The 143250-nt window shown below is 45.9% G+C and overlaps 3 protein-coding genes across 5 annotated transcripts; all 3 read left to right on the forward strand.

The window, feature by feature from the left end:
- The first annotated feature begins 4786 nt into the window (after window positions 1-4786).
- Window positions 4787-25748, forward strand: RAPGEF3 (Rap guanine nucleotide exchange factor 3). 2 transcript variants are annotated; one of them, XM_080658546.1, is made up of 29 exons: window positions 4882-5092; window positions 5547-5759; window positions 11344-11397; window positions 11481-11587; window positions 11800-11921; window positions 12072-12240; window positions 12853-12937; window positions 13280-13340; window positions 13448-13524; window positions 13717-13863; window positions 14392-14504; window positions 14762-14850; window positions 15159-15237; window positions 15430-15580; window positions 15663-15748; window positions 16515-16554; window positions 17099-17263; window positions 18192-18273; window positions 18573-18719; window positions 20631-20728; window positions 21180-21305; window positions 21392-21573; window positions 21742-21832; window positions 21973-22023; window positions 22958-23045; window positions 23472-23536; window positions 24017-24071; window positions 24165-24236; window positions 25310-25748. In XM_080658546.1, exons 1-29 carry the CDS (start codon window positions 5087-5089, stop codon window positions 25426-25428), a joined length of 2940 nt encoding a protein of 979 aa, XP_080514672.1. In that variant the 5' UTR covers window positions 4882-5086; the 3' UTR covers window positions 25429-25748. The 2 variants fall into 2 exon arrangements, with proteins under 2 accessions (XP_080514673.1, XP_080514672.1); XM_080658547.1 differs by lacking the exon at window positions 17099-17263 and having other exon boundaries at window positions 4787-5092.
- Window positions 25749-38804: 13056 nt separating this feature from the next.
- On the forward strand, window positions 38805-54621 carry ENDOU (endonuclease, poly(U) specific; the record flags this gene model as incomplete). Its single annotated transcript, XM_080661859.1, has 10 exons — window positions 38805-38859; window positions 43602-43724; window positions 45953-46036; window positions 46538-46672; window positions 47136-47307; window positions 47688-47887; window positions 51173-51286; window positions 51888-51994; window positions 52725-52867; window positions 53519-54621. 10 exons carry the CDS (start codon window positions 38805-38807, stop codon window positions 53637-53639), a joined length of 1254 nt encoding a protein of 417 aa, XP_080517985.1. The 3' UTR covers window positions 53640-54621.
- A 3607-nt stretch (window positions 54622-58228) lies between these two features.
- RPAP3 (RNA polymerase II associated protein 3) lies at window positions 58229-98150 on the forward strand. 2 transcript variants are annotated; one of them, XM_080662972.1, is made up of 17 exons: window positions 58229-58331; window positions 63264-63422; window positions 64336-64476; window positions 69390-69512; window positions 70986-71113; window positions 75170-75291; window positions 75966-76036; window positions 77075-77200; window positions 78180-78307; window positions 83141-83262; window positions 84596-84666; window positions 84784-84885; window positions 89394-89632; window positions 91334-91520; window positions 92908-93005; window positions 93486-93586; window positions 95949-98150. In XM_080662972.1, exons 2-17 carry the CDS (start codon window positions 63270-63272, stop codon window positions 96032-96034), a joined length of 1998 nt encoding a protein of 665 aa, XP_080519098.1. In that variant the 5' UTR covers window positions 58229-58331; window positions 63264-63269; the 3' UTR covers window positions 96035-98150. The 2 variants fall into 2 exon arrangements, with proteins under 2 accessions (XP_080519098.1, XP_080519099.1); XM_080662973.1 differs by lacking the exons at window positions 63264-63422; window positions 64336-64476 and having other exon boundaries at window positions 58259-58331.
- The last annotated feature ends 45100 nt before the right edge of the window (window positions 98151-143250 follow it).

The raw sequence follows: 143250 nt of genomic DNA on the forward strand, positions 1-143250 counted from the left end.
AAAGGACACTCTGAGCCTGAGGAAAAGTGGCCAAAACCAGACTGGAGCCACCATTTTAGAACATTGATTCCTCAAGGTCAGATGCAGTGTCTCCTGGGTATTTGGAACACATACCTTGAAAAGTAGCAGCTGGAGGGAGGTTTCAGCTACGGATTTGTGCACATTCATATAACACCCAATTTCCCTGGTAGGCAGGCCTGTTCCCCTCCTTTTAGCACAGCTCCAGACCTGCCCCTGCAATCTCTGCTGCTCTCCCCGCCTCTGCTTCCCCTACGGCCCAGTCACCACCACTGGCCAGCTCACCGATTGCTTCCTCGCCCCTCTCATGCATGGATAGTGTGAGCACCAGTCAGAAGAATGTGCCTCCATGAAAGTGGGGGGGTCCCTGCTCTTGCCTTGGTCATCTCCCCACTGGTCCCAGCCCTGTCTAGCCCTCATGAACTTCCTTCTAACTTGCTTACCTCTCCCTCCTGGAGAAGACAAGAGCCCATCTCTCCTCTGCCTCCCTGCCCCACCTCTGTCATAAGTGACTGGCTGCAACCTGCTAGTCCTAAGGAGGTTTGGCTCAGTGCCCACCAGGGTTCCGGCTCCCTGCCTCTGCCCCCACCCCAGGAATGGGCAGGGGGGGGTGGGGGAATTGAAGTGGAATCACCCCTGGGGGAAGGAGCCTGGGCAAGCATCACTGGACCTTGAACCTTCCAGAGCCCAAAGGTAGAGCCCACATGATGGTACCTATCTTCTCAGTCCCTCTCCATGTCGATCAACGATGGCCAAGGTGGAGTCCCAGGGAAGCCAAGGGAAGCTGCAGTGGCCAAGGTACCAGGCGGAGCCCTTACATCCTCTGGTCTCCAAACTGGCCCTTTCTGCAGGAGGCCTGGCTCACTGGAGCCCTGTTAGTTATAACTTCCTCCAACCTCCCACTCTCCTTTCCACCAATCAACCTCAAATGACATAGCTGAGTCTGTGAGCAAAGGCTGCAGCCCAGGAGAAAAGAGTAGGAGACAAAGAAGCAGCAAGGAGGGAGAGAGATGGCAAAAAATGCCCTGAAAAGGAACTGAAAAACCACCTCCCATCCCTTTCATCCTGCCCTGGGTTTAGGCCCTAGGCCGGCACCAGATGACTTCCCACAGTTCCCATTCATTTCATTTCCACCCATAATCAGTAAGCACCTACTTTATGCCAGACACTGTGCTGGGTAGAGAGGCCCAACCAGATTAGTGTGTTAGGGCGATAAAAGAAAATTCCATTAGACTCCGTGGTCCTGAAGCCCAGTATCTGCTCAGTTTTAGATCGTTAGTGTACAGCAGAGTTCCTGGCACTTGCAGTGAATGTTGTGGAATGAATTACACATTCTTGTGGCATTACATAGGGAGGATGTTGAGCATAGTAGTCAGGGAGGCAGTACAAAACAGTGGGGAAGAGTATGGGCCCAATTCAATGTGTGAGCTTGGGCAAGCTACTCTACCTCTCTGACCTCAGTATCCTCATTTGCAAATAGGGATTGTTCTGAGGATTAAAAGGTGATGTCTATAAAATGGCAAACAGTGCCCTGCACATAGGACTGCTGGAAGAGACCATCACAGGGCTAGAGCAGGTGTGTGTTGGGGGGGAGAGTAGAAGGGGTATAATGGATGGATGCAACAGATTATTCATTAGTTGAATCCACCAGACTTGGTGGCTGATTGGATGTGGGAGAAGGAGGGAACAAGGTTCCTCGCTTAGGCAGTGGTGAGCCTCCTGGAGTAGAAAGCTGAGATGGGCAAGGCAGGAGGAGGGGCAGGTGGGTGGAAAGGGAGTTTTAGACCTGCCTAGGGAGAAGGACCTGTGAAGATTCAGGAGCTTTAGGCTCTACAAGCAAACAGGCCTGTGTGGGAGGAATCTGGCCCAGAATCGAAGCCAGGGGCTGAGAAGCCCTCCTTACCCATTCACCCTCCTCAACTATTACTTGGGAGCCTCTGCGGTCCTCTGCCACCTGCCTGCAGAGAATGGGGCAAGAGGGTAGACTGACTCAAGGGGCCCTGCTCTTCAGCCTCCACCATCTGCCTGTTCCTCCGCCACCTCTGCAGCCTGTGAGCACCCAGGCCTGGGGACAGTGACTCTGGATGTGGGCTTTCCCCCTTGGTGGGAACAGTCAGGCTGAGGCAGGATGGCGCATGGTAATGCACACGGGCTCTATCTAACTGCTTGGGAGAATCCCTCACGGCTCCACATCTTCCTAGTCATGGCACCTTAGGCATGGCATTTGACCTGTTGGTGTCTCAGCTTCCTCATCTGTAAAGTGAGGTAATAATAATACCTATCTCAGGATTGTTGTGATGATTAAATCAGTGAATGTACATAAAGTATCAAGTACAGGGCCTGTGCATGTTAATTATTATTATTGTGTATCTGTCCAGTCTGGGCAGGGCCTGGCATGTGTCCCCAAGATGACTCACCATCTGGCTTGGGATGTCTTCCTCAGACACACTACCCTAGTTCCCTGCCCCTCCAGGCCTCAGCCTCAGTCAGATCTCTTCTGAGCAGTCATTCCACTGGCCAGCCCCCACCAGGAATCCTGAGCCAAAGAAACCTGCCCATCATCGGCTAGGTGGGAGCCAGGGGCTTTGCCTGCCAGTTACAACAATGAAATAAGTGGAAGGTCCAACCTTGATGGTCTCCCTTGGCTACCAGTGAACAGGTAATCACCAGGCCATCTTCTCAGGTTGGGGGAATGAGAAAGAGACATGAAAACAGAAAGGCAAGGAAAGGATATGTTGAGGGAGAATACAGATGGGGGAAAGTGGGTTTGGAACACTTTCACCTTCACCGATTTGAATGACTTTCTTTAAATCCTTGCACCCCACTCCTCAATTTGTACCATTTAGCTTCCTCCCTTAGACATGTAGTCCAGATGAGAAGAATGAATATAACATACACACAACACAGCATGGCATGGGGGTTCAGTGAAGCCCAGCAGCCTGAGTTGAAGCCCCGGCTCCATTATTTACTAGCTGTGTGGCCTCGAAAAGTTACTTAATACCTTTGAGCTCAGTTCCCCATCTGCAAAGTGGTAATTCACAGGGTAATGGCAGAGGTTATATGCACGTGAAGCACTTGGACCCGTGCCAGGCACTTACAGGCTATTGTGGCCAGCAGAGAGATCTATAGAAGCAGATGTCCTGCCTCATTCTCCAGCTCCTTTTCCACCAGCCCAAGAAGGGGCAGTAGGAATAGTATTCTGACCCCACTGACAGTCTCTGGAAACTCCCCTGCAGGTGCTTCTAGACCAGGTCACTGGCCACAGCAACCTGAAGCTTCAACACTCCCCCACACCTAACTCCCCCTGAACACTCTTCCCCAAGCACACCCGTGACCCCAGCCTGTTATCCCTTCCTGCCAATATCCAAGCTGTTCTTCCTTTTGCCAGATTCCCAGGGCTTGGGTGGGTGGATTGGGGCTTGGGTCCAGATCATCTTCAGGTCCCCCTCCTTCCCTGGAGGGGCATTTAAAACGCCACCATGGTTTCTCAAAGTGTGGGCAAAGCAGAGAACCCGAGGGTGTTAATTCAAAATTCAAATTTCCCTTTTCATACCAGTAGGACTGAATCTGAATTGGGGCGGGGGGGGGGGGGGGCGTGTGTGGAACTTGCATTTTGATGAGCTCCTGGGAAGATTTTCTAATACACAATCATCACAATGAAAACTGGCAGCCCCACCCCAGCTCCAAGAGCACAATCATCGGTGGAAGATGGGGACTCAGTGTCCCAGCGCAAGGGTTTGGATTGTTAGAGAAGTGGTTCCCGCAGTCCAGCAGGCTCCGCAGCAGAGGGAAAGGGACAGAGATGGGGCCAAAAGGGAGCGAGTCCTAGAAAGTCGGGGGCGGGGCGCGCGCCTCTTTCTAAAACCCTCATTAACTTGCTGGGCAATTACCGGGCGCCGCAGGAGTCGCTGTCTCTGCCGCGTCAGAAGCGGGAGTGGGGCGGAGAGGGAGGCGCTGGGCCACCTGCGCGGTGGTGGAAACTGAGGCCCGAGGAGGGGACGAGCCTGCACGGGACTCTGCAGTCCCGGGGCTGGGCTGCCACCGCCCGCCAACTGGGAGCGCGAGGTGGAGGACATGTTCCTCCGAAACCCCCTCTTTTTTTGAAGCTCAGCCACAGCTTCATCCATCTCGAAGCACAGTCCTTTCTCTCCAGTCTCAGCTTCCCCAACCGCGCCCGCGTGTGCACGGAGGGCGGAGAGGGGGGCATGGGGTGTGCATCTGGGAGCGCAGCGGTGGGAGGCCAGGCAGTGGGATTCCCCACCGGAAAGCAGCCCAATCCCTCCCCGGGGCTGTCTGAGACCCTGAACCGAAACAGGAGGCAGAACGCCCCAGCCGGGAAGCGGCCTCAGCCCGGATTTCCCTCCCGGGTGGGGCCACAATGACTCACCTCCCGCTCCCTCCCCCTGCTCATTCCCCCGGTTTCCTTGTTTGCATTTGTCCTCCGGGCCACGTGGCGACCGGTGCAGCCACTCAACGCCCCTACCCGATCACCTGGGCCTAGTGGCCCCGGCACACCCCCCACACACCCCGGGGCGCTCCTGCCCCATGGGGTTTCTCAGAGCTCGGGCTCTGGCCCGCTCTGCTTACCCCAGAGTCGGGTCTCCACCCCTGCCCGTGTCCGCCCCCTGTCCTACGCCCTCCCTCCCGACCGCGAGGCTGGAGCCTCCTCCCTGCCCCCTCAGCTTGTCCGGGAGGGGAAGGGGGCGGGCAGCACAGGGGGTGTGACAGCTCCCGCCCGGACCAGTGCCAGCTGCAGCCTCGCTTCGGTGCCCCGTGCCAGCTGGCTCTTTCGTCTGGGACGGAGGTGGAGGCTCGGGCTCCTTGTCGCTCAGGGGGGAGGCCCCCCGCAGGCCCCAGCCCTCTACCCACCCAAAAGGAGCCTCTCCTCCCAGCCGGCCTCTGGCTGCTCTGGCGGTGGGTCCAGCTAGGAACTGGCCCTGGTCACTGCGCCCAGGACTCAGAGCCCGCAGCCCTCCAGGATCCCCCTATCGGAGCTGACCCGGGCTCGCTGGGGAGCCCCCCAGCCTTTTGCTAGAGCCTGCAGGGCTGGACGAGCTTGAGAAGGATCATGAAGGTGGGTAAGGTGGGGCCAGGGGCGAAGAGCAGCAGAAGAGGAAGCCGACACGATGGGGGGTTTGGGTGGGAGAGAAAGGGTTGGTCACTGGGGGAGGGAGGAGGGGAGAAGAAGGGTTTGAGCTGAAGCTACATTTCTGGGGGATCCAGTGAGTCCATAGCTTCACTGGGAGGTGGTGGAGGTCCCTGCAGGGACTTGGGTAGCGGGGTGGGGCAGAGGTCCAAAGAAGGCTGGGAAGGAAGGCTCTACCTCCCGCCAGCGGAGACCCCTAAGTGCGCCAGACCGACAAGACCCAGCGAAGGTCTTCCTGTCCCTCCCCCAGCTCCTGGCAGGGCTGCAGCACCTCCGCCTGCCCAGTCCAGAGGCTTCTAAGGAAGCGGTGCTGCCGGGGGAGTTGTGTCCTGGTCCAGCTGCCCCAGCCCCATGGCTGTCCGCCTTCCTCCCTTCCTCACAGGTGGGCTGGCCAGGTGAGAGCCGCTGGCAGGTGGGCCTGATTGTGGAGGACAGCCCAGCTCTGGGAGCACCACAGGTGGGAAGCCTACCAGACGTGGTGCCCGAGGGGACACTGCTCAACATGGTGCTGAGGAGGATGCACCTGCCCCGAAGCTGCTCCTACCAGCTGCTTCTGGAGCACCAGCGCCCCAGCCGAATCCAGGGGCTTCGCTGGGTGAGTGCTCATCGCCTGCCCAGGCCAGGAACCGGGGCTGGAGCGTCTGGATAGGGAGCACAGGCATGCTGGTGGTGGCCCAGCTTGCTCTGGGAGTGTGGGGGTACTGCCGGATGGACAGCTGGTCAGGCAGCTTAGCTTTGGTATGGGTATGTGTGGGTGGCTCACACAGCTGCATTGTTTGTGTGTGTGTGTGTGTGTGTGTGTGTGTGTGTGTGTGGTGCCCAAGTGCCCCCATTTAGGCATGGGGAAGAGGCAAGGGATTTGTCAGTTATTCATAACCTCTGCATGCCTTGGATTAGGTGCTTGTGTGTTCTCCCTGTGGGGGTGAAGGCCAGGTCAAGTCAGGGCTGAGGTAAACTTGGTTACTATTCTCCACGTATCACCGTGGCAACATTCCTGGTTAGTGAGCAACTGAACTGCACCAATTCTGTTTTTTTATTTTGGGGTGAGGTGGTCATGCGAACATTGCTAGGTATCTGGCATTGGGGAGCTCAGGGGAGGATTCTGAAAAGTTTAGAGAACCTGAGGCGACTGGAGTTCCCCTTGTCATTGGATAACAGCTTTGGAGCTGCAAAAGTGGAGAGAGCAGGAGGGGGTAATGGTGAGGTGGGGTGCAGGATAATGGTTGCAGGATCCAAATTGTCAGAGAAGCTCTCCTCAATCTCCTGGACTTAATAGAGTGACTTCACCTGAGATTCAGTGTGTGTCTTGTGTGCCCTGTATAGGGGGCGGCGGGGGCGGGGAGTGCCGGGAGGGCACTTGGGTAAAGGCATGGAGGGAAATAGGAGCAGGTGACAGAATTGGGAGAGCTCATCGCTTATGGGCAAGTCCCATTGAACAGAATGACCACCACCTTCTGCCTGCTCCCTCCTACCTCTCTCAACTGCCATTTATATTTACCAAAACATGAGGCTGAGTTGAGAAAACTGAGGGGGGTCATCCAACATGAGGGGGTCATCCTGGCAATCAGAATTGAGAGGAGAATCTAGGTGGCAGTCCCCCAAACCCTGCCTCCCAGGGTTTTCCTGATAAGGGACCCCCTGGCCTTGGTCCTGCTCAAGATGGGGCTCTGGAGGAGGCAAGGGAGCCAGTCACTTCTGGGCTTAGCTGCCCCCCGCCCTTCCGGGTCCCTGGCAGTAGCTACTGCTCGGAGCCAGTGGGCTGGAACACTCCCTCCCTCTTTCCCTCTTAGGCTATAATTACTTGTGCATTTCCTGTCCTTTTCCCAGCTTGTAGAGGCAAGGTGGAGAGTGGGGGGAAGGTCAGGTGCTAGGACAATGAGGTCACTGGAGGATCCCCTGGGACCCAAAGTCTGGGAGTGAGTAGATGAGGTCGCCAGGCTGTCTCCTGACCCCTCCAACCCCTGGTGTGCTTGGGGAGGCCAGAAGGGTGGGAGTGAGGGCTGTTGGAGTGTAAATGGGGTCAAAGGCACAGAAGCAAGGCCCCTCCCCTGCCAGGTGGGGGGGCAAGTGGGGATTGTTGATTAGAGGGAACTTAGATTTTTAGGGCTGCCACACCCTCTCTTGATGACCTTCTCTGGGGAATGGAGTGGGGTGGTTTCAGCTCATTGTGTCTGTGACTCTGGGTACCTACAAAGCTGCACCTTGAATCTCTGGATGATTGGCCCATGAAGAGCTCACGTGAGAGGGACAAGCTCCAGGCAGGGAATATGCACACACAGGGTGAAGGGTGGATGTTGTGAGGGAGCAGAGCCCAGAGTCCCAGGAGGACAGTGCTGGCAGTTATGCAGCCCCTGCCTACTTCTTAGAAAAGCAAGGGGAAACCCATCAACTTCCTGCAGGCTAAAGAGAGCACTTTCTGTTCCTACTGGACCAGGACAAGAGAAAAATAAAAGCAGGTTACATCAGGAGGGCCGGAGGTTAGATATAGGAAGGACTTACCAACCCTGACAGAGGTGACACTGGAATGGAATGGAAGAGCACCTCCTTTGGAAAACATGAAGGGGAGAGATTGTTTGGTGTCTGGGAACCAGCAGAGGGGTCAATCTGTCTAGAGGCAGTGACAAGATCTGGATGACCTCTGGTGGGTCCCATGAGCTCACAAAAGCCTGGGATGCTTCTCTTTGGGTGATTGTTTTGGGGATGGTGTGTCTATGTGCTAACTCAGAAAACATGCTTTCATCCAACCTGTCCAAATAATGGTAGTAGCTGGTAGTTATCTAGGACTTATGTCCCAGACAGTTTTGTAAGGCCTTCGTCATATCAAATACTCGCACAACAGCCTGTGAGATAGGTGCTAATGTCATCATTTCATTTTAGAGATGAGAAAACAGAGGCACAGAGAGGCTAAGTGACAGGTCCAGAGTTACACAGCTGCTAAGGGACAAAGCTGGCCTTTGGTCCTGGGTAACGTGGCTTCAGAGTCCAGGTTCATGGTATATTTTCTCTTGCTGTGAATGGTAACACTGACACTCCAAAATATTGCCCCACCCCATACATCCTCTCCCTGTCCCACCATGAATAACCCTGGCCTGAGACCCTAGCCATGGGCTTATGGAACTTGTCTGACAGGTCCCCATGCATCTGTCTGCACTGCCAGTGGGGTTCTGACACTCAGCGACAGGGAGGGAGGGTGGGGCAGGTCAGGTGCTGATGCCATGGGAGCTAGCTGGCAACGTCTCTTCCGCCCTGAGTAGTTCCTGTGAAGGCATGAGAGGAGGCGGGCGAGGACCTTCACCTCCACCCACGTCAGCTACTTCTTTCCCACTGAGAACCCATAAGCTGACATTCAGGGTCATCGGGTCAGGGATAGGGTCAACGAGGTACATTTCTTACAGTGTCCAGTGCCCAACATGAAATAACGATTAATCAAGTTACTTAGCACTTACTAAGCCGTTACTACAAGCCAGGCCCTGCTCCAAGTGCTTTCTACTATTCTCATTTGATCCTTATAATAATTATGGGATAGGTATTTTTTTTTTTTGGGGGGGGGGGCGGTATATTTATCACCCACCCCAGGTGCAGGTGAGGAAACTGAAGCACAGAGAGGTTAATAAGCAGCCCTGGGTCACACAACCAGCTGGTAATGGGAGAACCAAGGTTTGAACCCAGGCATCCAGCTCTAGAACCCACCCACACCCCAACATCTTGGGCCCAGAGGGACTATGATAACAAACCTATTGAATTTGTTTTACCCAGTGTTCTCCAGGCTTACTTGCCCATGGAACGAACATTCCTGAGGGTAGAATACCTCTGCTATTTCAACTTCTATGGCACAGTGGGGGAAACATGGGGTAGTTGCCATGGAGATGGCAGGGCATAGTGGCTAAGAGCATGGGCTTTGGAATCAGACGGGCACAGTGTGAATCCTGATGCTTATTTTACCTACTCTCAGGGTATGTTATGCAACCTCCGAGCCTCCTTCTCTAGCGTGAAATAGGAAACAAACACCTACGTTCAGGGTCAGCGCTGGTAGCAGTTATTCAGTAGGATCTTCCATTTCTAAGCAGCATGTGAGCTACTTCGTCTCTGGGCACCTGCTTTCCTTGGCAAAGTGAGAGGGCTGCCTTTAGGTCCCTTCTCAGCTCTGATGGGCCAGAGCCTCTGACCCTCGTGCTCATCCCCTGGGGCAGGACAGGAAATGGCTGAGGCAAGGCCTGTGGATCTGGGATCTGGATGGTGACCAGCCTGGCCACATGACCTGGCACCTCCCCTCCTGAAGTGCCCTCTGGGGTCAGAATAATACCAGGAAGGGAGCCTGTGCTGGGGCCTGGGTTGTGGGCACCAAAGGGAGTTGGGGCAGGGACTGGGGCCACCTGGGCATTTTGACATGAACAACAACAAGTTATTAGCACTCAGCACTGTTTGTTCCAACACTGGGGGCTGGCTGGGTAGCATTCCTGCCCTTCCTCTTTCCCTGCCTCCTCCTCCTCCTCCTCCTCCTCCTCCTCCTCCTCATTTCCTGTTGCTAAGTCTCTAGGCTCTGTGTCTGGCACCAGGCTGGGCCCCATGACCCGGGCAGGGATACCCTTGGGACACCTAGTGACTTCCGCTCAGTGCTGGGCCAAGCATCTACACATGCCAGACCTCAGGCCTCTGCCCGGCATACAGTGGAAGATGCCAGGACCAGGGGAGGGGGTTCTGGCCCCAGGCCTGGTTGTACCCCAGCTCCCAGCCAGGTCGTTTTCAGGGACCTGAGGATAGATGGGAAAGCAGGAGAGAGAGAGAGTGCACTGGTGAGAAGGGGGAAGGGAGAGGAAGGGGAAGGTGTGGTGGGTGGAGCAAGACCAAGAATGTGAGCACTTCTGGTCGGAACTTGAGTTTATCCGTGGCTGTCTGGCTGTCTCAAGTATGTATGACTGAGTTACCTGAGCACTTCACCTCAAGAGTTTTGTTTCCTTGTAAATCAAAGAAGACAGATTAGTATACCTGCCCCGCCTCGCTCACGTCTGATCCTATTTAATACAGGATCAGAGGGAGTCACAGAGGTGATCATGCTTTGTAAAGTGCTCTGCCTCAGGGAGGGCTTGTACAGGGAGGGCATCCTGTCCAGGGATGGCCACAAATTCCAGTTCTCAGGTGGCAAAGAAAAGGGTCGGGAGAGGTTTTCATGGCCAACATCCGGGGCACATGGGCAGGGTGTCTTGATTGATACAAAAGTCAGGAAACCTGTTAACCGATGTTTCTACATAAATCCTGTCTTACGGAGCCAGCCCTGTGTGCTTCCCAGCCCTCCTCACTCGACAGGGTTATGGACTAGCAGCAGCATCTCAGAGAGGTCAGGAGCTTCGTGCAAGCAGCCGCCCTTTGCTTCACAGATGAGTAATAACAGCTGACATGTACATACAACTCTATACCAGGCAGTGCTGTATTCAGAGTCACACTGCTGATAAATGGAGGAGCAGGGATTTGGAGCCAGGAGTCTGGCTCCAAGGTTTGTGTTAACTACCAGGGTGCACGGAAACCCACACAGGGCAGGTTTTCCCACGGTCCTGTGGTTGGGGACAGACCTTGGCTCTGGGATCAGGCCTTGTGACACCAGCCGAGGAACAAGTGTTCCAGGCCTCCCGAGACACGCACCCCCTGGCCTCTGGGGGCCTTTGTATCTTACCTCCTCATGCGCTTCCAGGGGCAGGTACCTGGGAGCCTGGGCACACCTGGGCCCTGAGTAAGCAGAACTGGGATCTCCGGGTGCTCGTCTGTGGGGATGAAGTGCTTGGGTGTCAGGGGACAGGTTAGCAGGGCGGGGAAGAGGCGATGCCACGCACACCGTGTGATCAGTGAGTATTTGTTTATTGTTGTCGCCTCTCATCCAGCAGCTATGTGTGACCAACACAAGATTTGGTCACACTGCTTAGAATGGCACACAATTTAACATTATGAATTGTTTATTTCTGGAATTTTCCATTCAGACCACAGCTGAGTGTGAGTGATTGAAATCTTGGAAAGCAAAACCACAGATAGGAGGGAGACTACTGTATTTGTTGAATGAGTAGCTGAATGGATGCGTTTGGAGTTGGGGGTTGGGCAAGGGGTGCAGGGATGGGGGAAGGGTGGGGTCCAGGAGCTAGATTTGAAGGAAGACCTGGCACTAACGTGCGGACTCTTCCCATTGCCCTCAGACACCTCTCACCAACAGCGAGGAATCCTTGGACTTCAGTGTGAGCCTGGAGCAGGTACAAGCCTGAGGATGGAGCTGGGAGGGGGCAGCATGGCCAGCGGGTCAGGGCCTGAGCCAGCTGTGCTGCCCACCCCCCAGGCTTCCACAGAGCGGGTGCTCAGGGCGGGGAAGCAGCTGCATCGACATCTCCTGGCCACCTGCCAGAACCTCATCCGAGACAGAAAGCACCACCTTAGGCTCTATCGGTGAGTGGAGGCCTTGCCTGCCTCCTGGCCTAACCCCTCTGTTTTTCTCTTCCTTTTCATTCTATTCCAGGCACCTGGGCCTGGCCCTGCTTCCAGCAGAACTGGGGCTGGGCCTAGGAAGGTGCCTTTTGGGTGGAGAATTGCTCCCTCTCTCCTCTCCCCTCCTGCCATTTGACTCTCCGTCCTTTTCCCTGTCCCCTTAACTCTTGTAGGCAATGCTGCTCAGGCCGGGAGCTAGTGGATGGGATCTTGGCCCTGGGGCTTGGGGTACATTCACGGAGCCAAGCCGTGGGAATCTGTCAAGTCCTGCTGGATGAAGGTGCCCTCTGCCATGGTGAGCCTGAGCCCAGGGCAGGGCACCCGGGGCTGGGCAGTCCTGGGGAGCAGGCATCTGGGGTAAGGAGGGATGAGCATTGTAATAGGGCCTCAGACCCACTCAGCCTCAATTTCCTCTTTTCCCCCATGTCTGGGCCTCTTCCCGCAGTGAAACACGACTGGACCTTCCAGGACCGAGACACCCAATTCTACCGTTTCCCGGGTCCAGAGCCGGAGCCCTCGGGAGTCCATGAGCTGGAGGAGGAGTTGGTTGAGGCCATGGCCCTGCTTTCCCAGCGGGGGCCGGATGCCCTGCTCACTGTGGCACTTCGAAAGCCGTGAGTTGGCACTCTGCACCCTGCACCCTGAGACCCCAGGCCCCACACAACTCCCAGACCTCATAACGTCTCAGTTTCATCTCCGAGGGGCTCCCTTGCTTCTCGCTGAGGGAAAGGACCCCAGTTGGATCAGAGGCCTGAGCTCATTCTGCCAGACTTGCTGGGTGATCTGAGCCCTCCTTCCCCGCTGAGCCCGTTCTTCCTCTGTAACTGAAGGTGTGGGGCACAAGGCCTCTGAAGACCGTGCCCACTCTGAGTGGCAGCAATGGCCGAGAGAGGGTGGGCTCACGAGTCCTCAGGCAGATCTGGGTTCAAATTCCGGTTCTACTGGCTGCGAACTGGGTGGCCTTGGGCCTTTCTGTGCCAGCTTCCTCTTCTGTCAAAGGAGAATAGGAATGCCCACGTCACGGGTTGTCGTGAGGGCAATTGAAATGATGCGTGTGAAGCACTTAGTCCCCTGTCTGGCACACAGTGGGAATGGCTGGCCATTAGTGATAACAATCCTTGCTGAGGCACCAGCTGGCTTCAGGCCTGTGCTTTGTGGGTGAGTGGTCCCAGCCCTGGCCCTGGCAGGAGTTCATCCTTTGCTTTCTGGTCCTCTCTGGCCTGCAGCCCAGGGCAGCGCACGGACGAGGAGCTGGAACTCATCTTTGAGGAGCTGCTGCACATCAAGGCTGTGGCCCACCTCTCCAACTCAGTTAGTCCGCAGGCCCCGCCCCGCCCTGCCCTGCCCTGCCCTTTCCCCAGGAGCCTCCTCTTCTGTGACCACCCCAGGAGGCGCCAGCTGCTGGCCCAGAAAACACATCCCTCCCCTTCTGCCTATGGCTTGGAAATTTCCATCTAATTTCCTGTTCCCAGCACCCTTGTCTGAAAATCCTTCTGCCTCTCTTAGCCCTCCCCCGCCCCCCAAATCCCAGGCCACCTGGCCTAGCCACATCTCTGCCCCCAGGCACTCATGTCTTTGGGCCTTCCCTCCTCACCCCTAACCTGGCCCTCTGCCCTGGACTTGCCCACTGACCACCCTTTCCCTGCCCCACAGGTGAAGCGGGAATTAGCAGCAGTTCTGCTCTTTGAACCCCACAGCAAGGCGGGGACTGTGTGTAAGTCAGACAGCTGGCAGGAAGCTGGGCACTGGGGACCTGAACATGGTTGGGGGCCCCAGAGAGGTGGTGGGTGCTGGGGCGTGTCTGACCTGTGCTCCTCTCAGTGTTCAGCCAGGGGGACAAAGGCACCTCGTGGTACATTATCTGGAAGGGATCCGTCAATGTAGTGACCCATGGCAAGGTGAGTGTGCCCTCCTCCCCAGCCCCCTGGGTGGTAACTGCTCCCTGGTTGTGCCCCCACAGGCAGTGCCTCTGGTGGACCCAAGGCGCCGACACCCAGGTCTTCTCCTGCCTCGGTGCTTCTTCCCGCCATGGGTCTGTTTCACGAGGGCTGGGGCTGGGCGGGCGGGCTGTGACTGAGGCCTGGCTCCAGGGGCTGGTGACCACACTGCATGAGGGAGATGACTTTGGACAGCTGGCTCTGGTGAACGACGCACCCCGGGCAGCCACCATCATCCTGAGAGAAGACAACTGTCATTTTCTCCGAGTGGACAAGCAGGACTTCAACCGTATCATCAAGGTGCTGTTGCTGGGGGTGGGGAGGGCAGGTGGCAAGGACGGTTCCCTGGAGAAGTGTGGGGCAGAGGAGGGACCAGAGAGAGCCTGTGAGGGGCAGGGAGCGAGGAGATGGAGAAGCTCGGAGATGATGGCTGGAGTGGGGAGCCCAGCCTGGGGAGTGTGAGGAAGTCCACAGCATGCTGATGAGGTTCTGTGAGCCCGTGAACTCCACTCTGTCTGTGCAGGAGACCATGGGGGCAGTGGGGCTACCGAGGGGTGAGGGACTCGGGTGCGAGGGGGCAGTGTGATGGAGGGTGGGATCCATGGAGGGAGGGCGGGGAGGGATGGAGCAGAGGAGGGGCTCAGGCTGTGGGATAAGCAGGGGTGGGATGAGGGGCAGATCCACGTGTTGGGTGTTGAATAGAGTGGGAGAAGGGCTGAGGGTTTTTGTGGGGCTCAGGGTTGGGAAGGAGGGAGGTGTGGGGAGAGGTGCCTGAGATGGGGGAAGGGGATGGTGTGTGCTGAGCACTGGGTGTGGCTTGTTCTGCAGGACGTGGAAGCCAAGACCATGAGGCTGGAAGAGCACGGCAAAGTGGTGTTGGTGCTGGAGAGAACCTCTCAGGGCGCTGCCTCTTCTTGCCCCCCAACCCCAGGCAGGAACCGGTAACACACCCACCAAGCTCCCTCTCCTTCCTTTCCCCAGGCTTTACTCCTTCCTCCGTGTCATACCCCTGCCTGCTGGCCTCCTGGGTGGAGAGACATCCTGGGACTCGGCTGTACCCCTGAATAGCCACCCCTCCACCCCAAGGTGGGGCAGGGCAGACAAATAGGGAAGAGTGATATGACTGATTACTGCCATCTGTCCTGGTTGTGGGAGGGGGAGTGGTGGCACAAGGGCATGGATTGGCCATTTCTGCCAGGTATACGGTGATGTCTGGCACCCCGGAGAAGATCCTAGAACTGCTCTTGGAGGCCATGAGGCCTGATTCCAGTGCTCATGATCCAACAGGTAGGGACAGGAGACACCTGCCTGTCTCTGACTCATCAGGTGGTCAGCGCAGCCGGGGAGAGGGCTAGGCACCTGCCTCTGACCTGATTGGGTGCTGGATTGGTCCGTGGGGCCAGTTGGCAGTAAATCCTCATTCCTGTGCTCTTGGCTTGGGTAGGGAGTGCAGTCACAGGGGCTGGGCATCAGTGGTACTTTGACTATGGTAGCACTGGGGGATGGCACTCCAGTTGTGCGTGTACCTGTGTTCAATGGGCTTGACCTCTGAAGCCCCACCTCCCACCTGTCTCTCATCCCTGCCTGTCCTACAGAGACATTCCTCAGTGACTTCCTCCTGACCCACAGAGTCTTCATGCCCAGCACCCAGCTCTGCGCTGCCCTCCTGCACCAATATCCTTCCAGGCCCAGGGATGGTGTGTGGAGTGGGGAGAAGGGATCGCTCATAGCATGGCTGTGCCGAACCCTCCAAAGTACCAGCCTCAAGCCAGGTCTGTCAGCAGGCCCTACGAATCCTGCCCTTCCTCTGCCTGAGGTGTGGGGGTGGCTCAGTTGGATGCTGTGGTTTCCTTGACTGGCGCCCACCTTCCACGCGGAGCCCGCGGGAGGCAGTGAGCAGGAGCGCAACATCTACATCTGCAACAAGAGACAGCAGATCCTGCGGCTGGTCAGCCAGTGGATGGCCCTGTATGGCCCCATGCTCCACACTGACCCCGTGGCCAGCAGCTTTCTCCAGGTACCTGGCAGTGAGGCAGGCTGGACAGGGCTGCCCGGGTGGACAGGGCTACAGCGTCTCAGTGAATCTTGGCTCTTCCCAGAAACTCTCAGACCTGGTGAGCAGGGACGCCCGGCTTAGCAACCTGCTGCGGGAGCACTGGCCGGAGAGGCGGCGGCACCACCACCGGTAACTTTGGCTCTCAGTTAACTTGTCGCATGCATGACAGGCAGCACCTCGGGGACTGAGCGCACCAACTCTGGACTCAAACCCAGGCTGTACCACTCACAGCTGTGCTGTCCTGAGCACATGACCGCACCCCCCTGAGGACTTTGGGCTCTTGTCTGTAATGTGGGGGAGCACCTACCTCATTGCACGGGAAAGGGTTACTGCTCCTTCAGAGGGCAGAGCAGTGCCTTGCGCAGGTGCCGTGTGAATGTTGCCTATCCTTGCTCATTTGTCCAGTCCTGCTTGTTTCAATGAGTCCTTCCCACCAGTCTCTTGCTGTTCACCCTGACATCACATGCTCAGCCATTCTCACACATCACACAGCCATTTGTGTGTCACTCCTATCCCAAGTGCACCTGCTGGTCTCACTTCCTCCATCCGGCACATATTTATTACCCGGCACCATCGGTGCCAGTTCCTGCCAGCCCCACCCAGTGAATTTCCTAGAGTCTAGCTTCCCCTTCCCTGACATTTCCATGGGGACAGCTCACCTGAACCTCTGGCACCTGGGCCCATTTCCCCCCGTGAACTCCTTTTCCCTCCCCTCTTGACCTGGGGGAATCAGGATCCGGGGCCCCAGTTTCAGCCCCTTTGCCCCTTTTCAGGGGACATTCACCAAGTCTGTGAAACTCTGCGCCTGGGGTGAGGGCGGATGGGATCCAGAGCCCCGGGCACCTCCCTGCTCCGGCCTGGCTCCAGTCTCACCCCCTTCTCCCTTGCTCCACAGGTTGGAAAATGGCGGTGGGAGCGCATCTCCTCAGATAAAGGTGTCTGCTCAGAATCGGCTCCTCTCACCTCTGTCAGCCTCAGCTTCTTCCCTCTGCTCCCCCAGGACTGTAGGGTCCTCCTTCATCCCCTATCTGAGGGGTCCTGCATGGAAGGTTCCCATGCACAGACACCCCTCATATCCCAGGTCCTATGCGGACACTGAGGTCTAAGGTCACCCCTTCACCCCACCACCACCTTTAGACCCAGCTAGCAGTTCCCACCAGGTGAACCTTTGAGGCCCAGTGGCTCCTGGTGGCCAGTGTGGGAGCCCAGAGGAAGGCAGACCCCTCCTTGGAGTCAGAGGTGGCCAGTGCTGCTCCGGGTCGGGGCCCAGGGGGGCAAAGAGGGACTGGAGCTGAGATTTGGTTGAGGAATGGTGGGAAAGGGACTGGAAAGGTAGGTTGGGGCTGACTGTGGGGGGTGCTGCATTGGGAATAAATTTAAAAGCCTCCCCTGGGCTTCCGGGTCTCCCCGTGCCTCTCCCACCTCACCTGCTCCCCTCCTCGCTGCTGAAGACACTCATGGGCCCCTTCTCTTCTATAGGTGAAGCTTGTTCCTACCTCAGGGCCTGGAACTTTCTTTCTCTGGCTCTTTGACTGCCTGGATCCTTCCTATCGTTCTGATCTCAGCCAGAGTGTTGGGTTTCCAGAGAGGCCCCTTTCCATCTCTCTGTCCAGAGCAGCCCTCCACTGGCCACTGGCCTGCAAGGTGTCTACTGTGATTTTCTTCAAAGCAGGATCACCATGTGGAGTTGTTTTATTTGTCTAGTTGCTCGTTGGCTGTTAGTATCACATCCCACTAGACTGCTGGGCTCATGGTGCTGCCTGTGGCTGGCACTCAGGAACCGCGTAGAATGGTCCTCATGTGCCAGACACTGTGTAGGAGCCTACGATGCAGTCCTGGGCTGGGAGAGCCAGCCTTGGTCTTAAGGGTCAAGTGAGGCACCATCTCATGCTAAGGGCTAAGACAGGGGTCTCTGAAAGCAGGGAAGGGAATGGTTGGCTCAGGGTCAGGGTCATGGTCATGGAGTGTCCTTGAGAAGTAACTGTTGGAGCTGAGAGCTGCACGGTGTGAGGGGGAGGGGCCCACGGAGGAAGGCTTGTGGGTTTGACAGGACAGTTGACATAGTTGGTAGATAAGAGCACAGAGAGAGGGAGGAGCAGGTGAGGACTTCAGCTGGGCCACTTAACAGCTGTGCTGCCTTGGGCATGTTCCTTAACCTCTCTGAGCTTAATTTATCTATAAAATGGGAATAATAATATTATTTTTGTCAAAAGATGATTCTGAATATTTAGATACTTAGAATAAGCGTGTCCATAGCCTGGCATGTAGGAAATAGTAAACTAGCAAATGGTAGCCAAAGGAGGAAAGGGAGGAGAAAGACAGCTGAGGTGTGTTCACACTAGAACAGCTCTGGGCCTATTTGGCAGAGGGGGTGACACACGTAGAGGGGCACACCCTCATTCTTAGCATCATCTGTCTCTTTCCCTGGAGCCTTGGTCCCAGGGTCTCACCGGGCTCAGGTTCACTCAACAAGCATGCTGTGCAGGTCCCATGCTCCCAGTGACAAAGGCCCCTCCCTGGCCCTGCATGCTCTCCTCTGTGTCCTCCCGGCCTTACTTTCTCTCCCTCTCAGGCCCGGAACATGTCTGTTTGGCTCCCCAGCCTGGACGAGCCCCTCCCCAGCAGCAACTGTGCCATCCGAGTTGGAGACAAAGGTGGGTGGCCTGCACCAGCCAGGATATAGCTCACACTCTGCTGTGGTCACCCTTGACAACGGTGTGGCAGGCCAAGGATGGCACCCTGTGCTCCTCGGGGCCTGAGGTCCAGCTTCCCCCTCTCCTGGGCTCAGGGCCTCTCGCTGTTCTGCACATTGTGCCCACCCAGGCTTCCTCCTTGGGGTCCCTGCCCTGGCCTGCCTCCTTAGGGCCCCTCCCACTGTTTGCTGCCCTTTCTCTCCTGAGGTGGGAAGACCAAGCAGCCCCCTCCCACAGCTCAGCCTGATCTTCCTCTCCAGTCCCCTATGACATCTGCCGGCCAGACCACTCGGTGCTGACCCTGCAGCTGCCTGTGACGGCTTCAGTGAGAGAGGTGATGGCAGCGTTGGCCCAGGAGGACGGCTGGACCAAGGGGCAGGTGCTGGTGAAGGTCAACTCTGCAGGCGGTGAGTGGTGTGTCTGAATAGGGTGGCCCCAAGGGAGGAGGGGCCCTCAGAGCCATGCCCAGATCCCCCAATTAAAATCATCATCTTTATTGTCTTCATCAATGTTAATGATGCCTGGCATTTGTGGGAGGTTGGTGATGTCTCTTTAAAGTGCTTTAAATGTGGTGCTTAACAGCATGAGCTCTGGAGCCTGCTGCCCGCATCTGAACCCGGCTCTTTAGCTCTCTGTCTGCATGGCCTTGGGCATACAGGGTGCTTCATCTCCCCATGCTCTGTTTCATCATCTGTAAAATGGGGGTGAGAAGAGGACATGCTTCATAGAGGAACTGTGAGGACCACATGGCTCATCTATGGAAGTGTTTAAAACAGTGTCTGGCACATAGCACTCCTTAAATATTAGCTGCTACTGGTATTATTATCATGCTTATATATTCATTTAATCCAATGACAGTGTTATGAGATAGGTACTTTTATCCTATCTCAGACAAGGAAACTGAAGCTCAAAGGGATTAAGTGATTTTCCCAAGCTCACATAGTGAGTGTAGCTAGCCTTTGAATTTAGCTGGCCTTCATTCATTTAGTCAGTCAGCAACCATATTGGAGGATCAGCTGTGGCCCAGCAATGTGTTCGGAGCTAGAGGTGCCATGGTCGGTAAGATAGAGTAGCTTGATGGTTAAGAGCAAAGACTGTGACCCCCAGACCTGTGGAATCTGAGAGCCACGGCTAGTAAGCTGTGTAATCCTGGGCAAGCGGTGTAACCACTCTGAGCCTGTTTCCTGTCTGTCAAAGGTGTAACTGGACTTTCACATAGGTCTGCTGTGACTATGAAGTGAGATGCTGTGTGTAAAGCATTTCGCCTGGTGCCTGGCGCACAGTCAGTGCTCAGAACATGGCAGCATGGATTTTTAAGACCTGCCTTCAGAGAACTTAAGGACATTAAAAGCCACTGTTGTCTGTGAAGGATGCTGCCCAGGTCTGACCACGGGAGCCCAGGGTAGGCTGGAATTAGGGGCATCCAGAGAAGAATGGCAAGGAGTGGAGGCAGAAAAGCAAAACCTTCTCCCTTCAGGACCTGGGGAGACAGGATGAAGTCACCTGTGCCTACGTGCTCTGGAAGCATTGCCCTCTGGTGGCCACCTGGAGAGTTGCGGTTGCCCAAAGCCAACATCTATTGATACCCACTCTGAGCCAGGTGCTGTGTAGAGAACATATTTCTAGAGTGTTTTGAACAACATCCTTGTCAGTAACCGGTATTTTATTACAAACCCCCTGCTATGTGTATATTTTCTTATAAGTCATATACATGAATTCCTACACTAATGTTATATAATTAAACTGTACACAAAATAGAGGTACAAAACAGATGAGAAAACTAAATTTAAGTAGAAGAGCTAATATTTTTCCTGGATGCGTGGATGGCCTTGTGTTCCTTACTTTGAGGCTACGATCTAGGAACTGAGGACTCAAATATGACTGAAAACACAGTCTCAGTCCACAAGAGCTGATGAACATCAACACCAAGACTTCTGTAAAGACACTTCCCAATTTTCATAGAGCTTTTACATGTATCATATATGTATAGCCACTATTTACATAAACTCTTTCATTTGACTGCATAGTGAGGGTAAATCTTATTGTCTCCATTTGACAAAGGAGGAAACTGAGGCTCAGGGGGGTTCCCACCTTGCCCAACGTCTTCCTGTCTCACTGAGCATCCCCTTTCATTCCCCTCCAGGAGTGTGGATGCGTGGGCACGTGCACTTGTGCATTTAGAGCACCTGTCCAGGACTCTAACCCTGATACTGAGAGAAGGACCTCCCAACCTCCCAACAGGGCGTCCACCCTGCCTCCAGCTGCTCCCCGGCCTCACTCCCTGTCCCCACCTGGTGCATCCTCTGCTCTCTTTGCAGATGCTATCGGCCTGCAGCCAGATGCCCGTGGTGTGGCCACATCCCTGGGGCTCAACGAGCGGCTCTTTGTTGTCAACCCACAGGAAGTGCATGAGCTGGTAGGGTCAGGCAGGGCGCCAGGACCCAGGGCAGATCTGCGTTTTGGGGGTGGTAGGGATGGGCACTGAGGAGAAGGGGGCCTGGTCTGGCTGCTGCTGGGCCTTAAGTGGAGAGAGGAAGGAGTGGGCCTCAGTTGATGGGGTATGCCAAAGGATGGGGAGGGGAACGCTGATTGGGAGCTCTCAAGGGGAAAGAGGAAGATCTGCCCCCATAGGGGCTCCCCAGGGGATAGGAGCCCTACAGGGCGGGGTCTCGGTACCAGGGAGCTGTCAGGAAGATGCCTCCTTGGGGAGCCCTATCATTTAGAGGCCCCTTCACTGCCTGCAGCACCCCTGCCCTCCCCAACACTCTTCTGCTCATGGGCACAGAGTCTACCCCAAACTCTTCTCCCACCTGATACCTTTCCTCTGGACTCCTCGGGCACCCCCCTGAATACCCTCCCCCCTGCAGACCCCACACCCTGAGCAGCTGGGGCCCACGGTGGGTTCTGCTGAGGGGCTGGACCTGGTGAGCGCCAAGGACCTGGCCGTCCAGCTGACGGACCATGACTGGAACCTCTTCAACAGTATCCACCAGGTGCGGGGAGCAGAGCTGAGGGGAGGACAGCAGGTGGCAGGCACCCTGAGTGGCATGTGCTGATCTTTTGTGCTGCCCCCTCCCAGGTAGAACTGATCCACTACGTGCTGGGCCCCCAGCACCTGCGGGATGTCACCACCGCCAACCTGGAGCGCTTCATGCGCCGCTTCAATGAGCTGCAGTACTGGGTGGCCACGGAGCTGTGTCTCTGCCCCGTGCCCGGCCCGAGGGCCCAGCTGCTCAGGAAGTTCATTAAGTTGGCAGCCCAGTGAGTGCCTGTGGGGATCCATGGGATGTGTGGCAGAGTCCTTAGGCCACTTTTTCTTAAACCTCCCCGTCCCTGGTCAGTATGTTGCCAAATATGGATGTTGTCTTGAAGTGGGGTTCTGTGGGTATGGCTGCTTCCCCTGAGGGTCTCTGGTTCTTCTGCTAACAGCCTCAAGGAACAAAAGAACCTCAACTCCTTCTTTGCCGTCATGTTTGGCCTCAGCAACTCGGCCATCAGCCGCCTGGCCCACACCTGGGAGGTAGGTGTTTCCTGGAGGGGGTGGCCAGCCCCTCCCCCCACCCCAGTCCTGAGGTTGGACCCCACGCACATCCTGGGAACAAGACCCCTCTGGAGACAGGACCCAGAGCAGCCTCATCTCCATCTACCTCTCCTTCACAGCGGCTGCCCCACAAAGTCCGGAAGCTGTACTCGGCCCTTGAGAGGCTGCTGGTGAGTGCTGGGCCTTGGCCTGTCCCTCCAGAAACCCCGCTCCTTGGCTTCCCAGCAGCTCTTCTACTTGTCCTTGGTCACTGCCAAGGTTACTAGCCCTGAGCCAGGACCTGGTTCTCTCTGGTCTGTGAGTTTGGGGAGCTGGCTGAAGAATGGGTGTTTAGCATTATGGAGGGAGTGCATAGGGTATTCTGTCCCCCAGGATGTGGGTATTAGGGAGGTACATTTGTTGTGGCTCTGAGGTCCTGTGTGAAGACTAGGACAGGCACATGCGGTATCTGGTCCTGGGTCTGAGGTGCCAGGGGAGCACTGGGGGATGCTGGTCTCCAGCTAACCTGCCCCAGGACTCAGGAAGCAGGTCCCAGCACCAGCACCCACAGTGTGCCAGGGCCTGACTCCAGGAGCCTGTGGTCAGACTAGGCCAAAAGGCGAGAAAAGAGTTGAGGAGCAGAACTCCAACTCCCAAGAATTGTTGTGGGGGTGGGTGCGGGGGTTTGAAAGGTTTTGACAATGTTCAGGAGAAAACTGGCTCAGAGGTGTTCTTATCAGTATGGTTCTGGGAGCTCTTGAGCGAAAAATTCACCTGGTGGAGCTCAAGAGGGTCAAAGAAATTTACCTGCCAGAGAGGGGTAGGGGTGGGGGTGGGAGAGAGAGAGAGAGAGAGATCCATGAAAGCTCAGGCCCTGTGACTAATGGCTATGAAGTTTCCTTGGCGGCTAATTGGAAGCCAGGAAGCCACATGCGCACATGGCCTTCCCGCCTGCCATAGAGCCTGCCTTGGTGAGACCTGGGGCTGAGCAGAGGCTGAGCTCCAAGGGGTGGGCATATGGCCCTTCTTCGGGTGGGGGAAGGAGGCATTTGGTTGTGTTATGATATGTGGTGAGCTATGGTGTGGGGGACCTTCCCTTTCTCCCTGTGACTTCTTTCCTCCCAGGACCCCTCATGGAACCACCGAGTGTATCGACTGGCCCTCACCAAGCTCTCCCCTCCTGTCATCCCCTTCATGCCCCTCCTTCTCAAAGGTAATGGGACCAGAGCTTACCTTCCAGCCTCCATCCTATTATACATTCCTGCGCCTGTATGTCTGTATGTCCACCCAACCCTCTCTGAGCGATTCCAATGTGCTGACGCCTTGAGAGGCACAGAGATGAATTATGAGTTCACAGGCTAGAAGTTCACAGGCTAGAAGCAGAGTCAGCACATGCAGACAGATATTGGTGACATCAGATGGCCTCTGCTATGAAGCCTAAGAGATACAAGGAAATTACTCCAGGAGTTGGAGGGGAGCCAGAGGAAGAGGGCAGTGTGTGTGGGGGTGGGGGTGAGGGTGGGGGGGGGGTTGCGTGGAGGGAGTAGGCCCGAGGCTCATTATCGGCCCTTCACCTTTCTTGGACTGCTAAAGGGGAAAGGCATTTGGGGATCTTTGAGCACAACCAGTTTCTTTGCAGACATGACCTTTATCCATGAGGGAAACCACACCCTGGTGGAGAATCTCATCAACTTTGAGAAGATGGTGAGTTCCAGGAGAGTAGTCGCCTCCTACTGGAGTAGGTTGGGGGATATGACTATGACCTTGGAAGAAAGTGGGGGCGGGGGGAGGGCAGGTAGGAGATGGTCTAAAGTTATTAATAATATGAATGTGAAGACTTATTTTAAATTAGCCCTTTCGTAACTCCGTTGTATACTGGAGAGCCTGCTCTATTGGGGCTGCTGGGGTGGCAGCCTCAACTCTCTCACCCTTCAGCGAGAGCCCCTCCCAGTCCCCTTCCTCTCTGAGCTCTTCCTGACCTCTGTTCTTCTCCCACTTCCTGGTTCCTGCTGGGCCTCTGCCTGTACTGCGGCAAAGGGGACACCCCCCACCACACACCTACCCCATAGCCTCTTAGCCTCTAGGTGCACCCTGCTCTCAGGGAGCTCGGGTTCCCAGCTGCCCCACGGGCCAGGCCGGGGTTCTTCCCTCAGGCCCAGTCTCATGTCCTTGCTTTGTCTGCAGAGAATGATGGCCAGAGCCGTGCGGATGCTGCACCACTGCCGAAGCCATAGCAACGGTGAGAGGGCCGGCCCCCCTGGGTAGGAGCCCCCCCAGTGTCCCCTTCCAGGCTTGGCTCTGTCTTTCTGACTCCCACCTCTCCCCTACCCAGTGCCGCTCTCACCACTCAGAAGCCGTGTCTCCCACCTCCATGAGGACAGCCAGGCAGCGAGGGTTTCCACGTGTAAGTGGGGCAGGGTGGGTGCTGATGAGTTAGCGTGTTTAAGCACTTGCATACGTGATACATCTATGATACATGCTGATAGCTTCACAGCACCTCTATGAAGTAGGTGGAATGTTATCCCAACTTAAAGATGCACAAACGGGCTTGATGTTAAAATAACTTGCAGAGGCCACACTAGTTAGCGAGAGAGTTGCGACCCAGGCAGGCTTACTCAAGACCTGCATTTTAAACATTGACTCTCAGTTGCATGAAATGGGATTAACCATAATTCACTCTTCATACCACACTGTCATCATTGGCCTTTTATTATATTTTATGTATGTGTTTATTCTGACAATGTAATGAACATTTCTGGACCCAGGCCAAGCATGAGCACACTGACAGTAAAACCTCTCTGTGGTATTCCCCTCTCCTGTCTCCTTACCTCCCCACCCACAGTAACTGCTATCCTGAATTTTGAGTCGCTCATTGTTTTGTTTTTTTAATTAAACTTTTAAAAATATATATTTATTGACTTGAGAGAGAGAGAGAGAGAAACATTGATTTGTCATTCCACTTATTTAAGCATTCATTGGTTGATTCCTATATGTGCCCTGACCGGGATCAAACTCACAACCTTGGTGTATCAGGACTGTGCTCTAACCAACTGAGCTACCTGGCCAGGTCATTTTCTTGTTCTTTAAAATAGCTTTATCATTCACACACAGATACATACATACACATACATACATATATATGCCTCATATCATATAAATACATATATAACGACAACAGAGTAATCTTTAGTTTTAGTTGTTTTTGAACTTAGTAAAAGAGATTCTATGCTATATGTAATCTTGGGAACCTGTTCTTCCTGTCTTAACCGACTGCTGTTCTGCCCCCAGATCAGTGGGAGGTGGGAGAGCAGTCTTCAGGGCTGGGGGTGGGAAGTGGCCGGGTGGATGGTGGAGAGTGGGAAGTGGCCAGGTGGGTGGTGGCGGGCAATAAGGCTGATTTGCTCCTTGGAGGGGGAAGAGATGGGCTCTACAAAGCAGTGTCCAGGCCCTCCCTGACCGCCTCCCCCATCCCGCCAGGCTCGGAGCAGTCCCTGAGCACCCGGAGTCCAGCCAGCACCTGGGCTTATGTCCAGCAGCTGAAGGTCATCGACAACCAGCGGGAACTGTCCCGCCTCTCCCGGGAGCTAGAGCCTTGAAGAGGGGGCTGGGACTGGAGCAGCAGGCACTTCCCGCCTGGAAAGCCAGGGCACGCCTGGGCCCAGGGGCCCACAGGCCGGCCGCAGCTGGGCAGGGCTCTCCGAGGAATGGACTGAGGAATGGACGTGAGGCCCTGGATCGGGCAGCGTGGAGGCATCTGTCCCCTGTGATGATTGTCGGCCAAGGAGGACCTCAGAGTGGAATGAGCGGAGGCCCAAGCCAAGGAACGGGGGACAGAGAGGCCAGAGTGGGTGGGAGAGCAGAGCAGGCGCTGGGACTCTGCGTTCAATAGAGAGCTCTCCACACCAGGTTTTTTCCAGACTGTGTGCCTCGTGGCTTTGTTGTCCAGCCATCTCCTGGCCCCTGTGGTGTGTTTGCACAGTGGACTGAGAGTGTCTGCATTTGTGTGGCATGTGTGTGGCAGGGGCAGGGCCGGTGGTGGGGAGGGAGGAGAGGGACGGGGAGCCCTGCTTTCCTTTCCATAGCACAGGAGATAAACACTTGGGTGTGGTCAGGGCTGATTATGCGCGAGTGGTGGTCCCTGAGGAACCTCATTGTTACTGAACACTAACAGAGATGCCTGTGTGGGGTGTGCCCAGCCCTGTGGGGTGGGGCAGGGAAGGCCAGGAGCTGAGGAGGCGGTGCTGTGCCCTGGAGTGGACCCAGAGAGGCTGACGGAGCAGTTCCATGGCTGTGTGTGGTCTCTGGGACCCAGGCAGGGCTCCCAGATGGCTCACTGCTGTCCATATTACATCCCTACCCCTGCCACCACCCCAGGCACAGCACCTGCTGGAGCCTGGAGCCCATCCCTGGCTGGCCCGGTAACCCTCTGCTCTTCACAGTGGTCTGAGGGGACAGTGACAGCCCAGCTACAACTATCTCCTTCCACTGCCTCCTTCGCTCCACGTCTTGTCCCTCGGCCTGGTGCACAGCTTGGCAGAGGCTTCCGAGGGGAGTCCATCCCTTGCTGAGGCCAAACAGGCTTCCAGAAATCAGGCTTTCTCATCAGTGGCAAGAATGGTCCCAGCCGGCTCTGTCAGCATTAAGTCCTCTCTTCAGCCCGGGAACCAGTTTCTGTGAGGACCCCTTCCACTGCTCTCTGCTCCCCATGGCCCTGGGCCTGGCAGGGGAGGTGCACTGTGTGGCCCCACAAGGGGCCTCTTGGCCTTGGAGATGACCCTGGGATAGGTATTGAGCTGCAGGGTCCAGGGCATGTGGAGGAGGTGGGCTCTGCGTTTGCTCAGCAGGTACATCTGCCAGGGCTCAGGCTGGACACCCCTACACACACCTCCCCTCACCCCTACACACACACCTCCCCTCACCCCTACACATATACCTCCCCTCACCCCTACACACACCTCCCCTTACCCCTACACACACCTCCCCTCACCCCTACACACACACCTCCCCTCACCCCTACACACACACCTCCCCTCACCCCTACACACACACCTCCCCTCACCCCTACACACACACCTCCCCTCACCCCCCCACACACACCTCCCTCACCCCTACACACATACCTCCCCTCACCCCCCCACACACACCTCCCCTCAACCCTACACACACACTTCCCCTCACCCCTACACACATACCTCCCCTCACCCCCACACACACACCTCCCCTCACCCCTACACACACACCTCCCCTCACCCCTACACACATACCTCCCCTCACCCCCACACACACACCTCCCCTCAACCCTACACACACACTTCCCCTCACCCCTACACACATACCTCCCCTCACCCCCACACACACACCTCCCCTCAACCCTACACACACACCTCCCCTCACCCCTACACACATACCTACCCTCACCCCTACACACACACCTCCCCCCACTCCTACACACACACACCTCCCCTTAACCCCACATACACACCTCCCCTCACCCCTACACACACACCTCCCCTCACCCCTACACACACACCTCCCCTTAACCCCCCACACACACCTCCCCCCACTCCTACACATACACCTCCCCTCACCCCTACACACACCTCCCCTCACCCCTACACACACACCTCCCCTCACCCCTACAGCGCCAGACCTCATCCCCATGCTCAGGGTCTCATGCAAGCTGCTTCCCCGAAGCACCAGACGCTTAGCGACAGGCAGCACAACTGGGATGAAACCTCAGGTTTCTAAGTGAACCTGAGCACGTCAATGAACAGTTCTCTGCCTCCATTTCTCCGTTTGTGAGATGGGTGTGATGATCTTAGTCCAGTTCTTGGTGAAAAAGCAATCAAACTGCAGCTCTGCCTCCAGAGTGAGCGGTGGGCTATCCACAGTGAGCGGTGGGCTATCCCGTATCCTCAGCCTGATGGGGTGCCTCCTCGTGGCCAAGTCAGGCAGAGCCCGCTCCCCAGGGAGAACCTGGCGTGGAGCAGGTGGCAGCGGTAACCAGGCCAGTTCCCTTGCCCGGAGAGGAGGTGGAGGACCACTGGGCACAGAAGCTTCCAGAGCTGAGCAATCGCACGGCTGAGCCTCAGCCTGAGTGAGGACTCCCAGTGGCTTCCTTCTCTTCCAGACCCATGTCTGTCAGGGCTCCGGCAAGACCGGCCTGCCCTTCACCGTCCTCTAAGACCCAAGGGCAAGACCAGCCTTGCAGCGATGTAAGCCAAGTGAGGTGGGGGCTGTGTCCCCATCAGTGTTTCTCCTCTGTGGTCACACCTACGTCTCTGTGGTCACACCTACGTCCCTATAGGACTTTGGCAACTTTTGAATCTCCCTCAGCCTTGGACTGCCTGTCACGTCCCAGCTGCTCAGTCTCTTGGGCAGGACACCTTGAAGCCTATGGGAGAGGCCTTGCCAGGAGACAGGTGCCCAAGGTGGCAGGAGGTCACTGACTTGGTGCTGGAGGCCCCAGTGACCAGGCTTCGTCACCGCAGAGGAGGGAAAGGCTCCAGGTCACAGTGACTCAAGCTCTGAGGGGTGTTGCCTGTCTCCCTCACTGCCCAGGGGTGGGGTGGGTGTGGTGGGTGGGATGTCCTGGCAGCCAGGCTGTGTGTAGGGCTCTCAGTTTGTGTCCCAGCTTCAGGGGAACCCTGAAGGGAGGAGGAACTCATGGGATGGCTGAGAGAAGGAAGTGCAAGGTCAAGCCTTTAAAAAACCTTTTACCTAAAAGGAGGTAAAGCAGAGGGGACGTGTGTCCTATGGGAGAGAACAGAAAGGAGGGGTAATCCCTTCTCTCAAATATACACACACCTCCCCCTCCCTTACCTCTTATCCTTAGCTTCCCTGTGCAGGCCTGAGACAGGCTGGGGACCAGGCCAGGACTCTAATTGTGGGGTGCACAACAGGGAGGGGCACATCTCCAGCAGGCTGAGCAGGATCTGGTGAAGGGGTAGGGCAGGATGGGGAGTCTAACCCTCCAGCTGCTGCAGCTCCTCTCCCTGGGAGGGAGTCCTCCCCTCTCTCCTAGTCCTGCCTTGGGTCTCTGGCTGCTCTGTGTTTTGTATTTTATTTTGTTTCTTTTAGGGAGAGAGAGAGAGAGAGACATGGATGTGAGAGATAGAAACATTGATCAGTTGCCTTCTGCACACACCCCGACTGGAGATCAAACCCACAACCTGGGTATAATGACTCAGAATTGAACCCTTGAACCTTCAGTGCACAAGACGATGCTCCAATCAACTGAGCCACACTGGCCAGGGCAAAATTAAGTTTCTTAATATAGCTGTCGTTCCCAGTACTTAGCATGCTAATTAATTTGAATTGTTTTCATCCTTTCTAGCACACTTTCACTTCTATTATCTTTTTACCCTGATGATAGGGAGGTTTTTTTTTTTTGTTTTTTTTTTTTTACCCCTGATAACAGTCAAAGAAATTGAGGCCCAGGAAGATTTGCCTGAGGTCACCTTACTGGTTAATAACGGGTGGGTTGGTGAAAGGGCTGGATGTGTTTCCGCCATGCCTATGCCATGAACCTTGCTCATCCGTGACCTTTCCTTGTGCCCCCGGAACTCCAGCATTTCATAGACCCTGGCATATAAATTCCCCTTTCCAAATTCCCCTTTCCCGTCCCCCCTCCTTCCCTTCATTGTGGAACCCTTACTAAGCGCCTGGTAGAGGCTCTGTGAATGACACAGACAGTCCTGGCTCCTCAGGGAGTAGACCAGCCAGCCGGCAGATGGGTGCAGAATAAGGCCAGCAGAGGGGACAGGATGCCTCAGAGGGCAAGTCCAGAGAGTGGGGGGATGCCTCATTTGCAGGGCTCACTGCTCACCCGCAAGCATTCAGGCCCACGGCTGCTCCACGTTGGAATGGAGGTGCACAGCCCCAGTCACTCCCCTCCCCCGCTCCCAGAGCCCTGCACACCAGTCTGCAATCCTCTGCCGCCCAGAGTTGGGGACGCTCTCAGCTCCCCACTGGTACAAGCCACCAGAGTGGCCCGAGTGTCAGATACAGGGCTGGTGGCTCAGGCAAAAGCTCTCACCTGGCTGTTGTTCTGGATCCCTCCCTCCCTTCCATGGACGGATAGGCCAGAAAGTAAATGCATTTCCAAATGTGTCCTTATACCCTGCCCCGTACAGAGTTCTGGGCTTCTCACATCTGCCAGGGCCACGGGCTTGAACTACATGGTGTCTACTCAGTCCTGTCCAGTTGCCCCAGGCACCCCTCTCCAAGGTTCTGGACTCTTCAAGACCTGAGCCTCGCCCTCCTGCTGCCCAGCCTGACGGGGCACCTGAGGGCGAAGGGGCTTTCTTCCCGGGGGACCGGTGGCTGCTGTCCCTCACAGTGATGATGCTGACAGCAGCTCACTCTGGGAGCTGTGGTTGGAGAGCTAGGAGTCTGACTCAGCTGTGCTTAGAGAGCGTCTTCTCTCCCATGCCCGGGGCCTTCCGGGGCAGGCGGCCCCATCTCCCATTGATGGAGGCGGAGGAGGCTGCTCTGCTGGTGGCGGCGGGTGGAACACGGAGGCAGGAGCATGGGCCCAGGGCCCGCCCCCGGGAGGAGGAAGAAGGCCAGACTCAGAGCCCAGGCCCACTGAGTTTTACAAGCAAGTGAGGTTCTGGTGCCTCGTATGTTTAGACTGACCAGCATGGACCCCGGGCCATGCTCTTGGCTCTGGGGCAGCGCTCAGGGCCTCGGTGCTCTGGCTGGGGTGTGAGCTGTGGGCAGCCCGATGTTTCCAGGCTGCTGAGTGGTGGAGAGGGCAGGCTTTCCTGGCACTCAGAGGACTCTGGGTAGCAGAGGGGTTGACAGAGGGTGACATTTTGCTAGGGCCATGGCAGCAGGACATGTTAGGCTCCTTCTGCCTTCCAGAAAAGTGCCCTGTGAAGCAGAGCGTGAGGCAGCACAGCGAGGCGTCAGGTGGTCCTCCCACAGTGAGCAGTGTGGGGGTGAGGAGCCTTGGACACAGTGGCCACGTGGCTTTGGGCAAGTCCCTTTCTCTCCCTGGGCCTTCGTTTCCTTGCTTACAAACAGAGATTTGGACTAGGTGGGTTAGGGCCGTGGTCGGCAAACTGCGGCTCGCGAGCCACATGCGGCTCTTTGGCCCCTTGAGTGTGGCTCTTCCACAAAATACCACGGCCTGGGCGAGTCTATTTTGAGGAAGTGGCGTTAGAAGAAGTTTAAGTTTAAAAAATTTGGCTCTCAAAAGAAATTTCAATGTTGTACTGTTGATATTTGGCTCTGTTGACTAATGAGTTTGCCGACCACTGGGTTAGGGGATGTGTTCCTGCATTTAGTGTCTATGACTTAGGCAGCCCAAGGCATCAAACGGGGTGAGGGGACACAGACCTCTCTTGGTCATGATGCTGGCGACTCCTCCGAGCATCTTCCCAGCAGTGGCCTCCGGGCAGACTGCCCTGGAGAGGGAGAGCCCGCTGCAAGCACAGTTTTATTAGAAGGCTTCTCAGAGAGTTCCCTGTCCCTAAATAAAACTTCCTGCAGCTTGCCCGAGTCTTTCTTGTCTGCAGAAGGCCTCTGTTGTGTAGATATATAACTTGAAAGACTTCTAATGGTCACTTTCAGGGGGAGGAAAGGGAAGACAGAGCCTTGAGGCAATGGCACTGAGGGAGTTGTTATAATATGGGGCAACGGGCAAGGTCTGGAGTATTCCTTAGGGCATATTGCAGTGGCTCTGGGGAGCACAGGGCCCCCAGGGGAGAGAGTTGGCGGAAGAGATAGGTGGTCAGCCTTCTTCGTTTCTCCTCTCTCTTGGTTCTTGGATCCTGCACCCTGTAGCTGCTGGTGATCTCATCAAAAAAGCCCAAGGTGCAGGAGGCTGGAGCTGTGGACATGCTCCCCATTGGTGGCAGAGCAAGGCTCAGCTCCCCAGGCTGCGGCCACATTCCCAGAAAATGGGTGCTTACCTTTGCCAACCAAACCTGGTGAGCTAGGCAGTGTACATCATTAAAGACTTATCCACAGGACTCAAAAAAAATTTAAAATGTACATTTATTTTTTGAATTAAAAAAAAAAAATCATAGTATGGAGAAGTTCCAGAAGTTCCACTTTCTGTGTCTGTTTTAAATGCCTTTTTTTCCCCCAGGGAGTGCTTCCCTAATTATTCTAGCTAAATTAGGCTTTCTGTGGCCCTATTTTTTGTTGTTGTTGTTGAATACACACTTATCTGGTCTTGTTATGTGCTAAGCACTGTTTTAAGAGCTTTGCAAGAGCCGAAACCAGTTTGGCTCAGTGGATAGAGCGTCGGCCTGTGGACTGAAGGGTCCCAGGTTCGATTCCGGTCAAGGGCATGTACCTTGGTTGTGAGCACATCCCCAGTGGGAGGTGTGCAGGAGGCAGCTGATCGATGTTTCTCTCTCATCGATGTTTCTAACTCTCTATCCCTCTCCCTTCCTCTCTGTAAAATATCAATAAAATATATTTTTTTTTAAAAAAAGAGCTTTGCAAGTATTAACTCATTCGGTCCTCACACGAGCCTGTAAAGTACTCTTACTTGCTCTATTTTAAGTGACAGGGGAAACTGAGGCATGGAGGTCAGGAAGATTGCCTGGGGTTGAGATAAACAGCTGATGAGTGGTGGAGCTAGGATTCGAACCCAGGCAGTCTGTCTTTAGAACCAGTGGTCTCAGCATTATGTATTGCTGCCCCAACCATAGATTTTTAAAATATATATTTTTATTTATTTCAGAGAGGAAGGGAAAGGGAGAGAGAGATAGAAACATCAATGATGAGAGAGAATCATTGATTGGCTGCCTCCTGCATGGCCCCCACTGGGGATCGAGCCAGCAACGGGCACTGCCCTTGACTGGAATCGAACTAGGGACCCTTCAGTCCACAAGCCGACACTCTATCCACTGATCCAAACTGGCCAGGGACCAATCATAGATTTGAATGTACTTTGTCCATCGTCTCCCTCCTCCTTCAGACGCTGAGCTCCTTGCCCTAGTATCCACTTGGCTTCGCACAGCCCGCAAATGAACGAGTGAATGAGAAAGGGGGAAATGCCCACAATCCCACTACCTTAGCACACTGAGTATGATAATTTTATTGCAGATCTACAGACCCTGGATCAGGAAGGGCTCCTGCCAGTCCTGTCATCACCTTTGTGAGGACAGAGCAGCTGGCTGTGCCAACACACCTGGGCGAGCAGCCAGGGAGGTGGCCCATGGCAGCACCCAGCTTTGGTTGGCCTCTGCCAGGCTCGCTGTCTTGATCTGCCCTTGCTCACACCCTTCTGGTCTCTCTGAGCCTCCTTGTTGCTGCCTGCCTGTCTCATCCTCTTCTCTTTGTTCCCGACTGTGCCTCTACCCTCTCCAAAGCCACTGGGGTTTGAGGACATGAGATAGAAATTTTATTTTTAATCACTGTTAGAAATGTGAAACAAACATTAGCATAGCTAGCAAAACATGGAGGCAGGTGGTTACGCTGGGATCCTAGAAAGATAGATCAAGTTGAGTTATATGTTACACTGTGGATTCGGAACCTCCTGGAATCCCGGGTTCACTCTGATTCCTGTGATGGCTGCCCTTTGCAGTGTTGGTGCCAAGAGGTGGTATGGGGGCTTAGGTCCCCCAAATTAGTCCCAAATAAACATATAACATAGCTTAAAATGATGTATTTGATATGGAAACACAACTACACATGAATCCCTAGACCCCATTACACCCACTACCCTTGAAGCTCCCCTCCCTTCCAACAAATTCTGGAACCTCCAAATCTCATAGAGGGATCCACCTGCTCTCTCTCTCTGTTTTGCTCATCATCTTTTCTTTATAACAAATAGGGGCTGGAAGGCTCATTCATTCATTCATTCTTGGTCCTAGGCACATGTTGCTGGTATCTAACACATATTGGATGACAATACAAAGCAGTAGAAGGGTCTGGCCAACATGGCTCAGTGTTTGAGCATTGACCTATGAACCAGGAGGTCATGGTTCAATTCCCAGTCAGGGCATATGCCTGAGTTGCAGGCTTAATCCCCAGTGGGGGGCATGCAGGAGGCAGCCAATCAATGATTTTCTCTCATTGATGTTTCTGTCTCTCCCTCCGTCTCCTTTTCTCTCTGAAATCAATAATATATATAATCAATGAAAATATATATACATATATATTTTTTTTATTGGCTGGGAATCAAACCTGGGCCTTCCGTGTGGAAGTGCCCTTGGCCGGAATCGAACCTGGGACCCAGCAGTCCACAGGCCGACGCTCTATCCACTGAGCCAAACCAGCTAGGGCAATAAAAAATATTTTTAAAAAAAGATTCAAAGCAGTAGAAGGGACCTGTGAGGCAGGGTATCAGTTTCAAGGAATTTCAGAGGTGAGCTGAACAAACATCTATATGGATGAAAAGTTAGATGGCAGTGCATGGGTTAACTGCCAGCACATTGGCAGTATCTATCAGAGACAGCTGTGATGTGTCAAAGGCAAACACAGGACAAATAAATATCAAGAACTGAGTCCATAGGCAGAAGGGATCCTGGTGGGAGGAAGTCCGGCTTCCTGGAAGGTGAATTTGCCCTGGGGCTGAGGGATGAGCAGCAGACAGACAGCTGGCTAGTGGGGGAGGGCATTCCAGGCAGATGATTGGCATGGGGCTTGGCCAGCAGAACCAGAATCACAGCCTGGCACTCTGTGATGAATGGCTCGGCAGCCTGTCTGACTAATGTGCCCAGGGCTGGCCATGAGTGTGATGCTGAATGTCAGGGCTGCCCACAAACTTAAAAATAAATGCCTGGAAACCCACATGTGGTGCACAGTATACAAGCTAGTGTGGGAGAAAATCACACATGGGACCTGTCTAACACTCACTGAGTAAGAGGACACGACAGACTGATGTGGTTCACAAGTGATCAGATGCAGGTGACTGTCCTGGGCCTCTATCCAGGGCACTCATATGCCACAGTGGGATGGAGGCTGGAGACACAGGATCTTCAGGGGAGGGGTCCCCGTGGGAGTGAGTCCAGGCCTCACCTGAGCTGCGCCGGCTGCAGGGTCCCTCCAGTCTCTGGTCCTGTGCTGGAGTGACTCGGTCCTGGTTTTACAGAGGGCAAGGGTGGTGAAATAGGCTGGCCTGGGCATGTGTCCCCTGTGCCAGTCTCTCTCACAGCCCGTTGGTCCTGACAGACCCCTGACCACTTTGGTAGCCCAGAGATGAGTGGGGTCTACTTCAAACAGCGACCAAGTGCCTCGGCTTCCCTGTCCTCCGTCCCACCAGAAACCAACCAGTTCCAAGAATAGTGTTCCAGCCCAGCCTGAACCCTGCCAGTCCAGTAACAGCATGGACCAGGCACATAGTGAGCATTCAGGAAACATTTACTGCTGGCACCCCCACTCTCCACAGCGCTCACCGCTGACTGACTCCTAGAGCCTGGCGTAGGCAGCTTCACCCTCTTCCCCACCCTCCAACCCTCCACAGAGGCAACACCCCACCCCAGGGGTCCGGGACCCCGCCTCCTGGGACTCTCACCTTGCTGGCTGCCTCCCATGGTGGCTCCTGGGGAAGAGCTTACAATGAAGGTGGAAAGTGGATGTGAGGACTAACTAACTGGGGGAGAACTTAGAAGGACGAGCCACAGAGTTTTCTGTACAGACCAAGCTGGCCGAGAAGGGAAACTGTTCGCAATACAATTTAATGTGTCTGCCTCTCTGTCAAAAGTGGGTTTACAGTTGTTCGTATGGAAAAAGACATGCAGGTTAATAAATAATAACACAAGAATAAAATCTGTGTTTTGTGTGCTCACAACTGTAAACCTACTTATTTGGTCCACTCCAGTATATACATATATAGGGTACCCCCAAAAAAGGTATATACACTTTAACATCTGATGAGTCATTTAATTTTCACTCCTTTTCAGGTTTAACTGGTTTGAAATCATGGGTGAAGCCTGACTAAGCTTTAAACAAAGAACATTTATCCTAAAGTGCCACTAAACTTTTTTTTTGGGGGGGGGGATATATAAAAGATAAAGTTTATGGTACAAAACCGCAACAGTCGATGAATTGAGGGCGCACAAATACTGAACAAAATGATTCTTGATGTTCGCAATTCCATTGCTTCATGTTATCAGCAGTGCCTGGACCAGAATGATTATCATTTTGAAAACAGGCTTGACAAAAAAAGAAATTATTCATTTCTGAGGATTCTTTTAAATTTTGAAAATGAACTGTATGTTAATAAACATTGACTTTATAATCATTCAAAGTGTGTATCCACTTTTGGGGGACACCCTATATATGTGCATCTAAGTTATTGTGAGGCATCTTTGCACGAATGTATGGATGTATGCTCATATATCGGCTGAGTGGATTTTTTCCCTGTTATTCTATCTATTTTCATCCAGGTCAGCATGTCTTGGGTTGCAAAGTCCTGGGGTTTTCAAATAAGATCTGGGAACGTGGTATGAGCAGCCCTGAAGGGTGGGATCCTTAGCACCACAAGTATTCAAGTGGAGGCAGAACAAGCATGTAGGATTGTTTAGGGCATTGCACCATCACATAAGAAGTGAAACTAGGTGACCTCTGAGGTCCCCAATTCCAGTGAATCTGATTTCAGGGCACTTTGCATAGTAATGCAGGCATAATGGAATGGCTGCTGCTGTACTTGAAGGTGTGATGTTTGGGGCTATGTGGCCTCGGTGTTTGCTAGGGTGGACTCTGGTCAGAAACTTGACTGCATAACTTAAAAATTGTGTGCTTCTGGGCACATCTCCCTACCTTTCTGTGCCTCAGTTTCCCCATCTGTAAAATGAGATGACAAGAGTCCCTGGTACGGGCTGTAGTGAGAATGAAGGCGAGAGCACACTGGATGGTCTTTGTGTGTGACACATGGAAAGGGCCCCATCAGTGCTGGTGATGGTTGTTAAGTTGACATTGTGGTTCTTGTTGGAGGGCCCAGTCTGAAACACACAGGTCCTCAGGGGATCATCTGGCTCTATGGGGTCAGTCTGTCTGCCCATCTTTCAGCCTTGCTCTTGACCTAACATTCACCTAATGGAGGTCAACGCACCCACCACAAAGCTCCATCCCACAGTCAGTTCAGTTGCAAAGCAGGGCAATGCTGGCCAGAACCCACACCCCCTCTGATAGCTTTGGCCTCAGCCAGGGTCCATCTAGCCAGCTGGGCCCTTGAGAGGGACAGACCATCCAATCCCAGATCCCGAGGTGTCATTGCTTCCTGACCCAGCAGTGACACTCTCCTTTATTCCCTAAACTAACTGGCATCTGAGAATGAGAAGTCGGGCTGGCAGCCGCTCAGCAGTCGGCTTTCAGGTTGTGTAAATGAAACTTACAAACAAGCAGCCATTTCTGCTCCTACTCTCTGTAACTGGCTTCCTTCCTAACAGGGCCAGGGTTTCTCTTCAAGGTGGCTTGCCCAGGCTGGCCTCTCACTCCTGACCATGACATATTCGATCTCATCTCCACACAGCAAGGGGGTGAGAGGCTCTCCTTAACCTACCGACAACTGCTTGGCCTGGGATGTGGGCAGGAAGCTTCAAAATAAAGTCTGAGAACTTGGAAGGGAATTGTCCAATGCAACCCTATTCTTTCAAAGAGGAGAAAACAGGACAAGAGGGAAAAAGTTTCACTGTTAAACTACTCTGGCTGAGAAGGACATGCTACCACCCCCCCCCCCAAAAAAAAAAGAAAAACACACCCCAAAACAGAAAACTGTGGAGTAATCTCAATTGTTCATAAGCTTTGCCTTTTTAAATATATATATATATATATGTTTTTATTGATTTCAGAGAGGAAGGGAGAGGGAGAGAGAGATAGAAACACGAATGATGAGAGAAAATCATTGATCGGCTGCCTCCTGCACGCCCCACAATGGGATCAAGCCTGCAACCCGGGCATGTGCCCTTGACTGGAATCGAACCTGGGGCCCTTCAGTCTGCAGGCTGACACTCTATCCACTGAGCCAAACCGGCTAGGGCAGCTTTGCCTTTTTATATGAGAGTTTTCTTTTTTGAGGGAGCCGAGAACTCCCATGCAGTGCTCTTTCTGGAAAGGGCATTTTACTTAGCAGATTTAACCTTCAGTAGGAGGAGAAAGCTTGGCAGCCCGAGTGGCTACTCCTGTTCTCAGACTTGGGAGGAAAGGAGCCCTGAGAGGCCTCATCTTTCTGGGGATGGTCTTTGGGAGCCAGGAGACTGAGTAGGGGATAAAGGGAGTGAAGCCCTGGGCTCCCAGAAGAGGAAGGGTGTGTCCTTTAAGAGGCCTCTCAACCTTCCCTGACCTCATAAACCTGAAATCCATGAGGACCTGAAACGTGTAAGAGCTGAGATGCTGACTCAGTAAGAGTTAGAGGCCAATTTGCATGATATTTATAAGGTGATTTAGCTACATGTGGCTTGGTAGTAGTAAGAACAGCCTTTGTTTCCAACCCATGCCTCTTTTATCTCTCCTTCCACTAACCCCAACGCTTGCCTGAGCACTTGTTAGTCAAACTTGTAATGATCATCTTACTATGTTCCTTATGCTGTGTACCAGTAACTCAAAGATGAAGCCAGCCTGTAGCCCCTTCCCCATAGTAAAGTCAGGCTTGTGGCTTGCAGGTAGGTGGGTGTTTGGAAGATATCACCCAAAGATGAGCCATAGCTGCCCCCAATTTGGACAAAACATCCTCAACATAGGCCCATCTGCCTTGCCTGCTTGTATGACCTATTTCTTAGCTACAAATGGCTAGCATTACCTGTTCTAAACATCTGGCATTACCTGACTGCTTAGTCACCTTCCCTCTGGCTTCAAACAGCTGGAGAACTCCACCCCCATCCACCTCCGATCCATTTGGGATCCCTCCCCCTTTTTTGGGAAGGATCTGGAGGTACCAGATCTACAAGTTCTGATGTCTTTAAAAGGATGAGCCTGGGAAATAAGGCGCACTTGAGAGCTGTGACATTCATCTTGACTCTAGTCGAAGTCCGACAGACAATCCCATTTTGGCCTCCAACTGGGTACCATGAAGGCCGGTGTCCCCCTGATACTGGCCATGCTCTGCGGCCTGGCCTGGGCAGGTAAGTCATTATCTGGTGGAGGTAGAAGAGGTCCTGCATAAAGAAGCAGAGGTTTGGGGAACTTGGTAGAGGGTGAGAGTAGTGGGACAAGGGAAGGTCAGCTCCGTCCTAAATCCACAAAGCACCTTATACTGGTCCTGGTCTGAGGTGCAGGAGTTGCCTCTGGAGTGGAGTGGACTGTGTGAAGGGAGTTTCAGGGCTGATGGACTAATGTCCTGGGAGACACTTCTTGACAGCTTGGAAGACCAGCTCCAAACATTCCTTAGTCCAACCTGACTTTTGATCTCACCCAAGTTTTGTTTTTTGTGGCCATTGTATGGTATAAAGCTGGGGCTGGAGTCTGCTGGGTTTGAGTAGCCTGCTGCCCTTGGTTACCCCCTCTGCTGCCTGGGAATAAATGAGGTTGTCTGGGGTGGGACCTTTCTCTGAGATGGGCAGGCTCAGAGGGAAACTGGAAGGAAGAGCCCCTGACCAGGAAGTGGGCCATGTGCTACCTGGGGCCATGCAAGTGGTCAGGGGAATCGGTCTTGCCCCAGTGTTAGAGGGATTAACACATAGAGAAGGGTCCTGGTCCACAGCTACTAGCGGTGCAGGGGATGGGATGGGACCAGCAGAGGAACAGGAGCCCTTTCCTGTTTAGTAGCTATGCAAAACGCTGGGGCCCTGTGTTAATTGTGGCTAATGAGTGAGTGAAACCAAGTGCCAAGGGAGAGGGCTGAGCTGAGGTGTGTGGCCTAGAAGAGAAAGAATCAGAGCTTGATACCCATTCCACCCAACCCAGGTGGTTCCTGTATAGGACTGTTGTAAGGACTAAATAAGATAATGTATTAAAAGCATTCTATATGGGGTGAGATCTGAATGAATTGGGGCTTTGATTATGACTATAAATATTCCTGTGAGAAGCTTACTCTTGGAGTCATTTCTAAGTAGGTTGTGGATAAGGGGACCCCTGGCAGGATTTCTAAGTGGAGAGCCTTTGGAGGGAAAACTGTTCCCAGGCGTCCAACCCTGGATGGGATCATGTACCTGCATTGCGGCGCTCATTGCAGAGCAGCCGGAAATCAGCTCTGACTGGGCCCTGCCTGGCAGAGAGCCAGTGGTAGAGAGTGAGGTAGGACAGGAAAACTTCTAGCTTAGTGTGAAGGAGTGGCCGCAGGGTTGATACATCCCAGTCTCAGTAGATGACAGCAACTCAAGACTTTTGGTCTCTGCCCTAGCTGGCTTGGCTCAGTGGATAGAGTGTTGGCCTGCGGACTGAAGGGTCCCAGGTTCAATTCCGGCCAAGGGCACATACCCGTGTTGCGCCTGGGTTGCGAGCTCAATCCCACCCAGGAGGGGGCGTGCGGGAGGCAGCCAATCAATGATTCTCTCTCATTGATGTTTCTATCTCTCTATCTCTCTCCCTTCCTCTCGGAAATGAATTAAAAAAATAAAATAAAATAAAGACTTTTGGTCTCTGGTGAGGAGGTGGGCAGAGGCAACAGTGGTTTCGGACATGCAGGTGGAGCCCTGGCCTCTGATGGTGGTGATCTCATCTGGCTGTGGGATTGCTGGGGAAGTGAGGGTCAAGTGGCTGATGCCACCTTCTTTCCTCAGGTGGGAGGGAAGAGGCTCTGCTCTTGTCTATCCTATTTCAACATCTCAGAACTTTGATGCAAGAATATGAATCACATTGCGGAGCCTTTGGCTGAAGTAGGAAGCTGGTCCTGGAAATGAATTTTCTTAGTTGACTAGGTCTCCATGGAAATAGCATCTGGGCCCCTGTAGAGGCACAGATGTAGGTTGCCCCAAGCATCAGAGGGGCTCAACACTGGCATAAGGGGACGCCCAGGCTCTCTTGGTGGGCAGAATGGATAGGGAGTGAGCATTCATTCTAGCTGCTAGCATCTTGACATCTTGGAGGGTGCAGAGAAATTTAGTATTTTATTGGGGCTGGGGTGGGGTGCTCATGGCTAAGCTCTTCATGGGGAATGGAGGAAGAATCTGAGTCTGAGAAGAAAGGCCAAAATGAAGAAAGGCAGAGTCAGAGAAGGGGCAGAGGGACGAGGGCAGCTGGTGGCTGGAGCAGGGATTCAGGTGCCTGGCTGGTGAGCGAGGCACACACAGCACTGGTGTAAACAGTAGGCACTGGGTGGTGCACTGGTGTGAGGAGTCAGGGTGAGTGTCCCCAGAGCAGCACAGCAGGAAAAGTCCCTTTGAGGAACAGCTCCTCCCACCCCTCCCCTCCACCCTCAAATCCCAAGGTCGTCTTGAAGCCTAAGCTTACTGAAAGCGTGCAGGATCCCGGGCCAGGCTTCTTGCTGGGGACACAGTTCTTGAACGGAGATGAAGACGTCCACTCAGCTGGGGCCGGGGGTGGGGTGTTCTTCTGAGCACCACAGAGCTGTCTATTCACTCGCAACCCGTCTCAACGGGTGCCAGCTGCTGGAATGAAGCGAATTCTTTCCTCGGACTCTGCTGATCTGGCCCATTAGAGACGCTGCCCTGTTTTGTCTGAATTCTCTCCTTCGGATTCTGGGTGTACTGCCAGGCTGACCGGCAGGCAGCTGACCGAGCCTTCCTCCTGGGCTGGACATTTCTCCTTAAGGTCTTCCCATTCAGGCTCTAAAGGAGCATCGTTTAAGATTCAAGAGGAGTTCCCTTGGGCCTGAAGGGACAGGGGCCTGGGGCCTGCTCTTTTTTAGGGACAATTCACTGGATCCGAGGCCTACCTTCCCGGCCACACAGGAGGCCCTGTACATAAGATGAAGTTGCCTCAGGCCCTGGGTAAACTTGACCTGACACCTCTTTGATGTAAGGAAAACAGACTTATAGTGGGGGTGTCAGCTAGGAAACTGTCAGCAACATTCATCGTGGGCACCCCAGCCAAAGGGAAGGCCTAGCTGAAACCCAGGGAGGGAGTAGCTGGATAGCATGTCGGTGGGAGGGAAGACTGCTCCAGCCACTCTGAATTCCTGTCACCTTGAAGACGAGCATAAAATTTTGCCACTGTTTATTTATCTCACAAACACTTGCATGGCGCTAATCTGTCATGCACTATCCTAAGTGCTTTACAAATACTAACTCATTTAGTTCTTATAAATATTCTATGAGATGGGCTCATTATCACACTTTTACAGATAAGGAAACCGAGGCACAGAAGGTCAAATAACCTGTCCACGATTGCATAGCCAGAAAGCCGCAGAACCAGAATTCCAGCCCCAGGCAGTTGGGTGCTAGACTCCAGGTTCTTCACCTCCCTGCTGTGTCACCCTCATTAGCACAGTATAACCCCTAATCCCAGAATCCAAAGCGGTAACTTAACCCATATCCTAATATTCACCTCTGCCCTAAACCCAGGCTAATTTGAGGTGCTATACCTGCATGGGATCATAATTAGAACCAAAATCCCAAATCTAGTCTAAGGCAAAACTGGGCTAATTTCCTCTCTCCCAGTCCTGACACATTCCACAACCCTGAATGTGGTCTTAAAGCTATCCCCAATGCTTTACCCAAACATGAATACAAAATAGTTATTTTATCAATAAATTTAACTCAAGCCCAAATCCTAACTGTAGCACTTAATCTAAACCTAACTAACCCCCACCCCGGCCCAAATTAAGTTTCAGTTTCCTCATTCACACCCATTCCGGCACCGACAGTAACTCTGACTCTGATCTTGACATTCTCTAACCCACAGCCTGACCCTAACCCCAGCACTCGCTGAATCCAAACCTCAGGAACCTCAAATGGAAAGAAAGGCTCTGTTATCAAAGGCTCTCTTAAAGCCCAGTGTGGAAGGAAGGGCCCCACAGCCAGCTTCACCCTGGCTTGCACCCTCCACTGTCTTTGCTGCGGTGGGCGTGGTGGGACTTGTTTTCTTAGGAGTGGTGGTGGGTTTGTACCATTTCTTTTACAATTTCTTGTCCTTATGCTCCTGTGACCAAAAGCTTGTTTCTGCAAGCCCTTTGGCTGGAGTAAGGGATGTGGTCTGTGGTTACATAACAGCTTATTCCAAAGGCCAATTCCCACCCACACCCGCCTCATTCCCCACCCTGCGATAAACGAATCTGAGTGCATTCCAAAGATTCAAGAAACAGAAAGATGTGACTGTGGGGGGGAATAGGATGCAGAGAAGACCAGTGAAGGGGAGGAAAGAACAAAGAAGCAGAAAACGTAAAAGGGACAGGCTGAGAGGAAGGGGATGGGTCAGGGGGAGGGGGCAAGGGGATCCCTTTCATCTACAGGACAGGTGAATAGTGGCCTTGGGGCCACACCCAGCCCACAGACCTCTTTATCTGGTCAGCATGAATTTTTTTAAAATTGGAAAATTTCACATAAAAATGAAGGCTTCTCTTGAAGAACTAGAGGTTGTGGCAACACTGAGCCTGTATCCCAACATGGCAGCAAGTGGCTAGAGCTGACGGTGGCTGCCAGTTTCAGGCTGGGCATTAGTCCCAAATTTGTCACAGTCCCCACCTCTTCCTATGCCTTCCTGCTTCTTCACTCATTTATGTCACAGGTCTAGCCCCATAAGCATTTGAGTGTGTGATCCTGGTCTATATGTTGAGCCCTGCAGTATTGGGTGGGTGCTGGCCATAGTGCATTTGGGGCTGTGGAAGTACTTCTCCCTTGGAGACAGCAATGACCTTCCTTGCCAGGCGGGGTCCCAGCCCTTGTCTGTGAACCCTCCAGCTAGGGGTACCTTGATGAGGAGAATAGGATCCTCAAAGGGCTGAGTTTGTGACCCTTACCGCCCATAGGAAAAATGGAGTCATGCGCATCGCGCTGTAATGAGAAATTTAACCATGATGCTGCCTGCCAGTGTGACCGCCAGTGTCCCTGGTACTGGGACTGCTGTGACGACTACCAGCACCTGTGTACTAGTGAGTCTCCTTGGGGGGGGGCGGGGGCGGGGGGGGGGTAAAGGGTCTGGAAAGCACAGTAGGTTGAGCCATGTCCATGCCAAGCCTGCCCCAGGGCTGCTGGCTTGGATGGCCAGAAGTCTAGAACGGGATTCAGGACTGATGCCGGCACTCAGGGGTCTGGGATGAGGATACATGGGCATGCAGCAGGGATCAGCAATTTAGACACCACTTGTCCCAGGTATTCTAGGATGTCCCAAGTGTAAAACCCCAACTTAAAATAAAACAGATGTCATTTACCTGGATTATCTATCTGAATTATCAGGATTAATGATATCTTGAAAGTTTAAGTAATTCCCCCAAAAGTAAAATGATAAACATTTCATTTTATTATGTATTCCAATACCAATGGTTACTCAACACTTTAAATAGAAAAAGTATAAAAAACGGCAGCATACTTTTCCCACGTGCATGCCCCCAGGGAGATTAGGCAGTGACACAGCGACTGTCACAGTTCACACCACTCTTCCTGTAGTGAGTGGACCGAGTGGCCGCAACATCTCCAACCCTCATTCCCAGTCTAGTGATTAAATGGGACACGCACTGCCCTCAAGAGCCAGTAGTTCTTCTGTTACTTCAGTGGCACAGTCTTAAGTGAGTCATTAAAAAAACATCATTTTGAATAACCACCTGGTTTGCACACTGCCGATGTTTCAGACTTTCAGGTAAATGATCATCTGCTTCAGGACACAACGCCTTGCTACGTTCTCTGCCAAACCATGTGTCCTGACTCTCAATTTGGAAAACATGGTCCCTGGAGCCATGGTAGATCATGGCCCACAAGATCACTGCATATGGCTGCGCGCATTGTGCACTGTACCAGGGCACCTGGTGAGAGGGCAAATCGGATCAAAATTGAATCTGTATCTTTCTTGCTAAGCCATGTGCCTTGGGCAGATCTGCGCCTGCTGAAAGAAAGGGGTGACTTCTCCTAATTTGCCCAAAGGTGGTGTCTGCTGACCCAGTCCTGTGCCCACAGAGCTGCTTCCACCCAGAAGGGACCTTTCTTCAATTTACACAAACACACCACATTACTCGCAGGAATTCTGCTGATCGGGTGCAGGCGGGAGCACAGGCCCAGTGCTCACTGTCAGAAGCTGAGCCGCCCCTTTCTGCTGCTGCTGTGCCCTACTCAGCAGACCCAGGAAGGCCCGTTCACCTTAGACCATCACACTCGCATGTCTAGATAGAGACAACACTCAGCCAGGAGCCGTTTAATCTCTCTCTCTCTCTGATATGCAACTCAAAATGTAACCAATGATGGTTGAGACCCTAGATCAGCTCACAAATGTCTGTTGGCATAAAATGTAACTGAGTTTAGCACCCTGTGAATCGTCAGCACTCAGAACACAGCCTGGCACAGGGTACGTGGTCAGAAGATTCCTGGTAACTGAATGAATAACGTGACCGGTGGTTCTGATGGTAATCACACAGTATTAGCCAGCGAACTCACGCATGGATTCCCAGTCACTCTGTAAAAGCGTTGTTTCTTTGGGGGAAAGTATTCCGCCGTGTGATGAGCAAGGAGCTCAGAGTCCCAGGAACATTCCTCCTCTTCGTCCCCACCCCAGCTCACCCGACTCAGCCCAGGGCAGAGGCTGCAGTCACCCAGCTTGCAAGCCAAGGGAATGGAGCAGCAATAGGAATGGGCTTTTCTAAACACACACTCCCCCAAACACAGCCTTAGTGGCCATTGTCAAGTGTTGCAAAGAAAGAAGGGAAGCTGGTTTCTCAGGAAGCAGTCCTTATTCCTGGAGGCCCTGGGAGGAGCTCACTCTTGACTCTGATGAGGAGTTAGGATAGGTCTTGCGTGTTTCTAAGTAAGGGCCTTGTCATTTGGAGAATGTCAAGCCTGTCCACCTATCATAACCAAATCAGAGTTTTCAATCCAGAAGGGACCACCTTCTGCCTCCCCCTCCCCTTTGTATAGATGAGCATACTGAGACCAGAAGGTAAAGTGGTAAGGAGGGCTGTCACCTGGGGAGATTCTTTTCAATAATCAGTCCCCTTCTGTCTTCCATTTTCAGTTTTTCTCCTCCTTCACTTGCTATTTGTTCATTGTTCCCTAGCTCCTGTTTCATATTTTCTTCTACTACACATGCTTGTCCCTGAGGCTGGGGGGACTGAGAACCAGAGATAAAGGGAGGGGTCCCTCAGGGATGGCTGGTGACTTTACTTCTCTGTTTCAGTTGAAGAGGACCCCAAAGAGCCAGAGCGGTTCCTGGAGCTGGAGGAAGAGATGGAGGAAGAGATGGAGGAGGCCTCGGCTAGCAGTGAGTCTACCTTCTCAAAGGGGACCTTCAGAATAAAGAAGAAGGGACATGAGAGGGTGACAGGGGAGGGGCAGCCATATCAGCGGCAACAGGCCAAGGCCTACGTCAGACAGACCCCAAGTCCAGCACCTGGAGGTGGTAAGAGGGGCTCGCTGGACTCAGGATCTGGGCAGGAAGAAGCCTGAGGCCCTCAGCAGCCTGGGGGTGGGGGCTCTGGCAGGAAAGAAGGCCCGAGGCCCGTGGAGAGGCCGGAGAGGGAAGTGGAAGAGATTTTATTTTTAGAGTGGGAAGATTATAAAAACACAGGCCAGAAAGGAGAGTTGGGCATCAGAAAGGACTTCCTGACTGTGAAGGGTGTGGACCAATGAAGCTTGTTTGTTTCCCTTCCCTGGAGATCTTCAATAGAGTCAGGAGAGCCAACAAAGCTAAGTGTGGGGAGCTAGCCGTGACCCAGCGACCTCTAGAGGTCCTCCGGGCATACACCTCCCTCTGTTCTCTCAGCCCTGTACTCAGCACCCGACTCCTGCCGGGGCCGCTGTCATGAGTCCTTCGACAAGCACCACCCATGCCACTGCAATGCCCGTTGCCCAGAGTTTGGGAACTGCTGCAAGGATTTCGAGAGCCAGTGTGGCCACGGTGAGTCTCCTGCTCCCTTTAGCCTAGCCCCAGGGACAGATGGACTCTCCAGAGCAATAGTTCTCCCAGTGGGGTCCCTGGCCGGCAGCATCAGCATCATCTGGGAATGTATTGGAAACGCTTCACCCTGGACCTACTGAATCAGAACCTCTGGGGGTGGTGTGGCCCACGAACCTGTTATAACAAGCCCTTCAGGTGATTTTGATGCATGTCAAAGTTTGAGAACCTTCCTAGAGAAAGGGGCCAGTGTGGACATTCTCTGGACATTCTGTGGGCAAGGCCAGGTGCTGATTTTAAGGATCCTTAAGGCTCGAGGCCCCTGTCCTCTGGCCACGAGGGGGCCTGACTGCAGCCCCTCTCCCTTGCTGCCAGCTTCTGGAAGGTGCCTGAAGGGGATGCATTCAGACAGATACCTCCTGTCTACCCTCTGGCTCTGAGACACCCTTCTCCCAATTCCTCCCAGAGGGCTTCTCCCACAGCAGTGACGCCATAACCACGGAGGAGCTACAGGCCATCTCTGAGAAGATCTACAGGGCAGACACCAACAAAGCACAGAAGGAAGACATCATTCTCAACAGCCAAAATGCCATCTCGCCCTCTGAGACCAGAGACCAAGTGGACCACTGCCCGGAGCCGTGCGTTCCCGTCATTCCTCTCCTGCAGTTTCTCCCCCAAGCTTGCTTCTTTTGATGCCTCAGCTCTTTTATCCTCCAGGCAGGAGGATCAAAGGGAGAGCAAAAAAATAGGTTTCCAGAGGCAGACAAAGCTACCTTGAGGGACTGTGGGCATCCAGGGGGGAGGGTTTCTGTGACTGGCTAGGCTGAGAACCTACCTAACCTTCCAGGAGCTGAAGTGTAAGGAAAGAGTGACCTCATGCAGGCCCTCAAGAGCATCTGAGGTCCCCAAGCTGCTCCTGAACCCAACCCTCCCAGGCCTGCCCTGGCCCATCAGCAGTCCTGGAGGGGTTTCTGCGCCACCTTCAGGCCTCTTACTGGGCCACCCTCAACCTCCCTAGGCTCTTCACATATGTCAACGAAGAGCTGTTCTCCAAGCCGACCTACGCAGCCTTCATCAACCTCCTCAACAACTACCAGCGGGCGACGGGCCAGGGGGAGCACTTCAGTGCCCAGCAGCTGGCCGAGCAGGACACCTTCCTCAGAGAGGTCATGAAGACGGCCGTCATGAAGGAACTGTACAGCTTCCTCCATCATCAGAGTGAGTGAACCTGCCCCCGGCCCCAAGGCGGTGCTGAGGGCTCTGGTCTGTCTGCAGGAGAGCCAGGAACCTCTGGGGCCTCCACAGTGGGGAGAGTAAGAACATGGGTGGGGACTACATGGAGGCTGGTGTCCATTGTAGTATTATTATTATTATTATCATTATCATTATTATTATTGTTTTAGTCCTCACCTGAGGATTTCCATTGATCTTTAGGGAGAGAGTAGAAGGGAGGGAAGAGGGGAGAGAGGGAGAAAGAAATGTCAATGTGAGAGAGTCACATCGACTGGTTGCCTCCCACACTTGCTCTGACCGGGGCTATAGATCAAGCCTGCAACTGAAGTACATGTTCTTGACTGGGAATCGAACCCAATATCTTTTGGTCCAGAGGGCCAATGCGCTAACCACTGAGAAAACTGGCCAGGGCTGGGTGTCCATTTTTTAAGGGGGAAGGGAGAGAGGGCCAGAGAGAAGTCCAAAAAGATCATGGACCCAAGCAGAGGCTGAAGAATCTTCTGTCTGGCCTGGAAGTCACCCCATCTTTTGATTTACTGTCTGCTGCCTTGTTTACCTCCCACTCACTGCTTCAGTCTCAGGGTTTTCTGCAAGGCCCGCTCCACCCAGAACATGGTCAGCCACCTCAGCCGATCCCAGCTCAGCACCACTTTCCAGGTTTACAGCGTCCCTGATTCTACTCCTTGCTCCTGCTAAGTCCAGGAAGGAGGTCGGCCCACTCCACTTTTGTTGTTGGGGAAGCAGCAACAGAAAATCAACAAAGGTTCATAGGGGAAGGTTCTACCAGGAAGGGTTCTGATTGGAGTGACTCCAGATAGAAACATTTGAATCAGACCAAAAAAGGTCAGGGCTGCGGAACTTCTTGGCACGGGTTGTGTTTGTTAGTGTCCTCCAGATTCCTTTCCTGCAATCCAGGCAGTTGGGCTTTGCCTCAGAGCGGCTCTGTCCAGGTCTTCCCTCCCTGGCCCTCTGATCTCGGCTATGCATTTGGTCCAAGGGCTTCTGCCTTGACTTAGTAACATGCTGTTTTTTAGGTGAAGTCCAAGGCACACTTGTAATCCCTATGAAGAGGAGGCAATCCTTCAACGCCCCCTGGTGTTCTCTTTGTAGTAAACACTCGAGAGAATCTTGGCGGTCCAGGCTGAGCCCTTTAACTTTTTAAAAATATATTTTATTGATTTTTTACAGAGAGGAAGGAAGAGGGATAGAGAGTTAGAAACATCGATGAGAGAGAAACATCGATCAGCTGCCTCTTGCACACCTCCTACTGGGGATGTGCCCGCAACCAAGTTACGTGCCCTTGACCGGAATCGAACCTGGGACCTTTCAGTCCGCAGGCTGACGCTCTATCCACTGAGCCAAACCGGTTTTGGCTACCCTTTAACTTTTTAAATAAGATGGAGGCCCAGATAGACTAGGTGACTTGGCTGAGGCCACAAAGGAAGTTGTAAGCAGAGCCAGGCTGAAACCCAGGGTTCCCATACTGAAGCAGGCTGTTGCATTAGTCACCCTGTCTTCATCCCTCTCCCTGTCCAAATTCCACTTGTCTTTAAAGTTCTAGCTCACATCCCACTGCATGTATGAAGCTGTACTTGCCTCAGCTCCCAGCTAGCTGGCTTTCATCATCTCTTCAGAGGTCAAGGGTTTGGGGTCTGGCCCCAAATAGCCTTGGTCCAGAGAGACTTGGATTAGAGTTCGGCTCTGCCACTTACTAGTGGAGTGACCTTGGACACGTTATCCTACTTGTCTGAGCCTTACCTGTGAAATGGGGTCTTGGAGGACTTATGCTTGTAAAGCACCCAGTGGAAAGCCTGGCGCCAAAAAAGTGGTTGCCATTCAGATTGTGGAACCATTCTGTTATTTTGTGCATATTTAGTCTTGTTTTCCAATTGTGTTTTAAGTCCTTGAAAGAAGGAACTATGTCTGGTATCACGTTTGTATCCCCCACACACAATTCTGGGCAGTAAACAGTTGGTATTTGATGGCTCCTACATTTAGACCCCCAGCCCTGACCTTTTCCTTGGGTCCCAACTGCCTTTTCGACATCCCTACCTACCTATCTAATGGCATCTCTTCGGAACTTAGTGTAAAGAGGTTCCTGCTTCTTCCTCAGTTTTCCCCATCCCATAAATGACACTGTCATTCATCCAGTTGCTCAGGTCAGAACCCCAGGAATTATATTTTATTCTTCTTTTTACCTCACTGTTCCCCATTTCCACTTCCTTCACCAGTAACATCTATTATGTCCCCTTCAGAATCTATCCCTGGCCCTGGCTGGAGTCGCTCAGTTCAGAGCATTGTCCCATGCACCGAGAGGTCGCTGGTGTCCAGTCAGGGTGCATGTCCAGGTTGAGGGCTCAATCCTCAGTAGGCAGCCAATCAATGGTTCTCTACCATTGATGTTTCTTCCTCTTCCTCCCTCCTCCTTCCCCTCTTTCTCTAAAATCAGTAAAAACATACTTATTTTAAAAAATCTACCCCTGATCTGCCTACTTCTCACCCCTCCTCCATGGCTTCCACCACAGTCTAAGCCACTACCACTTGTAACCTGGACAAAGTGTTAGCCTCAAAACTGGTCTCTCTGATGCTCATATGCCCTGCTGACTTTTTTACATACACAACCAGAGTGATTAAAAAAACTGTTTTTATTGATTTCAGAGAGAGGAAGGGAGAGGGAGAGAGAGATAGAAACATCGATGATGAGAGAGAATCATTGATCGGCTGCTTCCTACATGCCCCCTACTGGGGATCGAGCCCGTAATCTGGGCATCTGCCCTGATCGGGAAATGACCCGGCAACCCCTGGTGCATGGAAGGATGCTCAACCAACTGAGCCACACCAGCCGAGCGAGGAGTGATTCTTTTTAAATCCTTTGTCTCTGATTATTCCTATCTTCTCAGAGAAGCCTTTCTGATCTTCCTTTTCTAGAAGAGCTCCTACCCTCATCCCCACCTTCAGTCATATGGGATAATCTTCATTTCCTTCATAGCACTTATTTGAAAACATATTGTTTACTTATTGTTTATTTGTTTATTATTTGTCTCCTCTACTGGAATGCAAACAGTGATGTAGTCCTGTGTTTCCCTGCTGAATCCTACACTTTTAGATCTGGGCCTCGCACAAAACAGTTGCCCCATAGATCACTGTTGAATACATTTGTTGGTTGAACCCATGTGTCTCTTGACATGATGGAGCAGGTGGCCCTTTTTTCTTTCCCAGGATCAGATCCTGCCTTCCCCTCTGTTATATCCTCTATGTTTCTCTCCCCAGACCGCTACAGCTCTGAACAAGAGTTTGTCAATGACTTGAAGAACATGTGGTTTGGGCTCTATTCAAGAGGCAATGAAGAGGGGGACTCAAGTGGCTTTGAACACGTCTTCTCAGGTGGGATCACTCTGCTTGGAAAGAAAGAGATGGGGAGGTAGCTTCCTTCAGGATTAGGCATTGATGAATCCGCAGCTGCACCAGCTAGCAGGGAGGGACATGTCCACTCCCAGGCCGAGAGGGTGGGGTCTGAGGAGTCACTGTTGAAGAACAGTCTAAGGGTGAAAGAGGACCAGATGTTGGGCTCCCAAGGGGCACATGTAGGAAGGGAGACATGTTGGAGGCCATGGCTGTCTACCTCTGAATGGCCCTCCACTTCCAGGGTTTGGTCACCTGCTTCCCAAGAGGGCCTTGGTCTTTCTGCCCACTGCACTGACCCATAAAGCTCCCAGCAAGTCTGGTTTGCTCTTGTAGGAATGTATCTCAGATTGGTTAGCAGAGTCAGCCAGGAGGAGGAATTTCCCCAAGGGCTTGAGCTGAAAGGGGGGCCTTCTGGAGGTAAAAGTTAGGAATGCAAAGGACTCTGAGCAGTCTGGGCAAGGGGCTGAGCAGGTGGGAAGTCTAGGAGCCAGAGACTTGAAAAGTGAGACAGCCTTGGCATGGGAGGGAGAGAGGGGCTAGAGGGGAGGCCCAATCACCCACGTTGCACTCTTTATTATAGGTGAAATAAAAAAAGGCAAGGTCACTGGCTTCCATAACTGGATCCGCTTCTACATGCAAGAGAAGGAGGGCCTGGTTGACTATTACAGTCACATCTATGATGGGCCTGTGAGTACTGAGTGCTGACCCCGTGGACGCCTTGTTAGTAGCCAGACTTTCTGCCCTCGTTCTGCATTCCGAGCAGTCAGACTTGTCTCTCACCCTGACCTTCATTGGCAGCTAATGGGGATTACAGATCTGACTTCCCCATCTGCTGGACAGCGGGTTTAGCCAGCCAGGACACTGGCATTCCTTTCCAAACCGTGAAGGCTCCCCAACTGTAGGGGCAGGAGGCAGAGGGCACCATCTCTGGATGGGGTTGTGGGCAGGGCAGGGTTCTCAGAGGGGAGAACCAGTTATGCAATTACTTCCTGCTTGAATTATCTTAGAATGTGGTGTCAGCTGGAAGTTTCATCTGGCTAGTCTGAGTTAAACTTTTAATAAAAATGAAAACTTTACTGCCCAGTGCCAGAAAATAATTTGGGAGTGATAAACGACCCTTTTCTTCCACGTGTGAGGGCCATAGGGAACAGATATGTCCCTGTTCCCCAGGCATCGATCATATGGAAGCTGACTCTGGCCTCCCTGGGAGATAACACCCTGGCAGCTCCAGACACAGGGTCTGAGAGGGGCTTACGCACTGTAGTAGGAGGGACTGCTTATTTAAAGAATCCAGCCTCCCCCGAAAGTTCACACAGACACCTAATGGGCCCTCAACAAATCCTGGCTGACTGCTGCCATTTGCTACCACTCAGTCAGCCTCCACTCTGTGGCATTCATACCCCCTCTCTGTCCGCAGTGGGAGTCTTACCCTGACGTGTTAGCGATGCAGTTCAACTGGGATGGCTACTATAAGGAAGTGGGCTCGGCTTTCATCGGCAGCAGCCCCGAGTTTGAGTTTGCGCTGTACTCCTTGTGCTTCATTGCCAGGCCAGGCAAAACGTAAGTACTGGGCCAGCCAGGCCAGGGGGGCAGAGGGTATGGACTGGGCCAGCCAGGCCAGGGGGCAGAGGGTATGGACTGGGCCTCAGAGTTCTCACTTGGGACATGAATCCATCAGATTGGAGGCTGCCAAACTTCATCTTAGCCGGAGAACTGCCGCCCCTCTTTCCTTCAAGTAAAATCTTATGCAGGACCTTAATGTATATAACAGTGAGAAATGGAGTCGCCCTGGTGTTCCAAGCCTCTCTGATTGCCCCTGAGGCTGCTTGGGGGAACCCTGGAGCCCCAGAGAGTACTGTTGAAACCACTGGGCCTCATGTGCTCTAACATTTGAGGACCCTGGGTCCTGCTACTTCTGAAACCCTATGCAGACATTTAATTTCTGGAGGTTCAGCTCCAGAATCTGGGATTTTAGAATACTGCTCTGGGAAAGATGAAAAGCAGTTTGTTTGTTTGTCTTAAGAAGATAGGAAATAGGCATAGATTTTGAAAGGGCTCCATGCACGTGGGGAGCTGAAGTAAGTGGTGGCAGCCTCTTAGAGGCCTGTTAAGATAGTCTGGAGTTCTGCATGAACTGGGCTTGTTCCTTCCTGTCTGGGGACAGGGGTGGAGTGAAGCAGGAACCCATGATTTGATGATCTTTCTCCACAGGTGCCAGTTAAGCCTGGGTGGATATCCCTTGGCCATCCAGACCTACAGCTGGGACAAGTCCACCTACGGAAATGGCAAGAAGTACATTGCCACAGCCTACGTGGTGTCTTCTACCCGATAGAGCTTGGGGCCAGAAAGGGGCAAGAGGGCAGTGAGAGCTTTTGCGGGACGGAGATGCTATACACTCTGGGCTGGAGGAGGGATGGAGGAGACTGGGAGGGATTCCCAAATCCAGACAGAGAGAAAGAGAGAAAAGATACAAATTAGAAAAATGCAGGGAAACAGTCAAGTCTTTGTCCTCCAGCATTTTGGAAACAGCATCCAGACACAGAAGGTGGGGCCTTCCATAGCTCTTTGCCCTGACAGAAGTTGGAACTGTGAACAACCTCTCCAGGCCTCAGGTTTCCTTTTAATGTAAGGGAAGGGGTTTGTCCCCTCTCCTCTTTTTGGGGTTGGGGAGAGGGCAAACCTGATGGATTATTACTGTGAAAGTGTTATCAATTGTTCTTAGGAAGAACGGCTGATAGACATTCAAGATTACTATAATGGCTGTTATTGTACACAGCTCTGCAAACAGCAATTCAGCCCTATGTTGGGGCCTCAAAGAAATCAGGCCATGGAAATCAAGCATGGGTATTTGGTCTTTTCTAGGGTTACATCCTCTCAGAGCAGGGTCTGGGAGAACTCCAATGCTAGACAGAGAGGATCATGGGTTGACACAGTGAGTGGGCTGTCAGGGAGTGGACTTCTCCAGGCCTGGCGGTTTTTACAGCCAGCTCAGTAACTGCATCAAGAATGTTCCTGCTTGTAGCTTTTTAGTGCAATTACAGAGCTGTATTTTGATCCCAAATAATATGTGAAAGAGTTACCCCATCGGAGGATTTTGCATCAGAAGAAGAAAGGAGCCGATAGCTTGGTATCATTAATAATTATTTTAAGGCTTAAGCAACAACAAACTCTAGAAGGGAAGACCGGGGAGACTGCATTTCAACCTCAATTATGCATTTCTCCCCTAACTGCACCGAGAACCAGATGCTGTTCCACAGAGCCAGGCTTGAACTAGAGGGTTTGAGTCTCCAATTAAAGTCATTTAAGAAAATTTGAAATGTGTCTCTTCTTTGTAATGGGCCTTCCTCAAATGTCTGTCTCCCTGCTTTTGCCCAGGAACAGGGCTGGGAGTGGTACTTCTGCTTTCAGTGTTTCTTCAAGATGGCTTGGAGAACATGGTATCTCGGTGAAGTCCCTGAGGTATCACCAAGTCCCTCTAGCAGAGATTGGGAGAGAATTCTTCCTGGTGGACTTGTAATGTGAAGAATGGGAGGAGTGTACTTCTGGCTTCTGGTTCCACATATAGGAGCTTGGAAGTTGCCACTCTATCCTAACAAGTGAAAACAGAACAGACTGAAAAACCAACAACTCTCCTTGGATTCGTAAGAGAAGAGAGGACACAGGCAAACCCTTGCCCCAAGATTGGAAAGACAGGAGACCGTAGATAGGGCTTGCTGGAGAAGAGATTCTGGAGCAGAAACCAGTGCTTTTCCCTGACACAGGTAGGAGAAAAGAAGCCATCCTATCTAATAAAAGAGCAATATGCAAATTAACCATCACTCCGCTACACCCACAAGCCAATCAGGAGCAAATATGCAAATTAACCCAACCAAGATAGCTACGGCCACAGAGAGCAGGAGGGAGGCTTGGGTTTCCCCGGCAATGGAGGAAGCCAAGTTTTCTGCACACCCTGGCTGGCCCAGGCCTCCAGTCCAGGCTACAAAGTTTCAATTGTAGAAGATAAATAAATCCCAGATACCGGGGCCTCCACTTGGGTCGCCGGGGTGTGTGGCCGGCCTGCAAACCACCCAAGGCCCCTCGCCCAGGCCACCCCACACCCCAAGGGAACCCCCACCCTGATCCAGGACACCCTTCAGGGAAAACCAGCTGGCCCCCACCCGTGCTCCAGGCCTCTATCCTATCTAATAAAAGAGTAATATGAAGATTGACCATCACTCCAACACACAAGATGACTGCCCCCATGTGGTCAAAGATCCTGCCCCCATGTGGACACAAGATGGCCACCAAAAGATAGCCAGCAGGGGAGGGCAGTTGGTAGGGACCAGGCCTGCAAGGGAGGGCAGTTGGGGGTGATCAAGCCTGCAGGGGAGGGCAGTTAGGGGTGACCAGGCCAGCAGAGGAGGGGAGTTGGGGGTGACCGGGCCTGCAGGAAAGGGCAGTTGTGTGGGGGGGGACCCAGGCCTGTAGGGGAGGGCAGTTAGGGGCAAACAGGCTGGCAGGGGAGCAGTTAGGCATCAATCAGGCTGGCAAGGGAGTGGTTAGGGGGTGATCAGGCTGGCAGGCAGAAGCAGTTAAGAGCAATCAGGAAGGCAGGCAGGTAAGCAGTTTGGAGCCAGCAGTCCTACCGGGATCGGGCCTAAACGGGCAGTCGGACATCCCTCGAGGGGTCCCAGATTGGAGAGGGTGCAGGCTGGGCTGAGGGTCACCCCCCCATGCACGAATTTCATGCACTCGGCCTCTAGTCTATTATATAAAAAGCCTGTGGTCATCACGCCATCACACCGTAATGACTGATCAGCAGGAGGCTGCGTGCATGGCAAGGTGTGCAGATGGGTGGGGACTTGACTCTGGAGGACTTGACCAGAGGCGTGGTTGGGTTTCTGGGTCCCACCAGGGTGGCAGGTGGGTTTCTGGGTCCCACCTCCCGTGGTGGCAGTGGTGGCCACGGGACTCTTTCTAGGTCCCGCCTCCCACAAGACTCTTTCTGGGTCCCGCTGAGCCTAGGGACTTTGGGTCCTGGGTCTCGTGCGATTTCGTGCGCTGGGCCCCTAGTTTTAAAATATTCCAGAGCACTGTCCTTCTTAAAGCCTGCTGTCAGGGGAAACTAATTAGACAGAGCCTAATCTGAGAGGGCGGGGGAGCAATAACATTTGTTAAAGCTCTTACCATATCCCAAGTTGTGCTAGATAGGAGTTTTACATTCATTTTCTCTCTCCGGTAGGTATTTTTTATCTTCACTATTTTAATTATACCGAAACAACTGAGATTTAGATTATGCCTCATTTAACAGATTACATTCTCAGTAAGTAGCAGAATCAGGGTTACAAAATTCAACCCTTTTCCTCAGGTTATTGTGAGCCTGGGTTTCTAGCAGTACTGATTCAGTCATGCTTCTTTCAAAGGATACTTATTAAGGCCTGGGACAGAGGTTACTGGTTGTCCCTCAATATCTGCTCTCCTCTTCTTCCTTATTTATTGAATTCTTAGTTTTTAGATGAGCACATGACTGCCCAAAATTAAAAATGCTCAAACTCCCTTGAAGAGAGAAGGCTGCCATTATAGGCATAGTTTTTTGTAGGCCAATGGAAGCCTCAGAATTAGGTAATGATGGCCATGGAGACCATTGAACTAACTCCTCTCACTTTGATTTTGTACTCATTAAACAACTGTCTGATTATTGTGAGTTGAGAGAGAAAGGGAATTCACCCAAGGGTCTATGAGGTGTTACCAGACCAGCCAGGTGGCTCTTTCCTTTCCCATCTCAATTGACTCTGCCAGAATTAATTTTAAAAATACAAGTTGCTTTTGTTAAGAACATGTATACATCAATATTTGCTTTGAGTTTTTTACTATTAATTTTTAAAACAAAAAAACTCTTAGTTATCTATTCTCTTAACACAAAAACCAAAGTAAATTTACTAAATTTTATTATTAAATATTTTAATGAGATTAATGATTTGACCACTATGATTTTTAAATACAAAGATACCAAATAATTATACAGTGGGAAAGATGTGCTAATAATATGACCTTCTAAGGAAGGGCCCGAGGGAGGTTTTTCATTGACCATTACTTGGCTTAGTGGTTCCCAACCTCAACTGTACAGCTATATCCTTTGACTTAAAAAAGTCATGATGCCCAGGTTGCATGAATTAAATAAGAATCTCTGAGTATGGGACCTAGAAATCAAACATTTTTTCATACTCCCTAGGTAATTCCAAAGTCTAATCAAGCTTTTGAGAGCCACTGATCTGAATTTTTGGGCTAATGTTTAAGATCATAGAGCTGTTCCAAATGAAAAGTTTTGCTTATTTGTTTGTTTTCATGGAATTTAAAAATTATTTTTGTTTTACAATTTTTTTGGAGTTGTCATAAAAATAAAAGAGAAATCACTCATATAGGAAGTAGAAGCAAGAAATGTTACAAGTTTCATATTCTTTCTGCCTTGTAAGCCAGGACACATCTAAAGACAGACCTTAATACTCACACATGTTATAGAAGGACTCAAAGATAGACACAGAAAAGGAGTTTACTTGCAAAGGTGGATTGAAGAACAGGTTTACCAAATATAGCATTTAAGGGGGGGAGGAAGGAGGAGAAACCTTGCAAAATTGCCAATTACAAGTTTATATCGTCTGTTCGCGGTAGAGAACCAGTAACTCTCTCACATGATTATCATCCTCACAAAGATCCAAGGCAAATATTCGGGATTAAGTAGTTTGAGGGAAGTCCAAGGAAATATTCAAGGCATTACAATTTGGGAAACAAGTCAGGATGACCCTGAAGGTTTTGGGTAACCTCCCGTGAAGTTTAGTCATATTGGAAGCAGGCAAACTTCCCACTTTGCTTTAACACACCTGCCAACTCCCTATTCAGGTTTTACCTTCTGCGCACGCTCCTGGGGGCGGGGCGGGGCGGGGCGAGAGCGCGCGGGGACTTGTGGGAAAGCCCAGGGAGGCGGGGTGCGGCGCGAGTGGCTGCGGGCTGGAAGCGGCGGAGGTGCAGGCCCTAACGGCTTGGTGAGGTGAGCCGGCTTTGCAGTTATCACCGAGGAAGCTCTTGGGGTCGCCTGGCGGGTGAAGGGGGCGCGGCCGCGGGTGCTGGGTAGACGGAGCGGGCGAGGGCGGGCGCTGTTTGGCGCAGCGATGTCCCGGGTAGCGGCGCACCGGGGGACGCGCTCCGGGAGGGGGTCACCCTGCGCCGCCCGGACCTGGACGTTCTGCTTGGCTGACGGCCCCTCCACCCGGGCTGCCCGGGCATTGGGCGATTTGCGGGGGTCAGGACCGTAGGTCCACACTCCGGAGAAGTCCGCGGTGGGGCCTGCCCCCTTTCCGCGTGGGTGCGCGGTGCTCACCTGGATACTGGGCGTAAAGTGATCCCCCGCAAGCACTGGAAGTTTCTGGTTGCCTGCCTGGACCTCACTCGGTCCATCGCAGGTTCCGTGGGAGTAGTTGGGCTTGCAGGGGTAGCAGAGGTGATGGGCGAAATGGAGAGGCCCTTGACCCCCCTACAGCATCTCACTGGCTTGCTGCACTTTTCATATTTTTGAGTCCCCAGCAAAGCATTGTACTTGTTTTGTTTCTTAATGAGATAGACACATGTGATCAAACATGGGCACTGCCCGAAAGGAGCTTAAACTTAGTCTAGTGTCTGGGTCTAGGCTGGGAGTTAGAAGACCTATCTGCATTTGCAACATCTCTCCCCCCCCCCCTTTTTTTTAATATACTTTTTTTTTTTTTATTGGTTTCAGAGAGGAAGGAAGAGGGAGGAAGAGATAGAAACATCAGTGATGAGAGAGAATCATTGATTGGCTGCCTCCGGAACGCCCCCCACTGGGAATGGAGCCCGCAACCCAGGCATGGGCCCTTGACTGGAATCGAACCCCGGACCCTTCAGTCCATAGGCCGAGGCTCTATCCACTGAGCCAAACCGGCCAGGGCCCGAATCCCATTTTTAATCACTTCTCTCCCGCATTCTACTTCCCCTTTCCCCTCCTCCTTTAAGCTTTGAATCCCCTCTCACCCTTTGGTGACCTTGCACCATCACTACCTCTTTCTCATATCTGCTTTCACCGTGTTTCTCCCCAGGCCCCTCCAGCAGTCACGCACCGCTTAACGATGAAGATACGTTCTGGGGAAAGTTATGAGAAATGCATGGTTAGGTGATTTGTAGTTGTGTGGAAGTCACAGAGTGCGCTTACAGAAACGTGGTACAGCCGACTGCACACCTAGGCTCCATAGTATAGCTTAGTTGTCCTAGGCTAGGAGCCTGTACAGCAGGTTACTGTACAAAACAACACAGACTAAATCAAGCACGAGAGAAAATGAAGGAATGAAGAGACTTGGTAAACAGGAGATGGATGAGGCTGCTAGTGTAACACAGCATACTTTTTAAAAAATAGGTATAAAGCATACACTCTACCATAATGATAGAAAGTGTAGTATAGTAAATTATAAACCATTAATATAGTCTTTTATTATCAAGTATTATGTACTGTAATTATATGTGCTCTACTTTTTTTATGTGACTGGCAGTGCAGTAGGTTTGTTTGCACCAGCATCACCACAAACACATGAGTAATGCATGTGTTACATGGCCACGATGTCACTAGGTGATGGAAATTTTTTTTATCTTAATCCATTATCTTGCTAGAGGCCTGGTGCAGGAATTCATGCACTGGTGGGGTCCCTTGGCCTGGCCGGCGGTCAAGGCCTATCGAGGGGCCAGCTGGCTGTGGGGAAGGTCTGGACAGGGGCTGCCCCCCCCCCCCCCCCCCCCCGCAATCAGAGCTGATGGGGAGGCCGGCCAGGCAGGGGGTAGGGGCTGCAGGAGGTTGACTGGCTGAGGGAGGTTGGCTGTGGGAGCGCACTGATCATCCTGCATTGAGCGTCTGCCTCCTGGTGGTGAGTGCACATCATAGCAAATGGTCGACTGGTCATTCTGGTCATTGGGTTGTAACCGTCGCTTAGGCTTTTATGGTATAGATGGAACCATGGTTGTATGTGTGGTTATGTGGCACAGGAGCTATCTTACAATATCAAAGACAAAATCATGTTAATCTCCTTATGGTAATCTCATTTACTCAGCTTGCTTTGTTTTCATTCTTCTTAAAAATCCCATTAAAACTCTCAATAATCTTTGTATGACTAGATATAGAGATTATATTATAATCTTTAAAATTTTCTTTTCCCCATACAACCTCTACGACATTTGGCACTGAAAACCTATCCCACCTTGTTGAACTCTTGAAAATACTCATCTGTGATGGTGCTCTCCAAGTTTTCTTCCCAGCTCCCTAGATGCTACTGCCTAGTATTTCTATACTAGAGGCCCGGTGCATGAAATTCATGCACGGGGGGTGGGGGGTGTCCCTCAGCCCAGCCTGCACCCTCTCCAATCTGGGACCCCTCAAGGGATGTCCAACTGCCCGTTTAGGCCCGATCCCGGTACGGGCAGTCGGACATCCCTCTCACAATCCAGGACTGCTGGCTCCCAACTGCTCACCTGCCTGCCTTCCTGATTGCCCCTAACCGCTTCTGCCTGCCAGCCTGATCACCCCCTAACCACTCCCTTGCCAGCCTGATTGATGCCTAACTGCTCCCCTGCCAGCCTGTTTGCCCCTAACTGCCCTCCCCTGCAGGCCTGGTCACCTCTAACTGCCCTCCCCTGCAGGCCTGGTCACCCCTAACTGCCCTCCCCTGCAGGCCTGGTACCCCCCAACTGCTCTCCCCTGCAGGCCTGGGTCCCCCCCAACTGCCCTCCCCTGCTGGCCATATTTTGGTGGCCATCTTGTGTCCACATGGGGGCAGGATCTTTGACCACATGGGGGCAGCCATATTGTGTGTTGGAGTGATGGTCAATCTTCATATTACTCTTTTATTAGATAGGATAGAGGCCTGGTGCACGGGTGGGGGCCAGCTGGTTTTCCCTGAAGGGTGTCCTGGATCAGGGTGGGGGGTTCCCTTGGGGTGTGGGGCAGCCTGGGCGAGGGGCCTGGGGTGGTTTGCAGGCTGGCCACGCCCCCCGGCAACCCAAGTGGAGGCCCTGGTATCTGGGATTTATTTATCTTCTACAATTGAAACTTTGTAGCCTGGAGCGGAGCCAAGCCTTCTGCTTGCTCCGTGGCAGCAGCCATTTCTGTTGGGATTTATTTATCTTCTATAATTGAAATTTGTAGCCTGGAGTGGAGGCCTGGGCCCACCAGGGTGTGTGGAAAGCTTGGCTTCCTCCATTGCCGGGGAAACCCAAGCCTCCCTCCTGCTCTCTGTGGCTGTAGCCATCTTGGTTGGGTTTATTTGCATATCCGCTCCTGATTGGCTGGTGGGTGTGGCTTTGTGGGTGTAGCCGAGGCACGGTCAATTTGCATATTACTCTTTTATTAGATAGGATGGGCATCTCTTCCTGGTTTTGTTTAAATCAGGGGTCCTCAAACTTTTTAAACAGGGGGCCAGTTCACTGTCCCTCAGACCATCAGAGGGCCGGACTATAGTTAAAAAAAAAACTATGAACAAATTCCTATGCACACTGTGGGCCCGGGACGAGTTGGCTGCTAAGCAGGACAGGCAGCGGCACCCAGCGGGCCGGATAAATGTCCTTGGCGGGCCTCATGTGGCCCGAGGGCCGTAGTTTGAGGACCTCTGGTTTAAATATTAGTGTTCTCTAATCTCCCACCCCCACCCCATAGTCACAGTTTCCACCTTTATGCCAATGATACCCAAATTTAGAACTACCCTTCTGTAACTACCTACCATGTCCTCCTGATGTCCCATAAGCACTCAAAGAAAACATATCCCAAACAGAAATATCTGTCTTTTCATTTGTCCTCCAATCCTGAAGCCTCTTATCCTTTTAAAATTGTGATCCCTGACTCAGAATGTCACCACTAATCTTACCAGGCTCCCAAACAAGAAACCTAAGACATTGATGGAGTCTTCTGCACTCTGTAGTTCCTCAGTCTAATCAGTCACCATTTATTTTACCACATTAATACTTTCACATAGCTCTCTGGCATTTTAAGATGTTTCATTTCCACTTTCTCTTCCATGAAGGGTCCTTCATAGTCCCTCACTGTGTCTGCTCACTCCTTCATGTAAATCACTTGGATGGCCTCTTTTGAAACTCCGCTGAAGTCACAGCACCTATGGGGACTCTTCTTGAACCTACCATCCTACCATCTGATTTATGCCTGTCCTTTGTGGTCATAGGCATATGCTTTGTGATACATAGCATTTATATGTATCTCTAGCACAATGCTTCTCAACCAGGGGTTATTATGCCTCTCAGGGAGACATTTTTGATTGTCACAGTCTAGCAGGGAGGTGGTAATATGGGCACCCAGTCGGTAGAGGCCAAGGATGTTGCCAACCATCCTACAATGCACAAGACAGTCCCCCTCCAATAAGGAATGGTTTGACCCACAATGTCAGTAGTCCCAAGGTTGAGAAACAAGTAAATAATTCAATTTAACATAATATTTTGTTACTTAGTATTTGGTTGTTTTGTTTTCTTCTACACTAGACAAGGGACTTCGTCTTATTTATTTTTGTATCCTTCAATCTTGATACATGACACCTATCACATAGCAGAAGGTCAATAAATGTTGAAAGAAAAAGGAGGAAAGGAGTTAATTAGGATAAATTTATTAACTCTGGAGATGAGCAACCAATCTGCTACCATGGGTACTTGCTAATTTCAGTGATTCCCTCCCGATTGCCTTTCAAAGTTTGGGGATGTCCAGACTTGTTTTTTAATTTTTTGTTTATTTAGCAAATGCTGATTGACCTATTTTAAAAATAATATATTGATATTTTCTTTCTTCAGTATCACTTCTATCCATATATCTTGGCCATTTATGACAAGGTAAAAAGCAGTTAATTAGCTAGGTTTCAAAAACAATAAAACAAGTAAATAATTCAATTTAATTCTTATTAGAGGTTGGTTGTTCAAAACTCTGCAGGCCATAATGACTTCAACTAATAAAGCAATTGAATTGCAACTACAAGTGAAACAAAATGCAGAAGAATTACAAGACTTCATGAGGGATTTAGAAAACTGGGAAGAAGATATTAAACAAAAGGATATGGAACTAAGAAGACAGAATGGTGTCCCTGAAGAGGTAAATTTCTTAATTAAATTCCTACTTCAGAATCCAGCAGAACTATTTACTTTAAAATAAAGCACCTTTAAAAATGGTTTGTGAAAATATTGAAATAGAAGTGATTTGCTTCCTGTCAACATTTTGGAAAATTATGCTTTTAAAGTCTTTGTAATAATTGTATTAACTATAGTAACACATTTTTAAGGCTTAGTGAGAGAAAGATCATATGATAATTCTTAAAGTAAATGAATAGCAGTATGGCTGGTGTGGCTCAGTTGGTTGAATGTCATCCCACACACCAAGAGGTCGCCGATGATCGATCGATGTTTCTCTCATTGATGTTTCCATCTCTCCCTCTACCGTCCTCTCTAAAATCAATAAAAATATATATTTTAAAAAAGTAAATGAATAGCAGTATGGCTGGTGTGGTGAGTAGATATATCATCTATATCATATATAATTTTCTAATGACACTAACATACACTATCGTCATAAAAATGTAGATAGTACCTAGGTTTAATAAAATGTTTCTCTAAAGACTGCATTTTTTATACTAGATGTAATGATGTGGAGGCAGTTCAATTTGCCATTGTATCACTGCTAATTAATTGTACTCAGGCTGAAGATCAGGTAGTTTTTGAAGTTTAAATTTAGGATTACAAATTAAGTGTATAATTAAAATTTCTGGGCAATACTTTTCTTGTGACTGAACAATGTTTGACATTTGTCAAAGGATGAATTAAACTTTTTAAGCATAAATTATCATTATAAGTGAAGGTGGTAAGTTGGTATTTTTAAGCACTTGAAAATTAAATTTAAAAATACTTTTTACATGGAATATAATTTAGTGAGAATTTAAAACATCGCTAGTTATACAAAAAATTAATAATAGAGTGGTGCTCAAAACATGTGTTGTTTTTTTCCTCCCTAGAATTTACCTCCAATTCGAAATAGGAATTTTAGAAAAAAGAAGAAAGGTAAAGCTAAAGAGTCTTCTAAAAAAACCAAAGATGAAAACACAAAAAATAGGATAAAGTCTTATGATTATGAGGCATGGGCAAAACTTGATGTGGTGAGTTAATCTAATTATGTGTTTCTTAGTATTTGAGTAAAATTTCATGGCATTAGCTGAGAGTCATGGATTAAATGAAAAGTAATGTTGAATTCTTACAACCTGTTTCTTTCTCTTATAAACATTGTATGTGGAATAAAAATAGCACATAGAGGTCCAGTGTACTTTTCACTCTGATTTCCCCAATGGCTACATTTTAATTATAGTATAGTATTAAAACCAGGAAATTAACATTGGTACAATGTATGTATAGTTCTGTGCCATTTTATCACGTGTAGATTTGGGTAACCACCATTGCAATAAAGATACAGAAATATTGCATTACCACAAAGATCTCCTTTGTGTTACCCATTTATAGTTGCATCCTCTTCCCTTCTCCCACCATCTCTAATCCCTAAACAGCCTGAATTCTAAGGTAGTAATACTCCCAGAAAAGAGTGACTCTGCCAATACCTTTTTTTTTTTAATCTTTATTGTTCAGATTATTACAGACGTTCCTCTTTCCCCTCCCCCCCCATAGCTCCCCTCCACCCGGTTCCCACCCCACCCCATGCCCTCACTGTCCTCGTAGGTGTAAGATTTTTGTCCAATCTCTTCCTGCACCCCCCGCACCCTCTTCCCCCTGAGAATTGTCAGTCTGCTCCCTTTCCATGCCCCTGATTCTATTACATTCACCAGTTTATTCTGTTCATCAGATTTTTTATTCATTTGATTTTCAGATTCACTTGTTGATAGATAAGTATTTGTTGTCACTTTGTTGTTCATAATTTTTTATCTTTACCTTTTTCTTCTTCTTCCTCTTCTTAGAGAATACCCTTCAGCATTTCATATAATACTGGTTTGGTGGTGATGAACTCCTTTAGCTTTTTCTTGTCTGTGAAGCTCTTTATTTGACCTTCAATTCTAAATGATAGCTTTGCTGGGTAGAGTAATCTTGGTTGTAGGTTCTTGCTATTCATGACATTGAATATTTCTTGCCACTCCCTTCTGGCCTGCATAGTTTCTGTTGAGAAATCAGCTGACAGTCGTATGGGTACTCTTTTGTAGGTAACTAACTGTTTTTCTCTTGCTGCTTTTAATATTCTCTCTTTGTCTTTTGCCCTTGACATTCTAATTATGATGTGTCTTGGTGTGGTCCTCTTTGGATTCCTCTTGTTTGGGGTTCTCTGCACTTCCTGGACTTGTAAGTCTATTTCTTTCACCAGGTGGGGGAAGTTTTCTGTCATTATTTCTTCAAATAGGTTTTCAGTATCTTGCTGTCTCTCTTCCTCTGGCACCCCCATAATTCAGATGTTGGTACGCTTGAAGTTGTCCCAGAGGCTCCTTGCACTATCTTCATATTTTTGGATTCTTTTTTCTTTTCGCTCTTCTGGTTGGGTGTTTTTTGCTTCCTCGTATTTAAAATCTTTGATTTGATTCTTGGGATCCTCTAGTCTACTGTTGAATCTCTGGATATTATTCTTTATTTCAGTCAGTGTATGCTTAATTTCTGACTGGTCCTTTTCCATTTTTTTGGCATTCTCACTAAGATCCTTGAAGGTCTCACTAAGTTCCTCGGAGGTCTCACTAAGTTCCTCAGAGGTTTTTAGAAGATTCTTGAGTAACCTTATAACTGTGGTTTTGAACTCTATATCCAGTGGTTTGCTTTCCTCCATTTCTTTCATTCGTGACATGTTTCTTTGTCTCCCCATTTTGGCTGCTTCCCTGTGTTGATAGGGTGGCCTTGTGTGTTAGGTGTCTTATAGGGCCCAGTGGCTCAGCCTCCCCAATCACCTGAGGTGGACTCTCTTGGTGCACCCTTTTGTGGGCTGTGTGCACAGTCTTGTTGTAGTTAAGCCTTGATTGCTGTTGGTGTCACTGGGAGGAATTGACCTCCAGGCCAATTGACTGTGAGAACCAGCTGTGTCTACAATGGAAGGACTGCTGTGTAGGAGACACCCTTATGGGGCAGGGCTTGCTTCAGTGGGGCTTTGGTGCTCACTGAGTCTGCCCCCTGAGTGTGTCTATTATGGATGTGAAGAGTAGTAATCCGGTATGGTCTCACACTGACCACTGGGTACACTGGCTCTTGGATCTCCAAGGAGGTGCAAAGTCAGCCACTGTCTGAGGCCACCCAGCAGGAGCTACAGAGAGATCTGCAGATTCCTCCTCTTTGTATGGGGTTTGGAAGAGCCCAGATGAGGCCCAGCTGGGAAGCAAGGCAGGCTGCTGCTGCCAGACTTGGGCCTTCTTTTGGAAGCTCTGGGGCTCTCTGACCCAGCTGCAGTTTGACAGGTTTTAGGCAGAGAAAGGACAGGCCATTCATAGCAAAAGCCACTGCATACAGCTTGGGTGGGGTTGTAAATTGGGTGGGGTGGGGTCTCAGGGAATCACCAGGGCAGAGCAAACAGCAATGGCTGCCAGTCAGCCCTGCACTGGAGAGGTCCCCACGCAGGAACAATGATCGCTGCGAGCACCTCTGAGAGAAAGCTGCCCTCGCGTTCCTGTCCCGATGCCAGACAGTCCAGTTTCTCCCCATATGTGTCTGGGTCCCTAGAGTCTCGCCCAAAACTGGAGTTCAGAGCAATCAGGAGCTTGTATCTCCCTCCTGATTGAAAAAACAACAACAGCGCACCTGGTTGCCAGCCCCATTCCGTGCGCACCTCCATACCTCCTACCCGTCTCAATGCACTTTTTTCTTTCCTTCTAGTTGTAGAACTTCCACTCAGCCAGCTTTCCTGCAGTTCTGGATGATAGTTCTTTTGTCTTTTAGTTGTAGTTTTGATGTGGTTGTGAGAGACAGCAAGTACAAGTTTTTACCTATGCCGCCATTTGGTTCTCCCCCGCCAATACCTTTTTTATAGACTGAAGGACCTGTTGAATACTGGCTAAAAGAGAATGCCTTTGTGTCTAGTCTTAGGGCTCGGGCTGTATGACAATAAAAACAGGTCTGCTTTGATCCCAGGAAGGTGAGAGACCAGGAATAGCAAAAGTGTAGTGTGTGCTTCCCATCTCCCACCATGATATGCAGTGTAACTCGAGAACCAGTATTCTTCCTCAGAATCCTCTACTCAGTGCTCTAAGAAGCCACTGTCAAGTCAGGGAACCTGTGAAAGGAAACCTGTTGGCCAGCCTATTTTAGAGTCTGGACCCATCTTAAGGGTTGATTTGGAATATACAGTCCCTTTTAGTCTTTTTAAAAGTGTTTATTAAGGCCTGGCTGGCATGGCTCAGTGATTGAGAGTCGACCTATGAACCAGGAGGTCATGGTTTGATTCCTGATCAGGGCACATGCCCGGATTGTGGGCTCAGTCCCTAGTGTGGAGTGTGCAGGAGTCAGCTAATCGATGATTCTCTCTCATCATTGAAGTTTTTCTCTCTCCCACTTCCTTCCTCTCTGAAATTAAGAAAAATATATTTAGAAAAAAAAGTTTATTATGTAATAGTTGATTCGTACAAAAGAGCATGTGGAGATACATGTTCTAAATCATAATAAAATAAATACAGGCTGGGACAAAAGTAGGTTTCCAGTTGTTCATATAATTAATAATAACTCAAGAATAAACTCTTGTGTACTCAAAGCTGTGAATCTACTTTTGCCCCACTCTGTAAAGAAACAAACCTGGTGCTGGGAAAGAAGCTGAAAGGCAGAAGAGAAACCAGTCAGACTTCTGTTGATGAAGAGTCAGCTGATGGTGGCTTAGAAAATTATTGCACTTTGATTTTCTGCCCTCTCTATGTCTAAACCAGAAGTTCTTTTGGTGAATGTATGAACTGTAGCAATACTGTAGTCATCAATATTACACTGGTCAAGAACAAGTGCTGTCTTAGTTACCACTCTGAGAATAGCCCAACTCAGCAAAAAAAAGTCCCATGTACTAACTAGGTGAACCGACCATCTAATTTAAAGAGAATTTTTCTAATCCTGTTGAAGCTGCCAGTTTGCTCCTTCCCTATTCCATCTTTTCTCTCTTTACCCCCAGACATTACCACTACTCTGATTTTTATGTTTATTATTTTCTTTGCACTTTTCTGTTTTTATTGAGATATAATATACATACAGTCCAAAAACCTTACGTGTGCAGCTGCCTGAATTTTTAGTCATGAATTCACCTGAGAAACCACCATCCAGATCAAGATAACAGAACATTTCCAGCATGCCACCAGCCTCCCTGTTCAGTTAATTACCTCCAAGGGCAGCCACTATTGTGGTCTCTAATATTATAGATCAGTTTTGCCAGTTTTGGAATTTCATGCAAATGTATCATACGTATGTACTTTTGTGTCTGGCTTCTTTTGTTAGCATCATCTGAGATTGATGCATATTGTCAGTAGCAGTGGTTTGTTCTTTTTACTGCTGATCAGAATTTCACTGTGTGAATATACCACAAATTTGTTTGTTTTTGTTAATCCTCACCTAAGGATATTTTTCCTTTTTGTTTGTTTTTTGAGAGTGTGAAAGGAAAGGAGAGGGAGGGGGAGAGGAAAAGGAAGAGCGAGAAACATTGATGTGAGAGAGACATCAATTGGTTGCTTCACACACGAATCCTGCAACCCAGGCCTATGCCCTTGACTGAACCCAAGCCCTTGATTTTGCTATTGGTTGATATTAGGTTAGTTTAGGGTTATTGCAAGCTTCCATCAAACCATAATACTTCACTGCTAATAGTTTGTGATTTAGGGGTGGTTTGTAGACTCTTTTGACTTAGCTTACTTTATGAAATCAAAGTCAAATCCTTTAAGTGGTTTGGATCTTGGTTTTCTAAACAAGAGCACCTTTTTCTCTGGATGTAGTCTTAACAATGAGAGATTATTTGGTTTGCTTTTATAGACCTTTAGGTCCTTAGATCATAACAACTTAAGTTCTGTTGAGTGTACTTTTTTTTTTAATGTTCATGTAATTATGAGCACTGTTCCTCTACTTATAATTTCAGGAAAGTATCCTTGATGAACTTGACAAAGAAGAGAGTACCCATGATTCTGTGTCTCAAGAATCAGAGTCAGAAGAAGATGGAATTCATGTAGATTCACAAAAGGCCCTTGCTCTAAAAGAAAAGGTACTCTTTGGATTAGCTTTAGGTTTCTTCAGGTGGGCAGGACATATAGAAAATCATGTGGGTCCTAGGATTTCTTCAACATAGTTTAGGGGATGTTCACTCGTTAAGTTGTTATTGGCTGTACCCTTATTGGAAGGCAGTATAATTTAGTGATTAGGAGTGTGTGTTCTGAAATCAGATTGCCTGGGTTCAAATCCTGTGGTAAGTTCTTTAAATTCCTTGTAGTATTAAGTTTTCTCAGCTGTAAAATAAGATTAATATTATTAATAAACCTCAATGGGTTGTTGTGAATATTAAATTAATTCTTATATGTAAAAGTGCTTAGACCATAGAGAGAGTTATTTCTGGAATTTTAGTAGTAGACTGAAGTAACTTTAAATTAGTGTGTGACTCTTGATGTGAATATTATATTCTACTTCTCCATATCACAGGCCATCTGTGGTTACTTTTAGGAATGTTCATCTTTCTGAGGAGTGCCTCATTATTATAAAACTAGAGGCCCCGTGCACGAAATTCGTGCACGGAAGGGTGGGGTGGGGGTGGGGAGGTGTCCCTCAGCCCAGCCTGCACCCTCTCCAATCTGGGACATCCCTCTCACAGTCCAGGACTGCTGGCTCCCAACTACTCGCCTTCTTGATTGCCCCTAACCGCTCTGCCTGCAAGCCTGATCGCCCGCTAACCACTCCCCTGCCAGCCTGATTGATGCCTAACTGCTCCCCTGCCAGCCTGTTTGCCCCTAACTGCCCTCCCCTGCAGGCCTGGTCACCCCTAACTGCCCTCCCCTGTAGGCCTGGTCCCCCCCAACTGCTCTCCCCTGCAGGCCTGGGTCCCCCCCCCCACCCCCAACTGCCCTTCCCTGCAGGTCTGGTCGCCTCCAACTTCCCTCCTCTGCTGGCCTGGTCACCCATAACTGCCCTTCCCTGCAGGCTTGATCACCCCCAACTGCCCTCCCTTGCAGGCCTAGTCCCTCCCATCTGCCCTCCCCTGCTGGTCTGATCTGATCGCCCACAACTGCCCTCCCTTGCAGGCCTGGTCCCTTCCAACTGCCCTCCCCTGCTGGCCATCTTGTGGAGGCCATCTTGTGTCCACATGGGGGCAGCCACCTTGTGTGTTGGAGTGATGGTCAATTTGCATATTACTCTTTTATTAGATAGGATTAGGTATATTGCTTTTCAGATTAAACTTCATCTTGATACCTTTTTTGTTTACATTTCTATGGGTTATTATTGTCAATAAAAGTATATAATGCTAAGTATTTTATTCATTTTTCTGCCAGAACCCTCAGATTGTGACCAAACGATGACTGTATAGTGAATTTCAGCACTTGTAAAAAGACCATTTTGTTTTATTTTTATTTATTTCTTGTTGACCTTGATCACACAGTTAATGAATTATAAAGAGCTGGATAATATTGGGAAAAAATAGCTCTGTAATTCTGTACCAGTATATATCTGACTTGTATGCTTTTTTCAGGGCAATAAGTATTTCAAACAAGGAAAATATGATGAAGCAATTGAATGCTACACTAAAGGCATGAATGCCGATCCATATAATCCCGTGTTGCCAACAAACAGAGCATCGGCATACTTTAGAATGAAAAAGTAAGGAATTTTTATAATGTGTGCATATTTTATGTGTATATGGAGACTGATATTTTAAAATAATTTTTATGACAAAATGTGTGGGAAGGACTGGTACTACATTTATTTTCAGCTGTAAATTCTTATAACTGACTCCCTTTTACTGAGTTATTTTATTTAAAACATTCAGCTGCTCAAACCATGCCCTGTAGTTCACTTTACTAAAGTGTTTCTTCCCCAAAAATCAAATAATGATGTTCTATACCTAATTCACAAAAGAAAAATGAAGTTAGCTGGGTGATTTCCTTTTTAGAAATTAATTTTTCTCCATTATTTTGAAAAATTGTTTATCTACTATTTAACCTAGAGAACTTTTATTATGGTAAACTTAAAATATATTCCAACATTTATCTTTAAGTCATAATGACTCTAAATACATTCTTACTGTTGAAGAACATAAATGTGTTATGGTCTTATCATATGCAGGGAATTTTTAAAAAGATAAACACCATCAAGGAAGACATTCTTACTGTTTTAATTATCATTTGGAAATATGAATTATATTGGTGTCTGAGTTTTTACTATTTTAAATAGCATATTTATATTTATTTATTTTTAATCCTCACCCGAAGATATATTTTTATTGATTTTAGAAATGGGGCAGTGGGGAGAAAGAGAGACATCAGTGTCAGAGAGAAACATTGATCTATGTCCTCCCATACATGCCCCAGACGGGGATCAAACCCACAACCTAGGTATGTGCCTTGACTGGGAATTGAACCTGCAACCTTTTTGGTGCATGGGACGATGCTCCACCCTACTGAGCCACCTGGCCAAGGCTAAGTAATGTATTTTTAGATCTTTGAAATTTATGTTATTAAATCCTGACAAATTAGGGAAATATTTATATTTTATAATATTTGATATCTACAATATATGTAAGTGCTAAAGAATAATTTTAAATAATCTCACATGAACCCATCACACAATTTAAGAACCAGAACGTTATTACTTTTGAAGCTACCTTGCTACACCTCTCCATATACTGACCTTTTTCCCTTATAGTTAACCACTACCTTCGGTTGTATATCAGTTTTGATTTTAAAAAGTTTATTATATACATAATATATTGTATAACTTTGCTTATTTTTGAACTATAAAAGTATATTATTGCCAGGGCCAGCCTGACAGGGTGAACCGAGCTGAGGTAGGGAGGTGGGAATTGAGAAAAGAAAGAAAGACAGGAAAGCGGGATCAGGAGGACTACAGGTCATCGAGAGACTGCAGCAAGTTTATTAACTGCATAATGCTTTTTATACATAAAACACTGAATAGGAGGTCTGTCAAGAGGAATGTATTCTTTGTTCCTCTTAATCTCTAAGGGAGAGACAGAGCAGAAGGACAAATTCTCAGTACAGCAAATCTCAGTAAATAGTTACAGACTTCTTGGTAAGCTATGAAAGGTTGCTCTCATTCTACTGATAACTGCCATCCAAACAAGCCTGGGAAAACTGTGTGGGTAGGGGACAGCCTTGCTAGTCCCCTCAGGTGCAAGGACCTTGTCAGCTTACACCCGGTCTCCAACATATTATACTGAAAGTAATCTTAAATTTCTCTGAACATTAAATTTCTCAGATTCCTCATGTTTGCATATAGCTGTAGACCTCTTCACCGTTACGTACAATTTCTTTTTAGGAATACACCATGATGTATCCATTCTCCTGTTGCTGAATTGTTGGTTTATTTATTTCTTCCTCTCCTTCTCTCCACTCTCTCTACCTCCCATTCTACTTTCCTGTCTTATTTAAAAACATTGATACTATGAACACTTTTCTACAAGTTTCTTGGTGCTGGGTGGTACATGTTCAACTTTAAATGGCGATGACCAGTTGTTATAAAGGTAGTTGTACAAGGTTACAGTTCTCATTAGCAGTGTATAAGAATGCCTGTTCCATATCTTTTTTTTTTTTTTTAAAATATATTTTATTGATATTTCACAGAGAGGAAGGGAGAGGGACAGAGAGCTAGAAACATCGATGAGAGAGAAACATCGATCAGCTGCCTCCTGCACACCTCCCACTGGGGATGTGCCCGCAACCAAGGTACATGCCCTTGACCGGAATCAAACCCGGGACCCTTCAGTCCGCAGGCCGACGCTCTATCCACTGAGCCAAACCGGTTTCGGCCTTTTTTTTTTTTTTTAACTTTTTTATTGAATTTATTGGAGTGACATTGGTTAATAAAAATACAGATTTCAGGTGTACAATATTATAAGACATCATCTCTATGTTGTTGTATTGTGTGTTCACCTCAAGTCCTGTTGTATATATTTACCACTCTATATAATAAAAGCCTAAGCAACCAATATGGTGGAACTACCAGAACGACCGGTTGCTATGAGGTGCACTGACCACCAGGGGGCAGATGCTCAACACAGGAGCTGCCCCCTGGTGGTCAGTGAGCTCCCACAGCAGGCAGCACTGCTCAGCCAGAAGTCGGGCTCATGGCTGGCGAGCACAGCCGCGGTGGTGGGAGCTTCTCCCACCTCCGCGGCAGCACTAAGGAGCAGTGAACCGAGTGGTAAGGAGCATTGAGCAGGCAGGCAGTAAGGAGCAAGGGGTCCCGGACTGCAAGAGGGTGCAGGCCTGGTTGAGGGACCACCCCCCCCCCCTCCAGTGCACGAATTTCATGCACCGGGCCTCTAGTACTGATATAATTGTTTTTAGTCAAGGGGTTGTAAAATGGTAATTCATTGTGGTCTTAATTTGCATTTCCCCAGTTTCTAATGAGGCTGAGCATCTTATATGATTATTCACCACTTGTATTTTCTGTGAAATGCTTGTTTTGTCTTTTGGCCATTTTTCTGTTGGGCTGTTTTGCTATTAATTTTTACTTTATTCTAGATACTAATTCTTTAGTGCTTGATTATAGTAATTAATTATCTTCTAATTTGTAGCTTATTTCCTTTATGGAGTCTTGATAAACGGAAATTCATAATTTTAATGTATTTTTTTAAAAAATGTTAGCACTTTTAAAGATATGATTTGTTAAAATAGTTTCCTTACCTGAGTTTATAATCTCCTGTATTCTAAAAGTTTTTATGTCTTATGTTTCACATTTAAACATTTTTATATATGCTGAAGGTAGAATTCCAATTTCATATCTTTTCATATGAATATCCCAATTGTTCCAGCCCTATTTATTGAATATCCATGCTTTCCCCATGGATCTGCAGTGCTGCCATGTCATATCTCAAGTTTGCATGGATCTCTTTCTCATCCCTCTATTCTTACATTGATCTGTTGCCTCTTACTAAATCCATTCCATACTATCTTTAATTACTATAGCATTATAATTTTAAGTCTTGGTGGTATTTGGTGTAGGGCATGTTATCCTGCCTTATTCTTCAAGAAGGTGTTGGATGTTCTTGGACTTTTGCTTATCAATATAAATTTAGGATCATCTTGTCAGATTCCTTGAAAAATTATGTTGGATTCTTCTTAAAATTGCTTTGTATTTATAATTTTGGAGAGAATTATAGTTATGTTTTTGTGCCTTATAGATGAATGTGAAATGCCTCCACTTAAGTCTTTTTTGATATTTTTTAAGACAGTCTTGTAGTGTTCTGCATATGGAACTTGTACATCTTTAGTTAGATTTGTTTTTTGTTGCTGATCTCTACTAAAGTAGCCACCTTGCTAAACTTTGTTATTTCTAACCATGTCTCTAGATTATTTTGAGCTTTCTAGGTATCCTATCGTATCATCTAAGAATATCAGTTTTGTTCCTTCCTTTTCAGTCTTTTTAGCTGTCTTTTGTATGGAACTATATTGACCAGGACCTATATTACAATACTGAGAAAAAAACAGTGTTTTTTGCCTTAAAGGTACTGCTACTTAACATTTTACTATAAAAAATTATTGCTTTTAATAGGCTTAACTAAGTAAAAGGAGATGAGAAACATCCCTTCAGTTGGGAAATTAATCCCCTTTTTGGGGATTTCAGAAACAAATTTTGAAGTTTTAGTTTAACAAATGATTTTTATTAATGTCACTTTAATTTTTTTTTTAATTGCAGGTTTGCTGTTGCTGAGTCTGATTGTAGTTTAGCAATTGCCTTGAATAGGAGTTATACAAAGGCTTATGCAAGACGAGGTGCTGCTCGATTTGCTTTGCAAAAATTAGAGGACGCCAAAAAAGGTATTAATATTTTCCAGATCATCATTATCTAAAACAAAACTTTTAATAATTTAATTTAATAGATGTTATACAAAGAGTATTAGATAATCAGAGTTATTACCTTCAGAGAGTTTTCTTTATTTGAATAAAGTTCATTTTTGTAATTTAAAAAGTTATCTTGATATTTTTGGAAAGAATGCATTATTTGCAACCAATGAAATTTTGGTTCAAATTCTCATTCCACCATGTATTAGCTTTGTGACCAGGGGAAGTTATCTATTGTCTCTGATTTTCAGTTTCTCATCTGTAGAATAGATGTTGGCTATTGTGAGGTTATAGGTAATGATTGTAAAGCTCTTAATACATTTTTATTTATTTGTAATTTGTCAGCATTTTATTATTCCATAAAATTGGTATGTGTAATATAAATTATAGTCTGAATAAAGATGATATGTAAAAGATTCTTAAGCTTTTTGGTTTTATGATATACGAATTATGATAGCAAGAATCCTATCTGGTGGAAGAAACAGATCTGTCAGGATTTTATCTGTCTTGGGAGAGAATGGAGAGAGCCCAGTAGTCTAATGTTAGTATTTCTTAGTTTCTCTTAATTTTGCTATAGGACAGTTGCAGCAAGTAGTTATTGTTTTTAAATATGTACCTTTCAAGTATTCTTTATCTTCTCTTTTACTCAGATTATGAAAAAGTATTAGAACTGGAACCAAATAACTTTGAAGCAACAAATGAACTCAAGAAAATTGATCAGGTAAACTAGTTATTTAAATTAACTGCATTACTTATTAGCTTTATTTGATGAAGTAAGGGTTTTAGCATAGACTTTGTACTATAGATTATTTAATATAGACATTTTTCTAATTTCAATTTTTTGTATTATAGACTTTTACCAAACAATTTGCAAATAAGGGGTAGTATAATGGTATTTAAAGATCCTTAATCATCATTTTAGAAAATTGTCTGAGATCTTTAGAACTACTGTTGCTTTACTTTTTTGTCCCCTGGTGACAGAATTATTTTTCATTATCCCACTAATTTTGTTTTGTTTTGCTTTTGTTTTGGCTTGTGCTTTGATTTCTGTACTAAATTTTTGCATATTTCTTTGATTTTGTAATTTTTAAGTTGTTGCATCTTTGTAGTTTATATCTACATATAATTTTTTTAATAGTAAGAAAATAGTTATATAAGTATAAAATTTGCTTCAAATGATACTGAACAGTTACATATTCCTTTCACTTTGCTGTTGAATCAGTTATAATTATTTGCCATCTATTGAAACTATGAGAAAAAAGTGACAATGATTGGGGAAAATCTGCTTCTAAATATGGCCATTATTTATTGCACATAAAAACCTGTTGGTAAATATATCAACATAATTATAATTGTGAACTGTGCTGTATATTTTTGCATTTTGTCCTAAATCAAATAATGACTATGGAAATTAAATTTGAGAATTTGGTTATGTGGTCGTAATTACCTATTTTCTTTTTGAAAATAGTTCCTTGAACAGTAACTGGCCTGTGTAGAAATTCAATAAATATTTGTTGAATAAATAAACAAGCACCTACCTTTAGTGGATACTACTTATTTTAATTGGAATAAGATGCACATTAAATTTATTATAGTCTTTTGCCTTTTATTTAGTAAGTAGAAAGACTTTGAATTGGTAAAAATGTTATTTTGTGAAATGTAGCAGAAATTCTAATATAGTTGAGTAATTTATTATTTTAGAGTCAAATATGTATGTATCTTCCATTACCTGTTTTAGTTTAGCTGCTATGTCTCCTAGGCTTTAACATCCAAAGAAAACGCACACCCAAAGGAAGCTGACACAGTGATTAAGTCAACTGAGGGAGAGAAAAAACAAATTGAAGAGCAGCAGCATAAGCAGCAGGCAATTTCAGAGAAAGATCGGGTAAACCAGAGGAAATCCACCATATATGTGTTTTGCTGAGTTTACTCTTAATTTCTTATATATCAGTTAAGTTTTTGTCTTTTCTAATATTACATTAAAATTCTTTTTTTCAGTAGGAACTGAAAATTAAATAAATATAATAAAACTTCTGAAGCCTACTAATTCAAAATTTGAGTAATTGATGACTTATTACATAATTTAAAAAAACATTTAATTTTAGGGAACAAATTACTTTTGAGCATTTTAACATATTTACATGTAGTTATAAATTTAACAGAAATAAATTACAATTTGTTCTTACAATTTTTTTCATTAGTTCACACTAGACTATCTGATGAAAAATTCCAGTAGAAATCCTGAGTTGAGTTTTAATTTAATATATTAACAGCTTTTCATGGACCCATAGAAGACTCCTAGTAAATGCTTATGGAATGATCATTGATTGTGATATACCTGACTTGGATTATAAGTAAACGTTACAATAAAATCTAGTATACACATTTCAGTATAACTTAATTTATCCTGTGTTTAGGTTTATTAATGTTGCTGAAGAGTGAGTTGTTCAGTTCTGATACTCTGTTCTTTCACAAAAATTATGTGTGTTACGAACATCTTTTGTACAGCATCTAAATAACTAAAGAGTATACTATTTGAGCTGAACTGAGATCTATTTGGGCCTCTTTATTAAAATGTGTTTAAAGTTGAGCTTTGTGTGATACTTAATTAGTAAAATAATGGTTAATGCTACAGAGTAATAGAGTCGTATACTTTTTTTGCGGGGAGCTGAAGAGAATAATAATATTCTATAAAACAACCCAAACTAACAAATTCTAAAATATGTGTCATGGACTAGATTTTTAACAATTAAAATATACTATAATTATTTATATAATAAACTGATGAGTGGTGTCCTTGTAGTGAATTCAACTAATTTTCTTGCATATGTTTTCATTCTTCTCCATACTTTCCAAAATGATAGGGGAATGGATTTTTCAAAGAGGGAAAGTATGAAAGAGCAATTGAATGCTATACTCGAGGAATAGCAGCAGATGGCGCTAATGCCCTTCTTCCAGCTAACAGAGCAATGGCCTATCTGAAGATTCAGAAGTAAGTATTGGTTACATTTAATGCTTTTCAGGTTGAAAATGAAATTTACCTTAAATTGGCATATTGGCTAAATAAATTAAGATTTATTTACTCTTAAGCATTAAAATTAAAATGAGAGAGAGAATGTCATAGTACACATTAAGTAAATTTAGCTCTCGTAAATGTTTTTCCACTTTAATAGTCTGGCATTACACAGTTTAACACTTTTAAATTGCCTTATGCATGTTATTCTGAATTAGTGATTTGAAAATTATTTTTAACTTCAGAATCCTTTGGGCAAAATCTTATCTGGAAGTGTTTTTTGTATATATACACATTTATCACAAAAGGGAATTGCTGTCATTGAAACTGCTAATTGATTATATATGCAACTAAAACTTGGTTTCTGGATATTCTCAGGGGCTCCAGGTTGGGCAATCAGCAGGGTAACATCTGATGGCAGAATCTATGTCTTACATTTCTTTGTATCTTTTGTAATAATATTGTACACATTAGTGACAATTTTTTTTAATTCTATAAATATTATAAATAGGGATTTTAAATTTTTTTGTGCCATGGACTCCTTTGGCTGCACTGTAAAATGTTCTCAGAATTATTAAATGTATAATTATACATTTAGGGTTATAAAGGAAAACAATTATATTGAGATATAGTTTTAAAAATACTAAAATTTGCAATATCCTGATATATGTACTTTTAAAAACATTATATAATGAGAAACTACATTTAAAATATAGGCAAGTTAAAGTTAAAAGTTTTTAAAATATGTTAATGTGAAGACTTGAGTAAGGACACTAGAATTTGGGGTGATCTTTGACACATCTTCCACATATTGATTAACTAATAAAGTGTGGATAAGGAATAATCATCAAGAATTAAGGAATACTTGATGATTATGTTACTAGTGTGATAACATATGACTTTACTCTTTGCCATTTGAGTGACTCCTAGGGATAAAATTGGCCAGTTGTTGGCTAGCTATGACATAGGAGTGTCTATAAACAGGGATACTATGAGGGGCCCAGTGCATGAATTCATGCACCTTGAAAGGAACTGTCGGCCACGAGGCTGTGGTGGGTACAGGGGTGGGTCTCGGCCCACTCTCCGCACCCCTGCCTGGCCCCTCCCACCACGGCCCCAGTCTGCCAGCAGCCCCGCTCCCACTGCCACTGCTCCCACGTGCTGACAGTGCCGGCCCCACTTGCACCTGCTGATGATGCAGAGCAATTGGGGCCGGTGCCAGCAGCAAGTGCGAGCAGTGGCTGCTGCCCTGATCGCCCCTCAGGAGCAGGGGGAGGTGGAGAAGCCCTCAGGGGTGATCGGGGCCGGCAGCCGCCGCTCGCACCTGCTGATGGCACCGAGCTGGCAGTGGCTCCAGTGCCATTAGCCAGTGCGAGCGGGCCATTGCTGGTAGTGGGTGCGAGAGGCGGCTGCCAGCCCCAATTGACCTTCAGGAGCCGGGGGAAGTTGAGAAACTCTCAGGGGCAATCAGGACCGGCAGCTGCCACTCTCACCTGCTGATGGCACCGAGCGATTGGGGCTGGCGCTGGGTGCTGGCAGTGGGTGTGAGCAGGGCTGGTAGCAGATGTGAGCACCGGGAGGGACCGCGGCACGCGGGAGCAAAGAATTTTCAGTAACCACCAGAGGTTCACCCTGATGACAGTGATAGGCGCCCTGCTTTGGTCTGGCATCCCCGCTCACCTGCTCCACCATCTTGACCGCGGCCAATGCCCACCATGTTCCACACTCTGCCACTTGCTGCCGATGCCTGCCATGTTCCATGCATGCCCCCTGGTGGTCAGTGCACGTCATAGCAACCGGTTGTTCAGTTGTTCGGTTATTCCACTGTTCAGTCTATTTGCATATTAGCCTTTTATTATATAGGATAGGATGATCACATGCAGACAAGTAGCAGGTTAAGTTGCTATTGTAATTCTGAAATGGTGATATCTCAAAACAATTTGTGAGATATCTGTCACAAATATAATGTGATATGAAAATATCTGTAATTTTTATTGGTGACAAAGGCATAGGTACTACTTTTACTACTATGATTTGTTATCTATAGTTATAATAGAAAGAAAAGCAAAAGTTTATCTGAAAGTTAGTAAAAATAAGGATGTAATGTTTTTCCCATCTAAGTTTTCAGATTTCTCAAAGGGCGTCAAGTTAGGAACCCCTATCATAGAAGTAAATTTTGGTTGTATATTTAACCTCATTGAATCTAAAAGATATAACTAGAGATATATTATTTTGATTGGTCAGAGTAAAGGTCATTGCATGTCTTGCTAGCTTATGAAAATTTTGTTTTTTGCTATTCAAGAATTGTGCATGATTTAAAAATTGTAAGACCTGGATTCCTAGGTTTGACTAATGCCAAGAATAATAACTTCTAATAGGTGACAGATTATATCTACTTTTATGAGCGCTCTAATTTATTATATTATTATGTTGTTTTAGTTGATAATCACATTAGTATGTTATAATAAGTTAATGGTATATTTTAAATTAAATATGACTCTGATTTGTATTTCTTTCTAGTGTATCTTTTAGATTCACATTTAATACAGAAGTTTTCTCCACCACATGGTGACTGTTGTCAGACATTACAGACTAGATGAGGAATATAAAGAGGGTCAACTTTTCAAACAGGAATTTGAGCTGAACTGAGATCTAAAGGGTTAGTCTGCATTAGTGAGGTGAAAAAAAACAGGTGTCGCAGTGGAGTTCACAGGCTCAGGAATGGGAAATCTCATGGTAATTTCTGGAAAGGGCAGGTGGTCCATATTATTTCTGTTATTCTGGGGATAATGGCAAGGATAAGGCTGGAGAGTCAGGCAGGCCCCTGACTTTGTGTTCTGCACAGGAGCTTGACTTTATCCTGAACAGTGTGGGGGCTATGCAAGGATCATGGTTGGGAGAATGCTATAATCAGGTAGAAAACATTGGTAAGGGAATGGACACACACACACAGAAAGATATTCTTTCTCTCTTGTTGAAAAACGAATTCAAGAATTCAGAAATTTTTTAAGTTCATTAGAAGATCTGATTTTGTTCAGAGTAGGTCTTGTTTGAGGGTATAATGATATTCACTTAGGCCTTGGAGAGAATGTTATCACAGGAGATTCTTTTTAAAAAGTATTTTTATTATGAAACTTTTCAAACTTTCATGAAAGTGGTATAAAAAGCTCCATATTTTAAATCATCTAGTTTCAAAAAGCCATAGCTTTTTTTTATAATATTTGTCTCAGCTTTTTTTTTTTCTCCTGAATTATAAATAGTTGCAGACATTATGACATTTTATCCCTAAAGGATACTTCAGGTGTAACCACAATACTGTTATCATGCCATATAAATGAAAAAATAATTTATTAATGTTATTTTAACATGTTGTGGACCAGTAGTTTTATTGCTAGCTTTACCCAGTGGCCAGATAAGTTTCTATTGAACGAATACAAAAAATGTTTTACGTAAATGTTAAAGGCACGCTTTAAAATTAAATACCCATTGCATTCTGAAGTTATTTATTACATGTTCTTACAAGCTAATATCTTTTTTTTTTTTAATATATTTTATTGATTTTTTACAGAGAGGAAGGGAAAGGGATAGAGAGTTAGAAACATCGATGAGAGAGAAACATCGATCAGCTGCCTCTTGCACACCCCCTACTGGGGACATGCCCGCAACCAAGGTACATGCCCTTGACCGGAATCGAACCTGGGACCTTTCAGTCCGCAGGCCGACGCTCTATCCACTGAGCCAAACCGGTTTCGGCAAGCTAATATCTTTTTAAAGAATTCTTGTGATTAGCCACAAGCCTTAGAACAGAAAACACGAGAATTCTTGTGATCTGTCCGCAATGTGTTAATATATAGGGTCTCAAGTTTTTGTGTTTTAGCTCTTAGTGCCTTGTTATCATAGAGCAGTACCCAGTCAGACTGAATTGATTGTTGGTTGCATGGCTGAGTAGGATTTATGAAGTGTCAGATGATATACTTACAAATATATAATGTTTTGTGGGTTGTTTTTCCTTGGGCGATGTGTACTATAAGTAAAAATGGAATCCTATATAATAAAAGCCTAATATGCTAAGTGTCCAGTCGTCTGGTTGGCCGTTCAACCAATCAAAGAGTAATATGCTAATGATATGCTAAGGCTGCTCAACCGCTATATGATGTGCTCTGACCACCAGGGGGCAGATGCTCTGATCGGTAGGTTAGGTTGCTGCTGGGGTCCCACCGATTGGGACTGGAGTGAGACAGGCCGGACATGCCCTGGAGTCCTCCCCTAGTCCCTCCCCAGCTGGCCAACCTCCCGTGTCTCTCCCTGGCCCCACTTGTGCACCGGTGGGGTCCCTTGGCCTGGCCTGCGCCCTCTCGCAATCCAGGACCCCCTCGGGGATGTCAGAGAGCCGGTTTCGGCCTGATCCCGCAGGCCAGGCCAAGGGACCACACTGTTGTGCGAATTCGTGCACCGGGCCTCTAGTTTTATTAGAAAATTAATGCCAGTTATAATTGTTAATGCAGTGTGTGTATATTGAAGGTGGACGGGGGCAGACTTCCAGCAGTACTATTCTTTTGTCTGCTCTACTCATATTTTGCCATCTTAATTCCACCTTTTCTGACTTTCCTTTAATCTGGTACCTTCTCCCTCCTTAGCAGATGATCTCAAGATTTGGTGAGAATATAAAATTTTATAATTGTTCCCTCAAATACAGATATGGGGTTGATATTTGAAATTATGTGCATTCTTTTTTATATTAGAAACTTGGCTTATATGAAGTTTTTCTATAGGCTGCATTTTTCCAGTTGGTAATTGTATTATGTTTAATAGATATGAAGAGGCTGAAAAGGACTGCACACGAGCTGTTTTATTAGATGGCTCGTATTCTAAAGCTTATGCCAGAAGAGGAACTGCAAGAACATTTTTGGGAAAGCTAAATGAGGCCAAACAAGGTATGACTATTTTTATAACAACTGCCACTCACTCATTCTGACGAGACTCCCAAGTTATAGAAGCAGAGATTTGTGTAGCCTTCCCATGGTTCAAGGATATAGAATTTAGAGAAAGACATACATATTTTCTTTCTCAGTGTAAATCATGAATATGTATGCAGATTTGAAGGAATGCAGCTTCAATGGTAGACCTGATTATCTTTTGATAGCATACAGTACAATCTGGCTAGTTACCAATCAAAATTAGTAAAGATTTGAATTATAGGTGAGAAGGAAAAAAGCAAGACAAAGGCAAGAATGAAAAGGAAGGGAATCACCAGCTAGAGGCAGAGGATAATGTAAAGTCTGTAGTGATGCCCCCGCCCCCCTTTTTTTCTTGATACTAGTTATTCTTTTATTTTTCCTTGATCTGTCTTTTAAGTATGTATTAGTGTTTTTGAAGAACCAACTTGTTTCTATTGTGTATGTTTTCTATTTCATTTATTTCTACTCTTTATTTCCTTCCTTGAACTGTCTTTTGATTTAATTTGCTGTTTTTTCTAATTTTTTAACATCAATACCTAGATAATTGATTTTCAGTCTTTTTTCCTGATCCATGCATTTAATTCTGTCAGTTTTTCTCTAAACCTGGCTTCAGCTATAACCCACGCATTTTTTTCATTATGGTAAAAGACACATAACATAAAACTTACTGTTCTAACCATTTTTAAGTCCATTGGCATTGAGTCCATTCACCTTGTTGTGTAACCATCACCATTATCTCCAGAACTTTTTCATAATTTCATTCTGAAAACTCTATGCATTAAACAGTAATTCTCCATTCCCCTCTTTCTCCAGCTCCTCGGAACCACCATTCTACTTTCTATCCCTGAATACGACTATTCTAGGTGTTTTATATAAGTAGAATTATACAGTATTTTGTCCTTTTGTGTCTGGCTTATTTCAGTTAGCATAATTTCTTCAAGGTTCATCCATGTTGTAGCATGTATCACAATTCAACTCCTTTTTAAGGCTGAATAATACTAGACTCTATCTTACATTTAGTGAGTTACCTTGTCATTTATTAATAGTGTGGGCTTTGGTAAGTTAGGTGACCTGTAGGCCTCAATCATATCATCTGTAAAATGGGGTTGTAATGAGGAATACATCAGAATTCATATAAAGAATAGCACTCAGTAAATGTTAGACCTTGTTGTTGCTTACATGTTTCCTAGCATCCTGAGTAAAACTTCCTGAGATAAACATGGGGTTACTATACCAATAAATATATCATGTCTTGAACTTTATAAAGTGTTTTCACTAATTTATTATATATCTTAAAATTTCACTTTAGATTTTGAAACTGTTTTGCTTCTGGAACCTGGAAATAAGCAAGCAATAACTGAACTTTCCAAAATTAAAAAGGTAATATATTATTTTCACCAATATATACTTTTATTTTCTGCAACTTAAACACATTTATTTGTTGCATAATTAACTTGAGAATATTTTTATAGTCATGATTACAAATCTATTTTCAAGGAATTAATTGAGAAAGGACACTGGGATGATGTGTTTCTCGATTCTACTCAAAGGCAGAACGTGATAAAACCCATTGACAATCCACCTCATCCTGGATCAGCTGTAAGTGAAACACTTGTCTTTCTTTTTCTTTCTTGGTATGTAAATATCGGTGTGGTATGAATAAGAGTAGGAAACAAACTGTTGAATTAAAATCTCTTAAAGGAAATGTTGAAGTCTCTTCCTAGGGTCAATAAAAAATACTTTTTAGGATTATTGATTTAATTACATTGGGGGAAAATGAGCTATTTAGAGTTAAGTGCCTTTAGTTTTTAACACCATAAATTTAAATATTTCCACGTTTTCTGATATTAAAGGAATTTGAAGCAGTTTTACATTTTTGAAATAATTAAGAGGTTTTATTACTATTCTTATTTGAGATTGGGACTGTTTTAAAATACTCTTGCATCTTGTGTGGGGTAAGATCTAAAATCAGCACTTACGCAAAATCTTATATAGCCAAGATTATATTTTACAATATGTACTGCATGTTGTTTTTGGTATACCATACTGTTTTTCATTAAGTTAAACAAAGCCAAGTTTTTTTTCCTGCAATTTAGGTACAAAAAGAATTCAGCAGTTTGTTTTGTGCTAAGCTTTTAAAATTGAATTCGTTTAAGGCAAATATATAATGTGACTCTAAGGTAGTTTCTAACATTGACATAGTTTTTAAAAATATATGTATATATAAATTTTTGAAAGATAAAATACATATAGGAAAGTACACAAGATAAGATTTAAAGAATAATTATAAAGTGAGCACCTATGAAACCACCAACCAGGATCACCCTTCCCTCCCCCCCCAAATTTCCCTGCATGCCCTTCATGGATGATTATTCTCTTTCCTGCCCCTGTTACATATGGACGTTACTTTGAGAGTAATAACAAATTTATAAGATGTCAGAGTGGATATTTTCTTTTTTACTAAAGAAAGAGTGAGGCATAGGATGTTTAATTGTTTTGCCAAGTTCACATTTCAGATTGGTAGCAGATAGAGGAATCTTTAGTTTAGTGCTTTGCCAGTGTTCTTATTGTGACTTTACTCTTGAATTTTCTGAGATAATACTTGTTTCATGTGCCAGGCATAAAGCTAGTTGCTTTCATACATTATATTAATTTTCATTCATTACATTCATTTACTATTATTCTTTTCAATAAAGGTGATTGAGTGTTGACTTCTTCACAAAAACTAAGTCACAGGTTTTTAAGAAGCCATTTTCAGACTTTGCTGTCCATAATTATAAAGACACTGCACAGGTAGGGTCCCTAGGCCTGGCCTGTGATCAGGGCCGATCTTCCCTGGCTGCCAGCAGCTGGCCCCACTGCCGCCACTGCTGGTTGCCCTCTGTGTGTGGGGCGACTGGCGGAGCGATTGGGGCCCTGGCACCGCCTGCTTCCGCCGCCATCCACCCCTGGATCCCCATCGGGCGATCGGAGCCTGCTGGCCAGGGGGAGGAACCAAGAGGTTGGCTGGCAGGCCCCAATCGAGCGATCGGGGTCTGTGGGCTGGGGGCAGCTCCTGTGTTGAGCGTCTGCCCCCTAGTGGTCAGTGCGCATCATAGCCAACCGGTCATTCTGCCGTCCTGTCAATTTGTATATTATGCTTTTATATATATATGCAATGTCCCATGGCCAAGATACCCTCAGCAAGCTTTTATAAATCTTTTTGGTTCTCTTCTCTCTCACTTTAAAAATCAATTTATGTTAATAGTTGTGAAAATCCAATGTTAATTTAAGTCTCTTGTGGCACAATCTCAAAACAAAACACCTCTGCAATGAGAGATCTGGGGTAAACTATTCTATAAATGATCCATCACAAACAAAATTATTATCCTAGTAGGCAAGGGGGGAAAAGGCTGTTTATTTTACAATAGGTTTCCATAATAAAAATGTGGGCATTTATTTGAAAAATAGAAGGTGTAGTTGGTATAATGCTTTTTAGAGTTGATTTGAGTCCCACTTTATAAACTTTGAAATCTTAGGCAAGTTACCTAATTCCTGTGGGATCCTCACTTTTTCTCAAGTTGAGATTAACTCACAGATTAGTTGAGATCAAAGGAATAATGTCCATTAATACTAAGGCAGTGTCAGGTGAAATAAATGTTAGTTTCCTTTCAGTTACATATTTGTGAGTCTACCTGGTAGTAAGTTGGTCAGGAAAGGAAGGAAGTCTAAGAAGTGAAGAGAGAATTCTGGGGTAGGTTACTTTATTCAAGTGAGAGGCTAGGCCAGGGTAGCCTGTGTGTCAAGGGCTGGTAGCCCGGGAGTACTTTAGGCAAATCTCCAGAGAGAGCGTGGGAGACCAGTGATGTAGATCAGCTAAGCAAGGGCCTGGGGTTCCCTGATAGGGTGGTAGCAAATGAAAGTTTTTCCTGATCTCTTAGTCTCTGCTAAAATACTTACTTTCATTTTTCCCATATCAAAACTTCACCTTTCTTTTTGGTCCTTAGCCTTTTCTTTCTCCCTTTCTATTTATTCTTCTTTCTTTTTTTTCCCTTGAATTGGCCATTATACAGAGCTAAATAAAATGTCATGTTTCTAACTTTTAATTTTTAAAAAGTGATGAATTCAACCTTTCACATCTTTTCATAAATCTTTCTATAGTGGTATCTTTTGAGTTTTACTTCTGTTCCTACTGTCATTCCCCCATCCCTGGTCTACAGTTAACAGAGACTATCTATTTGGAAATTTGTTAATTAGGATCATGCTTACACATCTAATGTCCATGAGAGTATTTGTTTTTAAATAATACTATATTGATATAATTCAATAATTATTGCCTGTCAAATTATAGTCTATTTTTTAAACACTAATACATGTCCATTCTTGATCAATATCTTGATAGTTATCTATTGCTGATGATAGTTCTCACAAAGCAAAGGCCTTAGCTTAACATGATTATCTTTTAAAATAGAACTGCTAACAGGATTCTTTTAACAAATTTGCTAACAGCTTTCTTATTTATGTGCATTTATCCAGTAACAATTTTTCCCATTAGGTCTTAGCTTAGCAATGCTAATAGAATGTCTGGTTTTAACATTGAATTTAGTATATTTGTCAAAAGAGTTTATAACTTTTTTATTTAAAATTTAACTATATAATTGAATTGAACACTTACATTATACTGAAAGTTTTTTTGTTAAAAATCAGAGTACAATATGTAAACTTCAGAAGAAATTGAAAATGTTTGATAATTGTAATGTTTGAAATAGTGAATGAATTTATTTTATTAAATTAAAAACCACTATTCTGGTCAATTACTTAACAAGTTTGTGAATATTATTTGGCAAACTTTTAATCCTGAGCTGGCTTTATCCAGCGTCTTATATAGAAAATGTATTCAGGTTTTATTTATTACTAGAGGCCTGGTGCACGAAATTCATGCACTTGGGTGGGGGGGTGTCCCTCAGCCTAGCCTGTGCCCTCTTGCAGTCCAGGAGCCCTCCAACTGACAGCTTAGGCCTGCTTCCCTCGTTAGCACTGCTGCAGAGGCTGGAGAGCCTCCTGCCACTGCCGCTGCACTCGCCAGCTGTGAGCCCGACTCATGGCTTCTGGCTGAGCAGCACTCCCCCTGTGGGAGCACACTGACCACCAGGGGGAAGTTCCTGCATTGAGTGTCTGCCCCTAGTGGTCAGTGCACGTTATAGCAACTAGTCGTTCTGCCATTTGGTCTATTTGCATATTAGCCTTTTATTATATAGGATTATTATTAAAATGTATCAGAGAGGAAAGGAGAGGGAGAGAAGATAGAAACATCGATGATAAGAGATAATCATTGATTGGCTGCCTCTTGCATGCCCATTTCTGGGGATTGAGCCTACAACCCGGGCATGTGCCCTAACCCAGAATCAAACTGTGACCTCTGGGTTCATAAATCTTTCTATAGTGGTTGACGCTCAACCACTGAGCTACACCAACCAGATGTATTCAGTTTTTAATGTTGGTCTGTTTCATACAGAATGCTGGTTATTGCCTAGCCTTGTTTTTCTTGCTTTCAGCTAGCCCACAATATTGCTGTCAGTTTGGTAATATTTTTTCTTGGCTTTCTTGCCTCTAAAATAAAGTCCAAACTCCTTGACATGGCACACAAGTTCCTTTATAAGCTATTTTTAATGAGCCTTTCAAGCTTTGTCTCCATCACTTATCCCCTTGCATCAGTGCCATTGGACTTACCACCTTTTCACTGACCATACATACTACAGTTAATCTTCCACATGGCCATTCTTGTGTACTTTTTCTAAGAAGTCTCTGCTAATGCCAATGTTTTTCTACCTTCCTCTGTGTTCTCTCATAGGTTTGTGCTTTCACTTTTTATGGTTTGTATCCCATTGCCTAGTAATTATTTATATATACATCTTCTTTCCCCATTTAGACTTACGTATGGTAGGTGCTATGAATTTTTTTATTTGTGTTCTCAGAGTGTGACTCCTAAGTCTGCCTAGCCATCAAATTGATTTTTTTTTTTTATAACTGGGATAGTGTCTGTAAGAACACAGCAATCTTTTAATTTGTAATTCTAAAATAGAAAAACTTTATGTGTTGATTTAAGGAATTGATTTTAATTGTTTTAGAAACCACTCAAGAAGGTGATTATTGAAGAAACTGGTAATTTGATACAGACTATTGACATGCCAGAGAGCACTACTGATGCTGTTCCAGAGAGTAATCCTGTTAATGTAGCAGATGTAACAGCAACCACAGGCACTGCAAGTAAGAAGAATTCAAGCCAAGATGACCTTTTGCCCACGAGTGATATTCCAAAAGCAAAAGTATTGAAAATAGAAGAAATCAGTGAGACTTCAGCCCTCCAGTAAGTAGAACTATTATTATTTGACTAGAGGCCCAATGCACGAAATTTGTGCAAGGGGCTCAGCCCTCACAGCCCCAGCTGGCCCTCGCAGCCCCTCAAAGCCCCAGCTTTGTCCAGAAGGTCATCCAGATGTTCATTCTGCTGCTGTTTGGTCTAATTAGCATATTAGCTCGTTATTATATAGGATAACTTCTAGAATAGTAAAGCCAGACCCAGGATTTAATTCCACTAGAAAATTGATATTACCAATGAGAGTTTTGGTTTATACTCATCACTGTAATTTTTTGAACTACCCAACTTCATGTTCTAGTTTTTCTTTTTTATTTGTTCTGACTCTTCAGAGACGTTTTGCATAAGGAATGATCACTGTTCCTTTACCATAGTGGGGAATTTAGAGATAATAAGAAACTGTCTTTAACAAGTTGGTTGTGTTCATTTTTCGCTTCAAACTTCAGTATATTGTTTCCCTTCTTAGTTCAGCATCAAATTTAATTTTTTAAAAGGAAGCTTCTGGAAAATGTAGAATTTAAACATTTACATTATTCTAGCTGTTCATATTTAAGATTATTTATGGGTTGTTTTAAATTTTGCTTGGAAAAATTTTTTTTAATGTATTTTTATTGATTTCAGAGAGGAAGGGAGAATGAGAGATAGAAACATCAATGATGAGAGAGAATCATTGATCAGCTGCCTCCTGTACACCTCCTACTGGGGATCAAACTGCAACCCGGGCATGTGCCCTTGACTGGAATCAAACCTGGGACCCTTCAGTCTGCAAGCTGACACTATTCACTGAGCCAGACCAGCCAGTGCTTGTATGGAATTGTTAAAAGTAGTGTTGTGTTTCCTTGATCTATATATATAAAAGCCTAATATGCTAAGTGTCTGACCATTCGACCAGTCATTATGACGCACACTGACCACCAGGGGGCAGACTCTCCGACCGGTAGATTAGCTTGCTGCTGGGGTCTGGCTGATGGGACTGGGTGAGACAGGTCAGACACGCCCTGGAGCCCTCCCGCAGCCCCTCCCCATGCCCGATCTTGCACCAGTGGGGTCCCTCAGTCTGGTCTGTACCCTCTCGCAATCCGGGACCCCTTGGGGGATGTCAGAGAGCTGTTTTGGCCCGATCCCTGCAGGCCTCTAGTGAGAATATAAAAGATATAGACTAGGTTTGTTTTGGGGGTCTTGACATTTTATTCATATATTATTGCATTGCACTCAACAATTCTATTGGATTTTTTTTTTTAACTTTGAATTTTAGTAGTAATTCTATTTAAAGTGATAGTATGGATTGTGGGAAAACACTAAATAGGTAGTTTTGTTTGTTTGTTTTTTAAGGAGAAAGCATTTTTTTCCTTCTCAGAATATCTTTCTTGAAACTTATAATTCAGATTTCTGAAAGGCTGAGTTGTAAGTATACATGATGTAGTAATGTGGTATATAGAAATGGGGTGCTCAAAGAGTGGCCAGGCTGATAGCCCAACAAATGAGAATAGTCATTGTGTAGCATGTGAAAATTTGCAAAGGCATGTCTTGCAAAAAATATACATACGTTATCAGCTGAAACAATTTAGTATTTTTAGAATGTAAATAGATAATGTAATATTAGTTAAATCAGAAATTTTAAAATCTCTTTTGATGCTTTGACTAATTTTGGTTCTTTTCAATTGTTTGATTGATGTCTCTGCAATATTGCAGACCTCAAGTTAATATGAAACAGGATGTATGTCAGTCTTCCCGTGAGAAGATTTCTATAGAGGGAGACAAATTGCCTGATCAATTTATCACAACTGTTCTTCCTCCAGTTCCTGCAAACTCGTTCCAACTTGAATCTGATTTTAGACAACTGAAGAGTTCTCCAGATATGTTATATCAGTATTTGACGGTAAGAAAGAGGAAGCTAGTAGTTCTGTTGTAAATAAAAGGTCAAAGAACGCCTTTGTCACTCACTATATAATAATAGTGTTATATTTGCTCTTTGTATTGTATAATATGATTGTAGAAAATGCTCTTATTATCCCTTACTTGACACATGTATCACCCTGGCCAGACCATTTTATTTTATTTTTAAAATTTTTAATTGATTTCAGAGAGGAAGGGAGAGGGAAAGAGAGATTGAAACATCAATGATGAGAGAGAATCATTGATTGGCTGCCTCCTGCCCACTGGGGATTGAGCTCCCAACCCAGATATGTGCCCTTGACCGGAATCGAACCCGGGACCCTTCAGTCTGCACGCCAACGCTCTATTCACTGAGCCAAACTAGCCAGGGTTGGCCAGACCATTTTAAATATTTGCTACCAGGGAACCTTTGGAAATAGGTTCTGCTTTGAATTTTCTTCTCTAAAAATAACTTAATCTGATTTCATATATCATAACTTGAACTTCTTCATCCTTCAAGATGGGGAAAGAAGCTAAAATGCATTAAATGCCTTCTTTGTGTCAGTAATGCTTGCAATATTTAGGTAGTCATTCTCCTGAAAATGAGATTTCATTTGCTCCAAGAAAAAGAATCAAATCATATGAAATTTATCAAATAATGGGTTATTTTTCTCCAGTGTAATCCTATATAATAAAAGCATAATATGCTAAGTGTTCGACCATCCAACCAGTCACTCTGACATTCACTGACCACTAGGGGGCAGATGCTCCGACCAGTAGGTTAGCTTGCTGCTGGGGTCCGGCTGATTGGGATTGGGCGAGACCGGCTGGACATGCCCTAGAGCCATCCCGTGGTCCCTCCCCGGCCTGTCGTGCACCAGTGGGGTCCCTCAGCCTGGCCTGCACCCTCTCAAAATCCGAGACCCCTCGGGGGATGTCTGAGAGCTGGTTTTGGCCCGATCCCCGAGGCCAAGCCAAAGGACCCCACTGGTGCACGAATCGTGCACCAGGCCTCTAATTATAATAGTAATTCCTTATAATTATGCAATATATAGTTAATTCCAAATACATTATCTCATGTAATTTTATTTTTTAAACTCTCTATTCTTGCTTTTTGAGAACTCGATAAGTTTCCTGTCTCTCTCACGGTGGTTTACATCTATCTGTTTGAGGTTTTTCTCTGATTTGTACAAAGTAATTATCTTACTGTTCCTCTAACCTTCTTCTATCTTTAATTACATTTCAGTGTGACAGCGCCCCCTCTCCCCATTATTATTCATTATGTATTAATGCATAGTAGTTATTCTTTACTATATTCACCTAAGCATTTATTATATAATTTACCTGTGAATGTTGTCATAATTTAATTTTCTAACTATTTTTTTTCCAAGAAAATTGAACCATCCTTGTATCCTAAGTTGTTTCAGAAAAATCTAGATCCAGATGTATTCAACCAAATCATTAAAATTCTGCATGACTTTTATATCGAGTAAGTTGAATTTTTTTAGTTATACTTTCATACTGTAGTGTTATGCTATTTCTAGGGGTTTGAGAAATTTATTTGTTTTGATTTTATTACTACCTTCTATATAGCAATATTAGCACTCTAGTAAATTTTACTATGGCAGAAGTTGTGAAGATGATAAGTGCAAGGAGTAACAAGGGAAATGATTAAGTTTTTTTTTTTTTTTTTTTTTTTAAAGAGAAAAGTAGGGCATGGAGGTGAATAAGTTTTATAGCAGATTAATAACATCTGTGCGGTGCCTCACATTTGAGAATATTATTTCTTCAATTGACTTGATAAATTTCTTCACCTGGGCACTTAAAATAAAGACAGTATTCTTTATTTTAAGTGCCCAGGGAAAAAGATAAATGACCTTATTTATATATAATTAGAAATATTGTGTTAGTAAAGAATTAAATGAGCTACTTTTAATGGATCATTTGTTTTTTATTTTGTTTATTTCAGGAAAGAAAAGCCATCACTCATTTTGGAAATTTTACAAAGGCTTTCTGAATTAAGAAGGTTTGATATGGCAGTGATGTTCATGTCAGAACCTGAGAAAAAAAGTGAGATCTGTCAACAAAACTTTTCCCTAACTCTTTATTCTTATATTCCTCTTTTATTTTTTAAACAAATGATAGCAAACATTTGTTGAATGTTTACTATGTCCAAGGTACATACAATTAGATTCAAATAAAACATAATTAAATTAAAATTAAAAATTTTAATCCTGACAATGACATTAGGAGGTGTTGGTATGATTATTATTCCACTTTTTCAAAGGAGGAAACTGAGGCATAGGGAGGTAAGGAACGCCATCAAGGTCATACAGCTAGAAAGTCAGGCCCAGGATTAAAACTTAGGCAGTCCTGCTCTAGAGTCTGAGCTTCTCTATTTGAAAATGCAGTAATAACAGAATGGTTGAGCTTCTGCCATCATGAAGCATGTGAAGGTTCCCTGCCACAGGGAGCAGGTAACTGGGTGTGGGTGCACAGAAATCTAACCCATTCTGTGACAGCTAATTCCCTTGAGTTTGTCTCATTTAAACTAAATTCTCAAAGAAGGGCAGGATTCAGTTAGATGAAGTGGGTAGGGAAGAGTTTTAAACTGAAGGGATGATGTGTTCTGAGACTCTGAGGCAGGAAAGAGCCAATTGAATTTAGAAAATTAAAGGAAGGGCAGTGTGGCTGGATTGACGAGTTAAGGGGTAAAGAGTGGCAAGTGATGAGCCTGAATTAGAGCCCTTACTTCTACTTGGTATATCTCAGTCTTTGGAAGAAAGTGTTCGTTTGGGAGACCCTAATTTAAGTAACATCAAATGCTGCAAAAACTTCAGTTACCTAGAGGTTTGGGCTATACTGTATAGTTTTAGGAAAAAGAGAAAAAAAATCATTAGAATACCAGAGTACCAGTGTTTTTAGTTTTAAAGATAGGGAAACCTTGTACCATTTTCAAACCTCTTATGCTAAATGTACTTTGGGCTCCTTTTCTTTTTTATGCATCTAGCAGTGACATTGAATGAGTCTTAATCAGTAAGAAAAAATACTCCTTATGTTGTACTTAGGGAAGTGAATATGTAACTTAGATTTTAAAATAGAATTTAAATCAAAAGAAATTTCTGCTTCATCTTCTGTTAATCAAAAACAATTCCTGAAATTCCCCGAGAAGTAACGCTCTTACTTACTATTCTAACCTCATCTTCTACCACAGTTTTCACTCTGCCCCACCACACCGCTTGGTGTTTTTTAATATGCCAAACTACCAGACTTAATTTAGCCTCTGGGGCTTTGCATTTGGCTGTTCCCTCAGCCTAGAATATCTCCCCACCTGCTTCCTCACTTTATTTAAGTTTCCATCTAACATTCAGAGATACCTTTCCTCAGCAGCACTAGTTAAAATAACTGCCTGCCTCCCCTCCCTCCTCACCCTCTGTATTCTTACCCTGCTTTATTTTTCTTCAAAATAACTAGCTGGCAGTATTCCATGTATATGTTTATTATTTCTCTCTCTAATAGAATTAAAGCTCCATGAGAGCAGGAACTTTGTCTACTATTTTCTAGGCCTCAGGCATAGAACAGGGTTTAGTACATAATAACTTCTTAGTAGAAGCATGTTGAATGAAAGAATTTCTTGCCACTATAATGTGATAAGTTAAAATGTGCTCAAAGAATGTGAGTTGGCTCTTCAGACTGGCCTTCCATCCTGGTTGGGTCTCCATTGTCCACTAAGTTAAACATGGGAAGCACTTATAATGGTTCCTGGCATGTAACTAAACTTTCAATAAATATTAGCTGCTCTTATCTTCCATTATTGCCATTATTATTAACAATTGTTAGCTAGTTTTAATGTTGAGAAATAGACGAACCATAACAGTATTTTCCAAAGTGTAGAGTGTGGACCATTCAGTGGTGTGAAAGATAAAGATTTTACATAGTTTATAGGAAGATCTTTGAACACTTAATAGTTATATATTTTATTTTATTATATAATATATATAATTGTAGATGTTGTCGCTAATTTTCAATTAGAGTAGTGATATAAAAGTTTCTTCTAAAATAAAATTATTTAAGTTTGAAAAACAGTTAATTATAATATTAAGTAAAATAGTTAAGTAGAGTAAAAATTTTAGGAAGCTTAAAATGAGTTAAGTTTACTCTGTAAAATTAATGTCATTGAGGGTGTAGAGGAAATTTTTTACTGCTAAAGCAAAATATTTTGGTAAACATTGGATTGCTATATAATTTTCTATTCTCGAATTGGCTTTTTAAGTATCTGAATTAGAATTTAGAAATAATCTTTATATTGTAACTTTCAAATGTAAAATGTTTTATTTGAAAAAGATCAGATTATTCCCTTTAATTTTTGTTTCACTAAACTTTTTTAAAAATGGAGATTAAAATGGGACACTTCTTTTCTTTTCTTTTTCAGTTGCACATGTATTATTCAGTCACATAGAGAACTCAGGGTTGAAGGATAATTCTGTTGAAGAACTCAAGAAAAGATATGGTGGTTGATTGCCATTTTTACTAAAATTATTGTCTTTGAATTTCACATGTAAATTTTTTTCTACTGAAATAAAGTTTTGTTTCGCGTTGAAGAAAATGAAATTTTACAGGAAAGTACTGTCTTTGGATATAAGTTAATTAACTATAAAGTGAATTGTGATTTAACTAGTGAGAAATGTATTCTTTATAAGTGATCTATTTATAAGTCTTTTCTGAAAATAAAAATATAAATAATGAGGTATATTTGTAAAGATCAGTATTTTGTAAGTCATTTAAATGTTAGATATAGATACATTCTCCAGTGCCCTGTAAGTGTAACATTATTTCTACATGACAAGGCTGCTTCATTAGCATTTGAGTAAAGTTATATTTGTATAGAGAGAGTTAAGTAGGTAACTAGATTGTTTCTTTATAAAACTTTTTAATATCATTGTGCCAGTTCACTAACATAATTACTTAGCTGCAGGATAAGTATTTTTAGTATTTATGTTGAAAAGAGACTTTTAACTAGACTTTTTATAGCGGTTCATTGAGGAGTCACAGCATCCTTAGATTTAATACTTCAGATTTTTTCTTCATGATATCAACATCATATATATACTAAAGGCACATAATCCAAAGCAAAGTGTAGAAAATTTAAAAACTGGGAATATTTAAGTAGCAATTAGCATATAGCTTGTGTGTATGTGTTGTGTGTGAGTGTGTATCTATAAAGCCTTTAAAAGCAGGGCTAGTATTCCACTCATCCTTGTTTTGTACAGTACCTGGCACAGTCCTTTGCATCTGGTTAGGTGCTCAATTAATATTTGTACAATCTAATTTAATTTAACAGCAAGAATCAATTTTAGTAAATTTGAAAGTAGCAACCTAGCAAATTTTGGGCATCCTGTAAATGTTGTTAAAATCCATTTAAATTTAGAGAATATCAAGTTGTTAAAAAACATACTAGGTCACTCTAGCTGGTTTGGCTCAGTGGATAGAGCATTGGCTTGCGGACCAAAGGGTTCTGGGTTTGATTCCAGTCAAGGGCACATACCTTGGTTGCAGGCTCCTCCCTGGCCTGAGCCCTGGTAGGGGCACGTGCAGGAGGCAACCAATCAATGTGTGTGCCAGGCCAGCACATCCAAGGGTTCGGTGAGCCTGAGGGGGGACTGTGAAGGATTGAAGAAAAGACAGACAGAGAATAAGCTGGGTCTAGTCAGCCGTAGGCAAACTACGTCCCGCGGGCCGGATCCGGCCCATTCGGCTGTTCTATCCGGCCCGCGGAGCCGAAAGAGCGGAGGGTTCTCTTGCTCTCCCCTCCGCTCCTTTACTTTGAATTTATATTAGTTCACACAAACACTCCATCCATGCTTTTGTTCCGGCCCTCCAGTCCAGTTTAAGAACCCATTGTGGCCCTCGAGTCAAAAAGTTTGCCCACCCCTGGGCTAGATGGATCTCTTGTGCCTGGCTAAGGCCACAGAGAGAGATCCAGAGGGCAAGCTGAGCCTTTATTTTATAGCCAGAGGTAAACAGGGTAGTGGTCACCATAGTTACAATGTTCTTGTGTGTTTCACTTATTTTGGCAGCACTTGCTGCACCTCCCACAGCCGATTGGCTACCCAGATAGGATCTAGGAGGCATCATAAGGTCAAGCTTAATTATGCTAAGAGGACTGTGCCCTCTAAGCTGGGACTTGTTTGCGGGTTTCCCAACAGGTCAGTTCGAGGCTTAACCTTATATCCGCTCCCTACCAATGTGTTTCTCTCACGTCGATGTTTCTCTCTGTCTTTCCTTCTCTCTTCCACTCTCCCTAAAAATCAATGGAAAAATACTCTCCGGTGAGGATTAACAACAACAAATTCTAGGTCACCATCCTATAGCTGTTATCAGCATTAAATTTAAAACTTTATTTTACACTGTTGATAATTTTTGTTGCATCATACATTGTTACACTTACAATTGCTTGAGTAATCATAATCTATTTACAAAGATAATTGTCCAGATATAAATTATTGAAATGATCATAGTTTGTATAATCACAGTGCCCTTAGGTTAGAATTTATTAATGTTATGCATTGCTAAATGTATAGTCTTTTTATGGCATATGACAAACAATAAAATTTAGCTTTTTATGTATAGCTTACACATGTGTATTGAATTTTGAATGACTTTAATTTTTTTCTCAAGCCATTAGTAAGAAGTTGATTAGATGAATAGAAAAGTATTACAAAGACAAAAAAGTTAATTTCTCATTAGAGGCCCAGTGCACGAAATTTGTGCACTTGGGGGGGCGGTCCTTCAGCCTGGCCTGTGCCCTCTTGCAGTCTGGGATCCCTTGGGGGATGTACACCTGCCGGCTTAGGGCCTAAGCCGGCACTCAGACATCCCTCTCAAAGTCCAAGGCTCTCACAGTCTGGGACCCCTTGCTCCTTACTGCCTGCCTGCAGCGGAGGTGGGAGAGGCTCCTGTCACCATCGCTGCGCTCACAAGCCGTGAGCCCGGCTTCTGGCTGAGTGGCACTCCCCCTGTGGGAGCGCACTGACACCATGGGGAAGCTCCTGCGTTGAGTGTTTGCTCGCTGGTGGTCAGTGTATGTCATAGAGATGGGTCGTTCCACCATTTGGTTGATTTGCATATTAGCCTTTTATTATATAGGATGGTCTTTGGTTGATTACCTCCCATGCACCCACCCACGGTTGGGGCCAGGGAGGGACATGGGAGGTTGGCCAGCCAGGGAGGAACCGCGGGAGGGCTCCAGGACATGTCTGGCCCCTCTTGCTCAGTCCCGATTGGCCGGACCCCAGCAGCAAGCTAACCTATAGGTCAGAACGTCTGCCCCCCTGGTGGTCAGTGCACGTTATAGCAACTGGTTGACTGGTCGACTCTCCCCCCTGGTGGTCAGTGCACATCATAGCGACTGGTCAACTGGTTGACTATCTGCCCCCTGGTGGTCAGTGCACGTCATAGTGAGCGGTTGAGCAGTCTTAGCATATCATTAGCATATTACTCTTTGATTGGTTGAAAGGATAAACAGACGACGGGACACTTAGGCTTTTATTATGTAGGATATTTTCTTATGTGATCCTTAGAAGAAACTTACAAGGTAGTCAGGGCAGGTATTATTATTGCCATTTTTAACATAAGAAAAGGAGATTCAGAGTCAGTGTTTCCATGATTACAGAGTTTAAAAATAGCAGAGTGGGTTCAGAACATGCTGTCCTAACTTAATCTACAGCTATTTGGACTACTCCAGTTGCATTATTTATGTTGTGTTGTCTGGGTAGGCACTAGCCTGAAGAAGTATGAATTCCAAGATTTGCTTTATTTTTTTTAATTCTCACCTGAATATATTTTTTCCTTTGATTTCTAGAGAGAGTGGAAGGGAGGGAGTAGGGGCAGGGAGAGAGACACACACACACATCTACATGAGAGAGACTCATTACTTGGTTACCTCCCACATACACCCCAACTGGGGCTAGGGAACTTGCAATCAAGTTGCAATGCCATTTACTGGAAATTCAACCTGTGACCCTTTTGTCTGTAGGCTGACGCTCTAACCACTAAGCCAAACTAGCCTGGGCCAAGGTTTGCTTTAGAATTTGCATTGAAAATTATTTAATGTTAACTTGTTTTCCATTATAATTAGTTCAAATGCTCATTATTTAGTTCCTATGCCCTGCCATATTCTTCTGATTGGTCTCCTCTTGGGGGATGCCTTCTTGGATCCCATCAGGTGGGCTTTGTGTCCTGTGTCTAGACTTCTGTCATTGCATTCGTCACTCTTCACTATAGTTGCTATTCTTGCCTGATTACCCCACTAGCTCTGCGATCCCTGAAGGCAGAGGCTGTAGCTTTGATTTTTATATTTTTAACAACTCGCACAGTGGCTGGTGTATATCTATATATATAAAAGCCTAAGCAACTGTTAACGACCAGACGATCGGCCGGTATATATGATGCACACTGACCACCAGGGGGCAGACACTCAATGCAGGAGCTGCCCCCCAGTGGTCAGTAGTGCGCTCCCATAGCCAACCTCCTGTGGCCGGCCAACCTGCCACGGTCCCTCCTCCTGGCTGGCCCTGAACAGCCCTCTTTGGGACTGGGCGAGACGGCCTCAATCAGCCCCGATCGCCGGCTGGGCTGAGGGACCCCACCCGTGCATGAATTCGTGCACCAGGCCTCTAGTATAATATATGTTGCTGACTTTAAAATTAAATCCTCAAGTCAGAAAGGCCTTTGTCAAACCATATGTTCCAAGATTAAGTTAGAAAGACCATCACTGTCCTGTAAGAAGTGAGTTGTCCCGAAGGTTGTGTGCATGGATGACATGATGAATGGATTCAATGGGAACAGAATTAGTCTTCACATTGTTGGGATTACAAGCATGCAGTGTGTTTTTAAAAGATGACTTTCCAAAGCCTGTTACCTGGCACATAATATGAAGTTAATAAATATTTGTTGAATACATGAATGAATGACTTCAAGCCCTATAGAAAGAGATGGAGGATCCAGATGAAGAGCCTTTTAAATGTGGCTCAAAGAACTTGCCTGGGCATTGAAGACCTTTTCATCATCAATGGAGATTAATTTTATTTTCTTTTACAGGATTGTGTTCAGATAGTTCCTCTCCCCATCCGGAAACTGCTTTTAAAGAGAATAGGAATTTTCTATGGAATTTCTCATGTGGAACTCTCTTACTAGTCATAGCAGTTCAAACAGGCGTGGGGATTAATATAGCTGCCATTTATATGCACTCTATTGTGTGCTAGATGCTGTACCAGGGGCTTTGCATCTATCATCTCACTTAATCCTGGAAACAGGCTCCGGGAGATAAGTTGTCCTGCGAAGCTGGGAGTCATGCAGAGGTTAGTCTGAAAGGCACTCGGGCTCTTCTGTGCTATAGTCAGTGTTGAACAAGTCGTAACAGAAAAGCAGGACAGCTGGCATTTCCTTTGTATTACTGCCACCCACTGGATCCCTTGAAAATAGCACCTATGTGGCTGAAAGCACGCTGATAAGAATCATAGGGAAAGTGAATTTTAATTTCTTAGCAAGGCTGTTCAGCATCTGTAGATGTCTGCCAGCATGTCTAGCAAACATGTCCAGCATGGAAGCGAAGATGGTGAGAGGAGGGAGTGTGGCCGACAGTCCGGTATGAGTTCTGTGGTTCATTCAGTCAACCACGGGTAGGTCCTGGAGGCCTCCCTGCCCGTCACCGTGGTGGTTGGATTGGGTAGCTGGCTCATGAGAAAGGAATTTGTGTTTCTTTGGGCCCTGTTCTGAGCCTGATTCACTCTGTCCTGCATAGTTGCCTGACCTCTGTGTCTTGGTCACACAGGGAGGGTTTGAGGTCACTGGGGGAGTGTCACCTCAAAGGCAGGGAGGACCCTAAAGGCAGTGCCCAGCCGTGGCCACATCAGAAGCTCCATCGGCCTCCACCAAGCAGAGGCCCCTTTCCTAGTGTGTCACAGGGTCTTTCTAGGGACTAGAGTGCATGAGGGACGTTCCTTCAGTGCTTTAGTGCATGGGACCTGCATCTAAAATGAGTATCAGACTGGACTTTGGAGAGGAAGAGATGTCACAAAAGTGCAGTCACAAAGGACTGCAGATGTTCTTCCTCTGAGAGAGGGAGGAGGTGTACGGTTATATGTGTGCATGTGCACATAGAGTGTGTGTGTGTGTGTGTGTGTGTGTGTGTGTGTGTGTGGTGGGAAATGTAAGAGTCTGTATAGGATACTTGGGTCTGTTTTAACCACGGACATACAGATACCTGCTTCTCTTATACTTTCCCTGCCTCCCCATTTCTGTCATCAATAAATTGTTTTGATGTTTACTTTAAATTGTTTGGATGGTACTTTATGGAGTCCATTTAAGTAATACGGTGATTTGGGTATTTATTCTCACTGGGATAATTGAATATGTATGTAACATCAGAGCATAAAATATGAAGTCAAGGCAGATCCTGAACTAGGGTGAAATAGTGCGTTTGTAATGCCACTATTACAGGTGACGGTGAGACCAAGAAGTTGTCATAGTTCTGTGGCCATTGGTTTGCTATTCCAAAGATTATACCATGTTCAACCCTTTCTTTTCTACTCCGCATCAAGCTTTTTGTGAGTGCCAAACATCCTTGAATTCTTTGTGATTAGTTACTGCTCATGGGCAGGTGGTAGCTTATTAGGATGGCGAGAGGATCAAAGGAAAGGAAAGGACTCATCTATTGATTACCCAGCAATAAATTGAGACAACTGGCATGCCAGTCTGGTTCTCTGCTACTGACCTGATTTTAGCCCTAAGAGCCTTCAATTCAAAACCCAGGGCAGTAGTAGTATTCTGGAGTCTGGCTGTGGGGAAGCCCTGCTCGGTTATAGACTTGACCTTGTCCTCTTCTCTAGCCCTGGATTAGACAGCCACCACAAAGTGCTGGAGGGGGCCTCTTGCCTAAGGCATCTCCCCTCTGGCCTGCTGCAGTGCCTGAAACCCATCCTAGACCTCTTGGGGACAGGTCTAGGATGAAGCCTCCATTATGCAGACTCCAGAGAGAGCACCAGATTCAGATTGACTTATATTGTCTCTAGGTATCCTCAAGGGCTCCTGCTCTAGGGGTCATTCATCCCTCTGACGGCCCAAAACATGGCCTGAGCCTTCTTCCCGCGTCCCTGGAAGACATCAGTCTTCTACTGGGGCCCAGAACACTGAGCCCAGGGAGTGTTTACACAGGCACAAATCCGTCCTGACTGCCCCTTGTCAGCTCTCTGGGCTGCTGCTGCAGGCTTCCCTGCCTGGCCACCTCGCAGCCTCTTCTCCCCGCTGCTGCCCCTCCGCTGAACCCCAAGTGTGGGCACAGGCCTCGTTGTCAGCCTCCCATTCACGGGTCATACTAGAAGGCAGAGTCTGATACAACTTAAGTCAATACTTGAGGACCTCGTCACAGCATATGGGACAGAGAAGAGGGAGGCATCTGTGCTCCTGGAGCCCACTGCTGCTTTGCACGGGACCCCCACAAGTCCAGAATTCTCTACCAGTTGACCAAAGCCAGAGGAAGCAGAAACCAGCCGCAGTCTCAGCCCAGGTCACTGCACTCCGCGAAAATGACTTCTCTGAAGCCCCTCAGCATCTCAGTCTGCAGCCTCTGCCCTTGCCCTTGGATCACTCCTGCTCTCAGGACGTCCCTGGAAGAAAGGGTAGGCACTTCCTTCAGACATGCTTGACCCAAACTTAAATTGTGTTTCCGGAACAATGGGAGAGTCTTCCCAAAGAAGAGTCCCATGAGCACACAAGAATGCAGAAAAAATGCCGGGATTCTCTAAAGTGGGCTTTAAATGTTTTGTTTGATTCATATCTGTTACATCAGGTACCTGGGATTTGAACTTTGCCCTTTTTTTTCCTTAATCCCTCCCCTTCGTTTCTATCCAAGAAAGCCTGATTTGGATCATCAAGGTAAGTCAGGCAAATCTCCACACTGGGTGTGGAGTCTGTGAACTCAGGCCCTGTGGTCTGAAACGTGGTGGTGAGGCCACTTCATGTTGCCATCTCATTTCTCATCACACTGGATTTGTCACTGCATTTGAGAGAGCAGAGCAGAACAAAGTTTTCACTAACAATCCAGCAAAAACTTACCACCAGAGAATTTTGAGCCCAGGCCTGAAGGAAATTCAGGAAATCACCGAAGAGAATGAGGCTCCTTAGGTGAACTTGAAGATCCTGTTAATAGGTCAACTTTCTGTGCATCACCTGAATTCAGGTCTAAATTTTTCATTACTCTAGTGATCAATATTGATTTTAGTTACATGACTCTTAACATTTGTTAGAAGGAAATCAGAGTCTCATTTGTGTAATTTTCTTAGGCTTGCTTTTGACTTAACTTGGAGCTGTATTATTGTCCTTTTAAGGGCTGCATTTTTAGTTTTGATCAGAAGGTGGCAGTGTGCCTTCCATTTTGGGATTTGGATGTGAAATCTTGTACCTTGTTGGAAGCCGTCCATTGTCCTCACTAGCAGAGAGGTGTGGACAAGGAACCCGGAAGGCTGGTCAACTTGAAGCTCTGAAAGGTCAGAGCCTCCACACACTGTTTAGTTGAGACACTGGTCGCTGAAGCAACTTCCACCTTCTAGTTTTATGTAAATTCTTGCTGATTGGCTATTATTGGAATTGCCTGCCTAAAGGCTATGGGTGTATCCCATAGTCTTAATAAAAGGGATAGCAAGGCCAGAGGGGGGTGAAGTCCTTCCCCTTGAGTTGGGCTCCCGCCTGGCCCCCAATATTCCCAAATTTATACTTTCTTGTCTAGTCTCTTTCATTTGTGTGCGGCCTCCTCCAGAACCCGAACCCTGAACCTGAACCCTGAACCACGTGGGGGGAACACTCGCAGTACCTCCTTCTCCTGTAAGGTGCTGTATAATAGGGTGGTACATTGTGAAATCATGATGTAATGTGTTCATGGATGTACTACATTAAAACAAAAAACTGGTTCTGAATTATAGGAATGGGATCATATACATTCATAAAAATACTTATTTTTATCAATCAAATAGTGACCACAACACTGTACTGGATATTCAGTGGGTATAATAGAAATATGTTAACTCAAAGGCTAATAAAAATGAAACAAGACAGCTATATGTTCAACGAATTAGGAGTTAAGAGAAATGAGAGATTATTATGGTCTTTCTTGGTAAGAGGACATCTCAGAGGGAGGTGGTAATTTAAAGGATGGGTAGGAGCTTCTGGATAAAGATGGGGGATTGAGTACATTCCTTTCTTTCCCTCTAGTAAATCATAGTAAAGGATTAAAAATGAATAAACCATAAATAGCCAAAAGGAAACAGGACATTAGGAAATGAGATACCAACAAATTTTGGAACAATGAAGGTAAAGGGAGTTATAGAAAGGATTTGCATGAAGGAGCATAAGGAAGGTGTTACAGGCTGAATTGTACTTGGTCCCAAAATTCTTATGGTGAAGTCCTAACTCCCTGCTTCTCAGAATGTGACTGTTTTTGGAGGTAGGGTCCTTAAAGAGATAATTATGAGGACTCTAATACAATATGATTGTTGTCCTTATAAGAAAGACTAGTGGCCTGGTGCATGAAATTCATGCACATTAAAAGGGAATTAATTAGAGGAAATATTTTAATATTGCTATTTGCCCTTTCTCTATAATAGAAGTGTCAGAGATTAAAGAAAATTAGTAAAATGTATATGAAAATCTCCCTCCTGTCAGAGACTGGGGCGTGCTGCGGGACCTAGAGTCAAGTCCTCACCCACCACCCTCACACGCTTTGAAAACGTAGGAGACCCAGACCCAGCCGGCCCCACCCCCAATAGGTGAGACCCAGACCTGGCCGCCCCACCCCTGTCAAGCCCCTCTAGGCAGGGGGGGCACAGCCTCAGGTCCCCCAGCCCAGCGCTGGGTGGGGGGTACAGTCTCAAGACCCCTGTCAAGCCCCACTGGGCGGAGGGTGCGGCCTGAGTTCCCCCGTCAAGCCCCACCAGGCAGGGGGCACAGCCTGAGGTCCCCCAGCCCGGTGCTGGGGTAGGGGGCACAGCCTGAGGTCCCTCGCCCCAGCCAGGCGCCATGCAGCCTCAGGTCCCTGCTATTCATGATGTTACGGCGTCCGGGCTAATTTGCATATTCCTCTATTATATAGATAGATTAGGACACACAGAGGGAAGATGACATGAAGACGGGAAAAAGGGCCATCTATAAGCCAAGGAGTCCAGAAGAAACCAACCCTGCTGGACCTGGATCTGACTTCTAGCTTCCAGAACTGTGAAAAATAAACTTCTATTGTCTGAGCCACATAGTCTGTGGTACTTGGCTATGGCAGCCCTAGCAAACCAATACAGAAGCTATCCACATTCTGGGACCCTGGAGAGGCTCTGGACTGAGGGAAACCAGTATAATGGGTAGGTGTCTGTCATTAATTTTGAGATATTCTCAGTTATTATTCCTTCAAATATTTCTCTCATTCTTTTCTTCTGGTATTCCTATTACATGTTTGTTGAGCCTTTTGTAATCATCCCACAGTTCTTAAATATTCTGTCTTTTTATTTTATTTTCTCTTTGCATTTCAGTGTTAGAAGTTTTGTGTTCTACTTTAGATCTATGATTTATTTTGAGTTAATTTTTGTGAAAATTGTACTGGCCAGATCTTCCAATATTATGCTGAATAAGAGTGGTGAGAGTGCACATCCTTGCCTTGTTCCCAATCTCAACATTCTTTCACCATTGAGTATAATGCTGGTTGCAGTTTTTTGTTGTTTGTTTGTTCTTTATCAAGTTGAGGAAAAGTTCCTTCTATCTTTATTTTTCTGAGAGTTTTTTTAAAAATCAAGAATGGATGCTAAATTTTCAAAAGCTTTTTCTGTACATGGTAAGATTATATTTTTTATTAGCTTTTTAATATGATGGATTATATTGATTGATATTCAAATATTAATCTAGGATTGCATCTCCAGAATAAACCCTACTAGGTCATGATATAGAATTTTTTATGTAATGCTGAATTATGTTTGCTAATGTTTTGTTAAGGATTTTTTTTTTTTTACATCTATATGCATGAGGAATACTGGTTTGTGGTTTTCTTCTTTGATACTGTCGGTGTCTGGTTTGGGTGCAAGAGTAATATTGGCTTCATAAAATGAATTGGGAAATGTTATCTCCTATTTTCTGGAAGAGATTGTTTATGATTGGTACTAATTCTTCAAACATTAGATCAAGTTCTCCAGTGAAGCAATCTGGGTGTACAGATATATTTTTCAATCCCCACCCAAGGATATGTTTTTAGGGAAGAGGAGGCGGAGCCAGAGGAAGAGAAGGAGGAGAAGGAGGAGAAGGAGGAGAAGGAGGAGGAGAAGGAGAAGGAGAAAGAGAAGGAGAAGGAGAAGGAGAAGGAGAAGGAGAAGGAGGAGGAGGAGGAGGAGGAGGAGGAGGAGGAGGAGAAGGAGAAGGAGAAGGAGAGAGAGAGAGAAGAGAGAGAGAGAGAGAGAGACAGAGAGAGAGAGAGAGAGACAGAGAGAGAGAGAGAGACAGAGACAGAGAGAGAGAGAGAGGGAGAGGGAGAGAGATTGCCTCTGGTACACATGCCGACTGTGGATGGAACCTGCAATCTGGGTATGAACCCAAGACTGACCTTTCAGTGTATGGGATGATGCTCTAACCAACTGAGCCACACTGGCCAGGGCAAAGGCCTAGAGATTTGGAGGCAGTGTGCAGCTTTTAAATTACAAATTTTAAATATTACCAAATTATTTCATATTGAATAATAATAATAAAAGGCTAATATGCAAATCGACCGAACTGCGGAACGACTGGTTGCTATGACATGCACTAACCACCAGGGGGCAGACACTCAACACAGGAGCTGTCCCCTGGTGGTCAGTGTGCTCCCACAGGGGAGCACTGCTCAGCCAGAAGCCAGGCTCACAGCTGGCCAGCGCAGTCGTGGTGGCAGGAGCCTCTCCCGCCTCTACAGCAGTGCTAAGGACTCCTCAGGGGGGTCCCAGACTATGAGAGGGCACAGGCCGGACTGAGGTTACCTGCTGCCCCCCAGTGCACAAATGTCATGCACCAGGCCTCTAGTTGAATAATAATAGTAGTTTGTGTTTTTTGTGAGATATTGATCAATTTCTTCTAAGTTGTCAGATGTGAGTGTATAGATTTGCTTGTAGTAATTTCTTATCCTTGAAATAATAATTTCAATAGTTTTAAATTTACTGAGATTTGTTTTAAGGCCCAGGATATGGTGTATGATTTGTAGGTATTTGAAAAAACTATGGATTCTGCTGTTGTGAGTCGAGTATTTTATAAACACCAACCCATTGGTTGATGGTGTTGCATTCTTCTGTACTTTGCTAATTTTTTGTCTAGTTGTTCTATCAATTGTTGAGAGAGGACTGTTGAAGTCTCCAACTATAATTGTGGATTTGCCTATTTCTCATTTCATTGCTGTCAGTTTTTGCTCCCCATACTTTGCAGCTCTGATGTTTGGTGCATACACATTTGGTACTGTGTCTTCCTAGTGGACTGATCCCTTTGTCATGTAATGTCCCTTCTTGTTTCTAGTAATTTTCTTTGTTCTGAAGTCTACTTTACTTAATATTAACATAGCCACTCCTACATTCCTTTGATTAATGCTTGTATGATATGCCTTTTTCCATCATATTACTTTCAACCTTCTTGTATTATCATATTAAAAGTTTCTTGTAGACAGCATATAGTTAAATCTGACGATTCCAACCTGCTGATCTCTGTCTTTTAATTTGTATATTTAGGCTATTGATATTTAATGTAATTGTTGATATGTTAGGATATGTCAGCCATTTTCATTTGTCTTCTTTTCCTTGCCTTTCTGTATGTTACTGAGACATATTTTAAAATTCCACTCTGATTCATCTATCTTTTTTTAAAAGTATATCTTTTAATATAGCATTTTTATTGGTTGCTCTTAGTTTTACATTATTTATAAATAACTTATCACAATCCACTGGTGGTGTTATTTTACCAGTTTGAGTGACGTATAGAAACCTTACCTCTCTTTATGTTCCTTTACCCTCCCCTATTTATGTCTTAAACATTTTATCTACATCCATTTAGAACCATGACAGACAATGTTATAAAGTCCTGACTCTCCATTAGGCCTCCTTGGACATCAGGGAGGGGGATGGACATCTCATTACTGCTCGGTGGGGATAGAAGTCCAGTTGCCCAATTGATATCATCCTATATAATAAAAGGCTAATATGCAAATCGACCGAACAGTGGAATGACCAGTTGCTATGACGTGCACTGACCATCAGGGGGCAGATGCTCAATGCAGGAGCTGCCTCCTGGTGGTCCGTGCGCTCCCACAGGGGGAGCGCCACTCAGCCAGTGCTAAGGATGTCTGACTGCTGGCTTAGGCCTGCTCCCCATAGCCAGCAGTCAGACATCCCCTGAGGGCTCCCAGACTGTGAGAGGGCACAGGCCGGGATGAGAAACGCCCCGGAGTGCATGAATCTCATGCACCAGGCCTCTAGTAAGGCGCCCTACTTGTCTTCATTTACATTCATCCCTTTGGGTGTTGGAGCTCTTTATTAGAGCCCTGTGCATGTGGGAGCCTAGGCTTCCTCTACTTGGCCTTTGCTGATGTAAATGATAGTGGAGCCGTAGCTTTTCTGTGATGTTTGTCTGGAATAGAACAGCTATTATCTGAAAGATTCTGTCTTGCTCCTTTCCTGGTCCTTTGGCTAGAGAGAGCAGACTTTTGGGAGCTTATTTCATATGTACCTATTGGTATTTCCAGCTGCTGGCCTCTTCAGTTTGGCACATATGAGGCAAAAAGACAACCCAAAGGTATTCACTGCTCTGTTTTTTGAGTCCCAAAGTCCCTAGTTAATCTACCTCTTTCTCTCTACTTCTCAGTTTTCATATATATATATATATATATATATATATATATATATATATATATATATATATATATATGAAACCTGGGCATTTACCCTGACTGGGAATCAAACCTCGACTTCCTGGTTCATAGGTCGATGTTCAACTGCTGAGTCACACCAGCCGGCATGTCCAGAGTTTTTAATTGTACTTAGACAGAAAAAAATATGGAAAAGTACACCTACTACTAATTGTTTTAAAATATTTTATGTATTTTGCAACTTAATCTCACCAGAAAATTAAGTCAGAATCTCTTCATAATGCTTGATTTCTCACTCTCCCTCATTTTTCAACAGTAAGTCCTCTTGGCTCTGTCTCTGAAATGTATTCGGATCCTCTCCTCTCCATCTTTCACCAGCCAAGGTCAAGTCAACATCTCCTTCCTATGCTACAGACAGGAGCAACTGGTCTCCCTGCATCCACGCTTGCTCCTACAACTCATTCTTTAAATAATCATTGAGTAAACTTTTAAAAACAAATTACTTCATGTCTCTACCCAGATTAAGTATCTCTAAATAGTTTTTTCATTACACTTTCAATATGCTCCCATCATTCTGACCTTATTTTTCTCTTCTAAATTCTTTTATCTTGTACCTGCCTCATGTCCTTTGCACTTGCTATGGCCAAGCCCAGGGTGCTCTTCTCCCAGATCTTCACAGGGTTCCTTTTGCTCATGTGAATTCCAGCTTAAACAGGACCTCTTCTGAGAAGCCTTCCTACCAGCTCCCTTACCCAGATAACTTTATGTATCATCCTGTTTAATTTTCTACAAAGTGCTTATCACTAATATCGCAGGTTTATTTATTTGCTTTCTAGGCATCTTTTTCCTCTGATACATAAAACTTCATGAGATCAGGGTCATTGCCTAGTCTGTCTACTGAGATGCACTGGGGACACAGTATCTAAATATTTTTTACTGAAAGGATGAATTTAATCAACTCCTATTGAGCTAATTATATATAAGGGTCTATGTTGGGTACAAGACAGTATTTCACATCTGACATTGAATCTGAACACTGATTTTTTTGTTATCTTTGTCACCTGTTATAAAGGAAGAAACTGAGGCTTGAGGAGATTCAGTACTTGCCCCAATGTTAACGAATTTAATTCCACCAACATTTACTGAGGGCACACTGTATGCCAGGCACAGTGCATGATACCAGGGGTACAAAGGGGATTAAAGCAGAGCTCTTGCCCTCTCATTGCTCCATCTGGTGTGGGAGACAGAGCACAAACCACTCATTGTACTACAATGTGATGTGCGGATCCTGGTGGTCAACCTTATTCCAAAGGCAAGAACAAAACACTAAGAGATAAAGAATTGTGTGCCTAATTTTGCAGGATGGTTAGATATAGATCTTGAAAAGTTTTACAGAGAAGATGGCATTTGAGCTAGGCCTTTGAAGATGAGTAGGATTTTGCCAGGTGCAGAAGGGGTGATCAGAGCTCTCCAGGTAGAGTGAAGAAGAGTTGTGAAAGCAGAGAGACTTGAAAGAGCGCCCATCCCAGCTTGTTAGGCTGGACTGTCAAACGTTTATCAAAGTCAGCATTCAAGTGAATCTGACTCAAAATTCAAGTGAAAAATTAATGAAATTTTTTTATCTATCTCTGAGAGTTAATAAAAATTTGCTTTGTATAAGTTGTTTGTTTGTTTTTTTTCAAAGCTTTATGCGTTTTTTTCCCCATTAGCCTCTGCTGTTTGAATGAACTATGGTGGCACCATATGGAAGTGGGGCCAAGGGCATGGTAAACTCACAGATACCCGGTTTGCTGACTCATGGGCTTGGCACAGACCGATGTTCCAAGGGGAGGCCCTCTTACTCATGCCAATGTGGCCACACGACATGAAATCCCTGAACTGGGAATTTGCTGTGGAGTCAACCTTGCTAATTAGAACACAAATACCACTGGGAGAAGAAATACATAAAACTGTGATTGGATATTAACATCTCTGGGAGAATGAGTTTGTGAGCATCTTCCCTCAGTGCTGGGCAGTGTCCTTAAGGACAAGGGAATGGACCTTGGTCCAGGGGAGTGAGGAGAAGGACAGCATGAACATGGAATGTATGCCTGATATGGAGCTAGGTGCTCCAGTGCTTTTTGCATTTTAATATACTCCACGCTATTCTCTTACATTTCCAGATCGGCTCACCGGGGCACACAGAGGTTGGTTAGCTTGACTGAGGCCACACTGCTAACAGTAGTAAAAATGGAATTCAAAACCAGGTCTGCTTCCAAACAACACTGTCTCCCTACTCCGCCTCCTGCAGCAGCTGGGTCACTGGTGGTGGTGGTGGTGGTGGTGGTGGTGGTGAGCATGGTAGGAAAAATGGTGAGGATGTAGAGCATGGAGGTCAAAGTTCACTCAGTTCACAGTGGCACTTTGGGCTCACCCTCAGAAGAGTATGTGCTCGTTTATGTGCTATCTTTTGAGAATTTGGAGGGATAGAAGCAATATGTGGATAGGCTGGTAGATTTCTTGGCAAAATAAGAATCTGCCAGGCAAGTATTTGAAGTGGCCTGCATGCTTACTTCCTATGGTGAATCTGGGGCTTGAAGATAATCAGATAATCTGTTTCATCTGGTGGCATATCACAGGTGAGTCAGGCAAACAGTGTTAGGTATAGACTGGCTTAATCCCATCATGCCCCACCCCGTCCTTGGGGAGGTTGGTGTGCTTCTTTGCCAACTTCCCTTCCTGCTCATACTCGGGTCCCTCAGAAGTAGCAAACATGACTCTTAAGAATCTGTCACCAGAAATGAGGACTACAGTCCCCAGGGAATGCCTCCTCCATATTGACATGCATTTCGTCCTCCAGAGATTAAAGAGGATTGTACACACGGCCAAAAGGAAAACTATTGTGCAGATTGTGAGCAGGGGCACCACACACACACACACACACTTGCACTCACAGTCTCATTCACATACACACACAGTAATGGCCCTCCCATCTCCTAATCCTTGCATTATAGATGTGCAACAAAGGGGCAAAGGCCTTCAATGTGCAGTTCTCCATTCTTGGGTTCTAACCACCAAGCCTGGCCCTCCGTGGCACCCTGGGTCAATGTCAGGGTCTTAGTCCCCTGCAGGATACACGGTTCTGTAGCTTCTTCATTAGAGCTGGAAACTGGATATAGTTCACTCTTTCATTCCTTTAGGTAACGAGCATTTTATTCAGTGACTATTACATGTACCTTGAACACATCACTAAGTTCCCTGGATTCAGTGGTAAAGGAGACAATGTTGGCTTTTTATTACAATGAAAATAAAATCTCACCTCCAGCATCAGGTAGACTCTCCTGGTTTATTTCACTCCAGCCACATTCCTTTCTAGTTCTTGAACATAGCTGGGGCCTTTCGCTGGGACTCTCTTCCTTCCTTATCTTGCAGGTCTCAGCTCAGAGGTTACCTCCTAAGAGGGGTCCTCCCCAGTCACCCAGACTGAAGCTGCACTCTCTCTGGGGGCCACACACCTGCGCTGTCATTCTCTAGCCAGCTTATGTGCTTTGCCTATTGAAATCTTACCACTTACGACTTAACTTTTTTATTTACTGGTTACTTGTTTCTTGTTTGTTTTCTGATCTCTAGAGTGTTAGCTTTTTCAAATAGGAAACTTGCCTGCTTACTATACTCCTGGAACTTCAAATAGCTCAGAAGAGTCTGTAGTAGTTGTTTAATAAATCTTGTTGCATGAATGAATGAATGAATGAATGGCACTGTTCCTGCCTTTGTGCTTACTGTCTAGTGAGGTGGTATTACATCAGAACTTAATTCCAAAAGTCAGGTGGCCAGGGGTTTGGATCCCAGCTCTGGGGCTAGTGACCCAAAGACCCTGAACTTCAGATTCGCCGTCTTTAAAAAGGAGCTAATAATAAAACACCTACTTCACTGAGTTGGCATGATTAAGTGAGGACATTCATCTAAAGTGCTTGGCATTGGGTTTGCAACATAGTGATAATAAATGTTGTATTTTATTATTACTGGGAGTGAATCTGATGAGAATACAATGAAATGTAAAAGCATGTAATAAAATGTAATAAGTGGGATAGAGAGGTGGAGGGCAGGCTACCCCAAATGAAGCTTTCATTGAAGAGCCATATCCAGCCAGTTATGCCATGACTCAAACCAACAAAACACTTTGATGAGCATCCTCATTGACATCCTAGTGCTGGAAGAATCATTCCCACGTTTCCCTTGGCCCTTGGTAGCTCTTGTCCATTTACCTACAGCCCAAGAATCAGGCTCTTCACCACAGTGGAGGCAGCAGCCCTCCACAGTGAGCACGCTGTGGGTAGGAATGCCGATGATGGACTTTAATAATCGTGTATGTTTGAGATCCCTGTCTCTCATTTAAATTCTGGGTCACGTATTGAAAACAGCATACTAGCCCTTTATCTGCTGTCTGTTCAGATTTCATGCTTCCTTCTGCGTGTTCTATCTAAATTAAATCTCTCTTTCACTGGGGCGCCCTTTGGCTATCAGCTCCTATTTTTAGAATAGTAGTCAAGACTTGGATTTCAAAAAACGGGAGGCCCCAGGGCTCCTGCTGCAGTCCGGGCTCCCCACTCACTGCTCTGAGTACTCAGCCAGACCACAGCAGTTCTGAAGGTTAGTGTTTCTTTTTTCCTGCCCCTGGGAAATTGTTCAGCCAGTGACACCTGGAAGCCAAGCCCTCGTCCGCCAGTCCTTCCAAGATGTCCCTCCCAGGCTCTGTAGTTAGAGTCCCAAGGGCACCATTGAGGTTCCATCTCTCAGGCTTGTCTGGCTCTTTTTTTTTTTTTTTTTTTTTTGAGAAGATAGACTCCCAAGAAAAAAGGACATGTAATAGCAAGCTAGAGCTCTGTAGGGGGAAGAAGTGAGCCTGGGAGCTCAGATTTACACACTGGGTTGAGAATGTTGCCGAAGGTTAGCTGTTAACCGTCCTGGGTCCTTTGCTACTTTCAGTAACACTGTGGGTAGAGCTGGGGGTGGGGATGGGGTAACTGATGGTGCTCCTGAGGGTGGGGGGATTAAACTTGAAAACAGGCCCACAAACAGATACAAACCTCTTTCTTTGATTCCCCTCAGCAGAACTTGGACAAACTGGCATTTTCAAGAGGATTTTTATCCAACTCTAAGAGAGAACATCCTATATAATTAAAGCCTAATATGCTAAGTGTATGGTTGTCCGGTCAGCCGTTCAACCAATCAAAGAGTAACATGCTAATGATATACTAAGGCTGCTCAACCACTAGCTATGATGTGCACTGACCACGAGGGGGAAGCTGCTCTGACCAGTAGGTGAGCTTGCTGCTGGGGTCTGGCCAATCGGGACTGAGTGAGATGGGCCCAACATGCCCTGGAGCCCTCCCGTGGTCCCTTCCCAGCTGGCCAACCTCCCACATCCCTCCGCAGCCCCGATTGTGCACCGGTGGGGTCCCTCGGCCTGGCCTGCGCCCTCTCACAATCTAGACCCCTTGGGGGATGTCAGAGATCTGGTTTAGGCCCGATCCCATAGGCCAGGCTGAGGGACCCCACTGGTGCATAAATTCGTGCACCAGGCCTCTAGTAGACTGTAAATGAAGATGATACTAGGGCATAAAAAGTTTAGCTCAGCCGAAACCGGTTTGGCTCAGTGGATAGAGCGTCGGCCTGCGGACTGAAGAGTCCCAGGTTCGATTCCGGTCAAGGGCATGTACCTTGGTTGCAGGCACATCCCCAGTGGGAGGTGTGCAGGAGGCAGCTGATCGATGTTTCTCTCTCATCGATGTTTCTAGCTCTCTGTCCCTCTCCCTTCCTCTCTATAAAAATATCAATAAAATATATTTAAAAAAAAAAAGTTTAGCTCACACAATTCAGGTCCCTTGTGTCAACCTGGGTGGTCTGTGCAATTCTACTGTGTCCTGTGTCCCCCAGTCCTAGCTCCTACACTGCCTCCACGTGGAGGGCACCTTCTCTCCTCCCTGATGTCAGAATCCAGGTTCCCAGATGTCAGCACTTGGTTTCCCTGACACTTGTAGTTCTTCAAGGCCAAGGTCAAGGCCAAGGCCAGGAAAAATGCTAATTCTGCCTCTCCTGTGGGGACTTCCCACTTAGTTTTAGATGCTGGTCCAAAGATGGGCCTTTCTGCAGCCACCCAAAAAGATGGTGCATCTCAGGTGAGATAACTTTCTCTGCTTAGAGAAAGCAACATGTCCAAGAGTGAAACAGTAAGAACATTCATTCAAGAACTTCCCACACACTTTGTGAATAAATTTCCTGATAAATGGTGTTACAATGGCATAAATTTAAAGAGTGAAAGCTTAGAAAGACACAGTTTGGAAAACTTTCCCTTTTCCTCAATGCCTTTTTCAGGGAATCTCTGTTTTGGTGTCATTCATGACATTCACACATTTAATACAAGATCAATAATGAGAACAAACAGAAGATTCTTGAGAAGTGCAATGAAATGAACTGGCTTGATAAGAACCAGATTTCAGAAAAGAAAGAATTTGAACACCAGCAGAAAGAGTTGGAAAAAGTCTGCAACCCCATCATTACTAAGCTGTACCAGAGTTCAGGAGGCCTTCCAGAGGGTGCCTGGGGGCTACCTGGGGGTGGGGCCCCTCCATCTGGTGGTGCCTCCTCTGGGCCCACCATTGAAGAGTCTGATTAGGCCCACCTTGCATGTAGATTTAGCATTGTTCCACACAAAATAGTGAAGGATTCAAATTTGGCAGTTTTAAAAGTAGAGCTGCTATATGGTAAATAACTGGGCTTTTTAAATTCTTGACTATGGAGTATGTGCACAGGGAAAGGAAATAATGCACTTTATAACCACTGAATTGTAAAGTGGAAAATACAATGTCTTAAATAAAACTATTTAAAACTGACACTATCCTATCTAATAAAGAGCTAATATGCAAATGGTCGTCACGCCCTCACGCCATAAAGGCTTAGCCACTCAACACTGGAGAGAGAGGAATGGGGACCAGCCAGGCACAAATGAGCTCGTGAGAGAGGAATGGGGGCCAGCCAGGCTGTGGCCTGGGAGAGGGACAAGCCGCCCGCCCACAGTCCCCTGTGGCTGTGGCCGGCCCCAGGTGAAGCCAGACCGGGTCCTGGGTGCCTGTGGCCGGCCAGAGGGAGGGAATCCTGGGTCCCGGATGCAGGGTGAGGCAGATGCAGTTAGGGGCAATCAGGCCAGCAGGGGAGCAGTTAGGGGTGATCAGGCTGGTAGGGGAGCCATTAGGGGTGATCAGGCAGGCAGGCAGAGTTGGTTAGGGGTGATCAGGCAGGCAGAGGTGGTTAGGGGCAATCAGGCAGGCATGCAGAGGGGTTAGGGACGATCAGGCAGGCAGGCAGGTGAGCAGTTAGGAGCCAGCGGTCCCGGATTGCGAGAGGCAGTCAGACAACCCCCAATGGGTCCTGGATTGGAGAGGGTGCAGGCTGGGCTGAGAGACCCCTCTTCCCTGCCCCTCCCCCTGCATGAATTTAGTGCACTGGGCCAAGTGCTTAGCCCTGAGCATGGTACATTATAAGTGCTCAATTAAGACCACTTAGTTACTACTGCAGTTGCAAATATGATGTAACATTATCCAAGTGAAGGGAGGGGACTTGGAAATGAGTCCTTGAACCGGGGACGGTTTGTTGAGTGCGATCTGTAAGCTCAGTGCAGATGGGCTATATCTCCTTTCATCGGTCATCAGGAGATAGACATGGCCACGTTTATCTGGGGAAGTACTTTACAAACTTTCCTGGCTATGCTCAGAGACAGAGAGAACACCTTTCTGAGCATCTTTGAAAACACAACAATGTTCCTGGGTCTCGGTTCAGTCTACAGATGCATAGGAACTCAACAGCTGACACCTACATTTTGCTCCAGGCAAAACCTTTCCTCAGAAACAAACAGGCTTCACCGCAGCCTTAGAGGGGTCGCTCGCCTGAGGCGAAAACTCTGCCTGCTTATGACATTAGACAGACCCTATGGGGGCACGGTGCCAGCTGTCAGCCAACGGTGAGCTGGCCTGCTTGCTTTCTCTAGATCCCTGAGCCCTGAGGGGTTAAAAAAAACTAACTAAGCAGAGCCCCATTAGGGGAGGCTCTTATAACTTTTAATATACAAAAACAATAAGAGGTAATCACACAGAAACGTAGAAATAGAAGCTAGGTATTAGTGGAAGCAGCAGCAACTTAAAAAAACAAACACACGGAGCTTGTTCAAAAAACATGAATATTTGTTTAGTTGCATCTTATATGCTATCAGTGCTGACTTTTTCAGGGACTTCAGAGATTAATGGAAAAGTGGACTGATAAGCAAATGAGTAAGCCATGGGATCATGGGGCCACCAGATAAACAGAAGCCCTGCCTTCCTCCCTGCCCCTAAGCCCTCCCCAATTTGGCCTGCAGGTTTTTTTAAACTACTCTCCCTCTTTTCTCTCTTTCAGTCTTTCCCCCTGGTGTGTTCTTTACCAATTATTTCTATTCCAAAGTTTTTACAATCTAATCTCCAGGTTGCTGCTTTGTGTCATTTTTAACATTTGGTTGGTTTAGTTGCTCAAATAATTATTCTTTTCCCTAAAGTAATGTGCTGGGGTGTGGAGTGGAGTGAAGAAGTGAATATGTATCTGTTTATAGCACTTGAAGGGGGATAAACAGACTTATATCCATCAAGCTACATAGTCTGAACTGACTAGAAGATGCCCCTTGGGAGTGTTCCAAGAATGGAAAAAAAATAAATGTAATTATATATCAAATTGGTAACAAACACAACAAGAAAATAATTATTTCAAATGCTTTAGAAGACAATATTTTAACATGCTTAATGGCATATGTTCTCAAGATAAAAGAAATAGCAAATTTAACTGAGGAGTTTAAATATATTTTATAGATTTTTTTTACAGAGAGGAAGGGAGAGGGATAAAGAGCTAGAAACATCGATCAGCTGCCTCCTGCACACCCCCTACTGGGGATGTGCCCACAACCAAGGTACATGCCCTTGACCGGAATCGAACCCGGGATCCTTCAGTCTGCAGGCCGATGCTCTATCCACTGAGCAAAACCAGACAGGGCTTAACTCAGGAGTTTAAAGCAAGTTATAATTCTGATATTTTTATTTTGAAACTAGCATAGAGGTGTGGGCAAAAATAGTTGTGAATATATAAAACAGTTAATGAAGCTATTATAATAAGCATTACCTGCATGTCTTTTTCCATGTGAACAAATGTAAATCTACTTTTGCCCACCTATTTATATTGCAAGATAAAATAAATACATGATATGTTAATGTTCTTAGAAACTAAGTTATTAGTGTAAGAGAGAAGTAAGTATAACAATAAAAATGTTATAGTAAAACCTTTGTATTGTTAAAATTGAATAGGAAATTTTAATATGAACATATGTAAAAAGGTATACATGTATTTCTCTCCAATTCTCTCCATTGGAAGGAAACCATTGACAAGCCAATAGTGGTGAGTCCCCCTAGCACCCAGATTTTGGTCTCTAAGTATCATTTCCACTGAAAAGAATCAGGGCTTTTTAGAGAAATGACTGATTCTGAGTCTGGGTGAGGGAGTGTACAAGGTGAGTCTGGGACATCCAGCTGTGCTTGAAAAAGAGCCAGTTTGAAGGGACTCATTGGCCAAAGATGGGACAATTTGAGCTTCAAAAAGGATGACTGCAATGGAATGAAACACACTGAATACATAAAAATCTGTGACTCTATAAAATAATACTCAGAAAAGAGAAAACCAAAGACAAAACAAAGCAAAAAGAACCCCACCATTTTATTACTCCTTCTCTGAAAAGTGATGAATATTTACCTTGCTGACCCAGTAGCAGTTGGTGAGATAAATCTCTCCCTTTCTTGCTTTTTCTCTTGTAAAGATTGCTGGTTAATAAATGTAGAATGAATGATAGAAATAGAAAAGTCACCATTTTTCAATCCACAATGAAGTAGTTGATTAAGGCAAGAACAGTCAGTAGATGATAAAGCTGTTAGGTAATGGGGAATTGGTACCCTAGTGCTGCTGAAGTCTCACTCCACAGATTGTTTGGTGGTTTAAAAGGAATAGTGGAACTTTACAATGGAGGAGTAAAGCTGTCTCCGGCTTCTGCTAATGGGCCCGTTGGATATGATGTACCTCATGATGTGTTGCAATATCATACAGTCTCAATAATCTTATCTTACCTAAGGCATTTAACCTGAATGGAATCCAGCCTCTAGATCCGAACGCTAGTTTACTGGGAATGCACGGGTGAGTGCCGTGAGGTAAATGACACTACACATTCAGCAGTGGGACAAGTTCAGGAAGCAGGTCGTTCTGAGGGACAGCTGGACTGGTCTTGTCACCGAGTTAACATCATGCCAAAGAAATGGTGGAATGCTGTTCTCGGTGATAAGTGACTTAAGGGATATAACAACCAAATGTGGACTGGAACCTGGTAGGACTAGTAAACTATGAGTAGCTTACACTTTTGGAACAACTGACAAAATTTAAATATAGATCAGGCATTAGATCAGTGGTTCTCAACCTTTCTAATGCCGCGACCCTTTAATACAGTTCCTCATGTTGTGGTGACCCCCAACCATAAAATTATTTTCGTTGCTACTTCATAACTGTAATTTTGCTACTGTTAATGAATCGTAATGTAAATATCTGTGTTTTCCGATGGTCTTAGGCTCTATAGCAGCGGTTCTCTACAGAACCGCTAGCAGGGTCGCCTAAGACCATCGGAAAACACAGATATTTACATCATGATTCATAACAGTAGCAAAATTACAGTTATGAAGTAGCAACAAAAATAATTTTATGGTTGGGTGTCACCACAACATGAGGAACTGTATTAAAGGGTCACGGCATTAGAAAGGTTGAGAACCACTGCATTAGATGATGATAAAATATCATTAATTTTGTTAGGTCTATAATGGCATTGATTTTAAGGAAGAAAATGGTCTTATTTTCATGGTGTCCATATACTTTACTTTAAAAACTCTAGTAAAAAAAATTAATGAGGCAAACATGGTAAAAATGTTAACAACTATCATTTTTCTTTGTTATTGAATTTATTGGGGTGACACTGGTTAACAAAATTATACAGGTTTCAGGTGCACAATTCTATAGCCCATCATATATACACTGTATTGTGTGTTCACCATCCCCAAAAAGTGTTAACAACTATTAATCTAGTTAACAGGTGGTCATTGTATTCTATTTTTCTACATGTTTGAAAATATGCATAATAGAAAGTGTAAAATTCTGATTCCTAGGTCCCAGCCTAGACCTTCCAAATGAGCTTAAACCCTAGTTGGTATCCATATTTTGTCAAGTATTTCATCTCAGCGAGAAAATGGGTGAATTAATGCCCTTTTCATCTGGGTATTCTTCTTTAGCAAGTGTTTATCCTACTATGGACCAAGCGCTGTTCTAGGTGCTGAATTCCAGCAGTGACCAAAACAGATAAAGGGATCTTAAGTCCATGGAGTTGGCACTCAGCCTTGTCCATAGCAGGTCTCTTTAAAACAAACTAACTTTTAAAAATTGTTATATACAAAAAAAAATCAACAGAAAACTGCACAATACAGAAGGACAGCTTAAATGTCAGACAGTAACAACCCTGCCCCCCGCCACAACACCCTGCCAATCAGCAGGAGTCTTCCTTCCTTGCCCACTAAGTCACAACCTCACCCTCCCCTCAAGAGTCTGTTTGAGAGCTATGGTAAGAATCAAAGACAAAGTTCAGAATCCCACCTTTAATATTCTTCTGGGCCTTACTCTGCCTGCCAAAAATCAGATTTTACTTTTTTTTCCTGTTTCAAAAGGTTCTTAGTCTCCAAGCTGTACAGAACAGTGCCACTCAGACACACATTATTACACATGCGGTTTTCACTTTATAATATCAAGTCAGTGGAGCAGCCCTGGGGCAAACTCAGTCCGGATTCACAGCTAATTCGGAGAGCATAATGTCATAAAGGGTCTTCAGATGCCGATGCATAATTCTGTCCCGGTGGGGTGAAGAAATTAAAATGTGATTTAAGACAACCTCAGTGCCAGCCTCACAGGAGCTGGTCTCAAAAGAGTGTCTGCAGAGTCATTATGTTGCGGGATGTTAAAGGCGACCAGAGGCGCTGCTTGTTACCTGGGCTGGTTGAATTGAATGAAAATAAGCTTCTCTCTCTCTCTCTTTTTTCTTTTGTAGAAAAAGCACTCAGAGAACTTTAATCTTCTTCCATTTTATATGATCTTTGCCTCTCCTAATTTTGATCTTTCAGACTCAGAGCTGAAATATTGCAAAAATGGATGATGTGGTCCCTGCCTGACTGTTCTCAGAATGCCCTAATCCTGGTAACAATACAAGGATTGCAAAGTAAAGATACATGCATTTCATCAGAAAGTCTCAAAGCTCGAATACTAGGTTATCTTTCATGCACAAGGATACACGGCCTGTGCCAGGCTATTGTGAGCACTGAATAAAATAATGAGCGCATGGTGCAGCTTGGGGCACACCCAGGAGGGCAGAAAGCGTTTGGGAGGCAGCTGAGGTGGGTGGAAAGGCTTGCAGACAGGGTGGAAATGGGGGCCCCTTCCAGCAACTCCATTCCCTACCTGGATGGCCTGTCTCGATTTGGCCAAACCTCAGTCTCCTCAGGGGTAAATGGGGGAAGACACCTGTTTCTCACAGGGATGCTGTGAGGGTTGACGCCTACCATTGGCCTGGTGCCTACTGGGGGCCACTGTGCCTCCTTCTGTTATCATCTCATATATTCTTCTCAACGTATCTACCCTCTGCATATCGCTCATGCACAAACAGGAAATATAAGAGACATAATTTTGTTTTAAAAGGAAGTGCTTTTGCCATTTCCACACCCATCCCTTTTCTCCAAAACAGGAGGCATCTCCATAATATCCTGGATCCTCATTGAGTAGTTTTAATCTCTTTCAGTTTACTTGATCTCTCAAAACTTTAATGTTTTCGTGTATAAAACGGGGATTAAAACAGGACCTTTCTGTTGGGTTGCCGTGAGGATTAACTGAGAGGATGCATCTTTGGCTTTGTTAGTGTCTGGAACATTAGGGAGTCAGGAGCCTGAAGTCCCTGCTGTGCCGAGAGGACTCCCTGCTCAGCCCTCCTGCTAGGAATGAGGCTGAGGTGCCCCAGAGGCAGCGGCCGGTGCTCGAGGATGACAGACGTGGCCGAGCCTGTGATGGAAAACTCCCCACAGTGAGACTCCGACTGTAGCAGAGAGGGAGAAATTGTATTACTCTCCTCTTTCACCTGTCGCTTCCTGTCTCCAGTCAATAAATGTCTCCCAGATCAATTGCCTCTCAGCATCGTCCTCGGAGTTAGAGCTTCACACTTTTAAGTTTTTAATGAGGAATAATAGCCATATTTGGCTTTTTTTTTTCTTTCTTGCGCAAAGCCATATGTTTTTTTGCTTTCTGGAAGAAAAATGAAAGCGTGTCATGTTGTTGGCCTTGGGCTGGACATGAAACAAATGAAATGGAATGTCAGCACTAGGGTTCAGCATTGGCTCTGGGTTTGCACTGGGAAGAGCAGCTCCTCATAGGAGGAGCTAAAGGCACAGGTTGTTTCTTTCTAGAAGTTTCTGAAAGGGGCTGTTGTATCAAAAAGCCTTTGGGCTATGTTCTCAAGTTGAATACTGTGTACATTTTGTTTCTCCTCCTGGTGCTCATTTGAATGCAGGGCATGTGCTCAAGGATGTGAGGAATCAGGCTGCTTTGAGGACCTTAGTCCCGAATATCTTCTTTGTCCACTAGCCGTTATCTGCAGAAGGCTGCTGTTTAAATGCTCCATGGGGGTGGGGTGTTCTGTTCCACAGACTCAGTTCCCTGCCTTGGAGAGAGCAGTGTGGGCACAGCAGCCTCTGGGCTGCCTCGGACTCCTTCCCCCAGACTGTGGGGCTCGACCCCTGTGGCCTTAGCCCCCTTTGTCCATAGTCCCAATTCCCCTCGCTTCCTCCCCCTCCCTGCTCAGGGGCATTGCATCCACAGAGCACCTGCTGTTGAGTCTGGCAACTTTTTATTTCCCTGACAAAAGTACATATACTTTTGGGAAATATATTTTATGAATTAATTTCTTCTTTCATTATAAAATTACTTGGCGTGCCAAATGTGTTGAAAAGTACGAAGTTGGGATTTTTGTTTTTTTAATCTCCTTTTTGTTCCAGGGAATTAAGATCCCAGGAGACAGAAGGCTCCTTTCCTGCATGCTCTCTGCTTTGGCAAAAACAAGCGAGCAAACAAAACAAACAAACAAACAAAATACCTTCTCTCAAGTAGTGTGATGCATTAGCAATTCTCACAGAAAATAACAAAATACTTTCCCTCTTCTTTCCAAATATGATAAAGTCACTTTGAAACTATCCTTCTCTCTTTCTTTAAGTGAAATTAGAATGAGTGTCATAAAGTTTGCTTATGTGTTTCTAACTATTGATAAGTATTTTATTTATTTATTTATTTATTTATTTATTTATTTATTTAATATATTTTATTGATTTTTTACAGAGAGGAAGGAAGAGGGATAGAGAGTTAGAAACATCGATGAGAGAGAGACATTGATCAGCTGCCTCCTGCACACCCCCTACTGGATGTGCCCGCAACCAAGGTACATGCCCTTGACCGGAATCGAACCTGGGACCCTTCAGTCCGCAGGCCGACGCTCTATCCACTGAGCCAAACCGGTTAGGGCGTAAAGTATTTACGTTATGTGTATGCTCACATGACCCAATACATTTAATTGGGTTCATTGTCCTTACCCTGGGGATTCCTATCATTCATTCATTCATTCATTCTTTCTTTCAACTACATTCTCATTGATTCATTCAATAAATATTTTGGAATGCCTTCTATCAGACATCATGCAAAACCTACTATGGGGGTATTATGGAATACATGTGGCCACCAAGTAAAATATTACATTTATCAGCCATCTGAGTAGCTGGGTGTGGCCATGTGTGACAGGTTGGGTTACCTAGAAGTAGACTTTGAGATGGAGTTCCATACGCACAAAGTTTATTAGGGCTTGACTCCCCATCCTGGCTGAGGTCCAGTGGTATCAGTGGTGTCTGCATTGTTCGGAGAGTCAGGAGACTGAATGCTAACATTAGCTCTGTCCCTAACAACTGTGATCTTGAGCAGGTTGCATCACCTCTCTGGACCCAGTTTACTGCTTACACTTGAATAAATACTTTATTTATAGAAACAGAAAATCTCATTCTTTATGACATCCTATGAAGTAGATTGGCAAGGAGACATTATTCCAATTGTATAAATATACTAATAAAAGGGTGATATGCTAATTAGACTGGAGACCTTCTGGGAGACCTTCCGGATGTCCTTCTGGAAAAAGCATATTGGCGGGGCCGAGGCAGAGGCGATTAGGGGCGATCAGGCCAGGAGGAGAGGGCAGTTGGGGGTGATCAGGCTGGTGGGGGGGCAGTTGGGGGCGAGAAGGCCGGCAGGGGAGGCCAGTTAGGGGCTAGCAGGCTGGCGGGGGGTGGGGCAGTTGGGGGTGAGCAGGCCGGCAGGCAGGTGAGCGGTTAGGAGCCAGCAGTCCCAGATTGTGAGAGGGATGTCTGACTGCCAGTTTAGGCCTGATCTCTGGGATTGGAGAGGGTGCAGGCCGGGGTGAGGGACCCCCTCCCCCCGTGCACGAATTTCATGCACCGGGCCACTAGTTTTATAAATAAGAAAATAAATTGAGAGAGCTTAAGCAACTTACTTAGGAATACATGGTGGTCAGTTTTACTTTAGCAAAATAATCAGATCAGGAGTATAAAATTGGTCCTTAGTTCACCCTGGTATCCTGTGGCTTTGGAAATAGAGACTTTGCTTGGAAGGAAGGGGACTAATATTTGCTGAGTGCTTACTGTGTCCACGGCACCGCCGGTAGGTCACAGTTCCTATATTCTTTCATTGCTTGTCACCACATTCCTGTGTATGTATTAACCCGTTTTACAGAGGAGAGAACTGAGGTTCAGAAAGGTTAAGTGGCCCTAACCGGTTTGGCTCAGTGGATAGAGCGTCGGCCTGCGGACTCAAGGGTCCCAGGTTCGATTCCGGTCAAGGGCATGTACCTTGGTTGCAGGCACATACCCAGTGGGGAGTGTGCAGAAGGCAGCTGATCGATGTTTCTCTCTCATCGATGTTTCTGACTCTCTATCCTTCTCCCTTCCTCTCTGTAAAAAATCAATAAAATATATTTAAAAAAATAAAAAAAAGAAAGGTTAAGTGGCCTGCCCTAGTAAGAGGTGGAGGTGGATTTAAACGTTGTCTTCTCTTACTCCAAAGCCTGGAACTGCCAGGGACCAGGGAGCACACCCTCTGACTCGCCTGTTCCAGTGGGGCTCCTCTCAGACGAGAGTGGTCTGGGCTGGGGTGGCTGTGCAGCCTCAGCCCGATTAGCCCAGTGTCCACCAACCGTCCATGAACCACACACAGTCTTTATGGAGTTTCACGAAAACCCTGTGTTAATGTAGCTGTTGACAATTTAATGTATCTGTGCTCCAGGCCCTGTTCTTTATGTGGTAGTCAAATCATTTTAAAAAGGGCATTTAAGGGTCTGTGTGTTAGTTTGGCTCCTTCTGACTGATAAACACAATCTGTTAGACTGGCTCCAACTAAAATTTATTTATTATTAAAACATTACTGAAATATGACCAATTTCCTGGTTTCTAGGGTTTACATGGAATCTCATGGTATTGATATATAATCCATTCTGTATTTGAATGTTTACTTAGGTTCAAAATAAATTGTTTTGTCCCTCCTCCTAACTCTTACTTTGACATAAAGCTTGGCTTAATGGGGGATTAGATATCCCCAATAGCAAAACCTTGCATAACTCCATTTTTTTTGTTCCCCCAAAGAGGATGGAAAGTTATGAATATGTGCAGAGCAGGAGGATGTGGGAAAAAGCGATTTACAGCTTCTGGTAACTTTGAATGAACCACACACAAAGCATCAGAGAACTGAGAAAAGTTTGGTTTTGTAGGCAAATGTTTATTGGAAAATCACATTGGACATAAAAGTCCAATAGATGTTTTTTTTTAATTCCCACTGAATATGTTTTCTTCAAATATTTGAACTGTCTGATTCACCAAGAAAATACTATATTAAGGTAGTTGTGGCTGAATCGGGTTTTTAAATGGAGACTTACATAAAGTTTATCTCCTCCTTAAGGAATTTTGAGCTTAGGCAGAACTTTAGAGAAATCTGTTCCACTCTAGGTTCCAAAGGTGAAGTGAGTTGCCTAAAGGCCCACAGCTGGTTGGGGCAGAGATGGGAGTGGGTGTGGTCTATTGTTCCTGCTCCAAAGGCAATGAGCTCTTTTGTGAAAGAAACAGAATATTCATACGCTGGCTCAAGGAAGTTAGCACACATTGGGTGACTGATTATATCATTTACATACCTGTAAAAAACTCAAGCAACATGAAAATATCTAAAAGTATATTACAGTGAAAACCCACCACTTCCTGGCCTCCTCCCTTCTCATGCCTAAGAGCTCGCTACCACCAACAGGCTGGTCTATAGCCAATGGATTCTTCTAAGCATGTTTAAAATCTCCTCTCTTCCCCCAAACATACAAAATTTACTTTGTAAATTAAAATTTCAATTGTTTATATATACATAATCTTCTGTAATTTATTTATTTTTTTTTTTAGCAAAAAAGTAGATCATGGGCTTCTTTCCATGTCACTGTGTACAGCCCCGCCTCCTTGCTCGCGTGGGGCTCCTGTGGGTAGAACAGAATATATTTAACCAGGTTCCTATTGATATAAAACTAGCTGTATTCTATTGACAATGTTTTAAAAAATTACAGATCATGACCACAAAATATTATATTAGAGAATCACACACCATCTAGTCTGCCTCTCCCTTCCCCTGGTTAGATGGGAACTTTTACCCATCTTCAGGGGTCATTCAGTCTTTGGGCTGGTGTCCCCTGTGGGGCATTGGAATCACTGCCTGTTCTAAAATCCCACTGAACATAATGTGTGCTCCTACAGTGACGCAGAGTTTTGCAGAGCTGTGGGCTCATTATGTTCATGTGAAGAGCCATTATTCTGTAGAAGGCAGGCAGTGCTGGGTATCAGAAGGTTGGACCGAGAGAATGCCAAAGACATCAGCAAATGTTCACTTGAAAAATGCTACTGCTATTTCTTTCTTTCTTTCTTTTTTAATATGAGAGTAACGGAACTTAGTATCTGAAATTAATAATCTTAAAAAAATTATACATATCATCCCTTAGGCCATTCCTAATTCCACAGCCATTTATTGAGTGCTGACCGTAAGCCAGGTGCTGCATCAGAGCTGAGGCCGGCGGGCGAGATGCCCGGCACAGAGGAGACACCTACGCTTGAAAAGATGGTGTGTTCTTTGGTAGGTGCTGGATGCTTTGTAACATGAAACAAAGGAAAAAAAGATGAAGATGGAGAACGAGGAGGAGAAGGAGGAGGAGGAGGAGAGGAACTCTTCTGAGCCCTGTGTTAAAAATGAATAAAATACAATTTAGGTGACACAAACACTTCATGAAGCAGGCCGTCTCGTTTTCTATTCCAGAGAACTGCAAAATGGGTGGGAGGAAGATGTTTTTATAGGGTAAAGGATGAGGAACAGGAAGAGAAAAACCGGAAGTGAATAAGGAACAGGAAGTAAGTACCGAGCCCAGCGTTGTCTTGGTGTTTGGGATTGGCTGCCTGGAGAGACTGCTTTTCTGGTCAAGCAGAGCATTTACTGGGACACAGAAGTGATATGTTTTGGTTTCCTCAAGGGGTGCTCCTTGCAGGGGCGGCTCCGTCTTGGTCCTAGAAATTTATTTCACCATCTTAGGTCCACAGCAGAGTTTTTCACATTTTAGCAAGTCTCAGAAAGGCTGGAGTATTCAAGCCAGCATCACCTCTGCCTAAATTATTAAGAAGGAAGGAAGGAGCCAGCTTACAGTAATTCCTTTTTATTTCCTGTGTTTCTCCTTTCACAACCCTCCCCCCCCCCCAACTTTTACTCCCCACTCTCCTGCTCTAACTCTCAAAGGCTTCACAGAGGGCCCTGGGGCCACCCCACTCCCCACTCCTCCTGCCTCACTAACCCCAGCCACTCTAGAGGGACGGGGAAACCACACCTGCAGCTCAGGCTCTGGGCTCTGCTCCTGTCTGCTTTGTTTATTGGACTTCCTGTGTAATATTTCATTTCATCAAAGGAGTCTCACTGCCTTAGCAGAACAAAACCAAGCAAGTTTGAAAGTTTACCATTCACCTGTTGATAGACACTTATGTTGTTTCCGGCTTATCTTTCTATACTTCAGCTAACTGTTCAGTGGCATAAAGCAGGGCTCTATTCTGAACCCCCTTTTGTAAATGTTAAATATTAATGATTTGAAACTGGCTTTGGTTAATGTGGATGCCTATTTATTGGCCAAAGAGAATAGTGGAGTGAGTTTCTTCCTGTGCAACCTGGAAGTGGCCTCTGTGGGCAATGCAGCCTGGGATCAGACCGCTAACAGAAAGAGCAGTCTTAACATGAACTATTTCACAATTAAAGTTATTATTATCTGGGTGTTCTCCAAGTGTAGTGATTCTAAGTTTAATAATTCCATTTAACCTGCTAATTTTTTGTTATTTATAGCAGTGGTATCCCAACTGTTTTAATTATGTACCTCATTAGTGGAAAAGCATGTCAGCATGCTTTTCCAACCTGTATAGGTTTATTTATAAATTATATATAATTTATCACATATTAATAAGTAATTTAATATATGTGCTAGTATATCAGTGTGCTATCTACAGTATATTATAAAGCATACATAAAATAGCAATTTGAAAGGATGACCTAATGATGAAATAAGTGTCTTTTTCTTATTTTATTTATTAATAGAATAATATCACTCAACTATAACAATGAGTGTTCTGGCTGCTTCTTGTTAAAAATTTCCTGCTAATCCTGATGCCTTCATGGCCCTGTTAGCCAATATCAAAGGAACACTACAAACAAACTCAAGGCAAAGTTCACAAGGGGCAAGAGTAGAGGTAAACCCATATTACAAATCTTTTTATTAATTTTAAGTGGATTTGCTTCTTTGTGAGATGCAATCAGATCCTTGTTTTACCTCATAATGCGGCTGATAAAAAGCTTGTGTTCCAAGGACCAGAGAAGTACAGGCTCTGCAGTTGCCTTTTTGTTTGCTGGTGTGTATTGTTATGATAAGCTGCCAGGCGCCCGGGAGAACAATCAGCCAGGCACTCAGAGGATTCAGAAAGAACACTTTCAATTGCAGGTGGACTAGTGCGGTGACTCAGGGGAGTCAGTTTCCAAAGCCGGAGCGTTGAATGTAGTGTGTTCCCACGTTAAATAGCCCTGGGTTCTTTGTTTCTTAACTTCTGGGCTCCGTGGCAGGCTTTGCAGCCCCTGTGGGTTGGAATGGGGGAAATGAGATTATACCCAAAAGCCTGGCCTGGCTGGCGCCAGCACTGCCAACCCCCTCTGGGGGTTGTGTATGGTTCATGGTTTATGGCCTCTGTAAAATGGAAGTATTCCAGGAAACAGGTTCTGCAAGGCTGGACAAGCATTAACGATAAGAATGGGGCTTAATTATATACTGGCAAGAATGTGCATCAGAATACTGGTTACTGGGCACAGATGCAGATTGCTAGCTCCCCAGTTGTCTTATATTCCCCCTCAGTATTGCTGATGTTTTCTTCAATCCTCTCCATTTCATGAGTTAGTTTAGTTAAAACTAGATGCTACATTCCACACATCTGCTTAATTAGACACATCTGAACTCCAACATGTGGCCATTTGGCAGAAATGAACAAAAATGTGTCAACTCCTTACCTAGGAACCTCCACTTTTTCTCCAAGAACCCCGAGAACCGCAGGGGAGGGGGAAGCCATGTGGGTGCACGGATGACATTCTTATGCAAAGAAGATCCATTTAGATTTTTGTAAAAATAATCTGTTTTAGAAGACACAGCAAACAACCTTTGTTGTTCTGTAACTATCTGGCATCTCCATCTGCCTGTTTTTCACATAAAATATTCATAAACCAAATCTAATTAGCTCTATTTGATTTTCCATCTTCATAGTAGCAGTAAAAGGAAACACTAATGCATTGTCATCAGGAGGCCAGGAGATACATCAGGGTGATGTCCTGAGGCTGTTTTGACTCTGAGAGGCCTTCCGGGAATGCTTCAAGGTGGATCTCTCTCTTACCCCACCTTGGCTTGAGGCTTCACTTCTGAATGCTGTATGAAAGCTAACCTATAGCTTAACCTAGGTTTGATTTCAAAGAGCATACTCATCCCCATGCTTTGTAAAATCTTATAACAACATAGTAAGAAAGGTCACTTAACAATGAGACAATTAACATGTTTCCTCCCTGTGAATGAAGTTTGGTGTAAAAAGAAGCAAAAATAGTACCATAAATAAATTACTGGCTTATACACATGTTTATTGAATGCATCATACTTGGAGCACCAGATGTGTGAAAGACAAAGGCTAAATGCCAGCAGCAGGATTGCTAAAAAAGTCATGTGGCTTGTTGCTGGGAAGGAGAGGCTGCACGTGGTGGGAGTGGCCCTGAAATGGCAAGACTCTGCTGTTTTGACAGTGATCAACTCTGGGAATTGTTTGGATAAGTTTTCCCTTAGGTGTTGATAGAAAGTTTTCTCTACAAGAAATTTTTAGAAGCCCCAATATGTTTATTTTTCTGAATTCACAATTCCTTTAGGTCTTCATCTCGGGTTGTTTGTTACTCAGCAATAAATAAATGAAGTCGATGAATACATGTATCAAGGGTAACGTATGATTATCCCTAACCCTCCCCTTTCCTCATACCTTGCAAGCAAACAAACAAACAACAACAACAACAACAAACTGTTGATTTGAGTTATGTGCAAGACTTAGAATGAGAAGAAAGAAGAACCTAGAAAGCTGGTGCAGTTTCATTAGCATTTCCAAATCATATTTCTGCTGCAGAAATGGGCAAATCTTTCAATAAAGCGGCTGATTTGATTAGTCTAATTTGTCTAATTTGTAATGAGACTACTAATTACACATTGTAGCGACACTCTCATGCACAATCTCCTATTCATAGAGCTGGCATTCTTCCCATTTCTTGTTTAGGAAAATGTTTTCTGGCTTGGTTGAGAAGAATAAGTCATTAGGAGCTCCAGTAAACAGTTCTGTGTGGGGTGTCCATTTGAACAAGCAGCTGTCCTTTGAAAATGGCCTTTATTGTGTGAGGCTCCCAATTTTGCAGTCAGGAGGTTGTATAAAATTAATTAAGCCAGAGGAACTCTGGGTAATCATGTCTGAGGACTATTGTCCCAGCTGCGAATACTTGCCGGCTGTTTTTCCTGTGACCGGTGCCCACGCATTAGCCTTCCCCTCCTGGCAGCATTGCGGTCCCCAAGGCCCCACCTTGCTCCTGTTAGCTTCTTCCCTTCACCACCCCTGTGATTCAGCCCAGGCTGCACATCCCCAAGTCTTAAGCTCTCAAGAGATGCCAGGAGAATGCCCTGCTGGGTTAAGAGGTTGCCGCTTTCAAGTCCTCCTCACCAACAGGTAGGAAGCTGAAGGAAGTACTACAAATTGCAGCTGTTGCTATGGCAACCAGAGCTGCTCTTCAGAAAAGCTGTTAACGAGGAAAAGTTCCTCTAGTCTTTCAATCTATCTGTATCTTCCCTCACCCCTTATTAGGCACCTCAAGCAATCATCTCTTCTAATATCCCCATCTATCCCCCCTCCCCCACCGAGGTAATCACTCGCACTGAGGCTTACACAACCCAAGAGCTTCCATCCTTTAATAAGGCACAAATTCTTAAACCAAAAAAAATCAAACTATAATATCTAATGCTCTAATTTTAAGCATCATTTGGCTGGATGCGGAAAGTATCTTGAGGTGTAAGGTAGAGAATTCAATCATTCACTCATTCATTCATCAAGCACTTATTAAATACTCGCCAATAAATGCTACACTGGGGTTTCAGAGATAAATAAAATGCAGTTTCTACCTCACAATCAGGAGAAGAGGCAGATGAGAAAATATATTTCTGCACTAAAATATTGCTGGTGTTTGATAAAAGTCTATGTGGGGCTTGTGGGACATAAGTCATTCTATTGGGAAGGAGTGTGTTGGGTCAGGAAAGGCTCATGAAGGAGGTGAGTAGTGACAGATAGGTGTGCAGTGAGCACACACATTGCTTTGGTGGCCTTTATATGCTCTCCTGAGTTCATTATTGTGGCTTAATTTATTGGCTAGTGGGTTAAGACATTGGTGGCCCAGAGAGCCTTTGTGAAAAATAGTGTAAACGTGTTACTGTGAAAGGCAGTGATGTCTCACTTGTGTGTTCTTGGAAGGTAGAGATGGGAATGATGGAAGCAGGGTGGAGGAGGCTGGGAGTGGGGGTGGGGACCATTCATGGGAGGAAAGGCCTGGCTAGAACATTCAACAGGACCTTGGGGAGATGAGAATGAGATAACTCGAGGCTAGTGGGGGAAGTATTGAAGATGTAGGATAACAGAGTCCCTGGGACGTGGGAGCCTGAGGTTGAGTGGGGACACTGACGGAAAAGAGTCATCTGACTCTTATTAAGGGCAGTAGTGTATTGTCATGGTTAACAGCTGGGCTTTGGGATTCAACAGATTTGGGTTTGTCTTGCCTCTGACACCACTAACTGGAGACTTTGGACAAGTAACAGTCTTTCTGGGCCTGTATTCTCCATTGTAAAATGGAAAATATATATCTGTTATTGGTTGAATTGTATCTTTCCCCCAAATTCATACATTGAACTATATTTGGAGGTAGGGTGTCCAGAATGTGACCATATTTGGAGATAGGGTCTTTTAAAGAGATGATTAAATTAAAATGAGGATATTAAGATAGGCCCTAGTCCAACATGACTGGTATCCTTATAAGAAATTTGGACACAGACACATACAGAGAGAAAATGATGTGAAGACACAGGGAAAAGATGACCATCTATAAGCCCCACAGAGAGGCTTGGAACAGCTCCCTCCCTCGGGGACCTCAGAAGAAACCAGTCCTGCAGACACCTTGGTCTTGGACTTCTAGAACTCCTCCAGGGCTGTGAGAAAATAAATCTCTGTTGTTGAAGCAACCTCGTCTGAGTACTTTGTTATGTCAGTCCTGGGAAACTAATCCATAGAGTTACTGTGAAGATTAAATCCTATTTAATAAAAGCTAAATATGCAAATTGTCCCCTCAACTGCTTGCTATGACGTGCACTGACCACCAGGGGACGGTGCAGAACATAGCAGTTGTCCGTGATGAGGTGCTGGCAGTGGGCGACAGTGGAGGCTCTGCCAGCCCCAATGGGCTTCCTGGTGAGCCGGTTGCAGCTACTGGGACCCCACCGGGACCACGCTGGTGGGCAGCACAGAGTCCCACGCTGCACCCTGGCATCCTGCCGTGCTCACTGCATCTCCGTGTGGGGACTCAGGAGCCATGACTCAGGTGGAAGGGGGCACGTGGGAGCCTGGGGGCCCAGATGCTGCCAAGGGCCCAGAGGTCAGCTGGAACCTGCCCTTCCACACTAGACGCTCGCACTTCGATTGCTGGCCAGGCCTAGGGACTGCATCTGTGCATGAATTTCATGCACTGGGCCTCTAGTAATTATATAATACACCAAAGCATGGACTATCATTCAATAAATGATAGATATTATCAAAACAATAAGATTGGCTCTACTTTAAATAAAAACAAATACCAACTCACTTCATTTTTGGATTGTTAAGGCTATCAAGGTTGATTAATTTCTCTACTTAACGAAGTGCCAGTTGGGTGTTTTTTTCACTCTGAGGCTGAAATCTTTTTCTTTCTTTCTTTTTTTTAAAAATAAATCTTTATTGTTCAGATTATTACAGGTGTTCCTCTCCCCCCCCCCATAGCTCCCCTCCACCTGATTCCCCACCCCACCCCATGCCCTTACCCCCCGCCACTGTCTTCATCCATAGGTGTAAGATTTTTGTCCAATCTTTTCCCGCACCCCTCACACCCCCTTCCCCCTGAGAATTGTCAGTCCACTCCCTTTCTATGTCCCTGATTCTATTATATTCACCAGTCCATTCTGTTCTTCAGATTTTTTATTCACTTGATTTTTAGATTCACTTGTTGGTAGGTATGTATTTGATGTCGTTTTGTTATTCATAATTTTTATCTTTACCTTTTTCTTCTTCTTCCTCTTCTTAAAGAATACCCTTCAGCATTTCATGTAATCCTGGTTTGGTGGTGATGAACTCCTTTAGCTTTTTCTTATCTGTGAAGCTCTTTATCTGACCTTCAACTCTGAATGATAGCTTTGCTGGGTAGAGTAATCTTGGTTGTAGGTTCTTGCTATTCATCACTTTGAATATTTCTTGCCACTCCCGTCTGGCCTGCATAGTTTCTGCTGAGAAATCAGCTGACAGTCGTATGGGTGCTCCCTTGTAGGTAACTAACCATTTTTCTCTTGCTGCTTTCAAGATTCTCTCTTTGTCTTTTGCCCTTGGCATTTTAATTATGATGTGTCTTGGTGTGGTCCTCTTTGGATTCCTCTTGTTTGGGGTTCTGTGCGCATCCTGGACTTGTAAGTCTATTTCTTTCACCAGGTAGGGAAAGTTTTCTGTTTCTTCTAAACCTATTTCTTCTAATAGGTTTTCAATATTTTGCTCTCTCTCTTCTTCTGGCACCCCAAAAATTCGGATGTTGGTACGCTTAAAGTTGTCCCAGAGGCTCCTTACACTATCTTCATATTTTTGGATTCTTTTTTCTTTTTGTTTTTCTGGTTGGGTGTTTTTTGTTTCCTCATATTTCAGATCTGTGGCTTGATTCTTGGGGTACGTTGATCTACAGTTGAGTTTCTGTATATTCTTTATTTCAGACAGTGTATGCTTAATTTCTGACTGGTCCTTTTCCATTTTTTTGGCATTCTCATTAAGATCCTTAAAGGTCTCACTAAGTTCCTCAGCGGTTTTTAGAAGATTCTTGAGTAACCTTATAAATGTGGTTCTGAACTCTATGTTGTCCAGTAGTTTGCTTTCCTCCATTTCTTTCATTCGTGACATGTTTCTTTGTCTCCGCATTTTGCTGCTTCCCTGTGTTGATGGAGTGGCTTTGTGTGGTAGGTGACCTATAGGGGCCAGTAGCTCAGCCTCCCCAATCACCTGAGGTGGACGCTCTTGGTACACCCCTTTGTGGGCTGAGTGCAAAGTCTTGGTGTAGTTAAGCCTTGATTGCTGTTGGTACACTGGGAGGAATTGACCTCCAGGCCAATTGGCTGTGAGGACCCGCTGTGTCTATAATGGAAGAACTGCTGCGCTGGAGACACACTTATGGTGCAGGACTTGTTTCAGTGGGGCTTTGGTGCTCACTGAGTCTGCCTCTTGAATGTGTCACTTATGGATGTGAGGAGTTGAAATCTGGTGTCTCACACTGACCACTAGGTACACTGGCTTCTGGATCTCTAATGGGATGCAGGTCAGCTACTGTCTGAGGCCACCCAGCAGGCGCTACAGCGAGAACTACAGTTTTCTCCTCTTTGCTTGGGGTTTGGAGGTTTTGGAGCTGTTTGACCTGGGCTGCAAGTTTGCTAGGTTAAGCTGCGATAGGGCAGGTCATTCATATGCTAAAGCTGCTGCTTGGAGCTTGGGTGGGTTTGTAGATTGTGTGGGGCAGGGTCTCAGGGTGTGACTAGGCTAAGGCGTGGCAAACAGCAATGGCTGCCAGTTAGTGGGCTCTGCGTCTTGGACCGTGTCCCCGCATCCCGTGCTCCAGCACAATAAACAATTATTCCTGCGCGCAGCCCTGCAAGCAAGCCACCCTCACTTTCCGACCTCACGCAGACAGTCCAGCTTCTCCCCGTAGGAGTTTGGGTCCCCCGCGTGTCCCCAGAAACTGGAGTTTGGAGTAATTGGGAGCTTGTCTCCCTTCGGGTTGAAAAAAGCAGCACTCCCAGATGCCCGTCGCCAGCCCGATTTGCGCACCTCTGTACCTCAGCTTTTCAGCGCTTGTGCACCTCTCAATGCTGTTTGCTCTTTCCTTCTAGTTGTAGAACTTCCACTCAGCCAACTTTCCCGTGGTTCTGGGTGATAGACGTTTTGTCTTTTAGTTGTAGTTTTGAAATTGTTGTGCAGGGCAGCAGTTTAGGTGTTTACCTATGCCGCCATCTTGGATCCTCCTGAAATCTTTTTCTAAAAAATATATTTTCATTGATTTTAGAAAGGAAGGGAGAGGGAGAGAGATAGAAACATCAATGATGAAAGAGAATCATTGATCAACTACCTCCTGCAAGTCCCACATTGGGGATCAAGCCCACAACCCAGGCATGTGCCCTGACCAGGAATTGAACCGTGACTTCCTAGTTCATAGTTTGACACTCAACCACTGAGCCATGCCCTGTCAGAGGCTAAAATCTTTTTAAAAAAAATCCTTATTATTGAAAGTATTACATATATCCCCTTTTTAACTTCTTTGATCCCTTCCAGCCCACCCCCACCCTCTGCCCCAGGCCTTCACCATCCTATTGTCTGTGAGCATGGGTTATGCATATATGCATACAAATTCTTTGGTTGATCACCTCCCCTCCCACCAACACTGTCTCCAACCCCCCCACCCCCAATACCTTCCCAGAGAGGCTTCAGTCTTTTAAAAATGCCTCATCCACCGTTACACTGATTGAAATGGAACCTTTTAAAAAATTACTTACAGGCCAAAGTGCTTCTCTTTAGTGTTAAAGAAAATGTTTTTATTGATTTTTTTAGAGAGATAGATACATTGAAGAGAGAGAGACATCAGTCTGCTGCCTCCTGCATGCTCCCTACTGTGGATCAAGCCCCAAACCCAGGCATGTGCCCTTACTAGGAATCCAACCATGACCTCCTGGTTCCTAGGTTGATGCTCAACCACTGTGCCACTCGGGACAGGCCAAGTGCCTCTCTTTAATTGCAGGAGATGGAAATTGAACATGTACTGCTTCTAGAAGTAACCTTTATTTTGTTTTTAATAAGTCAATTGTCAATATTTTCTAGTGACTTGCTTCTTTTTTTTCCACAATGGAGTGCTAAAAACTCCAGTTCACTTTAAGGTTTTAGGCAATTGGACAGACCCAATGTGTCAACATTCTTTACTGTTCATAAGCACATTTAATAAAACATAGTCTTATGTAATTGCTCTACATTGTAAGGACTCAAACTTGTTTTTGGATCTTTAATTATAATAAAATAACATATGCAAATTACTATCATTGTCTCCAGCCTCCATTTATTTAGGACCAGCTGCTCCTAAACAATTAACAAACAGATCTTGTAAATGTAATTAGTTAGAAGTACCAGGTTCCAAAGAGAAAACAAGAAACTGAATTCTATTTACAATCTTCCAGATTTGCTTCTCAATTGCATTTTCGAGAGCTGGTACCAAATAGTAAATTTTACTTTATTATTGCCCTCATCTGACATTTCTACTTATCTTCTAAGAGTAAAATTTATTTAGCTTCTTTCTCTCCCTTGGGGAAAGGTTATAAGCCATAGAACAACCAATTTCTATTAGTTCTTATCTAAATAGAAAATGCTATGCCTGGAATTTCAAGTAAAGCAAAGTAAGGAAGACTGTGAAAAGATGTAACCGGAGTTTCTATACACTTGTGATAAAGCAATCAGAAAATGAAATTAAGAAAATAATTCCATTGACAATAGCATCAATAAGAATAAAAAACTTAGAAATAAAGTTTAACAAAAGACTTGTAAGACTTGTATAATGCAAACTATAAAATGCCATGGAAAGAAATTAATGATCTAAATAAGTGGAAAGACATCCCTGTTTATGATGGCATTTTGTTGAGATGGAAGTATTGTACTACCCAAACTGATCTACAGAGTCAACACAATCCTGACAATCCTTATCAAATCACGGCTGGCTTTTTTGGAAAAATTGACAGGCTGTGTTCTAGGCAGTAGGAGGGGAAAGGGAAAGGGAGGGTCTGGATTCCTTCTTTAAAAAGAGAATTTCTGGAAATAGCACATAATGCTTCTTATATCTCATTGAGCCAAAATTGGTCATATGACCACAGCAATCTGCAAGGGAGACTAAGAAAATGTAATCTTAGCTAGGTGGTAATGTGCCCACCAAAAAATTAGGGTTCTTTTACTAAGGGATGGGATTTGGGTGACAACTAGCAGTCTCGGTAATACCCCCTTAATAAAGAGGTACCATAGGTCTCCAGCTTAATTTAAAGAAAGATTATAATTTAGTGCATCTTAGGATCCATGTTAGCTTGGTTTAGTGCCAGTTCTTTCAGTAAGATGCAATGATATTTATTGTGGGACCTTATATTACCTACTTTATTAAGCAATATTAAGTTTAAGGTGAGTAAATATTTATTAATCTATTTGGAATGTAAATTCTTAATCATTTAATTAAAACCATATTAATTTGAATTGCAAAGATGGTGGCATAGGTAAACACCTAAACTGCTGCCTCACACAACAATTTCAAAACTACAACTAAAAGACAAAACGGACATCATCCAGAACCACAGGAAGGCTGGCTGAGTGGAAATTCTACAACTAAAAGGAAAGAGAAAAGCACACTGAGACTCACAGGAGCTGTGGAAGGCAGAGGTACGAAGGCGCACGCGCGGAGAGGGCTGACAACTGAGTACGCAGCTGGCTTTTTCAAGCGGGAGGGAGACACAAGCTCCCGACTGCTCTGAACTCCAGTTCTGGGCGAGACTCTGGGGACCCAGACTCATACGGGGAGACACGGGACTGTCTGGCAGTGGGCGAAACTCAAGGGTGGCTTTCTCTCAGAGGTGCTTGCAGCAATTACCATGGGACACTGAGACCCAGGGGCCTCTTAGGGCAGGGCTGACGGGAAGCCATTTCTGTATGCTCCACCCTGAGACTCTACCCCATCCAAGCTGAGCGCAGAGGCTTTTGCATATGAATGACCTGGTCCTTTGAATTCTAAACGTACCTAACAAACTGCAGCTGAGTCTGTGAGATCCAGAACATCCAAAAGAAGGCCCAAGGCCCCATAGCAGCTTGCATTGCTTCACAGCTGGGCCTCATCTGGGCACCTCCAAAACCCAAACAAAGAAGAGGAATCTGCAGATCTCTCTGTAACTCCTGCTGGGTGGCCTCAGGCAGAGGCTAAATTAGCACCTCCTTGGAGATCCAAGAGCCAGTGTAACCAGAGATCAGAGTGGGACCATCCAGATTACAACTCCTCAGATCCATAAGGGACACACTCAGGGGGCAGACAAGTGAGCATCAAAGCCCCACTGAAGCAAGTCTTGTTTCATAAGGGTGCCCACTGAAGCAAGTCTTGTTTCATAAGGGTGTCTCTAGCATAGAAGTTCTCCCAGTGTAGACACAGCTGATCCTCACAGCCAATTGGCCTGAAGGTCAATTCCTTCCAGTGATACCAACAACAATCAAGGCTTAACTACAACAAGACTGTGCACATAGCCCACAAAGCGGTGCACCAAGAGTGTCCACCTCAGGTAACTGGGGAGGCTGAGCCACTGAGCCCTATAGGACACCTAGCACACAAAGCCACTCTATCAACTCAGGGAAGCAGCCAATAAGAATAAAAAAGACAAAGGAACAGGTCACAAATGAAAGAAATGGAGGAAAGCAAATGACTGGATATAGAGTTCAAAACCATGGTTATAAGGTTTTTCAAGAATTTTCTAGAAAAGGCCGATAAATTTAGTGAGACCCTTGAGGATATGAAAAAGAACCAACTAGAAATTAAGCATATACTGACTGAAATAAAAAATAATATACAGAGATCCAACAGCAGACTAGAGGATCACAAGAATCAAGTCAAAGATTTGAAATCCAAAGAAGCGAGAAACACTCAACCGGGAAAGCAAAAAGCAAAAAGAATCCAAAAATATGAAGATAGTGTAAGGAGCCTCTGGGACAACCTCAAGCGTACCAACATCCGAATTATGGGGGTGCCAGAAGAAGAGAGAGAGCAAGATACTGAAAACCTATTTGAAGAAATAATGACTGAAAACTTCCCCCCACCTGGTGAAAGAAATAGACTTACAAGTCCAGGAAGCGCACAGAACCACAAACAAAAGGAATCCAAAGAGGACCACACCAAGACACATCATAATTAAAATGCCAAGAGCAAAAGACAAAGAGAGAATATTAAAAGCAGCAAGAGAAAAACAGTTAGTTACCTACAAGGGAGCACCCATACGACTGTCAGCTGATTTCTCAACAGAAACTATGCAGGCCAGACGGGAGTGGCAAGAAATATTCAAAGTGATGAATAGCAAGAACCTACAACCAAGATTACTCTACCCATCAAAGCTATCATTCAGAATTGAAGGTCAGATAAAGAGCTTCACAGATAAGAAAAAGCTAAAGGAGTTCATCACCACCAAACTAGTATTATATGAAATGCTGAAAGGTACTCTTTAAGAAGAGGAAGAAGAAGAAAAAGGTAAAGATAAAAATTATGAACAACAAATACATATCTATCAACAAGTGAACCTAAAAATCAAGTGAATAAAAAATCTGATGAACAGAAAAACTGGTGAATATAATAGAATCAGGGGCATAGAGAGGGAGTGTACTGACAATTCTTGGGGGGAAAGGGGTGTGTGGGGTGCGGGAAGAGACTGGACAAAAATCGTACACCTATGGATGAGGACAGTGGTGGGGGTGGGGTTAAGTACAGAGGGTGTGGTGGGAACTGGGTGGAGGGGAGCCATGGGGGGAATAAAGTGGAATAATTGTAATAATCTGAACAGTAAAGATTTATTTAAAAAATAAATAAAACCATATTAATTTATTTAAGCATGGGTGAAAAAGCATGGGTTTGGGTCAGAGAGACCCGGGTTTGCCACATACCTGCTTGGAGGATCAAATGGTACATGTAAAAAGGTTCAATAAATAGTTATCAAATAGTTAAATGGGAAATAGAATGTTCTTGTCTCCCCTTCTCCCTCCCTCCCTTCCTTCCATTAAGATTCTACGTGCTGACAGAGAGACCTAGTTGAGATGTGCTGCTTCATAATTACTTTTTAAAGCTTGCTGTGTCTGGCTAAATTTAAAAGGATATTTACCTGTGGCCAGGGGACCATTCGCTGACCTGTGCACATCTCTAGTTGAGGTTGCCTAGATCTAGAGTTTAGGGGAGTTCTGCCCGGCCAGTGTGGTTTAGTTGGTTGAGCGTTGTCCCATGCACCAAGAGATCACCATCAGTTCAATTCCAGGGCAGGGCACATGCTCCATTTGAGGTCAAGTTGGGGGCATGCAGGAGGCAGCAGGGCAGCCTGATCCATGTTTCTATCTCTCTCTCCTAAACCAATTTAAAAAATAAACATATTTAAGTAGGGGAGTTCTTATCTGAGGGTGGAGGTTCAGTAACAGCTTAGAAAATAAACATACCCTCATTTCTAGCTCTGGGCCCGGGAGCTTGTTTGTTTTTGTTTTTGGTGGTTTTTTTTTTTTTTTTAATGTAGCAAATGGAGAGAGGAGAAGTAGGTTCCAGGAGTGGTTTGGCCTTTCTGCGCCCCTGACTTTATGCAAAGGGCACACTCTTTCAGAGGCAGACCCACAAAAGCCCAGGAGCATCCTCTTCAATTCTGGGCAATTCCATCTCATCTGTTTCTTTGGCAACTGCTGCCAAGAACATGTAAGCTGCTGACGACAAAGAGTAGAAGGGGAAGCATTTTTGTAAAACATCTGTACAGCGTCCACTTCAAGCAGCGATGGGGAGTGGTGGGGAAAATGAATGCTTGTTTGGACAGCCGGAGTCTTTAAGCTGAGGCACTAAAAAGTACTTTTCACATCGTTAAACACAGCTTCCCTTCCTTCCTCAGCGTGGAGATGTGACAATGGCTGATTACTATGCAGAGAGGCTTCTTTAGCTTGGCTCTTCCTCAGTAGCTCACATGGGAGGGTAGTAATCTCAGAAGTCTTTTGAGGCTTGGATAGAATGACTTTGTTCTTCTTAATAGGTTTTTAACATTAAATTGGTGAAAGTACATACTAAAAGGTCAGCAGCCTCATCACATGTTGGGGATATTTATTACCTCTGGGAATTCCAGGGACTACACAGAAGAACACTTTGGGGTTACCTCTTTACCTAGATGGCCTTTATGTGGGGGGATTGGATTCTTGGTTCACTGAGTGCTAAATGTGGGGAACCAGACTGGTGTTGTGGATAGAGTTTTGGATTTATAGTTGGACGACTTGGTTCAAGCCATGACTGGGAAATGAACTTGGGAAGTGTGAAGCGTGACCTTGGTAAGGGTCACTATGGGACTCATGGTAAATAATTTCGGGTGTCAGGCACTGGTTCAGGTGTTCCGGCTACACTTTGTTATTTAATTCTCCCACGGACTCATCTCAGGTGTGGTTACGCTGGCACAGTTAGCTCCACCTGGTTTGTTCCCTGGTGCTGCATGTCTTCACAGGGGCACACTATGCTTTGCAAAGTATAAAGGCTGTATAAACGTAAGAAATTACTCTTAGTTCAACAAAAGTGGATCATACCGTCCAAGCTTCTTCCCTGAGATTCATTGGGTCAAACACTGTGGGAATTTCTGCAACCAGTTAGAGATGATAGTTTTATGGTTATAAAAATAACATTTTAGGAAATAAAGTCCCATGTAAAAGGGAAGAGAGTTTGTTTTGATCTGAACAAAACTAGTTTTCAAGTGTCCAAACAATTGATGGTTATGGCAGACATTATGGGCTGACTGAGTCAATTTCATTTCTATCCCTGTTCCCCTTGTCTTCTTCTACCTTGGAGGCTGTAAAAGTAAAAACTCAGTCTTCCAGCCTCTCTGACAGCTAGGGATGGCCATGCCACACAGATC

The sequence above is a fragment of the Plecotus auritus genome (assembly GCF_963455305.1).
Source record: "Plecotus auritus genome assembly, chromosome: 3".
Classification (NCBI taxonomy): Eukaryota; Metazoa; Chordata; class Mammalia; order Chiroptera; family Vespertilionidae; genus Plecotus; species Plecotus auritus.

What these genes read in the sequence shown, in the direction of transcription:
- RAPGEF3 (XM_080658546.1), top strand. An exon ending in TGAAGGTGCCCTCTGCCATG is followed by an intron (nt 11,922 to 12,071) that starts GTGAGCCTGAGC and finishes CTCTTCCCGCAG; the next exon opens with TGAAACACGACTGGACCTTC. An exon ending in CATCCGAGTTGGAGACAAAG is followed by an intron (nt 18,274 to 18,572) that starts GTGGGTGGCCTG and finishes CTTCCTCTCCAG; the next exon opens with TCCCCTATGACATCTGCCGG.
- RPAP3 (XM_080662972.1), top strand. Translation starts at nt 63,270, where the DNA reads ATGACTTCAACTAATAAAGCAATTGAATTGCAACTACAAGTGAAACAA. An exon ending in CCCTTGCTCTAAAAGAAAAG is followed by an intron (nt 69,513 to 70,985) that starts GTACTCTTTGGA and finishes TGCTTTTTTCAG; the next exon opens with GGCAATAAGTATTTCAAACA. An exon ending in GCCTATCTGAAGATTCAGAA is followed by an intron (nt 78,308 to 83,140) that starts GTAAGTATTGGT and finishes TATGTTTAATAG; the next exon opens with ATATGAAGAGGCTGAAAAGG.